Source organism: Zootermopsis nevadensis, unplaced genomic scaffold (genome assembly GCF_977971745.1).
Source record: "Zootermopsis nevadensis isolate Lab colony 2312 unplaced genomic scaffold, Znev_1.0 Znev_ptg000021l, whole genome shotgun sequence".
NCBI lineage: Eukaryota > Metazoa > Arthropoda > Insecta > Blattodea > Termopsidae > Zootermopsis > Zootermopsis nevadensis.
The window spans coordinates 4,679,466-4,823,644 of NW_028259153.1; the positions used below are offsets into that span (position 1 = coordinate 4,679,466).

General features: G+C 38.3%; 1 protein-coding gene across 1 annotated transcript; it reads left to right on the plus strand.

Moving 5' to 3' along the window:
• Positions 1-391: 391 nt before the first annotated feature.
• LOC110836095 (SRY-box transcription factor sox21b) lies at positions 392-103,733 on the plus strand. Its single transcript, XM_087352412.1, has 5 exons — positions 392-753; positions 22,258-22,541; positions 38,701-38,895; positions 83,025-83,176; positions 97,019-103,733. The coding sequence occupies exons 1-5, from the start codon at positions 749-751 to the stop codon at positions 97,691-97,693; spliced, it is 1,311 nt and encodes a 436-aa protein (XP_087208538.1). The 5' UTR covers positions 392-748; the 3' UTR covers positions 97,694-103,733.
• The last annotated feature ends 40,446 nt before the right edge of the window (positions 103,734-144,179 follow it).

The following is a 144,179-nucleotide window of genomic DNA, read 5'->3' on the forward strand; positions in this document are numbered from 1 at the left end:
GGCTGTTGGAACAAACGTCCGTCTTTTGTTACGTTTTTTTACTCCGTCATTGTGGTAAAAAGAAAAACACCTCCCATGTTCTGTTGCAAAGTAGCACCAACCTCTTCACCTGTCTCATCCACTGCAGTGATGCCACCTAAAGGTTTATCATTCCTATTGCCTTAAAATAACTCTTTGCCTTTCTTTGTAAGAATTTGAGGGAAGAGACTTAAACACTAACCAATCAGAGCTGTGTTTGTGTTCAGATAGACAGCTAGGTAATGGATTTTGACCACGCCCACCTTGTGTATGATTGGCTGTTTCAAATGATGATGTCAGTTGGAGTGGGGCGAGCGGTTTTACTGTGGAGTGGGGATAAAGATGTTGGAAGGGAGGTTTTGGGGCTCTATGAAAGAGGAATGCATGTACAGGAGATCTGTAGGGAAAGCCAAGGGGGATTTAGCACTTTCCAGTGCTTACCGGACTCGATAAGTCAGTACACGACTGATACTGACACGGGGGGGTTACTTTATTGTTAACAAAACAAAATAGAAACGAGAAACAAATGAGCGTCGATTAGTGATAAGTGCGGTGTAATTGTTTATATTCATTGTTTTTGTTCCTGGTTACTTTTTCGTGTGGTTTTGTGTGTGTGTGCGCGAGTTATATTGGTTTTTTTTTTCGCTGTTTTTGACTGTTTTGTGAAGTGGATATCACGTACCGGTTCACCACGGAGTTGGACCTGCACCAGAGGGCTACCGGTCACCTCATGAGGTACGCTACACTATTTACGTAACAAGTGTTAAAAATCTTTCTTTATTACAAAATATTTTTAACTCTCCATAGGCCTGAGACCAGTCTGTCTTATTTTCGTAATATTTTCTGCATTTGGTAAAGCTTCCTGTATGGGATCTACTCCCCAGACAAAATACAGAAAAGATGAGATAAATCCGTGCCTTGTGTAGGATTCGAAGCCACGATCCTGATGTTTGCATTATCACTCCGATCGGCTGATTACTAAAAAAACGAGACAGTCTGAAATTCGTCCCTGGACCTTTATAAATGAATTCTAACTTTTTAAACCACTCAATTTTACATTCACATCACAGCACGTTACTCGCATCCATTTTACAGATTAAATTTGGTTCTTAGAATAAACAACAAAAAATATCCCTAAGATCATTAAAGTATTTTGTAAGAGAGTAAAATTTTATGGATATGAAATAGCCTATTATTTACGTAAGTTTGTTTTTTTAAAGTCTAATAGCTAATATAACTATTTGTATTCGAATGAAACTATCACGTATCAGTACTATGTTTATTTATAGAATGATTAGTGTGTCGATATAGGGGAGATTTCATCTGTGGGGGTAAAGACGGCTTGAGCGAGCGGCTTAACTTGTCATATCACTCAACTCCCAGGTATAAATTATCTCTGTCCTTATGGACACAATTTTACCATTTCCGTCAAAAGTTTAAAATAAATTAGAATCTAGTTTTATTTTATTATAGTAGGCGTACACAGGTAAATGTAGGCTAACACAACGGTCATTAATCGTTTAGTTTGTAATAATCTGCACGAACCATCTGAACACTGAATTTGCAGAGAAAATTGCACAGTATTCGTTATAATGGCACTTTAATAATTTTGTATTAAATTCCGATGGGCGTAACCTCGACACTACGCCCTTCCCGCTACCCGCACTTGTAGATATTGTTACAAAGGTCCAGCTAAGAACCGAAAGTCTTAGGTGCTCACCTGTCTACCTAAAAAACAAATGAAGTTTTATAATCAGATATACCGCGCTAATCGACTGGCCTGAAAGATTATTTCTCAGTGCCAAAGTAGGATCTAGAGTCTATCTGCCTTCCGGCAAGAAAATCTTCAGCTACCTCCTAGAAGCCCCTTATTTAGCAGCAATTCAGACTGCCAAGAATCAAAATCAACCCAAACGTAGTACAGGCTATTACAACCTAAATTTAAATTTGACTGTAATTAAACGAGTTTCAGTCATCTAACACTTTAACCATCAATTAACGGGGTAAAGTAGCCGGAACTGGCCTTGTAATCCTGGGGTCTCGGGTTCGATTCCCGTCGGTGCCCGAATTTATAACTTGTGTTGGGCAAGGCCGTGGTCTAGGCAACACGGAGTTTTCCTCCGGGGGCTTCCCCGGTTTCTCCGTGGCATCCCAACAATTACTCCATTCACACACAGAAGAAGGCAATGGCAAACCACTTCTGGATCATCTGCCAAGAACGTATATGAACAGGTCCCAGTCCGAGAAAAGGATGGAAGGATCCTGTTCATATGGACCTGTCCTCAGACAGAACACTAAATAAATAAAATAATAAATATAAATTCAGCTGTGTTTCAGAAATATTTAGTGCTATAAGCCTGTATCGAGCCACTGCGACATCGGTGCATGTTTTTGAGATTAAAAAGAATCATCGATCGGTCTTCTGGTTTATCACGCTTTATGGTCTAGGTGGTTGCCTACATTTCCGACATTATCGCATCCATCTTAACGGTCCAGAGTACAAAAATTGCCTTTCTGATGTTTCAAGTTTTTACAGCGATAAAGACTTTGATTATGGTCTAGGCTCGTAATATTAATAACGTTTCATACGAAACTGCTGCCTCCATATTCAGGGCAGATAATCATTCTGTTATATAAACATCATTAAACCAACTGCTTTCAAACTGTTTTCCTCTACCAAAACTGGAAACTACGGTTTATAACGCCAATATGTTACTATTATTATTAATTTATATTATTATTATGCATTATTGGTGTTTAATTTATCATGTACATTGGAACAGATGCCTTCATAATCCTATAAACACACAGGCATATTATATTACTTAGGAAAACCTATATTTTGATAAAAATTTCTTATTCAATTTTCAACCCCGGGTTTAGAACTTGGTATGAGGAATTAAAAGAGGGACACTTTCTACATCTGCTATGCGGCGTATAACTACGCCATTGTTACGTTGATCCTTTGTTTAAAAATGTAGGTTCGACACTGAGAATAATTTAGTCATTTAATATTTTTGGAAGTATATAACTAATCTCCCGAGACTCCATGGCTCCCAGTCATTCTGAAATAATCGATTCCTACTAGTTTTAAGTACTTGCATTAATTTTTTATTTACGTTTCACAGCCTTCTAATAATTACATCGAAGCGAGATCACTCTTCTCACAGCCCACTGAACGTACCTTCCTGTATCGACGGCAGAGTTATGTTTCACATTAAAAAGGACTTGCATTCTAACTTCATAAGGAAAGTCGTAAAGGAGAGATGAATTTAGAGACTCATTATTTACATACAATATATTTATTCATGTGAGCAATTTATTAGTTTAATTTAGGTCTGTTAACAGTTTTATGCAAGGATATAAACGCTAATAGGGATTAGAAGTCTATTGACATTGTACTACGGCTCCAAAAGGAAAGAGCTGCTTTAGTCCCGGGTTAAAATCCTGACTCGGAGATCGGTTATCCTAACTAAGCCCCTGCGTGATTTTCCTAAGTCCCTCCTAGTAGATTTCAGGACATTGCGTTGAATTACGTCACTACCACTTCCTTCCATATCCTTTCCAATTCAGTTTTGAGAGAAAAACAGAGTGAGAAGGGGGCTTATTAAAGCCAGCAGAATACAGAGAAGTTTATACTATTGTATTCTTCTTCAAATTATGGCATTTTGCCCATCAGTTTGAACAGATCAGGGGAATGATGTGAGCGAGACGTGTAGCAAGGACGAGATGCGATATACGTACCGGTACGAGATTTTAGTCAAATAATCTGAAGGAGAAATTACGTCATTTAGGAAACAGAGGAGTAGATGGGAGAACAATGTTGAAATTTTTATAAGACTGAACTGAACCAAGGTGGTCCTTGATAGATTCCTGTCACGTGTTTTTACAAACACGGTACTAAATTTTCAGCAGGCATTTTCTTAACTAGCTGAAGATATCAGATTCTGAGAAAGACTTTTTCATGTAGTTAATTAAATGTCATTTACTCACACCATTACGACTGAACAATACTTTGATATTAATAATTAACATTTGTCAGTATTAGAATAAAATTAGTACAGCTGCTTAGCCCTGTGTGTGACTAACTTGTTGAAGTGAATGACAGGATAATTTTATTATTTAACTACTTTCTTTATTATAATGGCAATAAGTTGTGTATGGGCTTACCATCAGAGCCACCTCAAGTCAATATACGTCCAGAGATGACGATTAAATTTTCCCCCTCCCCAAGTCCTCTTTCAAAAATACCTCAACTTTCCCGAATTTTCGTCAAATTTTATAACCTGAAATTATCAGATGCCGGGACGGAAATCGTCATCAGGGATTAAAAAAGCAACAAGAAAAGTCACGACTTTACCAGGTCCCAGCGAAATTAAAATTATATAAATTTTAAATAAATACTAATTAATAATTAAGAATCTAATTTTACACTACCTGTGATTGTATAGCCCTTGGCTCTCACCCATATGGCAGATTACTCGGTAAAATATAGGCATTTACTAGGATTCCTTGGCCGAGTTATCAGCGCGTCGCGAGGCCTCTACCTTTCTCTACAGGACAGCAGACGAACATCCATGCCTTGATCGGGATTCTACTCCGCGGTCCCAGTGTCCAAACAAACAAGACCCACGCCTCAGACAGCGCACGGCCAACACGAACCTAATTTTAATGTATCAAATTAAAATATGTAAAATCTCCCGCACGCCCTGACATCGTAGAGCGATTCTCGCTTGCCTTTTCTCGGGCTACGTTCAAGGCTCAACTCCGGCAGCGTATGAAGTTACTATTTCTCTGTTCGGCTGACTCTCAGTTCTCTTTAGGTCTATATCTTCTTAGCAATTACTTGACGGTACTTATATGATACTTAGCTTGTACGATACGATGATGTCATTAGTAGATTTTAAAACATCACAGCTAATTCATTGCCTACAACTAAGTACAAGATAAACGAATTATATATTCGGAGGAGAACAGTACACGATGTCTGGGTTTCTATTTGTAGTTATGGCTGATATACTAACAAAAGAAACTACAAGGAAGTTCATTAACACCCATGTGTTCTTAAATTATTAATTTTAGTGCTGAAAGCAAACAACTGATAAATCTTTCGCCACGTATAAATTAAGGCTTTGAAGAAATTTAGAATTAAGAGAGGTTTGTAGCTAGTTCAACATTTCATCAACGCGTCTATCCTACTCTAATAAGACGTAAACTTCCGAAATTTGTAGACATGTTTCAAATACGTGCAGATATTAACACGTAACCGGCAATCACTTTATATAGCTGAAGATACCACATCGTAAATATGTCATGTTGAAGAAGACTTCTTGGGAACTTAAAATATCATAAAAATGCAACAATCACAATTTTTCTTATTAATTTAATAATCCAAAGTCGAATAATCCCTCAGTGACTATAACTGTCCTGACGTATCAGAATCATTTTGAACAAAATACTTCCACGACTATTACGAAACACAGAGATACTGTGTTCACAGGACCCTTTCCTGAGCCACATAAATCCAATCCGCATCCTCACGTCGCACCACTTAAATATCAATTTTAATATTGTCCTCCTTCTACGCCTAGATCTATCAAGAAGTTTATTTCCTTTACATCTTTAGACTAAATTGTCATCCTCCTATGCAAATCTGATGTCTCCTATGCGTGCTACATGTTTTTTCCAATTTCACATCCCTTGATTTTAATATCTTAATAGTCCTATATGATGAAAAAATATACGTTAAGAAGCTTATCATTATGCAAATATAGCCAGATTTTTATCATTTCTTCTCTCGTTAGTGAAAATATTTTTCTCAGCACCGGATTCACACTTTCCGTTAGGGTGTGAGATCAATGTTACACCGGAAATAGATTGGTTTAGCTATCAAGCTGACGTCACATTATTCTGTTTAGTCAGGATACCGCCTTTCGCCTTATGAAGCCTTTAGGCCTGTTAGAGGCGAATTTGACGTGTTTTAATTAAACGTTTATATTCATAGAACATTCAAAGACAATTCTGAATTAGTCCTAAACTTATTTCTAGCATCCTGTCTGTATTTTATACGGTGAATATTACTTGAACTTAAGAATTACTTAATACGTCTGTTGATGGATGGTTTATATTTTAAATCATCCAGATAACCTCGCGGTTTACATTATTAATAATCCATTGTGTAAATATCTAGATATTACTAAACTCCATGTTGCTTTGAAATCTAAATTTCGTCACAAAAGCCGACCACTGAGCGAATTCAATCCAATTCACATCCCACAAATATAACCGTAAGACCACGTTTATTTATTTTATTTTTCTTAGTTTTTCTATTTACATTTTTTTAAAATTGTGCGTACATTTCTCGTCTCTTCGTACACATTCGTACATTCCCAAATTCCATTTTCTCTGAATTAACTACTGACGTAGGGTACAGATGGGTGGCAAAGTAAGACAGAAGGGTATATTTTAGGAACGGAAAAAACTAGCTGGAAAAATGGATAACAAGTGATAAAATTTATTTTCATTAACTGCTTAATATTATGTAAGACTTGAGGTTTTCACAGCGGTGAGTATGAAGATTTCTGTCTTCTGGGTTGTTGCACTGTATAGTCTGGTCGATGTTAACCGACGTTTCAGAGGTCATATTGCCTCCGTCATCAGGGCGATGAGTATGAAGATTTCTGTCTTCTGGGTTGTTGTGCTGTGTAGTCTGGTAGAAGTTAACCAACGTTTCAGAGGTCATACTGCCTGCGTCATCAGAGTATGAAGATTTCTGTCTTCTGAGTTGTTGCGCTGTGTAGTCTGGTCGATGTTTACCAATGTTTCAGAGGTCATACTGCCTCCGTCATCAGAGTATGAAGATTTCTGTCTTCTGGGTTTTTGCGCTGTGTAGTCTGGTCGATGTTAACCAACGTTTCAGAGGTCATACTGCCTCCGTCATCAGGGCGATGAAGATTTCTGTCTTCTGGGTTGTTACGCTGTGTAGTCTGGTCGATGTTAACCAACGTTTCAGAGGTCATACTGCCTCCGTCATCAGGGCGATGAAGATTTCTGTCTTCTGGGTTGTTACGCTGTGTAGTCTGGTCGATGTTTACCAATGTTTCAGAGGTCATACTGCCTCCGTCATCAGAGTATGAAGATTTCTGTCTTCTGGGTTTTTGCGCTGTGTAGTCTGGTCGATGTTAACCAACGTTTCAGAGGTCATACTGCCTGCGTCATCAGAGTATGAAGATTTCTGTCTTCTGAGTTGTTGCGCTGTGTAGTCTGGTCGATGTTAACCAACGTTTCAGAGGTCATACTGCCTCCGTCATCAGGGCGATGAAGATTTCTGTCTTCTGGGTTGTTACGCTGTGTAGTCTGGTCGATGTTAACCAACGTTTCAGAGGTCATACTGCCTCCATCATCAGGGCGATGAATGAGTATGAAGATTTCTGTCTTCTGGGTTGTTGCGCTGTGTAGTCTGGTCGATGTTAACCAACGTTTCAGAGATCATACTGCCTCCGTCATCAGGGCGATAAAGATTTCCGTCTTCTGGGTTGTTGCGCTGTGTAGTCTGGTCGATGTTAACCAACGTTTCAGAGGTCATACTGCCTCCATCATCAGGGCGATGAATGAATATGAAGATTTCTGTCTTCTGGGTTGTTGCGCTGTGTGGTCTGGTCGAGTTAACCAACGTTTGAGAGGTCATACTGCCTCCGTCATCAGGGCGATGAATGAGTGTGAAGATTTCTGTCTTCTGGGTTGTTGCGCTGTGTTGTCTGGTAGAAGTTAACCAACGTTTGAGAGGTCATACTGCCTCCGTAGCTACCACTGGGAATTAAAAATGGTTTTTAATATAGTAAATTTTTAAGGAAACAAATATAACCAGACAATTAGTGTTATGACTACAATACCTGACGCTGATAATTAGCCATATCCAATTATTCCCATTTGTTTTCATTACAAAGTTTGAGGTATATTTCTCTCTTTAATCAGCGTATTCATTATGAAGCTTCTAATAGTGAAATAGATTATAATATTATATAGGCCTGTAACCTGTGAACATGAAAGACCGTGGCCACTTTAGTAACAATGCTCAACGCTATTTACGTCACCAAAAGACAAATACTTTTAAAGAATTATAAATAACCACAATGACTTCTACTGTTCTGCAGTTCGAATGAGCAATTCTCAACTGAACACGACACATTACGGTAGCTACTAGCACCGATTATATATGAAATTAATATTATATTTAAATATCAAATAATATTAAAACCTGTAATCCCTTTCTGGAATTAATTTAATAAAGAAATCAAATATGTTCAATAAGATAAAGTCAAACCTCAGTCTGTACACCGCCAAACTTACATTACGCTCTTAAAGGCTTGGGAACAGAATTTTCCCTGATAAGGCGCTACTCCCTCTGGCCGCCATCCGCAAATATCCGCGACAAAACAGATTTACCGTTAAGTATTATAATAAAGTTCGACATAAAACCACGAATTTTGTTTCCCGATAAATCACTGAAATATTCAGATGCAGAAATTTCATCACTAGTATTTCTGTGTTAACAAAAGAACACCCACCTTTAAGAAATAACCTATAGCGACTTGGTGAGGGAGTTGGGGTGTTATTTGGGGTCAACAGTGTAAATGGGGACATTACAAATAATAGGCAACACTTCGTACACAAGCCGCTATATTAAATGAACGTGTTATTGGGAATGGAAAATTTACGAAGAATGACCTGAATAGAGTAACAGTTGAATTCAGATAATTCTGTTAGAACATTTACAGACTCACTCAATTTTTGACAAACGCAATGCAGTGCTCCTCAAATTGTGTCGCCACAAGATTTCAGGTATGCATCGAATTTGATAAAACACTGTATTTTTGAACGCGTTAGTTATAAAAAGTCAATAACTTATTCGTAGCACACAAACACATACTGCTTTAACATCGATAGTTTTATTCTATGTTCTTTTACAGCAAGGTTTTATAAGTGAATGCATGTAAGACTTGAGGTTCTCACAGCGGTGAGTATGAAGATTTCCGTCTTCTGGGTTGTTGCGCTGTGTAGTCTGGTCGATGTTAACCAACGTTTCAGAGGTCATACTGCCTCCGTCATCAGGGCGATGAGTATGAAGATTTCCGTCTTCTGGGTTGTTGCGCTGTGTAGTCTGGTCGATGTTAACCAACGTTTCAGAGGTCATACTGCCTCCGTCATCAGGGCGATGTACGTTGGTTAACATCGACCAGACTACACAGCGCAACAACCCAGAAGACGGAAATCTTCAAGTGAATGCATTTTTGTGGCCATGTATCGCACCCACTTTTCGTGAGGCGACATTTTGTGGTGGAAATAATTTACTGAACACTGTTCTAATGAACTGTCTCGTAATAAAAGTGTTTTAAGCTCATTTTTATTTTGGTTATTTCGACTTCAGTCTAAATACAGTCGCCAGTCTTACAGACTAAGTACAGGAGCGCATAATCAAAATCAGTTCAATTTTTTCAGCATGGAGAAAGGCTAATATTAAGGGTTGGTTTGGAAGAAGGAATAAAAAGAAAATTTGCCAACTGACGTTCTCATTTATGAGATATACTTGTGCAACAGTCGTCGCGGTATCCGAGAGACGATAATACAAAGAAATGGGAAAATGTAACACGTGAACGTCTAAAGTAATTGAAGGGTTTAAAACCTAAAGACATTTTTGAAGTGTCAGTTACTTGGATAGGGCAAATTAATGCAAGAACAGTAACAGCAATCGATAAAGTTATTAAGTAACCGGCGAATGTTAACAGATGAGTAAGGTAAATTCTATACACAAAATTAGAAGGAATATTGCTTTAAAAATAAGAATACATCACAGATGAATACTGAAAGATGGTACTATTATACAATATTTGTTAATATCAGATTTATACTCTACAATTTTATCATTTATTTTGCTATTAATTTCGACTGTACATTATTTTTACACGCTGTTTAATATATTAATAAGCCACCACATGATGTAAATATCAAAATCTGTTGTTGACCAAAACTGGTTTTGAAAATTCTCTGTTGCCCATCGTGGGTGTGATACAAACATCCCTGCGAATTACTGTAACAAACTACTTCGAAAATATTTCCGTTTCGATCTGATTGCTTCCAGATGGTCGGATCGTAGGTAGCATGGACAATAGGACATTTATTGATCTGAATAATGGTAATAATAATATTGGTGTTCGCACTAGCCCATCAGGAATATGAAACAATATAGAAACCCATAGGTTCCTACAATTATTATTAAGTTACTCCACAGAAGAGTCGTACTTTTTATTAGGTGTTCTGAATTCATAACAGCCCGACTCTTGTCTTTTTTCTGAGTCATGTGAAGTCAGCATACACCCTCATAGGCTTATAATAATTTTTTAAAACCATTTTTAATATTGTCTTAACTTCTACGCCTAGATATCCCTACTGGTCTCTTCGTTTCAAATTTTTCTCACTAAAATTCTGTATACATTTCTTATATTTTTCAAGCAACTGATGGGAAAATAAACTTTCGTGACCTTTTTCATTTACCGGCAAACATTCTTCGCTTTTAATTTTTTAAAATCATATGAGTACTTAAGAAATGTTGGTCTTTAGGGTAATATAATATTTACGCAGTTTTTAATGTGGGGCCTTTCATCTTGGCATTTTTGTAGAGTAACTAAGTAAAACCACAGAGGACCTTCCGTTATGAAGATAGAGTGACTATTGGCTGAAACTCGAGGCGAGACCTCCAGAATGCTTCGGTTGTGACATATTCGTTTGTCAGTATTTTTCGTGCTATCAATGTGTCAAATGAAGGAAAGTAAATTATGAGCCTACGTGTCTGTTATTTTCGTGGTCGTCATAGACGGTGTGTCTGGAAGCTAGCAGCTGCATTATTTTAACACAATACTTCACATGCCGATATTACGTAACGCTATTCGTAAAGTTCACATAAACCGTATTCCGTATTATCAGTTAAACTTGTGTACCGCGATTATGAAAACTGTAGGCACATATCCATCGAAAGAAAATTATTTTCAGATCAACTAGAGAGGACGAGAGTTAAGTAAAATCATTTGACGATGATGGGACAAGATATTTAGGAGAACTGAAGTCAAAGCAGACTACAATTTCTTCAACACGTAATGCTATACACTGGCCCACTTACATGTAGAGAATTCTTCTGACTTCATGATTTAACGGACTGTTTATATTTTAATCCATTTTCATGAAACACTTAAAGGCAGCATATCCGTTCAGACTTCACGTATTTTAATAGCCTCTTTAAGAGTAATCGTTAATTTTATCATTACTTTGAGTAGTCTACTTGACTTGAATTCTGTCAACATAGAAAATCCATTATTCTCTCTAGTGTTCAGTTGTCAGTATATATATAAAATATTTTGCATATTTTATATCTTTTAATGTATAGCCTAATTAACAAGAAAGTAGGCCAACGTATTATGTCATTTAAACGAAACCAAAACCAATCACTTACTGCCCTACAAAAATTAAATCAGAAGGAGATTCGCCCACAGAATCTCACAACGCCCAGCCTGTGACTCTCGAATCAAGGTAACGCTAATTGCTAGGCCATTGCTCACTCCAGTTGCGCAGAAACTGTGTCATTTTCATGAGCATACGTGTGATCATTCTCGAACATTTCTTCGCATTAAAATTGTACGTCAAACATTTAGCATTTCGTATCCTGTCAAAGAAGTACGGAACGACAGTAAACATCTGATATTATGGCCGCTTACATTTCAAGCATGAGCCGGGATAGCTCAGTCAGTTTAGTGACTAGCTACGGGCTGGACGACCGGGGTTCGATCCCCGACGGGGGCAGAGGATTTTTCCTCTAGCCTCTGCGTCCAGACCGGCTCTAGGGCCCACCCAGCCTCCTCTACAATGGGAACCGGAGTCCTTTCCCGGGGGTAAAGCCGGCCGGGGCGTGATGCTGACCACTCACCCCCATCTAGTGCCGAGGTCAAGGAAGAGAGGAGCTATACCTCCTCTCCCCCCAAACGCCTACATGGCGTATAGTGGGACAAACTTTACTTTACTTACATTTCAAGCAGTGCATTAGCTGCAAGAATTCAATATTGCCCTCGGTTTCGTCTTTTTGAGTGACGGTGTTCATGTGCGATAGTTATGGTTATAATTCTGTTTTTCTTTCATATTTTCACTCCTTTTCTCCTTTTCTCCTTTTTCCTTTCTAATTTCCCTTTCCTACATATAAGTCCTTTAGAAGTAGCACATCTAAAAATAGAACATTCTGCCATCTAGCGTCACTACTGAGAACTTGGCCGTCATGCTTAACAAACACACAAACGCTTAAACAGTAGCCTACAAAAGTTTTAAAAGTGTAGAAATTATATAGATTTTAAGGTCAATCTCATAAATTTTATCTCGCTACTTATTATACTATAGATTCATCTTAGCCATTTTTGTACTCGTTTCACTTGACATAGGGGCAAGACGGGGCAGCTAACGTGTTGAAGATTATAATTCCTGTATTTGTTTTAAATTTATGAACTGAAACAAATAACTTCCTTAAAAACTTATTTCTCTCGAGTACCCAAGAAATTTCGTGCCTTGTATGAAATCCAGAGGTTAAATACTGAATTTTCTCAATATTTGGAGGTTTAAATGTATTTTTCATCAAACCTCTAATTTGTATATTTTAATTCATCAAATAAACTCTCGTGTGCAATGTGTGTCATCACATAAAGTCCTGAATATTTTTCATCACTCAAGGAAAAAACTTTTATTAAAAATACAATTTAAGGGGCAATTATTCAATGTAAGGACATTGATAGAGATTAATATGCAACCCTCATTACAGCACTAGGCCTATTTGTGAGCTTTGGTCACGTCAATATAAGAAGAGAAATGAACTGGTTTAGTATATATTTGTTAGAAAGGACAGTTTTACAGCAGATAATAAAAATGTCCACCACCACCTCAAAGACGAGTATCCAGCCTTTGTAATGTTTTCATGCGTTTTAACGAAGTGTTTTTGGGGTCAATGTTGGCAGCAGTCTCTTGAAGATTGTTTTTCAATTTATCAATTCTTGAACAAACTCTTTCTTTGAGAAATCTCTACAGAACAATTGCCTGTGAATACCACATGTTTGCACCTGTACGGATTTTGAGCAGCTCGTATGAGTACCGGCCTAGCGATCAGGGTGACCTTGACGGTAATTTCACGGAGAAAGTTAGGAGAATCTATTGTTCGGGGGTGGAGTTGTTTCTGTTTTCATGTTTGTATCGTAGTACGTGATTATTTTTAGGTTCAGTTTGAAATGAGGCATTTTCTAATGTAGATCTTTGCAAAAATTAAATATTAGTTCATAATTTTATTAGATTTTTTCCATAACATGTTAGATGACTGTAAATTAATGGCCACGATATGAACTAAATAGCAACAATAACTAATTTTAATTTAACAAAAAACAAAAGAGAATGGTAAATGTAATTCCTCAGGTAGTAGCGTGGGCCATTGCGACCAACTCGTCTAAATCTTGAATAAGGCTGCAATGTTGAAAAATATGCAAGGAAAAAGTAATCAATATCCATAGGCTTTACAGTAATGTATATGAAAGTGCCCAGTGTTCAGATCGATGTTAACAGAACTACGTTTTAATGTCTGAAGACAGTTTTCAATTCTGGGCATCAATGTTATCGATTTGAACGTCGGCTTTCCGTTAAAAGTCGAGCTGATTTGTTTAGTTTAAATAAAGCGTAGGCAATACGCTTACAGTTAAAAAAATAACAACCTTTTTATTTTTTACTTAGCCACTCAGAATTGTCTCGATTGAATATGATTTAAGGTGAAATCGGGCATAACTAAATTTGAAATCCGTGTTTCGTTGTTGTGTACTGTGAGCTGCTGAACACGTCGCCAAAAACAAAATACAAGCAGATAAATGTATGATTCTTCGGGCATCAGCCTTCAACATTTTAACGCACAATTAAAATTTTATGTGCTACTGGATTTAACATTCGCATTGTCCATTTCGACTATTAACTGAATTTTTAAGTATTATTATTTAGGTGAAATTTGTGCTTATGTTGTATTTTAAAGGAATTCTAGGCGTGTTTTAAATTTTAAAGTATAGCTTCTCGAAGGCAATCTGCCGGGTGAGGAGGCTTGCGTGCTCAAATGACCCTTAGGGCTATGTCGGCCGGAGCTTTGGCTCATGGTAGGGTTACCCAAGCCGGACAGGTCTAAGGAGATGCGCTAGACTAAGAGTGATACTCTGGTCCTCCAGGTTGGGGGTTGGGCGTAGGGCTAACAACCTTTCACCTTTAAAAAAAAGATGTGTTACGAAAAAATCAACCAAGCCTCGGATCAGGACGGACTCTTTGGCACGACCACGGCAATTGAAAAAGGACATGAGATTTGGTACCTGGAACATTAGGAGCCTCTATAGGGCTGGGGCACTGAAATCAGTGTGTAGGGAATTAGAGAATTATAAGTTAGACTTGGTGGCAGTGCAGGAAGTGCGTTGGGAGGGGGAGGGCACGATCCCAGTGGACAATTTTACATTTTTCTATGGAAAGGGGAGTGACAATCATCAGTTAGGGACGGGATTTTTTGTTCATAGCAGAATTAGGGCAGCAGCTAAGAGAGTAGAATTTGTTAGTGACAGGTTGTCTTACGTAATTTTGGAAGGACGTTGGTGCGACATCATTGTCCTTAACGTTCATGCCCCAACTGAGGGCAAAAGCGATGATATCAAGGATAGCTTTTATGAAGAATTGAAATCAGTATTTGATACATTTGGCAAGTATCACATGAAAATTCTTCTAGGAGATTTCAATGCAAAAATTGGGAGGGAGAATATCTTCAAACCCACAAGAGGCAGCGAGAGTATCCATGCACTTAGTAATGATAATGGCGTCAGAGCAGTGACCTTCGCTACGTCAAAAGATTTAATTGTAAAAAGTACAAAATTTCCATACCGTGATGTTCATAAATATACTTGGACTTCCCCAGATGGCAGAACACACAATCAAATAGATCATGTTTTAGTAGATAATAGAAGGCAGACAAATTTAATTGAAGTGAGGTCTTTCAGAGGAGCAGATTGTGACACTGATCATTATCTGGTGGTAGCAAAAGTGAGGGAGCGGCTTTCAGTAAGTAGACGAGCTAAACAAAATTTTGACACAGAAAGATTTGATTTGAAAAAAATAAGTGAGGGAGAGGCGAAGGAACAATGTCAAGTTGAAATTTCGAATAGGTTTCAAATTTTAGAGACAAATGAAGATAATGAAAGTGTGGACATCAACAGGGATTGGGAAAATGTCACAAACTGCATCAAAATTTAAGCAAAAGAGAAACTAGGATACTACAGGAGAAAGCAAAATAAACCGTGGTTTGATGAAGAATGTTCAAAATTAATAGATCGAAGGAAGCAAACAAAATTTCAATGGTTGCAGAACCCAAACAAAACAAATGCGGATAATCTATGTAACGTGAGACGTGAGGCTAGTAGAACCTTTAGGACTAAGAAAAGGGAATACCTGAAGGGCAAAATTGCTGAACTTGAGACAAATAATAAGGAAAAAAAAACATCAGAGACCTGTACAGAGGCATTAATAATTTTAAGAAAGGATATCAACCTCAGACCAATTTGGTAAAGGATGATAGTGGCAATTTGCTTGCAGATCCAATAAAAATTGTGAATAGGTGGAAAAATTTCTTTAGCGAGCTCTTAAATGTTCATGATACTGGTGATATTAGACAGATTAAGATACATACAGCTGAACTGTTGGTGCCAGAACCTAGCTTAGATGAAGTTGAACTAGCCATTGGGAAGTTGAAAAGTTATAAATCTCCAGGTGTATTTTAGATTCCAGCCGAATTAATTAAAACAGGTGGCAAAGGGTTGCATATGAGGAACCATAAGCTTGTAGTCTGGTCGATGTTAACATCGACCAGACTACACAGCGCAATAACCCAGAAGACAGAAATCTTCATATTCACCGCTGTGAGAACCTCAAGTCTTACAACCATAAGCTTATTCAGTTAATTTGGGGTAAGGAAGAGATGCCACAAGAATGGAAGGAACCCATAATTATTCCTATTCATAAGAAGGGGGACAAGACTGAGTGTGGTAATTACTGAGGAATTTCTCTGCTATCAACCTCGTTCAAAATTCTATCAAACATTCTTTTGGCAAGATTAGCTCCATATGCGAATGAAATTATTGGGGATCATCAGTATGGTTTCAGAAGAAACAGATCAATATTTGATCATATCAGAGGCTAGTTGCCTACTAGCCTCTGATATGATCAAATGGGGCTAGAAGTAAATTCAGAAAAAACTAAGTACATGTTGGTATCTCGTCATCAGAAGACAGGCGGGCAAAATTATCTTAGGGTGGCTAATAAGTTCTTTGAGAGGGTTACAAAGTTCAAATATCTGGGAACAACAATAACAAATGAAAATGACACTCATGAGGAAGTTGGGAGGAGACAAAATTCTGGAAATGCTTGCGACTTCTCAGTTCAAAATATTTTGTCTTCCTGTCTGATTTCTAAGAATCTGAAAATTAAAGTATACAAAACAATAATCTTGCCTGTTGTTTTGTATGGGTGTGAAACATGGTCTCTCACTCAGAGGGAGGAACACAGATTGCAGGTGTTTGAGAATCGGGTGTTGAGGAGGATATTTGGGCCTAAGAGGGAAGACGATGGGGCGTGGAGAAAACTGCACAATGACGAACTTAAAAATCTGTACTCCTCCCCCAATATTATCAGGGTGATTAAGTCGAGAAGAATGAGATGGGCTGGGCATGTAGCGCGCATGGATGGGACAAGAGGTGTGCACCGGGTATTGGTCGGGAAGCCTGAGGGGAAGAGACCTCTGGGGAGACCTAGACGTAGATGGGAGGATAATGTCAGGCGGGATCTATGGGAGATAGGAGTTGAAGGAGACTGGATTTTGTTGGCCCAGGACAGGGTCCGGTGGAGGGCTTTTGTTAGTTCGGTGATGAACATTCGGGTTCGGTAAGCCATCTAGTTAGTTAGTTAGAATTCAGATTATTTTGTAAAGAATGCTAGCGAAATTATTAGGGGGAGATCGAGATGTGGGGAATAGGGTGCAATATTCGAACAGCGATTAGTGTTTTTGGGAACTAAGGTGCCTGTTATTAACTTCTGGAACTACAGACTATAAGATACAGTAATATAATTGAAGAAAATATCCCTTCTAGAGAGATAGCATTAAGGTGCAGAATTTGCATTACTTTTTGGCAGTGCCTGAGAGCCGAAGTACTCGCGAACAAATCTTAAACATCTTTCAATTAATAAAACTGACTGAACACACGTTAAGGGTTGTACTATGAAAATACACACAAATAATATCATTAATTCGAATACTGCATCTAAAACTGTAAAATCACCACTTAAAACGAATCTGAAGAGCTCTTAAACATGAATTACTGAGTAAGAACATAGAATTCTCATCTAAATCAAAATCCACTTTGCGTTACGATACGCAAAATATTTGCACAGTACAAGGTTTGCCGGGTGATGGGTGATATATTACGTCTCGCTTAAAATGGACCCATGTGTAACAATTATGAATTATTAGCGTGTATTTTATCTGAAGCAGAATCCTACAGACCAAAATACAGTCTCACTAGTGCAGAGTAACTGATAGTGAGGGGAGGGCACACAGTCATACGGGGACATTGCCACTTTAGACTAACCATGAGATGATATTCTGGAATTTGTACCTGTTCCATCATATTAAAGATGATCTGATACAATGGAAATCTGCTATTTAAACTTACGCACTACTACTCATAGTGAACCATTACAGGCTATAACAGAACCCTATGGAATTCGTAATGTTTACTCCTACGTTGGTAGTGTATTTTAAACATTAACTACATGGAACAGGTACTTATTGAGAAGCTAATAGTCTCTAAAGACGTACCTTATGTTCTGTTCTTTACCCGTTCACAAGAGCCCGCTCTGATCCCCGGGAAAGATAAAATCATTCTTCACTCTAGCATCGGATTTATGTAGGATCAACCTGAATATTGAGTCTTCTCACCCAACTCAGTTCAGTCAATTTTATTCAGTTTTTTTAATATGTATATTTCACAAGATATTGCAATTTTATATGTAGAATAAAAAGTTTTGATGTTTCCTTATTTATCTCTCATGTTAGTATCTAGAGGGATGGGCCTAAAATGTATTTAGGACCTTCAGCAATGTGAATCCTTAAAGCAAATTAAAGTGAATGAAACTTACACGCGGTGACACTCTAATGACACGGCAATCTAAACACTCAGAGCTATTCGTAAGCGTGGAAGAAATCGAAATCCTTAAGTAAAGAGCAGCTTGGAATAAATTAGCTAGACTAAATATGCCTGTAACATACGTTTTGTAAAATTTAGTTTAATAAAATTTTAAAAATTAAGTTTAGTCAAAAACTGTCGAAGTATTCAAAATATGTAGACGTGAATACTCAAATGTGACCCTCAAAATCAATTAGAGTCAATGGAAATTACACACGTTAATATTCATATGACAGACATGTTGTAAGTTATGGCAAGAATCAGAAATATTACATCGAACAGCTGAGAAAATTCTCATAAGCTCTTTTAAGTCAAATCAGTCCTGGGGGGGGGGGGGTGGAAACTAAAAAACCCCTTTACTACAGGTGAAGTGGATCACCTTTGTCAAAATTTACTGATATACGTTCATGTTTTTGTTTTAGGGGTCGATCAGATATGCGAAACTATTTCGCGATTTAGAATTTGTTTTTCTAAAAGCATCTAAAGAATTTTTTTAGTATCTGGGTACGTTCAAACGTTTAAGAGCCTATGTGACAGCCCTAAAATTATATAGACTAAAAATAGAAGTCATATAAATGGAGTTCCTATCTTCCACATTGTCAAAAATTTGTCAGAGAAACATAAAATACTAATACGATCTCAATCTGTTGATGTCGACAACGGAAAAACTAACACGGCATTTGCTAGAACACACGGAAAAGACAGGACATGCACACCTAAAAGTAAGAACCCATTTGTGTGGTCAGGCGTACATGGAAGGGTAATATTAATAATGGATTTTAAGAGAACTAGATTTTAAGTTTGTGGATTGAATACATCTGGCTCAGGCTGTTATGAACTTTTGGGTTCTTGCCGTATGGTTGATATTCTGTAACGTGGCTTTTAACAGCCGAACTGCAGACCTTATGGAACAGAGTTGCTCTCCATTATCGCCTTTCGTGCTTTATGCTAACTATTATAGTTTGTCTGTAGCCGATTGTATTTCATGCGATGGCAGGTAGCAGCTGCAGCCAGAACACTTCCGCGAATCGTTAAGATGTGAAGGATTGTTTAGGGGCCAGAGGGCTTCATAGCCGGGTATTGCTTGCTTATGTAATAAAGGGATGATGTGGGAGTGAAGGATGGACTCACCCCTCCACGTGGCTCCCCAGCAGACGATGGGACCCGCCAGACATCCTTCATCACACAATGCGCAGTCCACTGAACCCCCCTCACCGCAAGTCAAGGTCACACTTGAGTACATCCCCTCATCAGTTCAACTGACCCCAAATTTATCTAGTCGCTCAACCCTCTCATTCTCAAGCTCTAGAGGGAGAATATGGCCTAAAGGATTTTCCAGGAACTTCCGTCTCCTGGCTACGATCCTAAAAGCGTTTACACACGCGGCTATGAAGTTGGACTGTCATCCCAGGGAAAGGACATAGGTCCAGAGCGCAGGTGTTTAAAACGAAGTGCATTTTGGAATGTTTCAATGTAACGGCTGGGAGATGAGGGTGGAGACACGTAAACAACGAGGAGCTGCATACATTTTACGCTTCAACAAATATGATTGTTAGGATGGCCAAATCAGATGATGAGATGGTTACCCATAAGGGAGATGAGAAATGCATAAAGAATTTTATACAGAAAATCCGAACGAAAGAAATCCCTTTGGAGAATTAGTTGTTCCTGGTTCTTAACTAAGCACCATAATATGCAGACGTATGGGGGAAATTGAGGTATGGTTCCAATAATTTTTAATCTCAGCACTAGAAGGAGGGGATTGCTACCTTCACGCCACGGCCGCTTTATCCCTGAACAAGGAAATCCATTGCTGACTGGGTAGGAGGTAGCGTGGACCGCAGAGTCGATCTGGACGTTCTGGTGAATAGAAAAGTCATGTCCTGCCGGGAATCGAACACGGTACTCCATCCCGTAGCCTAGTCACTGCACAGACGTAGGTATCCTGAAAAATAGACTTGGATGAAAGGATAATATATAACAGATCTTAAATTTAAGGGTGTGGACTGGATTAAAGTTGATCAGGTTAGAGTCCAAACACGTTAATGAACCTCGGGTTCCATAAAAGACGGACAATTTCTTGACTAGTTGAGCGACCATCGCCTTGCCAACAGGAATTTAGTTACACGAAGCTTGGATGTCTCGAGGTCTGATTAATAATGATGAAAGTATGGACAAAGCTTTTAATGTAAGCCTACGGTAACAGTAGGAGAACTTACGACAACCGCTGTCATGTGAAAGTGCGCATCACTGGACACTGTGTTATGCCCAGTGGACTGTCACGTTCTTATTGACAGTCTGTTAGGTTTGGTTCTGCCATTTTATTCGCGGGTGACTGATGTTTTATTACTCAATATCTGATTAATCATATGGTTGACCACGATAGCATGAATGTGTAATTGCACAATTTAATTATCTCGTGTGGTCATTTTCACTAGCATAGATTTTCACAACATTTTAATTGTCAAACGTGAATTTAAAGTAGCTACCATGCTCACTCCTCTACTAAAATTCAAACAGCATCTCTTGTTACGATAAGCAATAATTGTTCCTGTCCCCATGTTACGCGGGCAAAGGGTAGTAGAGACATGCTTGTAGCTCTACGAATTCAATTCTTCGACCGTAGCTGAAGAGGAGTGGTCAGCTTTACACTTCAGCCACGTTTACTCATTATACGGGGGGGGGGGGGGGGGCTAGGTGAGCCCCAGAGTCTGTCTAGACGTAGTGGCGAAGAACAGAATTGCTTGCGTAAATTAGGAACTTGCAACTTTACTGACTGAGCTAGATGGGGTCTTAAATGTTTCTTCATGCCTAGATACAGTGCTTAATCAGTGATTGTCCTCAAGCTAACAGGTAAAATAGTCTGTATGCTGCCCTGTTATGATGCTAAATTCTACAAAAAAGTTATTTTATAAAATGTACACTCTTTGTAAACTCTGCACAAAAATAAAATTTATTTATGGTTCTAAGATTCATTGATAGCAGTTTTAATATATACTTTACTGTATTTTATTTGGAATTCATCTATTGTTTGTATGTTTAATTTGGAAATTAAAATCATTGACAATGTTCTCTGCTATTAAAAGTCTTTAAATTGTGTTATATTTTATCAAGATCTGAAATTTACACTGTCGACGTGATTGTAGTGAATGTCATAAAGTTTGCGTGGTTTTTCAGCGTATCGTTCAAATACCGTATCACTTTTATTAAAATAGGAGCTTTAGTTCAATATATAGGTGCTAGATCGTGGCCTATTTCCACACAGTTATAGAAACGAAGATAAGAAACTAATTCCTCATCAGCCTAGACCTATCGAATGTTCGCAAGAAATTAGATCTTGTCTAAATGTCTTTAGTATAATGTTATTACGTTTCATGTTTTAAACTTTATTTATCGTGTTTTTTAAAGTGTATTAACTGTTGTCATTAAAAAAATCACCACGTTTCAAAAGATTAATCTTTATTTGTCTTCGGGTAAAAAAAGAGAGTTTATATAATTTTATACACCTGAAGATGGTTCTTTTAGAACTGAAACATGTCGTGTAAAAAAAGTGATGTTCTAATGTAAATCGAATATTTCGATAGAGAACATAATTTTAAATATTTAAATGTTAATTTTAGTAATATTTTAATATTTAATAGGAATTTTATTGTGATTTGACTGACAAGATTTAAACAAATATTAAACAAATTAAACAAAGGAGAATAGGTATTTTGTTGGATACTCTAGACCGAATTGTGGAACTCAGATCGGGAAAAGGTTAGACTGTCGAATCAAACAGAATATGTCTCCCCGAACGTCTTTGCTTGAAGACGAAGTAAGTTCTATCCTTTGAAATGTATTGACAGTAAGACCTTTCGTAAGACAGTACGGTATGAAGTGTAGCCATATGACGTGCTGTTTCTGTACCCAGGGCGGCCGGGGCCATGTGTGAAGGCGGTTTCGGCCACGGTGGCGACGGACTGAGTCGGATGGCGTCGCTAGGTGTCGGGGGTGGTCCTGTCCCCGTATCGTCTGCCGCCGCCATGGCCGCCGCAGGGCTCGGAGGCGGTGCTCTACCTCCCGGTGCCAAGAAGATGCAAGAAGACCACATCAAGAGGCCGATGAACGCCTTTATGGTCTGGTCCAGGCTACAACGAAGGAAAATAGCTCAAGAGAACCCAAAGATGCACAATTCTGAGATCTCGAAGAGGTTAGGTGAGTCGCTAACTCAGTTGTAATGGTCTTTGTTTCTAACTTAACGTATGCAGTGGCGGTTCATTTGCAACTGTACAGATTGGCATAAGTGTTCGTAACGGTTTCTTTTGGATTGAGGAAGATGTTAGAATAATGCGTCTCGTGATTTGCATAGGTCATTAATGTATCAATGTTTACTTCGTTATATATGCCAGGCTGATCGAAAATATTCTGTTCGAAAAAAACTGATAACCAATTAATACAAATCTAAACTTTTGACGGAATTTAAAATTAAAGAATTCCTGATAGACGTATTCAATATTTTGAATTATTTTTTTTTTTACAAATGAATCTGTGAAACTCCAGTTCTAAATTCTGTTTCAAATCTGTCTTTAGCATGTTGAGAGCACCAGAGTTTTAAAATCAATTATAATTAATATTGCTTTATCATTGAAAACTTCTCAATCAATGTGAATAATTTGTAGATATTGGCATTTCTATTTTTAACTACAAAATTGTCTAACGTCTACAATCCACTATAGCTTTACCTAACTTACACTTGTTCTACACTGCTAACAGAATAATAAAAAAAACATTGAATATTTATATTAATATTATTAGGTATTTATTCATATAGACATAAACGATAGTGAAAGTTTCAGAGAGTACAGAAAATTATAAAATAAGAAATTGATATAGTGAGTAAAGAAGTCCCACTACACGCCATGTAGGCGCTTGGGGGGAGTGGAGGTATAGCTCCTACTAATTTTTGACCTCGGCACTAGATGGTGGTGAGTGGTCAGCATCACGCCCCGGCCGGCTTTACCCCCAGGTACCCACTGAATAGGAGACTGGGTAGGCCCCAGGTCCTGTCTGGACGCAGAGGCTAGAGGAAAATCCTCTGCACCGTCGGGGATCGAACCCCGGTCGTCCAGCCCGTAGCTAATAACTATACTGACTGATCTATCCCGACTTATGAAAAGTTTATAGAGAATGATTAATATAAACATAAATTATACATAGCGTGTACAGATACGTAAAATGTTATCATAATGCTATTAGGTGGTTATAATATCTTTAACGATAGGCCTAATTCTGTTAGTTGGGATTTGTAACATATTTATAAACACTGAATTAAAAAAATGTACAATATAACAGACAGCTATGTCAGGTACAACGGAAATTGGTGCAGTTATTATTACTGTATTTTTAATGATGATATCAGCCACTTCGTCCTCTGTCTGATATGGGTCCTATGTAGCCTATATGACCTCCCCTGACAGCACCACAAAGGACAGGTTTGATTCAAGAAGGAGCTATTGCACAAGAGTGATGGGGGAGACCTCTAGTAAAGTACAGGGCGGGGCTCGAAGATGAGCCGGTTTTCCGCCGACAAGAGATGTGAAATTCGTCATAACTTCGTGCCCCACCCTGTACTAGTTAATTAACCATCAAGAATGACGTGAAATCTAAAGTAATAAACACACGCAGTCATCCCATAAGTCTCAAATCCTTTTAAACAAATAGTCACCAACCAGTACTTACTTTTATACGGACAGATCCATGAATGAAAATTGTAGCAGGGCGGAAACAAGAAATTAATACAAAATTTTAATCCAAAAAATTCAGAGGAAAGAGATAATTTGGGATACATGGCCGTGCAATGAGGACGATATAGAAATTGGGCTTGAAGGTGGGAAATAAATTGAACGCCTCAAGAACAAACAAAAACTTTATTTATCGCCAGCCACATTTTGATGAGGGCAATTAGAAGGATATTTCAATTCGAAACTAACTCCATACGACTAAAACATAATTATGTGCGTTCACAAACAATCTTCTTAATCCTGTCTCATCGGAAAGTTTCAAGACTGGGCGTATAAAAACCCGTACACTTATCTCAGGTATTAAATTCATCCATCACCCTCGAAGTAGTTCCCCTGGGAGTGAACACAACGATCCCAGCGCCGCTGCCAAGCCTGGAAGCATCCCTGGAAATCTTTCTTTGTCAGCCTGTCAAGCACCATCTGCGATTCTGCCTGAATCTCTTCTATCGTCTCAAATCTCCTTCCCTTCAGCTGAATTTTCATCTTTGGGAAGAGGAAGAAGTCACACGGAGCTTAGAAAGGAAGTTGGAGTCGGTTCTTGCAAGATCTTTGAGCTCCTGACAAACGAGAAGTCGATTCTGCTTCTGGTCCTCAGACAGGATGCGTCGCATGTGGAGTTCTTCCTTTAGAATCAGCTGACAGGTCCCATAGCCTATCCCAACAATGTCGCACAAGTCGTTGATGGTACGACGTCGGTCTTCGTGAATGGCCTGCCGAATCTTCGTAACATTTTCGGGCGTTGTGCTCGAAGATGGTCGTCCAGAACGCTCGTCATCATCGACAGAGGTTCTGCCATTTTTGAAACGTGAATGCCACACAAAAGTTTGTGCACGACCCATTGCGGACTCCCCAAATGCTTGCTTTAGCATTTCATAGGTTTCCGTAGCCGTTTTGGCGAGTCTTTGGCAAGAGATTCAGGCAGAATCGCAGATGGTGCTTGACAGGCTGACAAAGAAAGATTTCCAGGGATGCTTCCAGGCTTGGCAGCGGCGCTGGGATCGTTGTGTTCACTCCCAGGGGAACTACTTCGAGGGTGATGGATGAATTTAATACCTGAGATAAGTGTACGGGTTTTTATACGCGCAGTCTTGAAACTTTCTGATCGCACCTCGTAAGTAACATCATTGATTAAACTCCCTGTCCCCCAGCTGTTTAAGAAAAACACTTCAGGGACACTTACGTGCTGGAGAGCATTCAGTTGGCGATCCTTTCATTAGTGTCTTTCGAGCAGAAAACAGTGGCTAAATCTCAACTGCAGTTTGACTCGAAACCTACGATACAAGTTTTAATTTCCATCGAAAAAATTCTGTGCGTCTGGGAGCCTCAGAAATCAGTGGGTCCTGAAGCACGTAGTTTACAGACACAGATTCTGAAATTATATAATTACGTACGCATAAAGAGTGAGTGCAGTGGAAGATTATATCAACTATGATCGACTTCAATCAGGATTATGGTTCAGTTAGGAGGAAAGTATCACTCAACATTCTTATTGAAATTGATATAAAAATTAAACTAGTTATTGTACTTGAAAAGCGTTCAAGTTAGTGCATAGAGGTAAACATCTGTCTCATGCATTTTCTGTTTCAAAGAGTCTGAAACAAGAAGGAGCTTTTCAACTTTGCTCTAAAATAAGTCACGAGGAACAAAGGTATATTTGAACTGAATGGGACACACCAGCTTCTGGTCTATGCTACTGACGCTAGTGTATTTGGTAAAAACCTAAATATCAAGAGAAATTAATAAGATTTAGTAGCTGATAATGAGTTTTTATTGATTCTAAACTATATAACATTCATTCGTATAAACAAAACTTTTTACACATTGAAAAACACGTTTCGAGCTCACAATTTTTTTTTTCAAAGTGTGAACAGTTTTGTTTGTATGCATGATTTTATATAATATAGATAAATATTCAAACACTGCATGGTATTCAAGGTTTTAAGTTTTTATAGAACTAAACACAAAGAAAAATGAGTACACGTTGATGTCTCGTCATCAGACTAGAGGACAAAATAATTATATAAACGTATCTATTATATCGTTTGAAAATGTTGCAGAGTTTAGACAATCGGGAAGACGGGATCTTACAGATGATTAAATTCGGAAAATGGTTGCTAAAATGCAGTTCAGAATATTTTTTTTTTAAAAATTTAGTCTGCTTTAAAAAATTTAAAGATTAAAAAACACAGTACTTTATTTTCATGTGTTGTTTGAATGGAAACAAAACTTTATCTCTGACGTTAAATGTAGAACACAAATTGTGGATGTTCGATAAAATGGTGCTCAGAAGAATTTGGAGCTAAGAGGGATTAAGTGTTAAAAGAACTGTAATTGGGTGCTTTATAATTTGAGTAATTATATATGGTGGTGATTAGAAATAAGAACAACATTATTTTGGAATACTTGAAGGGAAGACAAAGAAAACCCATCGTGAGTAGAAAGATAATATTAAAATGGATATTAGAAGTATATAAATTGGGAGGGTGCTGACTGGATAGGTATCGGTGGTGGGTTCTTGTGAACACGGCAATGTTTCTTCGGGTTGTATAAAAGGAGGGGCGATTTCTTGACGATCTGAGACTACTGTCAGCTTCTCAAGGAGGACTCCGCTCCATGAAGTTAGTTTCGGCCCCACGTGGGTCACTTGTCACGACGGTGCGGCGCGTTCTCGGATTGTGGATGAAGATGAAGGCTTTCAGACATAGGGGTAGCTGTCGTGGACAGCCTGCAAGGGATCGTCGGTCCTCCAGGTTGGCTTTTGGGTGGGGACTAACAACTCCACACCACACAAACTATATTCCGAACTGTAATTTTACGTTTTACTTTGTGTTTGTACAAAAATTGGTCTACTCATTTATGTGAAATGATGAATAGATAGAGCCACGGTGGTCTAGCGGTTAGAACGCTGGCCTTGTAATCCTGGGGTCTCGGGTTCGATTCCCGGCGGTGCCCGAATTTATAACTTGTGTTGGGTAAGGCCGTGGTCTAGGCAACACAGAGTTTTCCTCCGGGGGCTTCCCCGGTTTCTCCGTGGCATCCCAACAATTACTCCATTCACACACAGAAGAAGGCAATGGCAAACCACTTCTGGATCATCTGCCAAGAACGTATATGAACAGGTCCCAGTCCGAGAAAAGGATGGAAGGACCTGTCGTCAGACAGAACACTAAATAATAATAAGATGAGGTGGTCTAGCGGTTAGAACGCTGGCCTTGTAATCCTGGGGTCTCGGGTTCGATTCCCGGCGGTGCCCGAATTTATAACTTGTGTTGGGCAAGGCCGTGGTCTAGGCAACACGGAGTTTTCCTCCGGGGGCTTCCCCGGTTTCTCCGTGGCATCCCAACGTTTACTCCATTCACACACAGAAGAAGGCAATGGCAAACCACTTCTGGATCATCTGCCAAGAACGTATATGAACAGGTCCCAGTCCGAGAAAAGGATGGAAGGATCCTGTTCATATGGACCTGTCGTCAGACAGAACACTAATAATAATAATAATAATAATAATGAATAGATCTTCATGAAGCCTAGCATTTAATTTTATGTAACTGAAATATTTTCCTCTATTCCACTATTCGACAATGGAGGAAAAATTTTACTAGTCAAATAGTAACTTTAAAATTATTTTGTCACAAGCGGACGAATTTAGAGCAGTGTTTTATTTTGATGATGGGTGCTGACGGAGTTGTAGTTAAAGGCTGTTGTGACGCGATGGCTATTTTTATGCGAAAATGTGTGTAGGAAGGACAGTGAGGTGTTGATATATTTGCTAAATTGAAATAAACATTTGTCTTTCATATAAGTGTGTGTCTACATTCAATTGGAGACGACAAACTATTACATGCTACATACATTTCTTTCTTACCAACAGTTGGCTTTCCCTTTTGACTTTTTTTTTTATAATTTTAATCAGTCTCTGATTAGTTTTATGCATTTCTTCTTACAGTTCTTTTCATAAATAATAAAACTATTTGCCCTAACACTGCAAAATATATTAATATTTTCTGAATATTAATTAACCGATGCTGTTTCAATTACAAACGGAGTTAGTCAGCCATAAATTTAGATAAAAGTTCATTATTTTCGGTAAATTTTGAGGATGTTGGGGGGAGACGTTTCAATGTAATATTTCAGTATTCACTTACGAGTGGGGAGAACCAGGTAAGCCAGTGTCAGACTTAAATTAAAATCCATTTAATCTAGTCGCATGGCATGTGAATGACAATTATCCAAAATTCTTGCTTTATTTTCAATTTCCTCGACCTAGGTTGATAGACCTAACCCGATCGACAATTTAATTTTGAAACAATTGTCTGGGAATCATTAAATGTTATCTCGCACTCTTATTAATAGCATAGATTAATTAACTTTTGATAACGCTGTTAATCTTGACTCATTCAAGTAATAAAATTTTCATTTTGAAATATAGTTCTCAGGTCGTAAATATGTTTCATATTTATGTACAGTTAAATGAGTGTAATGTTAAACGAACGACGAGGCACGCAGAGAAAAGAATTTCGATAAATGTAACACAGTGTCATATTTTTGGCACCAAAACAAATTCTGAGGTTCAGTCGCTAAGTATTGGAATGGAAAACGTTATAAAGTATGAAAGAAGAATCATACATTTTCCAACTCATACAAACTATAACATGTATAAGATGTTTTCTAAGAAAAGAGGGAAATACAAGGGAGAATGCCTATTACATTATAATGAAGTCATCCATATATAGGCTAATGGCTCCTTACTCCGCCAAGCTTCTTTATTATGAATACATACACAAGTTCCATTATACCAGCATCATATATATCCTACTGCACATTTGAATTCTAAGAAGACAGGGGAACGGATGAAGAAGATTTTCACGGAAAATGGAACCGAGCTATACTGTTAACAAAGCCTTCTTTCTTATAGCTGGTTGCTGAGCAACGAGAAGATGAACAAATGGCAGAATAAAACCAATCACAATTCCACCCTTCTCACCGTCTCGTACCTTCCTCTGAAACGTAGTTGTCTCTTTCTCGAGAAATGTTAATACAGCAGAGAAAGCAACGAATGGAAAATGTAGGAGACGTCTCGCGGGGGTTGGGGGATGGAGATATTTTGTATTGATGCCAGTCACTCCTCTCTTGTCTTGCAACATTAACACAATAAGAGAACTGAGATCTGTTTTCTACGATTAGACAATGAAAATCAAAAGCAACACGATTTCAATTTGATGCAAACGGGGGAAGGAGGAAAAGACAAGAAGAGGAGATACATATAATGCGACAAGCCTTGCCTGTACCGTCTGCTCAACACTGCAGATCCCTGTGAGAGTTAAAAGGAACAATTGCATGTTCTTGTCACCCGCTCCAAAGGCGTCTTGAAGGAGAAGCAACCATAGCGCTACTGTGTGGAACACTATAGGCATTCAAGCAGGCGGAGAGAATTCACCATGGTTCCCATTGTCGCAATTCGAAGAGGCTCTCTATGCCTTCACGTTACTACAAATCCCACCCCCACCCCCCCACCCCCCAACCCTTGTCTAACATGTCTATACGTCTATCTATATCTTTTCTCTGTCATAGAATGGAATGGAAACTTGTGTTTTCACCACCTACCGCTTCCAACAATGGCGCTGGTAGGAACCTTCCTTCGTAATTAATTCTTATCGTGCTTCAGCAGTCGAGAACAAAACCACGCAAAGTAACACATGTGTAAGAACGAGTCTACTACGTAAGCTACACTGCGCTGCATTACAGGCATCATTTAGACCGGGGAAGATTCTTCTCGCGAGCGAGGGATTTGGATGTACCCGTAAAGGCACTCAGAAGATTAATATTACAACTTATTGTCATTTTTGGGCTGTGTTTTCATTTTAAGACTTCTTTTATGTCTTAATATCTCTAACTACACCGTACTAAAAGAGATGGATTTTCACGAAATGTGGCATGGGACAGCTAATCTTTAATTCAATCACAAATTTAAGCTTTGATGGTCAGTTTGTCTATTAGTAATCCCGTAATCCCTAAACTGTAAAGGCTTGTAGGATATCTCAGCCTATTAACTTGTCTTCCAAAACGTTATAATTGTGGATAAAACACGTTGTGTAAATTTGCTGATATTTCTGTAACAGATAGATAGGGTACGTTGGAGCCTGTACCATATTCGATTCGTGGTAGGGCACAAATCTTCTCCGCCACAGCTTATAGACTAGTCTAGGGGCCCAGCCGGTCTCCCCCCCCCCCCCAATAATCAGGCTAATCGGGAACCTTAACCCAGCTGGAGAATAGGCACGAGGCTCTAATGTGACACCTAACCTCCTTCTGGTGCCGACGTGGTACCTCCACTCCCCTAAGTCCTCCAGACTTGGCGTTTGATTAAGCACAGATGCAAATTTTTCATTCATACTGTAGTCTGATAAAAGTGAACGACTTTTATATCGATATAGTGAAGAATCAGCGATAAAGTCTCACCCCACATTTATGGCTAAAGATATGATAGTGTGCTGCTTGGAAAAGGCTATGGCACGCCTCGTGGGACAGTGGTACAGTAGTGGTGAAATGATGATTAACAGGACAGGACTAAAGACAATTCTGTTCTAGTATCACTTCGTCGAATTTCGCTTGAAGTCTCCCAGGTTTGGAGCCAGCCAGCGTCTAGCATAGGATGTCAGTGCCGGATATTACAATTTAGAGTCGAAATATTTGGTTAATTATCCTATCCACTTAGCACGTAATATAAAGACAAAAATTACATTCGTTGTGTTAGCCTACGTACTGGGTAATTCCTCTTTCAAGCCCCCGACGTGCTCACGCCTGATGTCTCTTCATTTCCTCACCAAAGAATCAGTCAATGTAGTTATTTTATGGTCAGAAAACTAGCCTTGTAATCCTGTGGTCCGGGGTTCAATTCCCGGTGGTGCTCAGATTTATAACTTGTGTTGGGCAAGGCAGTGGTCTAGGCATCACGGAGTTTTCCTCCGGGGGCTTCCCCGGTTTCTCCGTGGCATCCCAACAATTACTTCATTCACACACAGAAGAAGGCAATGGCAAACCACTTCTGGATCATCTGCCAAGAACGTATATGAACAGGTCCCAGTCCGAGAAAAGGATGGAAGGATCCTGTTCATATGGACCTGTCCTCAGACAGGACACTAATAATAAATAATAATAATAACACTTAGAAGGTAAATCCCAGTGTTAAGGCTTTTGTGAACATCGCGACGAACCATAAGAAGACATTTCTTAAACAGCTGAGCGACTACAATCTTCAGACAAAAGACATATTGAAACTACATTATTTTCTGTGTGCATAAAGCGGCTGGAGCTAGACCTCTAATCGTCATACAAACCTGCATGGCGGGTTGCTTAGATACAAGCTCAACTTTACTTCAACAACATCTGAACGTCGAAGTTGAGATGTCGGTGCCCTGCACATAATTCGGAAGGCCTCTGGGTCTGTCCTCGGCCCGGGAACCGGCTATCCTAACTGAAGTTTCTCCTCAGTCTCTCAGCCAGTGCAATAGGAGTGAATTAAAACATGCCGCCATCACTTAATTCTTTATCACTTCCAACTCGTCATTCAAAACCGCCCCGCAGAAGTGGCTATGAAATGAAAGAAGCAGTTAAATGACCTGAGCCAGGAAACAAGAAATTTGTTTGTCGTGGAGAAATGAGATTTTTAATTATCTTTAACCGTCTGAAGAATGAGACTTATCTGTGTAATAGGCCATTTAAAAATTAAGCTTCTACGCGAAAGAAAACACAGTTCATCTCCATTACAAAGAATTATAAAGGTTAATTGATGAATGTTTTAAGGAAAAAATTCCTGTTCTGAGACCCAAACGAAGTCTAAAAGCTAAATACACTCTGAGAGCACTGTTCAGTATTAGTGATTTTTTAAATTAGGTGGTACATATAGTTACCACAGAAATTTAAGTAATTAATGAAGTTATATATTGTTCACACATGAATAAGATGTTACTGACTTACTTTCTTTTTTAGAATAATGTAAACTGTAAGAATTGGCAATCAATCAATCTGTAAGATTTTGAGGTTTTGCACAAATTGAATTAAAAGCATACATAAAGAGAAAATGTGCTGCTTAGTGAGGCGAGAGGAAGAGGAAGAAGAAGAAGAAGGAAAATAAAAATATTACACATTCAGAAACTTCATAATTTATACATTCACCAAATATTGTTAATGCAGTCAAATTATTAATAATGATATGAGTTGGAATGTAAAACGTATGGGAGAGATAAGAAATATACACAACTTTTTAGTAGGGAAATCAAAATGGAAGAAACTTGAAAAAAATAACAAAGGAAAGATATTATTAAAATGGATTTTAAATATGGTGTGAGTTTATGGATTGAATTGAAGTGATTCAGGACGGAGTACAACAGTGAAATTTTTCGAACGTAAGAACGAATTTCGGTTTTTATAATTATGTAATTAGACTGTTCGCGAGAAAGACGAGGACAAACATCCAGAATTCAAGAAATTAGCACATGAAATTTTTTCGAAGTTTTTTTGTGAGGAAATTATGCTTGTGGTGCGTTTTAAACAAGAGAAGAATAAAATGAAGAAGGAAGAGACAAATTAGAATAATTTGAACATTCAGAGCTAAAAGTGCTTTAATTTAAATGTTTATAGTCAACCTAATTTGTGCAGAAATTCATCCCTTCAGTAATGATGGAGAAGGAGTAAACTAATTAATGTCTTATAATTGATTCTAATTGGAACTAATAATGGAATTTCAATCTTAAATTTACTAAATTCTTCCATATACAATTCTTTCGGAAAATTAAACAAAGACAATGATAACTAATTGTGACCAATAATTCAGTTGAAAAATAAAAGATCCTCCGTCTTAACTTGAATTAGACAGTGTTCATGCTCTTGTGTAAATTAATTTTATTTTTTTGGTTAAAAGGCGTAACCAGTGCTTTCCTGTTCCACAGAATTGTACACAATGCTCAAAAAATAACATTTAAGTAATCTCCGCCAATTCAAGATTATTTTGAAGATTTCTGTCTTCTGGGTTATTGCGCTGTGTACACTACACAGCGCAATAACCCAGAAGACAGAAATCTTCATATTCACCGCTGTGAGAACCTCAAGTCTTACAAGATTATTTTGTCAAATTTTTGCCTTTGACGGCAGTTATCACTAAACATCGCTACTGAATGGTCAACTACTACATCGTATTTGGAAGGTCTAGGTTCTGATTTCTGATCTGTAGACTCTATGTCATTTTAAGTTATAGGGGTTTCGTGATCTTCCTCAATTCCTCCAGCGCATTCATTATCGATTCCTTCCACACCACCTTCAAATGATCATTTACTGTTATGGATCGTTTCGATGACATATGACAAATGGAACTACATAAACACTTTCGGCGAAATAAAAATATTCCTGAGCTTAAAGCATAACATTTTGGAGGCCCACAGAGAATGGAATTAAAGTTCCATACATTAATCTTGATATCGAAAGTAGAAGTCAGATGTTAGCAATCTTGATTCGTGTTCAGATAGAACGAGAAGTTAAGCCAACAATACTTCTTTATGTGTCATTTCTAATATATTATTTATTAAAAGTATCATTGTAAGACTTGAGGTTCTCACAGCGGTGAGTATGAAGATATCCGTCTTCTGGGTTGTTGCGCTGTGTAGTCTGGTAGATGGTTATCAACGTTTCAGAGGTCATACTGCCTCCGTCATCAGAGTATGAAGATTTCTGTCTTCTGGGTTGTTGTGCTGTGTAGTCTGGTAGATGGTTATCAACGTTTCAGAGGTCATACTGCCTCCGTCATCAGAGTATGAAGATTTCTGTCTTCTGGGTTGTTGCGCTGTGTAGTCTGGTCGATGTTAACTAACGTTTCAGAGGTCATACTGCCTCCGTCATCAGCCCTGATGACGGAGGCAGTATGACCTCTGAAACGTTGGTAAACATCGACCAGACTACACAGCGCAACAACCCAGAAGACGGATATCTTCAAAAGTATCATTATTTATACAGGCGTATTCTGACTTAACAGAGTCGTTAAATAGACAATCGATCAAATGAGAAAGACTATTTTGGGATGTGCCTTGTAGTCTGGCAGAAATGTATCGTCAGAGTTGTTTACTGCCTCCATCATCAGGGTGACTAATCGCACCTCTGATATATCGGTAAACAAACCAGACCACACGGAAAAACATTCCATTCTCATACTCGCTGCAATGAAAACGCGAAATCTCACCAATGATAATTAGTTAATCAAATAATTCAGATCTGTGTTAATGGAAGAGAGTGATCACCTTCACGCCACGGCCGATTTACCCACAACGAAAACCCGTGCGCACTCTGTAATGGACGCCCGTTCATCCAGCCCCTGTTCAGTCACTCACAGGTTGTAGGCTGCAACTGTGAATGGGTAAAGAAATGTTTAAAGACTGATCACGGACCAAGGCCGGGTCTTAACCACAGGCTGGCAACAGTTGATATCTGCAAAAACCAGCAGCTTACCGGAATTATTTACATTTGTTTTCATGTCAAGGATGAGCCGGGATAGCTCAGTCAGTATAGTGACTAGCTACGGGCTGGACGACCGGGGTTCGATCCCCGACGGGGGCAGAGGATTTTTCCTCTAGCCTCTGCGTCCAGACCGGCTCTGGGGCCCACCCAGCCTCCTCTACAACGGGTACCGGGGTCCTTTCCCGGGGGTAAAGCCGGCCGGGGCGTGATGCTGACCACTCACCCCCATCTAGTGCCGAGGTCAAGGAAGACAGGAGCTATACCTCCTCTCACCCCAAACGCCTACATGGCGTATAGTGGGACAAACTTTACTTTACTTTCATGCCAAGGCTTAACTCGTGCCATGCGATTATTTTTACAAGAATAAAATTAAAAAAAATCAAGTCACGTGTGAATAATACGAATATTAAAATAGACAACTAATGAAGCACAACTCAGAAGCATAGATTATGAGAAAGGAAGATGAGAGGAGAATAAAACCAGGTGAAATGATGAAGCGAGGATAGGAGGAAGGATGCGGTCCGTAGCCACAGCCAAGGACAGCAACAGCGGTCATTGCAGTGTGAACCTCGAGGGAGGAGGTTCTGGATGACTAATTCATTCGCTAATTTTTGCAGATTTTCTCGATTTCGATACGATTTTCATACAGAGCTGCTGCAGGCTAAATTTTAATTTTTCATTAGCATTATTTTCGTCTCACATATTTATCGTAGCAGTATTGAAAAACCTGTCTGTAGCTGAAGTTTTGAGGGCGGACACGAGGTATTATCAGCTGTATACCATTCCAAAATTTTCTTTTTTACTTATAAGAAGAGTAAGGCCTTTGTCCTATCGTTTTAAGAGTGACGGTCGATCGCAGAGGTAATAGAGATAACGCAGTTATGCCGTCATTTGTTTCAACGGGGAGAGACGTCGAACGCAAAACAGTTACTGTTTATGGACGTAATGGTATTCGTCCTCATTTCTAGGGCGATCAGACATGCCAAATGCACACAGACTAAAGACAAAATGTGCTTCTTGGACCCAAGAAGATTTAGAAACCGCTGGTGAGGTTTTCCTAGAGAGAAGAATCTTACTACAAGCAGCTCGCTGGTAACACTCATAAGGGCTCAATTTTTTTTACAAGTTACTTGTCATTTTCAAACTTTTCTGAACTTATTGTCTACAGAAATGTTATTAATTCTGCGATAAATAATATATTAAAATTGTGAAACCTGTAATGGACCTTGTTCTTTTATTTCTTGTAAGCCATCTCTGACCGCCACGGTGGTCTAACGGTTAGAACGCTGACCTTGAAATCCTGGGGTCTCGGGTTCGATTCCCGGCGGTGCCCGAATTTATAACTTGTGTTGGGCAAGGCCGTGGTCTAGGCAACACGGAGATTTCCTCCGGGGGCTTCCCCGGTTTCTCCGTGGCATCCCAACAATTACTCCATTCACACACAGAAGAAGGCAATGGCAAACTACTTCTGGATCATCTGCCAAGAACGTATATGAACAGGTCCCAGTCCGAGAAAAGGATGGAAGGATCCTGTTCATATGGACCTGTCGTCAGACAGAATACTAAATAAATAAATAAATAAATAAAAAGCCATCTCTATTGCGTCTTTTTACCTTGAAGGAGGGATGGCAGAAATGCTGAAAATCGTATCTGATACCATTTTAAAATTATTTATATTTTCCCTCATACAACCGATAACTCTAGAATATTTTATCAGTGATACCGTGATTTCTGGCCCATTCCAAAATTTAGGACTTGTTTGTTTGTACGTCTGTTTTGTACTCGCTTAACCTCATATATTTAGTTCAGGATAAACTACAACTAGATACAGCACTGAAATGGTATTAGAGTCGAATTTTTTCAGAATAGGCATTGAATTACCGACCAGAATGTCTAGGTATCGATACACGAAGGAAAAGATGGGTTGAAATGTTGGACAAGTTGGTGGAACTAACCTTCGTAGGCAGAAGGTGATTTCCCTGACTCGGAATATACAATGCGTACCTAAGAACTGTGTTTATTTTTTCTTTTTGTCTTTCGCAGACTGAAATTAAGCCTGTTTCGAATTAAAAGCCATCTTTTAAATTGTCTACTTAAATTACTCCATGCTTTTTATTTCTGATGAGCTACAAGTTTTACGTGAAATATTTTTGTCGGTCGTGAATATCTTGGTTGCAATACTGTGTGGTATTGTAGGTGGTTATCGACGTTTCGGACAAGCGTACTGCCTCCTTATTCCTCCCTAGGAAGTGTGCGTATTGACATGATTTTAAAATGTCAACGTTGCCTCTTCATGTTTTGATTTTGTACTTATCATTTGAAATAGGCTTCTTGCTTAAAGTCCGTGCGGTTCATTGCTTATTAACATTTAGTTTTATAAGAAATATCATATCCCACGCAAATAAATTAAAAAATCTCACAGTATGAATTGTACAGGTCATCTAGCTTAGTAAGGATAAGAGAAATCTAGGAGGTTCCGATGGGCTAGATATGTAGCACACATTGGGAAGGCAAGGTGCATACAGAATTTTGGTAGGAGACCATTGGACAGACCAAGGATATGGGAGGTTAACATCGAGATGGATCTTAAGGAGGTGGGCTGTGAGAATGGTGAATGAAAAGAGTTGGCTTAGGACCGTGTCCATTGGCGGGCTTTGGTGTTGCCGGTGTTGGACCTGTAGGATCTGCTACTAGGGAGTTAGTCTGTTTGTAGATTTAAAAAAAGTTGGCTGTTGATTGAATATTTTTATTTTAAAATCTATGTTTTTTTCTTTATATGTTCCCATTCGTAATTAAATTCTATTTTCACTCTCATTGAAGTTCATAATCTGTAATGAGATTTCATAACTATGTCATATTTTGTAATTGTGATAGACAACGTGATCACAATATCTTTCTCAGTAAATCTTAGAAATTACTTCAAGAGTAAGGTATAACGGAAAAAATAATCTCCTGAAACAAAAACAAAACAAAACTGTTTTGTTCTATATGGATTATTGACTCACAGGAGCGGAGCGTTTATTTTCGAAGTATTAACACGGCTAGCACTTTGACAAATGAAAAGTCTTCTGTCTTAGTTTTGTCCACACACTAGAACACAGCAGAACCCATAAGATGAATAAGTCGGTGGGCATCTCCAGCTATCCAGACTTTCGCCTAATTCTCAACTAGATGGCTATAAACGCCTGACAAGGAAAATTCATCACACGTACATAAAAAGAGGCAATTATTTTCAAATGAGTTATTACCAAAATTCGTAAATCAGTAAAGTGAAAAACTTTGCATTCCTGTTTCTTTAGTGTGTTTGTGAGATGAGAGAAAAACAACAGAAAATACTAAAACAAAGTACAACTGAAAATGTTACAATCTAATAGCTATTAAGTAAGAAGAAAACGTAGAAAATTAAGCAACACAGACCATCTTTTTGTATTGCTGTAAAATAATTTAAGATAGGCTAAATGTATCGTGGATGAGAGAACGAAGAAAAGAGAACGAAACTAATACAGAATTCTTGAGAATAAATTTGCTGAAAAACGGCCACTTTAAACTCCGAAACGGATGCAAGAAGACGTCATTAAAATTCATATGAAGAAACGGTTACACTTCGCGCCTGTTTCTTATACATGGAGCAACACCGAAAACTATGCGTTAACAATTGTCTTCCAACGCCATTTTATTTTTCTATTAATTATTATTATATTTATTTAGTGTTCTGTCTGACGACAGGTCCATATGAACAGGATCCTTCCATCCTTTTCTCGGACTGGGACCTGTTCATATACGTTCTTGGCAGATAATCCAGAAGTGGTTTCCATTGCCTTCTTCTGTGTGTGAATGGAGTAATTGTTGGGATGCCACGGAGAAACCGGGGAGGCAGGCCTAAATGCATTATAGAATGTGAAGACAGGACACATGTAGGCATAGACAGTATTTTTGAAAAAGATATTGCATACATCTTAAACCTGTCCCTTCGTGAATCATTACATCGAATTGATAATGACAGGGTTTGGCTGCTCAATGTGTAATGTTCACACTTGAAGGTGAAGTTATCGTTATATGTTTTTACTCAGGTGCAGAATGGAAGCTTCTAACGGAAGACGAGAAGCGGCCGTTCATTGACGAGGCGAAGAGACTTCGCGCGATGCACATGAAGGAGCATCCGGATTACAAATACCGTCCAAGGAGGAAACCGAAGACACTGCGAAAGGAGGGATACCCGTACTCCATACCTTATCCTTCTGTGCCGATGGACGCACTACGGGCGGGTGAGTAGAGCAACTGCACCTCCAGAACTATGATGCATGATTTTCGGGTTTTCTAAACATGATAATTCCCTTTTCTGCTCTGAAGATGAAGACAGCTTATTCTTTAGTGTTGTTCTTAACCATATACACGTCTAGGCAGTGTCAAAACATAATGTCACAATACGAAATCTTTCCACCGTGGAAACCTCAGATCTCTGCCTAAATTACTGACAAAGAATTCAAGTAGGTTTTGGTTTTACGTTATACCCAAATTTATTTCTGAAATCAATATATTTAAACCTTCAGTAATATTGTTCCCTTAAAAACTTGCACAAGATAAGAATGAGTTAACATTGTTTTTTGTAGTTGTTACAAACCTAAGTTTATTCTTAACTTGTCGTCAATTGTCGTATTCCTGAGATTTCAGAACTGCTGTGGGTGTAGAAAGTATCTCACTTGTTTTTATTTTTTGTGCAAAGCATATATTTAAATTTAATACTAAGCTGAAATCAACTTTACGGAAAGAATTTGGCAACAAAGAAGTATTAATGTAAATGGTTACGGCCTTTGGATATAAGATTGTTAATTTTATAAAACTTCGTGCATTTCGAAGGATCCTACCATTCTTCATCTTCACAAAAAAATTCCCTTGAGACATGGCAAGATTTATATAATAGAATAAAATTCATAAACCAAAAAACTACATTAATCAACGACACTGAATCTGACTTAAGTTATTTCAAATATTGGTCACAATAAGAAATGTCATTTAAAGTAACTCAAGAGAAAATTCTAAGTTCTACTGACATATAATTAATAAAATTCGGACTAATTATACCCTTCTTCATTTCTAAAATAATAAACACCGACTATCAATTGCCTAAAATGTATGACTGTTTTAAAATTTTTCTATATAATTGTTAATGAAAAGTTCGACTTCTTTGTTTGTACACTTCCAAGAAAACATACGTTATCCATTATTTATACCAAAACCAATCTAGGATCCTCGTATATAAATGCCAATTTAATGGTGTTTATATGCGTTTACAGGGGACCTACTTACATGGGCGGGTTCCTTAAAATTACGTAACACGTGTGGCTCGGCTAGAAATTAATAATGTTGTTCTCCTGTATCGATATATTTTGAGCGATATTTTTGAGTATAAACTATTTCAGATTTATATTCTAAGGTGGACTAGTGTGTATTAGTTCTTAATAATTGTGATAGTGTCACATCTAAAAATTAGAAAGTTTGGTTAAATTTTCGCTTCATGTTTTAAGAAATTCATATAGGAGATGCGATGAAGAGGGATTCAGAGGCACGTCGAGGTGAGAAGAGCTGCAGACAGGGGGAAGGGGGGCGAATAGGATGAGGGATTAAGGCATGAAAGAAATAATTTTCCGTTGCCTTTCAACTGGCTTTTTACACCAGTTCCTATTCATAATTTCTGAGAATTGGTATTTGAGATATGATCCAATTGACAATGTCAAGAAAACAGTCTTTTCAAAGCAAAATACGAAAAATATTGATAAATGAGACGTCTGGAATTCAGAATTGAATCAGATCATAAACTGGATGAAGGATCCTGCAATTTGGAGGCATTTACCAGTCTCTAGAAACCTATATATATATATTATGTATGATATTATATAGACTTACTGTATAATTTTATGAATGAATTTTAACACCTTTAAGTATGTTTTTTAAAATAAGTTTTAGAGGAAGTAGTGTTCTGTGGGGCCCCCTTTAATTTCTAAAACAGAATGCAGTGATAATTTTCGTTATTCTAAAAGATTTCTTTTCTTTATCATCTAGATAAACCATTCGCGAAGGGTAGGCCCACGTCAACGCTGTGATATTTGGGTAGCAATTTGCCAGATATTTTAGAGACGAGATAAGTTGACTGCGTCCATATTGTACTATAGCAGTTCTGTAAGATTCAAGAACAATGTTTTAAGTTACATTCTTTATACATTCACGAAATATTTATAGTGAATCTAATTTTCTAACTTATTAAACTAGCGTAGTCTAGCCTTAAAATGAAAATTTTAATCAAGCATAATGAGATGGATGAGGCATGTATTGAGAATTTAGAAGATAAGAAATGCATACAAAATTTTGGTTGGGAGGCCCTAAGAGAAGATACCATTCTGAAGACCTAGGTAGAGATAGGAGGATATTACAACGGAGGTTAGGGAGGAAAAGTACAGGGGAGTGTGGATTCGACTCATCTGTCTCCGAATAGGGGCCGGTAGCAAGCATTGTGATGATCTTTGGGTTCCATAAAGCAGGATAATTTATTAACCAACTAAGCGAGTACAGGCTTCTCAAATAAGTCTATTTACTCTAAGTAATTAATTTGTATCTTATATGCGTCATGTTTGTGTTTGATTAAATATATTTATTTTGTACAGTCTATACACAAACGTTTGATGTTTATTGGTGTTGTAAAAATTATATAATATTAAAACATTTTATTATATTAGCGCTCTTAATCGTAAATACGATTTTACATTATATTTTTTAGCGCTTTTATTAAAACGACATGTTTCGACGGGTAATACCGTCGTCTTCAGGTTTTTATCAATTTAAAATATTTTAAAAACTATTAGATATTTGATGCAATATATTATAATGATCCGTAGTTCTGTTTGTAGCTTTCCATTTTCATGGTGTTGTTTATTGTAGTCAGACGTTATATTTATCTGTGGAATTAATGTTTAATTATTTTCTTGGAATGAGTATGAATTTACATAGGAAATAAATAAATAATCGTATAAATATCTATTAAAAATATCTATTAAGAGCGCTAATATAATATTTTACATAATAAAATGTTTTAATATTATATAATTTTTACAACACCAATAAACATCAAACGTTTGTGTGTAGACTGTACAAAATAAATATATCTAAGTAATTAGTCATATATAGAAATGAAATTACTTTTATACTGAATTTATAGAAATCTAAGGTCTAAGACACAACTTCCTTCAGACGTTTATTCGCATTTTTTCCTGGTTATGACCTCGAGGCGTCGGTGTAAAAATAACAATTCATAATTAGAAACAATACGTACATCATGTTGTTAACAGCTGTGTTACAGGTCTCAATAAATAACATTAATATTACGTTACGTAACGCCGTCAAATGGCAGACTGACATTTAAGTGGTATTGCGAAATATCTGACTCCCACACATTTATGTAATTAATTTTCCTTTGATCCTAGCACAACAACGTCTTTACTGACTGTTTATCTCGAGGGCTAGGAGAAATCAGAGTGTACTCTACGTTGGTAACACCAGGAAAGTACAGAATAATGCATTACACCATTTACGACGCTGTATCGATATGTAAGCTTACCTACGTAAGATCTAGTGAAAGGTGGTTATAGATCGATAGTAGGTTATCGAAAAAATGTAGAAACTTCAGCTGTTGTGTACCGTCCAATGATTGCATTCTGAGAAATGTATAAACGTGGGAAGAAGCGATCGTGGCCTATTAAAGCATATAGTTCAAGATATTATGCCATTTATATTATTACCATTATATTTATTATATTTACGAGGCGCGTCCTCAAAGTAAGTTTCCCTGGGGCCGTTTACAGAAACAAAACACAATTTCATGGAAATATTTATTGCAACAGATACAGCAAGTGTCCAGCTATTTTTCTACATATTCGCCACCGGAATTGGGACATTTGTCATACCGTGGGACCAACTTTTGAATACCTGTGTCGTAGAAGTCTGCCGCCTGGGATTGGAACCACTGTGTGACAACCATCTCCGCCTCTCTGTCATTCTCAAAACGCTGACGCTGACCGGACAGGAATTTCTTGAGGTGTAGGAAAAGATGGAAATCACTGGGAGCGAGGTCCGGGCTGTAGGGTGAATGATTAAACACCTCACAGCTGAACTCCTGCAGGAGACTTGCTGTCCGTCGAGCCGTGTGCGGCCTAGCGTTATCACTGACCGCACTTCACAGTCGGCGGGAGCTGGAATAAGAACCTCCATCTTCAACAGCTGCAACGATGCTACTGTGAGAACGCGGGAAGTACCGTTAGTGCATGCGCCATGCTACGTCATTGCTCTATCACGTACGCACAGTCGCTTCGCTCAATATAAGGTTTGCTAGCTGTGGGACGAGTGGGAAACTTACTTTGAGGACGCGCCTCGTATTATAAGTATTTGCTTAATGTATTATACTAAGTATTGTATATATTTACTGAAAATATTATAACTATGATATTGTTCTTATCAAACAGATCTTCTCATGCCCGAAAATTAGCGAAGTTTTTTTAACTTTCTCTAACCTCAGATTCTTTCCGTTTATTATCTTTATTAAGGACCTTACTGTTAAAATTAATTATTCCAAATTTCCCTTATTTATTATTAGCTGGTAATCTGAAAGTTTATCGAGACATAAAGTCCATTAAAGACTGTAAATCTGCAGGCTATTACTGATTTGGTACGACAGTGATGAAATTTAACATTCAGGATAATATTATTATATATTTTATGCGTAAGCGAGTATCCATTTTAACTGCTATGATAGCGATGTTTTAATTCTGTGGTCTGACTATGTAAGAGATCATGATATTATGTAAGACAGGAAATTATATTTTCTTTATCATGTTCATTGTGTATAGTCTCGGTCAGAATAGGAAGAACTTATCCGTTTAATTTATCTTCTTTAGACAGTTTAACTGTTCATGTTTTGCTTTAATTAGTTCAAAGCCAGAGCATATCTATCGCATGGATTAAATGGAATATTCTTAAACGACCGACTACTATAATATATATAATATGCAAAGAAAACTTACTAGTTTAATGTTTTACGTAATTATAATTTAATACTGAGGCATTCAAACCTCAACCTCTTATTCCAGACGACCACATTTGGATGCTTTATTTCTTATTTATGTTTTCAAGGACAAAATCAATTGCCATACCATTATGAACGCTACATGACAAATAATGGAATTTTACCTTCAGTGTGAGCAGTGCAAAGTCCTTCATCTGGGCACGTCATTGCTGCAAATGACACGCAGATATCTGGACGTTTATGATATAAACAGTGCCACCTTTGAGGATGCTTCCTCGATACGAGGAAGTGGTTAGTTTGATTATACGTATCTATGTTTTTTTTATTTATTTTTGCGTAATGTATATTTATATTTATTAGTGTTTACCTGTCATAAGGTCTTTGCTATTAGCAAACACTAACTAACTAACTAGATGGCTTACGGAACCCGAAGGTTCATCACCGAATTAACCAAAGCCCTCCACCGGACCCTGTCCTGGGCCAACAAAATCCAGTCTCCTTCAACTCCTGTCTCCCATAGATCCCGCCTGACATCCTCACATCTACGTCTAGGTCTCCCCAGCGGTCTCTTCCCCTCAGGCTTCCCAACCAGTACCCGGTGCACACCTCTTGTCCCATCCATGCGCGCTACGTGCCCCGCCTATCTCAAATGAACTTAATTATTATCTTAGTAATATATTGTAGAAAAGTTACTATTTCAAGATTGTATTCCGATACACTTTGGAGTGACTGAAGAAAATCACTAACGTTTCAATGAAATTCCAGGTTTTCGTAGCAGTGAGTGTAAAGACAAATGTCGTCTGGAATGTTGTACCGTGCAGTTTGGTAGAAAGTTACCGAATTTTCAGAGATAGTTGCTGCCTCCATCACCAGGGCGATTATGGAAACAGAAATCACCTCTGAAACGTCGGTAAACTTTCCGCCGGACTAAACATTAGCAAATTGAAAACAGAGCAGGAATATATATATATATATATATATATATATATATATATATATATAGATCCAGATCAGTATCTAAGACCACGTTTATAAAACATTGGAAATAATTCGGATGAATGTTTATGGTAAGGCCTATATTCAGGCCTAAGAAATATAAGACTACATATGGAATTTAAAAATAACTTAAGAACATTTTTGTGTTGTAACCTCGCCTAGACTACACTATTACAAACATGAGGTTGAGTTAGGCAGTGTGTGTAGAAAGCATGGAGAGACAAAACATTGTTAGACCTATATTTAAGTCGAAAAGAAAAAAATGGACTCTGAAAAGTTCCTGAAAATGTAATATTGACACGAATTATAGTAAATAGACTTTGAGATTGTGACTGAACTGCTTTTTGCCAATCTTCAGTTATTTATGAAATTTTTATTTTGTATATAATTTTTAGTATTATAACATGATTTATTGAATTTTATCTAGGAATTATGATAGGTCTTGCAGTTCTATAACTGGAGAAAATTTCTTGGACAGTTCAGTGACTGTAAACGTCCTTACAAAGATTTTTAATTTTTTTATATCGACGAATTTTTCAAATTTTAAATTAATATTAAAGTATTTCGTAATCACTTAGTTTAGCAAATTGCAATTTAAAAGTGCATATATTGCTACAGACATCAACTCCATTTCATACTTTAAGGAATCGTGTTCATTACTGTTACCGGGCAGCTGTTGTATCTTACGTGAGGAGTTTTGTGTGTGTGTATACAAGCTCTTATAACATTTCGGTAAAGTTCTGTTCAATGAATGACGTGCAGATTTGTGCATTCTGTGATTTTGCTTACCTTATATTTTTAAATGAGGAACTAAACCAACACAGACTATCAATTATGAATACCAGACATTCTAATCGTGCACATATAAGTAAATGTTATATCTGATTCAGTGCTAAAAATCATAGTTTGAACAAGAATAGAGATATTCAGATTTCAAGACGTCTCTGCACGTGCTTATACCTTGATAATATTTTGTAAATTATCTGTTAATATTCTCAACATATACACACAGTGGTCACACATTAATCGTATAACGTTTTACTGAGTGTTTGGACTCAATAGTTCGTACATATTCTGGAAGCCCAGGACTCTAATCTTCTATCGGAGGTGAATTATCATCATTACTTCTAGACAGATGCTGTATTGTTATCTTAAAACAGGCCAAAATCGCTTTCCTTTACAGTTATCCACCTATTCAACACTATTTCCTATCCTATCGAGCTAAAAATTCTCAAGGCTCGTAAGATAGAAAACAGAAATGAAGTCATACATCACACCAGTCCCTGAAGATTATGGCAGAAACATGGGAAATTCATTTAACAAGCATGAATTCGACAAAATGTTAATCTTTGAAAGTCGGTGTCCAGGGGTCAGCATTCCCGCCGTGCATTCGGTTGGTCTTTGCTTCAAATTTCAGTCCATCTACGCAAATTCTGGGACAATACCATGAATTAGATCACAACCACATTCTTCCACAATGGTTCCAGCTCATTAATCACATCATTCGACGATAATCTCAGCTAATAACAGTATCGTTAAAAATAAGAATGTGAGTATTTTGAAGAAATTAATTGATCTGCAATTAAATATTGGATTATTGTTGAAAATTTATGAAATTTTATGATTCTTCAAAGGGGTATCAGTAGAAAAATCTAGGTAGAAGAATAATGTTAAATGATGCCTTAAATAAATGTGATGTGAGGGCGTTGGCTAGATGCAATTGGATCATAACATGGTCCTCTGAAGGATTCCTGTGAACAGGTAATGTAAGTTCCTAGGTATTATATAATGGGGGGGGGGGAGTTTCTTGATCAACTGAAGATTATCAGTTTTTAAGAACTATGTACGAGGCCCGTCCCAAAAGTAAGTTTCCCTGGGGCAGTTTATAGAAACAAAACACAATTTCATGGAAATATTTATTGCAACAGATACAGCAAGTGCCCAGCTATTTTTCAACATATTCGCCACCGGAATTGAGACATTGGTCATACCGTGGGACCAACTTTTAATACCTGTGTCGTAGAAGTCTGCCGCCTGGGATTGGAACCACTGTGTGACAACCATCTCCGCCTCTCTGTCATTCTCAAAACGCTGACGCTGACCGGACAGGAATTTCTTGAGGTGTAGAAAAAGATGGCAATCACTGGGAGCGAGGTCCGGGCTGTAGGGTGAATGATTAAACACCTCCCAGCTGAACTCCTGCAGGAGACTTGCTGTCCGTCGAGCCGTGTGCGGCCTAGCGTTATCACTGACCGCACTTCACAGTCGGCGGGAGCTGGAATAAGAACCTCCATCTTCAACAGCTGCAACGATGCTACTGTGAGAACTCGGGAAGTACCGTTAGTGCATGCGCCATGCTACGTCATTGCTCTATCACGTACGCACAGTCGCTTCGCGCAATATAAGGTTTGCTAGCTGTGGGACGAGTGGGAAACTTACTTTTGGGACGCGCCTCGTATAATGGTTGGTTCATTACACTGCAACTGTCTTGGACGTTGCGCAGTGCCTAGGCTATGCCCGTCGTTAAGTGAGCTGATTCAGGTGAATGGGTGTCACTACAAAGACTCTCCTTAGATCCTAATATCCGATAGCAGCGGCACGGTTGGGCTAGAACCGGAAACTCCAGAATTCTAATCATGTCTTGTAAGAACCCCCGCGATCCGATGATTAAGCTCACCGTATTAGTATTCAAAGGATTCCTGCTTCTGGGTTTTGCGCCATGCAGCATTTTAGTTGTGTAACAACGTTTCGAAGAAATTTAGTACCTACATCTTCAGGGCTGAAATCCTACAATACCGATTTCGATCTCGAACGTTGCTACCAATATAACAAATAAAAATACAAACGTATCAATAGTTTTAACCAATCACTTGAAGAGAGAATTAAGACCAACTGCTGAAATATTAAATGCACCTCAGATAATGGACGGTGTTCAGTAACAAACTACGTGTTGTAGATTAGATCCGAAACTAATACAAATGTATCTTGACATATTAAAGCTAAGAAATTAGTATGTAACTTTGAAACTTGAGCAGTTAGTCATCCGTGTTTCTATGCAAGTGTCCCTCACTGACACTGTTGCGGCAGAATACTTTTTAAAACTTGAAGTTAAATATCGTTAAATAATACCTTAGAATTCAGTCCGTACCGCAAAGAAAACACAAAACTATGTCATTACATAAACTGATTAATGTTGTTTAATGAAATAATCTCTGTTTACAGTGAAAATCATACGAAACCCATTATACTGACTGTTGAAGCAAGTTGGACATACAGATACCACCTGGGTTTAAAGGGTTAATATAAAGACCGCCACTGGGTGATTCCGAGACAGTTTCATCTACATCTCATCCTCACAACTCTTCTGATCTCCTCTTTAATGACGTATTTGCTTATAATTCTTACCAAGTAATGTAGCTAAAGAGGTCACGAATGTGATTTGCAATCAGAAGTCGGTGTCCTGTCTGAAATATTTAGCATATGACTGTCTTCTGGGGCGTTGCATCTTATATAATTATAACAAGGACGTAAGATAATCAAAACTAAACAAGATTACAGTTTATGGCGGGCCAAAGGTTACGAATTTTTAAATGAAATCTAAACGTTATACTCTTAAGATGTTTAAGAAGCTCACTTAAGCACATTTTTAAACAGTTAGCAAGCCTTCACGAAATTCAAACCAGCTTTTGCTGTATTTTAACATTTTTAAAAGACCAACTTCATTTGATTCATATGTCTCAAGTAAGATGTAAACAAATTAAAAAATGTGTATGTAGCTTAACAGGTGCGAAACATTCACTAGATTTTGATCCTTGGCTTTTGTGTTTGACCGGCGAATTCCTCACTCACTTACCTCGGCTTTCAGAAATGCACGCAGGTCTTAATATAAAGCACCCGTTATTGTTGCCCGATTTTGACCAAGACTGAAATGTCTCGACAGATTTTTAGCAAGGTCCCGAATACAAAATTTCATTTAATTCCGTTCAGCCGTTCTAGGCTTGTTTCTGACATACAGACAGATCAAAACAGAATTTCACAAAAGTCGCTGGATGCAGTTAGGCCTGTACCTCTTGAAGGAGTCACCGCTACTCACAAGATCAGAAATCATGACCGCTTAACACCAACCGCAGTTTCTGGGTGAGGGCTAACTTAGGGAGATACTCACTTAGACTCTTGACTACCCCAACGGTAGATTTAAATCTCATATTTCTGATACACCGCCACGGTGGTCTAGCGGTTAAAGCGCTGGCCTTGTAATCCTGGGGTCTCGGGTTCGATTCCCGGCGGTGCCCGAATTTATAACTTGTGTTGGGCAAGGCCGTGGTCTAGGCAACACGGAGTTTCCCTCCGGGGGCTTCCCCGGTTTCTCCGTGGCATCCCAACGATTACTCCATTCACACACAGAAGAAGGCAATGGCAAACCACTCCTGGATCATCTGCCAAGAACGTATATGAACAGGTCCCAGTCCGAGAAAAGGATGGAAGGATCCTGTTCATATGGACCTGTCGTCAGACAGAACACTAAATAAATAAATAGTCTAGCGGTTAGAACGCTGGCCTTGTTATCCTGGGGTCTCGGGTTCGATTACCGGCGGTGCCCGAATTTATAACTTGTGTTGGGCAAGGCCGTGGTCTAGGCAACACGGAGTTTTCCTCCGGGGGCTTCCCCGGTTTCTCCGTGGCATCCCAACAATTACTCCATTCACACACAGAAGAAGGCAATGGCAAACCACTTCTGGATCATCTGCCAAGAACGTATATGAACAGGTCCCAGTACGAGAAAAGGATGGAAGGATCCTGTTCATATGGACCTGTCGTCAGACAGAACACTAAATAATAATATTTCTGATACATGTGTCGCGACTTGAAAAGGCTGAGACCCTTCGGCTTGTGGCATCAAAATGACGGCGAATCTGTATCTGCAACGCTCTTCCACATGTGTATTCTAATTCGTTTTGACTCTGAGTAAATTGTTAACGGTAATTTTTTTGTATTTATATGATTCGCCACTAACCAGAATTCGTATTCTTAATTTCATACTATTAAAATATCAAACATGGCGACGTTGCAAACTTCTCAGCTGAAAACAATAAAACACTTTCAAATCTTAGAATTACCTTAATTTTCTTTCGATAAAATCTCAATGTACCTAAGTTTTATGAAGGTGTCCCCCACGCCCCTTCGGTTTGTTGAAGTCATAATAAAAAACGTGTTTTTTTTAATGAACTTTCACCGACTTCTTGTAACTTACAGGAGGCAGTTCTGTCACTTCGTGTTATGAAGTACGTAACTAGATGGCTCCAGGCAACGACAGGTTACACAGCTGGCTTACGCCCACGATACTAAACATGCGATTAGGCAGTGTAGGATGGCTGTCCGTGTCGGTGGATGCTGTGAGGAACAGTCAAGACACAACTTCTCTAACACCTGCGAGTATATCGGGTTCATCTCGGTCCATGGGGGGAGGGGTCTTGATAAGGGGTGCTGGGAAGAGATATTCTAGTAGTAAACGACTTTGACTCGTGATACGTTCGTAACTTCTTTTTATATATGTTATCTCCCTGTGACTGTGTTTCTGTGTGTGTGTGTGTGTCGGCATTCCCGACACGTGTTTGGAATTCCTTGGCCCATGGTTCAGCAGTTCCTATTTATAATGCAGAATTCTATACTGCGTAAATGAAGGCGTGAAGAATTAATATTAGGTAAGACTTGAGGTTATCACAGCGATGAGTAAGAAGATTTCTGTCTTCTGGGTTGTTGCGCTGTGTAGTCTGGTCGATGTTAACCAACGTTTCAGAGGTCATACTGCCTCCGTCATCAGAGTATGAAGATTTCCGTCTTCTGGGTTGTTGCGCTGTGTAGTCTGGTCGATGTTAACCAACGTTTCAGAGGTCATACTGCCTCCGTCATCAGAGTATGAAGATTTCTGTCTTCTGGGTTGTTGCGCTGTGTAGTCTGGTCGATGTTAACCAACGTTTCAGAGGTCATACTGCCTCCATTATCAGAGTATGAAGATTTCTGTCTTCTGGGTTGTTGCGCTGTGTAGTCTGGTCGATGTTAACCAACGTTTCAGAGGTCATACTGCCTCCGTCATCAGAGTATGAAGATTTCCGTCTTCTGGGTTGTTGCGCTGTGTAGTCTGGTCGATGTTAACCAACGTTTCAGAGGTCATACTGCCTCCGTCATCAGAGTATGAAGATTTCTGTCTTCTGGGTTGTTGCGCTGTGTAGTCTGGTCGATGTTAACCAACGTTTCAGAGGTCATACTGCCTCCGTCATCAGAGTATGAAGATTTCTGTCTTCTGGGTTGTTGCGCTGTGTAGTCTGGTGGATGTTAACCAACGTTTCAGAGGGCATACTGCCTCCATCATCAGGGCGATGAGTATGAATATTTCCGTCTTCTGGGTTGTTCCGCTGTGTAGTCTGGTCGATGTTAACCAACGTTTCAGAGGTCATACTGCCTCCATTATCAGAGTATGAAGATTTCTGTCTTCTGGGTTGTTGCGCTGTGTAGTCTGGTCGATGTTTACCAACGTTTCAGAGGTCATACTGCCTCCATCATCAGAGTATGAAGATTTCCGTCTTCTGGGTTGTTGCGCTGTGTAGTCTGGTCGATGTTTACCAACGTTTCAGAGGTCATACTGCCTCCGTCATCAGAGTATGAAGATATCCGTCTTCTGGGTTGTTGCGCTGTGTAGTCTGGTCGATGTTAACCAACGTTTCAGAGGTCATACAACCTCCGTCATCAGCCCTGATGACGGAGGCAGTATGACCTCTGAAACCTTGGTTAACATCGACCAGACTACACAGCGCAACAACCCAGAAGACGGAAATCTTCAATTAATATTAGCTTTCTTTCATAAGAAAACAAGGATTTTTAGTTCGAAACTTGATAACTGCTGAAGTTATGGAATTACCGTGTTCGTTAGAGAAAATTGTGAAAAATACCTGTAAGGTACCATAACATTTACAAAATGTTAAAAATTTATCTCTGAGGTGAAATTCTAAACGTGTGTGTGAACCATAGATGAAGTTGGCTGGTTGATCGCCAAGCAATGTCACACACTGAGGAGTCAATCATTTTTAATCGTCATATTTTCCTGGTGACCAAATAACGACTTTTCGTCAAGAAACTCAATTGAAGTTCACACGGCGGCTAATATGAAAATGGTCGTCTTATGGGATATTGCGCCGTGTAGTCTGGTAGATATTTACCGACGTCTCTGTTGTTTGCCATTACTGAGTTACATTTCAGGTTGTTTGAACAGGGGGTAGACCTTTGGAAAGAATATTAGCACAATTTTTCCTGAGATAACGACAATATTCTGCCTTATGTAGCAATCAGAGGATTCTTAGCCACGTTTAAGAGAATACTGGATTCCCACCTAACGTATTTGTACACAGCGAAGTTTTATATTCTGATAACCATAATAACTCCAAAATAAAAATATTTCAAAGTGTTGATGATATTCGGAAAGATAATTTAAAATAAGATGCTTCAGCAATGAGTAGAATCAATATGTACAATGATAGACAAAGAGTTACATTAAACACCACAAATAATTATTTTATTTTGGGCCCGGAAAAATCAGTACAGCCAAAGAGTGGCCCAGACAGAAATCCGACTATTTTCGCCTTTGTTTGGGAGCGATTCCTTACCCTAAAATAGCAACCTTCGATACCTGGCTACGTAAGAGAGAAGCCATTGGGTACATCGCAGTTCGAACCAGAACTGTAGAAGCGTCAATCAATATGGACCTCGACGTTTAAATAAAAGGTTCTGAGAAATCTGCTAAGAACACATCTCAAAGATGCCAACTAATCGAATTCCTCGGAAGTTTTTCGATTACTATCCAAGAGGAATAAGAGACGGGTATCGACCATAGACTAGATGGAGCGACCAATTCTACTAATCCTGGGACTGGAATGGGCCAAAAGGCCCAACCCTTTTAAATAATTTAAATAATTTAAAAGTAAAAGCGACCTCTGTGTTTATATTAGGTATCGCCTAACGATAACTAATGAGGAGAGTGCATTCTCAGTCATTACATTAGATTGAGAGGAGAAGTCAGCTTCACGTTTCGGCGGCTTTACTCCAAACACAAATATACTTGATATTATGGTGTTGATGCAAATAGAGCAGGATAACTCGATGCTGTAAAGTGTATTTTAGTTCATTTTTAATGAAATCACCGCAAACGTTAGCAGAAATTTAATGAACGCATCGCGATATTCTTCAGTAGAATTTCTGAGGTGACGTTTTGTATGTTCTAAACAGAGACGTGAGGGACTGGGGCCTGAGCGGGCCGCATTCCGTAGAGAGACTGAGGGGGAGGCCACAGGGGGTCTGCCCTGTACATGGGCCCCCCTGTGACGTCCAGGTGAGGCCCCCACGCTGTGGGTGGCACCGAAATGTTCCAACAAAACGCGCAACGGCGAGAAATTGCACCCCAAACGATATGACAGAGGCGCCCCTTTGATCGCAAGGCACAATGACAGTCATCCTTCATGTGCAACTGTCCGCTGAAGACTCGAGCAGGTGGCGGGAACCAGCCAATTAAAGACATTTTCTGTTTGTTTGCGAACATAACCTCAAAGACTCTCATCTTGTTCATGTCACTGTCACTAAAGCGGAGATTATAAAGATGGCGTCCTTCTATAGTGTAGCACCGTGTAGTCTGTTAGAAGTTCAAAAACGCCGGTAAACTTCTAACAGAATTCAACCATTTTTACATTACTATTATCCAATTTGCACCTCCAGATTATTCAAAATTTCATATCCTACTTAAAAGGAGGAATTACCTTGTCGCACTGTCTTATTCACCTTTACCTACCCCTGACAGGGGCACAAGATTTTCTTATAGCCTCCGTTTCGCTGCCCACCCAGCCTCCTATCCAATGGGTACTGGGATCCTTTTCCGCGGTGGTAAAACTCAGTCAGAGCGTGATGCTGATCACTTACCCCCATCTAGTGCCAAGGTTCAGAATGAGTAGGAGCTATACGTTCTCTCCTCCCCCAAGCGCCTACATGGCGCTTAACGGGTCGTCTTTGTTGTTTCTTTAACATTTTATAACAGTGATACTTTTTGTATTACGTATTAATAAAATTCAGTGTAAATTTATCTGAACACCGTCTTCTTCCTCACTACATTGACTTCTGTCATTGCAACTATTATCATCATACGAGGTGCGATCGGAAAGTTTCCAGACTGCGCGTATAAAAACCCGTACACTTATCTCAGGTATTAAATTCATCCATCACCCTCGAAGTAGTACCCCTGAGAGTGAACACAACGATTCCAGCGCCGCTGCCAAGCCTGGAAGCATCCCTGGAAATCTTTCTTTGTCAGCCTGTCAAGCACCATCTGCGATTCTGCCTGAATCTCTTCTATCGTCTCAAATCTCCTTCCCTTTAGCTGAATTTTCATCTTTGGGAAGAGGAAGAAGTCACACGGAGCTAAGGAGGGTGCGGGATGACGGCCATGGTGTTTGAGGCCAAAAACTGCCGAACTTTGAGGGCGGTGTGCGCTGGCGCGTTGTCATGATGCGTCGCATGTGGAGTTCTTCCTTTAGAATCAGCTGACAGGTCCCATAGCCTATCCCAACAATGTCGCACAAGTCGTTGATGGTACGACGTCGATCTTCGTAAATGGCCTGCCGAATCTTCGTAACATTTTCGGGCATTGTGCTCGAAGATGGTCGTCCAGAACGCTCGTCATCATCGATAGAGGTTCGGCCATTTTTAAAACGTGAATTCCACACAAAAGTTTGTGCACGACCCATTGCAGACTCCCCAAATGCTTGCTTTAGCATTTCATAGGTTTCCGTAGCCGTTTTGGCGAGTCTTTGGCAAGAGATTCAGGCAGAATCGCAGATGGTGCTTGACAGGCTGACAAAGAAAGATTTCCAGGGATGCTTCCAGGCTTGGCAGCGGCGCTGGGATCGTTGTGTTCACTCCCAGGGGAACTACTTCGAAGGTGATGGATGAATTTAATACCTGAGATAAGTGTACGGGTTTTTATACGCGCAGTCTGGAAACCTTCCGATCGCACCTCGTATACTATTTAGCAGTTTACAAAAACTGAGCGAATTTTTAAATATGTCAGTAATTTTCGTTCTAAGGATTGAAATAATACAAACGAGAATTCTCAGTCCCTGTAAATATGTTCAAAGTATTGTGACCACTACATTAACTCGACGTTACATAGACTGAGCTATTGGCAAGGCGTCGTTGAATAACCCATAAATAAATAAACTACGTTAACACATTGTGAAATGGGGTTACACAATGCCGCCTTCATTTTATGAAACGCTCCATACCGCATTGCTAACCAGCTACACGCTGGTCCACTTTTCAGCTTGTTGCCTCGAGGTTGGTTGATCTGTTCATCACGATGAAACACGAATAGCAGGCTGGCACTTGCTTCGGGATAGTTGCCTGCTTTTCGTTCTGTCGAGTTGACATTTAAAATGCAAATTAGATGGCCATGTATGGATGAGACTATATTTCTTTACTCTAGCACATAGCTTCGAGAACAAACATATTTGGGGCTGGCATAAATTTCTAACCTTACATTTGTCTCAAAAGCCGTACACACAGCACAGAAGCTTTTGAAGTGAGGTCCCGTTTAATCTTCAGTTCTATATTTTACTTCTTATGACTGTTCATCTCTGTTCATCAGTATACTTACCCGTCTACCTAACAAATCCACAAACTATTCATCCATCAATCAATTAATCAATCTATTAACTACCTGACTACCAACTTTTATAATTACCTCTATGAGTCATATTTCGTGGTTTACATAGGCGCAAATATCTTGAGTCACTGTTGCTCCTCAAAAAATAATAAACAGAGAGGTAACACCCACTAACCTTCCTCCTTTCTCTCTGACTGCCCGCGATATCTATACACGAAATAATTACCCTTATCAGTTACCAGTCCATTACCAAACTGATTAGCTTTGTATTCTAAATATATTGTTTACCTGAAATAGACCGCCACTGTGGTCTAGCTGTTAGAACGCTGGCCTTGCAATCCTGGGGTCTCGGGTTCGATTCCCGGCGGTGCCCGAATTTATAACTTGTGCCGTGGTCTAGGCAACACGGAGTTTTCCTCCGGGGGCTTCCCCGGTTTCTCCGTGGCATCCCAACAATTACTCCATTCACACACAGAAGAAGGCAATGGCAAACCACTTCTGGATCATCTGCCAAGAACGTATATGAACAGGTCCCAGTCCGAGAAAAGGATGGAAGGATCCTGTTCATATGGACCTGTCGTCAGACAGAACACTAAATAAATATATAAATACCTGAAATAGGCCGTTCTTCACATTTGTTCTTAAAATAAACTGTACTGTAACAATTAAAATTTTTACACCAAAGGATAAGCTATCACACATTTCTATTAAATGTCCACTTCATGGTTGTGATTATGTGTAATGTAACCGTTCCAGGGCTTTCAGCTAGAATCCCGGAAGGTAAACATAGAGCACAGTTGTCTTGAAACCTGCAGTACACTAAGCGAGTTTTTCTGTGACATTCAATAAATGCAAAAACTAATATCAAATTCGATAGAGTCAGGTTTTGAGCCTGCAAGTACTGGAACGAAACGCTCGACCTTAATACTGACAGCCATTACGTAAGTGGAAAAAGGCAAAGTTGAAGTTGGTTGCGTATCAGTCGCAAAATTACGCCCTTTAAGCCACGAAAGGACTTCATCCCAACCCTTTCTTTGCGGATATAAACAAAATTAAATCTCCAGAATAAGGGTCTAAACCCCACTATCCCACTACCCTGCACGTTCTGAACTGCCATCATTGTCTGGTCTCTGCTGTTCGGATTTGCTGTGACCTTGAAACATGAAAACTTCGTGTTGGCTGCTGGGATCAAATCTGTCCCATGGACTGAAGCGACGGACTCTTAGATTTGGGGTAGACGTGATTGGTAGAAACAGTATAAAGTTTACCACCACATATTTAAGAGATTTATAAAGAAGTTTGGTTTAGGGAAATCCAGTTAAGACAAAGAATAGAATCTTTCTTGAAAAGTTGATATTCGGTCAGATTATAAAAGAAATTCATGTAAAACCTTAAGTTACGTGTTCACGACAGCCCCCACCGGACCCTTTCTTGAACCAGTTAAACTTCACACTTTTATCTTAAAGAACCATTTTAATACTATATTTAACTTTAAGCCTAGGTCACCCAGGTCCCTTAAATAGGGTAAGGTTGCTCAAGTCGTACCCCTTAAGGAAAAAAACCGTATAAAACTTAGGATTTATCAAATAAATATAAATTAAATGTGTTATTCAAAACTTGTGTTAATATTGTTGTTATTTATTATAACGAAATTAGAAAATCTATATGCTTTCACGTAAAATAAAGTAAATCTTTAAAAACATACATCGGTACGACTAAAGTAACCGGTTTCCTAAGTCGTACCACCTATAGCCTAAGTCGTACCTAAGAATTCAATTAAGCAACAATAATAATTAAAACGTATTTTTTATTAATCTGTTTACATGACACATAGGTATTCAGTTAGTACAAACATCACATACAAATTTTTTTGTTTTTTTGTCAACTCCAGCGCATACATCGTGCACCCATGATTTGGATTTCAAGCATTGAATCATGTTTTCCTCCCGATCTTCCCCACAAATAAAACATAACCAATCGCTTTTCTTCTTTTTAATTTTTAATGCCAATTCCTTTTTATTAATTACTGCGTTTCTTTTATTTGCCGCATTTTTTATGTTTTCTTTATTCTGCGTTGACGTTATTTCGACTGACGAGGTACAGCATTCACGGAACTCTTTGCTTTGGTTTATTATTGGAATAGGAGCTAAAATATTTGATTGCAGTTTTATTTGGTTTATAGGCGCGTCCGTTTCTTCCTCATGGATTTCTTTACTTTCTTGTGTAACCACTGCAGAAAGCTCTTCTTACCAGTACGACTTAGGAATCTCATATGGGTACGACTTAAGACACGGCACAAGTTAAATTTAACAGTAAACATAACCTAACATTGAATACAATTAATAAGATTTCGTTTCGACCAAACGATTATGTAAATTCTACTGAATTTATATTTAATAAGGAACATAATTTTATCAATAATTTACTTGCAAGATTAACTACCAAACATATGCAGAAAATTATAAGAAAATTGAAATAAACTTACTTGATGACAGGATTTATAACGAGACTGGTTTATGGCAGATAATAATACGTAAAGCAACTTGGTTGACTCAGATGTATATTTGGTTGCCGTTGTATGTGCTGTTGTCGTCGTAGTTCGTTCAAAATTCAAGTGGTACGACTTAAGCACTGGTACGACTTGAGCAACCTTACCCTACAAGGTTTCACTACTCAAACTTTGTATATATTTCTGAATTCCCTGAGTGTTGGTGTTATTCTCCTTGATTTGATTGCCCTGTTAATAAAGATCCCGATTTGAGAAGATCTTCATTTTCCATTCTCTTGTTACTTTCTTCTCCTCAGTTCCAAATAAATTTTGATTTGAAACACCGTTGATCTATATTCTTTACATAAGAAAAATACCAAGTTTTGATCCAAATAAAATGGTAAAATTATCTTTGTGTAGTTTTGTGTATTTTATTGTTAGGTTCTTAAAATATAAATTGAAATATATATTATTCTGAAGGGAATGATAAATTTTTAAAATTTATTTAAGAACCGGTAACGATCCGCTGTCCAGTGTCTGTGAAATGTAGCGTTGTCTGTCATTGCATGCGAACACCTCGATATGAGTTGCATCACAGAGCGTGCAGAAAATGTCGAGGCAACAGAGTACCTGTATACACAGATCTGCACTTTGCGTGGTCAGGACCTGTAAATTAACCAGCGTACAATAATATATGTCGGTTTGTATGTGGTGGCCGAGGGGGTGGTTTGTATTCGGTTGACAGCTCCAGGGTGACGGGGCTTAACGTTAACGAACTTTGATGCATGAGAAACGCTCATCAGCACGAAGTTAAGATTTAAAACACTGCGTAATTAAGATTGCCACTGTCTTGCTAACACTTTCAAAGAGATAACGGGAATAAGACACGGGACTTCCAGAGTTTTAATCTCCGTTTAGTGATGCGTTCAGCATGCAAACTCTTTTATGTCAGGCCAATTTGTATGCTATGTCCATCTAATCGGCGTGCTTTTAAAGTAGACCTATATTTCTTCTCTAAACGTTAAGAAGTTTTTTAACTCTCATAGTGCAGAGATTAATGAAATAGCTTGCTGCTCAAAGGGTCCCAGATTCGATCCCATTATCGGTACTAAAGAAATTAAATGAACGTGTGACGGGAAATATCGAAATTATAAAATGTTGTATATTTCAAATGTACCTCGAGCAATGACAAGTGTCAAACATAATATTCACTTCTCAGCGTTGATTCTGTTACATTCAGTTTACTAAGTTAAGAGTTAATTTTAATATTATCCTTCCACTTCTCTTTTATTTTCCAAATGGATATTTATAAAGAAGTTTTCCCATAAAACTCTGGACGCAGTCCTACATTTACCACCTTACCAACACACCCAACCGATGGCAGAAACGTGTTTCTCTATTCTAACAACATTTCATGACATTGCAAGTCACAGATTTCATCATTCTATACTTTCTTAAATCATTCATTTTAATCATCCTAGTACCAGATATGTTCACAAGAGCTTTATTTTCAACCACGTGTCATTTGTATTCTCCCCCAAAATCAAGAGCACGTTGACACCCGTTCAAAGGCTTGGCAAAATTATAATATGTACAGAGCGTTCTCCTTCCACAATGAAACTTAATTGTTATTTGAAACAGGTGACTCTCGTGGATCGTCGCGTATGTCTAAAATGCGTGAAACGAAAGATATAACACGCCCGAGAACTATCTGAGCGATGCACCATGAGCGAACTTCATTTGTTTTTCCCGGTGTCAAAATGGCGGGGCGAGCGAGTGAAACTGCGCGCGCACATCAGTGAGGCCGTTCTGTAGCGTCTACTGTAGCCGCGGACAGGACAGTGTTGCCCCTCATTATAAAACGGGATATGCATAAAGACAGGTAGCGAAATCGAGAAACGCAATAATCACCTATATTTAAATTGTTCAAATTATTTGTGTGTCAGATTTTTTTTTGTAATGTTAATAAACGTCGCCATAGACTGATTTACTAACAAGTGTAAGTCGCTATAGTAAATCAATAGTTTAAACGAAAAATAACTTTTGAAGCATCAGTGTGGAGAAAAGAATTATTTTCATAGTTGTAACCATAAACGAACTCGCTACGTGGGGCGTAGTCGAGTCGTTAGCAGTATTCCTGCTTTTCATTCGGCAGTTCCTGGGTTCAGATCTCGGCTAGAGACCAGCTGTCCCGACTGAAGTACTGATCGAGTTCCTCCGTTATTATATTATTATTATTATTTATTGTTCTGTCTAAGGACAGGTCCATATGAACAGGATCCTTCCATCCTTTTCTCGGACTGGGACCTGTTCATATACGTTCTTGGCAGATGATCCAGAAGTGGTTTGCCATTGCCTTCTTCTGTGTGTGAATGGAGTAATTGTTGGGATGCCACGGAGAAACCGGGGAAGCCCCCGGAGGAAAACTCCGTGTTGCCTAGACCACGGCCTTGCCCAACACAAGTTATAAATTCGGGCACCGCCGGGAATCGAACCCGAGACCCCCAGGATTACAAGGCCAGCGTTCTAACCGCTAGACCACCTCATCTTATTATTATTTAGTGTTCTGTCTGACGACAGGTCCATATGAACAGGATCCTTCCATCCTTTTCTCGGACTGGGGCCTGTTCATATACATTCTTAGCAGATGATCCAGAAGTGGTTTGCCATTGCCTTCTTCTGTGTGTGAATGGAGTAATTGTTGGGATGCCACGGAGAAACCGGGGAAGCCCCTGGAGGAAAACTCCGTGTTGCCTAGACCACTCCGTACCTTTACGCAAATGTGGGAACAATACCTCTCACAACGCCACGACCACTTCCTTCTTAATCCTTTGTTTGTAAGCTGATCATCCCATTTTTTCATGCATAGTCTGAGCTACTGACGACATTATTAAATAATAAATAAATAAAATTCATGAAGCAGATTTGTCTTTGAGAAGCTAATAGTTGCTCAGGTGATTAAGAACTCATGGCCTGTTATGTAAACGTGAATGCAAATTCAGTTTTTACAGGCGCCCCAATTATTTCCCACAAGCAGTGAGAGTATTTAGTAGCAGCAGAGTAGATTTAGCCGTTTGATGCAAATCAAAACAAGGACGTAAGACTCTGGATAACAGAGTTTTGCTCAGACCAGTAGACGATCAATGACGGATTGGCTTACCTGGAGTTGTACCACATCTCAGTCTCTGTTAATGTGTGCAAGTACTGTTATCAGAGTTCCTGTCATGATAAGGAACACGTTTCTTGACTTCCGGCTTTATGATAGTTGTCAATAACAACAATGTTAGTACCATGACAACCGGTCAACTGAAGACGTCAGTACCATTGTGAGAAACCTTTAGAGAATCATTATCTATTCTTAACCATTTTCCTTATCTTGTTGTTGATAGACTAAGCATGACACCAGCACAGAACAGCCGACACTCAAAGGGAGGCCTGTAGTGAGAGCAGAAGATTGTTGGAACTGCGTGAGGATCGCGACCAATGGCGGGACCTTGTCGCCCTGTCGGTTCCGGTCGCACAGTGTTTGTTAATTATCCGCATATATAGGCTCTGTAGCTATCAACAGTTGTTTCGCTTAGAAAATACTTTTGTACTTTGGTGCTGATGAACTTAAATATTTGGTGAACGGAAGAGGTCACTCGCTCTCGAGATATCATTGACCTTGGAAACTTAATATTTGCCAGACCGGCGTACATTTTGACATTGTCATTTGGTTCGGTTTATTTTATACCAGTTCAACTTCAAGACTCGTGCAAGGAGTCAGGAGACTTTACATTACAATTCCTTGTACATTATAATTGGCTTCGTATCGTCCTCTATACGTTACGTGAATCTTTCCTGTAAGTGCCTTTTTGCTCCAGTCACGTGTAGGATTTGAGGTTCTCACGGCTGTGAGTCTGAAGATGGCAGTTTTCTGGGCTGTAGCGCCGTTTAATCTGGTAGAAGTTTACAGACGTTTCAAAGGTAATTACCTCTATCATAAGGGTGATGAAGGAGGCAGCAAGGACCTCTGGAATATTGTAAATTTAGCTATATTGACGTCCATAATGTTGTGTACTATGCGCAAAGAAACCTACTAATTCACTGCAATCACAGTCCTCGTTTCTATTAATTTCCATCGCCTTCATAAATAATTAAATTTGTATTTCGATTTACAACAGAAAATACGATTTCTGGACTTTACCGAATCCACTTACAAGTCCCTGATTTTTTGTTGTGTTTATCTATTTAAATAAAAAAATACATTTCTTTACAAAAAATTAATTTTCGAAATTCAAGGGATATGTTTAATTTTGAAATTTAACACAAAATTTAAGAGTTCGTGGGGCTACAAATCTATTCACCCATATATTTTCAACTTTAATTAAACACATTACAGACGTTAAAATTCATAGACGCGCAATGCATTTCACTTCATTTTATTCAAGTAAACGTACATATTATGAGAGACATAAATTGTTAAATCCTTTTTAGGGGATTTAAAAACTGAAGTCAAGTTTCTTCGAAAGAGAGCCTGTCAGGATTATTAATAGTTTATTGTTCTGTAGTTTTAGTGTATGTAAAATTTATAAAACCTCCATCGTCAAAATTCAAGGTGACTAATCTTATTTAATCTTAAAAGTTTTACATCTATAAAGACTATTCAGAAATATGTAATTTGAGAATAAAATATCACAGAATTAATAATTTTGGAAGCAATCTTACATTCAAAAACTTATTTAATATCAAGAGTACTATTTTATATATGAGCCGGGATAGCTCATTCAGGATAGTGACTAGGTACGGGCTGGACGGCCGGGGTTCGATCCCCGACGGGGGCAGAGGATTTTTCCTCTAGCCTCTGCGTCCAGACCGGCTCTGTTGCCCACCCAGCCTCCTGGGTCCTTTCCCGGGGGTAAAGCCGGCCGGGGCGTGACGCTGACCACTCAACCCCATCTAGTGCCGAGGTCAAGGAAGAGAGGAGCTATACCTCCACTCACCCCAAACGCCTACATGGGACAAACTTTACTTTACTATTTTATATATTTTGTACACATCAATGTGCAATAGTAGATAGGTATTCTTCAAGAAAAATTTAAGTATCGAAGCATATTCAGCTTACAGAAATACCAGTACTTCATACTAGACTATATTTGGTCGTCTTTAACGAGTTTATTTTTATTTGTTTGGTAGAGGCTTCCCGCCACAGAACTTTCGGTTGGAACAGGTGGTCGTCATAAAAGGTGTTTTTAAATGACGATACTCGTTAAACGTACATGTATTCGAAAAGTTTTAAAAGATGTTCTCGTAGGCCCAGCAGGGGTACGATAAATTGTGATCTTCTAAACACAAGCACTTGTATGACTGTATGTTGGCAACCATTCATTTGCAGGTAAGAGATACGACCTGGCATAGTTTATATGAAACTTGTACAGATACACGTGACAAGGAAAAAGAATGTAATAAAAAAGAGGGCAAAGTTCTGAAGTGGCTTAGTCTCGTGACAGGATAATTGCTCCTGGCGTTTTTACGACGAAAACAAGAATTAGAGTGATCAAGTTTTCGGTTATTTGCATACGAACACATTTAAGATAAAACAATTAACTAAAGTCTATAACGGTGAAAAATTCATGATAACACAAGTCATTCTAACCAAATATAAATTGAATATTCATCTTTAAAGCAAATGCTTGCGAAGACGAAAAATTAACGTGGCCATAAAATTATGTTTCAAATTACTTCTTTAATATTGTGCAGATCATATACAATGTATGGACGAGATAAGCAATGCATGACAAATTCTATACAGGAAAGGCGAAGATAACGCAGGTTTAGATTCAAATACATTATTAATAATGAGTCTTTAAATAAACAGAGAATGATCTTATGAGTTAGATTTAAGTAACTCAGGATAAGGCCCAGTATCCAGATACTGTGAATGAATTTCGTGCCCTATAAAAGCCAAAGTTTTGAAAAGCCGAGAAAATATCGATTTTTAATTTGAGACACAGATTATAGCGATTGTTTAATTTTAAGCTCTCACGGTGACTGAGAGCAATCAAATTTTCTCACACGATCAGTCGTGTACGTATGGAATTAAAATTCGACGTTTCGGTGAACATGTGTGCCTCCATCATCCAAACTGTTCCCCCAAAATTTCATAGTTGTAGGTAATCATGTTTGTATTTTAACTTCTTATAATGTTTCTAATCGATAATTCCAATGGCAAAATTCTGAGGTGAAAAGACAAAGCGTTATATAATGGTGTTAGATTTCTTGACTAGGTGAGAGACTATTAGTTTCTCAAGAAGGACTATGCTTCATGGATTTAGTTTGTTACTTCAGAATATTAAATTGAATTATAATGTACTTTCTAGAAACAGCAATATTAATTTCTTCAGACCATTTCTGTAAGTAATAAGTATTTCAGAGGCAGTAGTCGCTATAGCATTCAAGCAACCTCAATGACATTAAATTGAAGGATTATGGAACTACATACACAATAAATAAATGTATGAGAAAGAGGAAAATACATACATGTGTTTAAGTTTAATTTGTTTTAAACGTACATATAAAACACAACGAGAAATATAGCAAATTATTAAAACATTTTAAATAAATTAGAGACGTGCAGAATTGATTTTAATAACGTATTCGCATGATGGTCCATAAAAGCAATGAAGATATTGAAGGCGAACCGAGAAATGCCTATAACAAATGAAAACCGAATTTCGAAGCCGCTTTAGCGATGTTAATAAAAGGACAGAAGATGGTAGGAATGCCCTCGAGAAGGTACATTTTAATGTAAGACTTGAGGTTCTCACAGCAGTGAGTATGAAGATTTCCGTCTTCTGGGTTGTTGCGCTGTGTAGTCTGGTCGATGTTAACCATCGCCCTGATGACGGAGGCAGTATGACCTCTGAAACGTTGGTTAACATCGACCAGACTACACAGCGCAACAACCCAGAAGACAGAAATCTTCATACTCTGATGACGGAGGCAGTATGACCTCTGAAATGTCGGTAAACATCGACCAGACTACACAGCGCAAGAACCCAGAAGACAGAAATCTTCATACTCTGATGACGGAGGCAGTATGACCTCTGAAACGTTGGTAAACATCGACCAGACTACACAGCGCAACAACCCAGAAGACAGAAATCTTCATACTCTGATGACGGAGGCAGTATGACCTCTGAAACGTTGGTTAACATCGACCAGACTACACAGCGCAACAACCCAGAAAACGGAAATCTTCATACTCTGATGACGGAGGCAGTATGACCTCTGAAACGTTGGTTAACATCGACCAGACTACACAGCGCAACAACCCAGAAAACGGAAATCTTCATACTCTGATGACGGAGGCAGTATGACCTCTGAAACGTTGGTTAACATCGACCAGACTACACAGCGCAACAACCCAGAAGATAGAAATCTTCATACTCACCGCTGTGGAAAATCGCCCTGATGACGGAGGCAGTATGACCTCTGAAACGTTGGTTAACATCGACCAGACTACACAGCGCAACAACCCAGAAAACGGAAATCTTTATACTCTGATGACGGAGGCAGTATGACCTCTTTAACGTTGGTTAAGATCGACCAGACTACACAGCGCAACAACCCAGAAAACGGAAATCTTTATACTCTGATGACGGAGGCAGTATGACCTCTTTAACGTTGGTTAAGATCGACCAGACTACACAGCGCAACAACCCAGAAGACGGAAATCTTCGAACATTTTAATCTTTGTTACGGGGGAAAAACAAGGGCTTAATCCCCGATGAAATTGATGAAAATTAAGTAATGTATGCTAGTTTTTGTAAGAGCGGGTAGGTAAAAGCAGCCCAAATTTAGTTGAAAAATTATTAAAATAGAAGTATAGATACCGGTAACATGACTTTGGCAATAACTATCATTTAAAACGCAAACCTCCGAGAACAGAACAAGAAAGAAAGCGTAATAAATAATTTCAAGTGAAGGCCTCAGAGAAATTATTTAAATGCAATGGACACCCCTACTGTTAAATCGGATTTCCCGAGGGAGTCGGGTAGTTTCATGCTGTCAGGTTGTTATTGTGGGCTATTAATAGCCACGGCGATTTGTCACTTGTCCTCTTTGTTCAGCCCGTGTGATGTGTGAATATATAACAACATTACCTACCAACTAGCTTATCGGACCGAAAGAAAAATGAACGAACATTAAAATCGACGTGCAAATACAGATATTTATTATGATGTCAAGGGGGCAGGAGTATGTTCAGACTCGAAAGACAGGTTCACAGTATAATGCGATGTAACGTAACCTGTATGCATGTTACAAGTTGGCTTTGTTACGTGATCTGTAACTGTGAACAACTTTGTATCAGCTTCAAACGGTCACTTGTTCTATAATATTTAATTATGTAGAATATACAAACGTTTCTTTACTTACCGATATGAAGACACAACAAATTTGATTTTATTTAGTGGCGGTTAGTAAAAAGTAGGACTCCAGCCGATAAAGTCCCTCCTAGTTCAGATTTGTACAGTGCATTAAATTTTTATAAATAGAAGGGAACACTCGGAAGATGGGGAATAATATTAAAAATGATTTTTAGGTAAATTTGTTTTATTTGTAGTGTTCTGTCTGACGACAGGTCCATATGAACAGGATCCATCCATCCTTTTCTCGGACTGGGACCTGTTCATATACGTTCTTGGCAGATGATCCAGAAGTGGTTTGCCATTGCCTTCTTCTGTGTGTGAATGGAGTAATTGTTGGGATGCCACGGAGAAACCGGGGAAGCCCCCGGAGGAAAACTCCGTGTTGCCTAGACCACGGCCTTGCCCAACACAGGTTATAAATTCGGGCACCGCCGGGAATCGAACCCGAGACCCCAGGATTACAAGGCCAGCGTTCTAACCGCTAGACTATTTTATTATTTAGTGTTCTGTCTGACGACAGGTCCATATGAACAGGATCCTTCCATCCTTTTCTCGGACTGGGACCTGTTCATATACGTTCTTGGCAGATGATCCAGGAGTGTTTTGCCATTGCCTTCTTCTGTGTGTGAATGGAGTAATTGTTGGGATGCCACGGAGGAAAACTCCGTGTTGCCTAGACCACGGCCTTGCCCAACACAAGTTATAAATTCGGGCACAGCCGGGAATCGAACCCGAGACCCCAGGATTACAACGCCAGCGTTCTAACCGCTAGACCACCGTGGCACGGATTTTAGGTAATTGGGTGCGAGAATGTGGACTACATTCATTTGACTTATTACAGGGTCGAGTGATAGGTTCTTGTTATGACGATAATAAACCCTAGATTTTTTTTAAAAAATAGGTAATTTTACAATCAGATGAGCGAGTATTAGCTTCAAACTAAGAACTGTGCTTCACGAAATTGGCTTCCAAGAATAATGAGTATGTATACTTAAAAACATACAGTAAGTTGCGTTATGAACCAACATTTACATGAGAAACAGTTATAAATAGCGTACGGAATGTCGTTGAGTGACAAGAGCCTAAAGAACCCGCGTACTAATGAGTAATGACACGTCAGGATTCATTTCCCATGATGGACTACACGTATGATGATTCATGATTTCGTCGTCATGAAGAGCCCACATGGCCGATAACATACAGAGATGTATGAAGCTGATAAATCACCGTGAACCAATCATGACACCACTTCCAAAAAAAGAAACTTCTGGCATATAAGAGTACAAAGGTTATCAGTGGGTGGCCAACGATCTGATACCGGCTTCCGAGAAAAGTACACCATGAACAGGCTATGTGACTCACGGAGACGAAATGTGTTGTGGTCTTTGGTTATTGCATACAGTGATGATTTTTACATTGTGATTTGAATATTAATCCTTCAAATGTAATTCCTGCATTGACCGAATCACTGAAGTATAAATTACGTTTATTAACCAGCGGCATCGAACAGAGTCTTTCTTGAGACGCCATTATTCGTTCTAGCCATTCTTATATTTGGTTATGAAATTCTCAGGCTTTTATGGAAACAGATATTTTACTGATGTATGGTTCCTACCTTGAGCCATATGAATCCATTTCATACAATCATATATTTCTTTAATGCCATGTATTATCAACTCTATTTAGTATATGTGAACTCGGCTTAGTCTCTTTGTTCCAGAGAGAGAAACAAAGAAGAATTATGTACTGTAGCTATCCGTTTTGTGTACGTGTTTGTTCTTTATTTCTGTAGGCTCTTCAGTTGGGGCCAATTTCAGCAGTTACGGCCAAATTTCCTGCTGCTGGAGGCTTAAATCAAACATATATCGATAAAGATTTTTTTTTTAGATAGCCAAATAAGATTCTGAAATACAAATCTCGACAAGTTAATAATCGCTCAAATTCCACACTCTTTATTTTATTTTATTTGTAGTTTACAGGATAATTGTTGAGTAATGAATTAGAAAGGTCGTAACGGGAAGAGATCGTGGCCTACTTTTAGGTACTAACCCGGTATTTTCTTCGATAAGCTGAAGAAAATCACGAAAAATCTCAGTCAGGCTAGCCGATCTTTGGGTCTCCAAATGAAATTTGAAACCCAAAAATGCGTTACCGTGGTCACAAGACCCCGCCACTGAAATCTCTCTTGAGGCAGATAAATCCATTCCACATACCAGTTTTAAATTCGTTAACAAATTTACGTTTGCCAGATCATTCGGAAAAACTTTGAGTTAAATTTTTTTTGGTGTTTTTATGTAGGAAGTAATTTAAAAAATGCAACCAACGTAATTTATAATGTAAAGCAGAAAGCTCCAGCCATATTTGAATGGGAACAAAAATTATGTTTCAATTCGAAACAGAAAACTTATTTTTTTATATAACAACATCTGTCCGTGTTTAAACACACTACGTTTTTACAATGAAAATATCAGGTAAACATTTTCCAGTGTTTTTAACTCCATATCAAACTTAAGGAAATCTAAAGCGTTAAATATTAACCGAAGTCTTAAGGAAATCTAAAGCGTTAAATATTAACCGAAGTCCCCCCCCCCCCCCCAAATGTTTACGTTCAAGTTCTCGCTGGCATACTATTGCTGATCCCTGATACAGAGTAATTTTAAATGTGAAAGATGGTTTTAAAACACCAGTTCCTTTGGCCTATTGAAATATAACTTCAGCAATAGACATAAACGTCTAATACTAACTTAATTAATATTGTGTTTTATTAGCCAGTATTTGGTAACATTTATGTTTCTTGAAGAAGTTTTCCATGGCATAAACAAAAAACTTTAGTGCCGCATAGAGGCATTTACAAAGTAGAAAACGTGAACCTCGTTGATTACGAGAGAGACGTCCTACAGCGAGACCTTACGCTCGAGACCATGATGCCTCTAACAACTTGCTGACGTTAAGTTTGACGACAAATCGCTTTTCATTAAATACGCAGTCACCAGTCATTTGTTATACAACTGTTCTTACATCTGTCGTATATGTTTCTTTGTTTCAAGTGATAGGTTATTAAGCTACTGAATATAAACTGTTAGATATCAATTTGATCTAGTCTTCACAGAACAATTTACAATAAATAACTTTCCCTTAGATACGTTATTTCACGTCATAAATTCCTATTATGACATTGTGGCTAAATTTTACCGTTAACAGGCATCACTCCCTGCCCTTGTTTGATGACAGAATTCACACGCCTCTAACCTATTACATTACTTAACTGTAATTATATCAATAGCATTCTTATGTCGTGCTGTATATTCTTGCAAGTGTCCACTTCGGTGACGCGATTTACAATTTCCACGAATAAAATCCCGTAATAATTAAATAGCTGAAAGTTTCAGTTCTCTGTATCGTTGATCTGATGAACTGTTAGGTTTGTTGAAAGGCAGTGAAGATATTGCTGGTAAGACGTACAATCGGAAGAACTTAGTAGGCTACGGAAGATTTCTGATAATACTCGGATCTTCAACTGGCTCACCAGTTCCCTACCCTAAGTCCTTTGTACTTTTATGGTATCATATAAATCTAATAAAAATATATAAATGTACATTATTCATATAAATACCTGGAGATAAACTAAAGAAGTCCGCGGATCATTACCAAGACATAACAATCACCTGCAAAATTATGTAGGGAACTATATACGAGGTGCGATCGGAAAGTTTCCAGACTGCGCGTATAAAAACCCGTACACTTATCTCAGGTATTAAATTCATCCATCACCCTCGAAGTAGTTCCCCTGGGAGTGAACACAACGATCCCAGCGCCGCTGCCAAGCCTGGAAGAATCCCTGGAAATCTTTCTTTGTCAGCCTGTCAAGCACCATCTGCGATTCTGCCTGAATCTCTTGCCAAAGACTCGCCAAAACGGCTACGGAAACCTATGAAATGCTAAAGCAAGCATTTGGGGAGTCCGCAATGGGTCGTGCACAAACTTTTGTGGGGCATTCACGTTTTAAAAATGGTGCAGTCCTGAAACTTTCCGATCGCACCTCGTATGTACAAGATTGGCAATGTTAAGTAACTTATGTCATAAATACACGTAGACATATTTGAAGTGACTTTAGCTATATAATCGACCACTAAACCCGCCTCTGTTGTGTGGGGTATGAAAGAGAGAGTCCAGAATTCAGTTTCATCTTTGTCGAGACTGGCGTCTCAGTCTCACCTGCCGACCTCACCATTAGGCGCTTCCTCCCTGATTTTCCTTTCATACACAACACAAAATCATCTGCCTTCTCCATAAAATATGTAGCAGGACCGTACAATTGCACATACGAATAGTAGCCCTAATTCAGCACGGTATCTATCTATCAACTATCTGTGAAATATTTAACGAAGTAATTTGTGGCGAAACCAATAAAATGACTAATTAATATGCGCCTTTTAGTATAGCTCAGTTTGTGTATCACAAAGTGAGTCACGTAAGACAAGCCTACGTGCACTTTCTTCGTCGTCCCGCATTTCTCACTCCCCTCCTTTCGTCCTTGAACTATTTTCTTCATTCCACCCTTCTTTATTTATTTCAATTCCGTTACTTTAAGCTTTTCTGGAAAACTAATACTTCTATTAGACTTAACGTTTGTAAATGATGAAAATGTTCATCCCAGACACCGAGGTGATTACAATTAGCAGAATACGTACACAATTGAAATAATAACTACTTAGTAACGCTAGACATAAAATGTCACGTGTGACGAACAATGCTAATTCAGAAGCCACAGAATGGATTTATATAGCAGTCCTGCCTCCATCATACGTGGTTCCCTTGGTGCAGAAACCGTCAACTAATTCTTGTAAGATTTGAGGTTTCACAGCGGTGAGTATGAAGATTTCTGTCTTCTGGGTTGTTGCGCTGTGTTGTCTGCGATCGCCCTGATGATAGAGGTAGTATGACCTCTGAAACGTTGGTAAACATCTACCAGACTACACAGCGCAACAACCCAGCAGACAGAAATCTTCATACTCTGATGACGGACGCAGTATGACCTCTGAAACGTTGGTAAACATCTACCAGACTACACAGCGCAACAACCCAGAAGACAGAAATCTTCATACTCTGATGACGGAGGCAGTATGACCTCTGAAACGTTGGTAAACATCTACCAGACTACACAGCGCAACAACCCAGAAGACAGAAATCTTCATACTCTGATGACGGAGGCAGTATGACCTCTGAAACGTTGGTAAACATCTACCAGACTACACAGCGCAACAACCCAGCAGACAGAAATCTTCATACTCTGATGACGGAGGCAGTATGACCTCTGAAACGTTGGTAAACATCGACCAGACTACACAGCGCAACAACCCAGCAGACAGAAATCTTCATACTCTGATGACGGAGGCAGTATGACCTCTGAAACGTTGGTAAACATCTACCAGACTACACAGCGCAACAACCCAGCAGACAGAAATTTTCATACTCTGATGACGGAGGCAGTATAACCTCTGAAACGTTGGTAAACATCTACCAGACTACACAGCGCAACAACCCAGCAGACAGAAATCTTCATACTCTGATGACGGAGGCAGTATGACCTCTGAAACGTTGGTAAACATCTACCAGACTACACAGCGCAACAACCCAGCAGACAGAAATCTTCATACTCTGATGACGGAGGCAGTATGACCTCTGAAACGTTGGTAAACATCTACCAGACTACACAGCGCAACAACCCAGCAGACAGAAATCTTCATACTCTGATGACGGAGGCAGTATGACCTCTGAAACGTTGGTAAACATCTACCAGACTACACAGCGCAACAACCCAGCAGACAGAAATCTTCATACTCTGATGACGGAGGCAGTATGACCTCTGAAACGTTGGTAAACATCTACCAGACTACACAGCGCAACAACCCAGCAGACAGAAATCTTCATAATCTGATGACGGAGGCAGTATGACCTCTGAAACATTGGTTAACATCTACCAGACTACACAGCGCAACAACCCAGAAGACAGAAATCTTCATACTCATCGCCCTGATGACGGAGGCAGTATGACCCCCTGAAACGTTGGTAAACATCTACCAGACTACACAGCACAACATCCCAGAAGACAGAAATCTTCATACTCATCGCCCTGATGACGGAGGCAGTATGACATCTGAAACGTTGGTAAACATCAACCAGACTACACAGCGCAACAACCCAGAAGACAGAAATCTTCATACTCATCGCCCTGATGACGGAGGCAGTATGACCCCTGAAACGTTGGTAAACATCTACCAGACTACACAGCGCAACAACCCAGCAGACAGAAATCTTCATACTCTGATGACGGAGGCAGTATGACCTCTGAAACATTGGTTAACATCTACCAGACTACACAGCGCAACAACCCAGAAGACAGAAATCTTCATACTCATCGCCCTGATGACGGAGGCAGTATGACCCCCTGAAACGTTGGTAAACATCTACCAGACTACACAGCACAACATCCCAGAAGACAGAAATCTTCATACTCATCGCCCTGATGACGGAGGCAGTATGACCTCTGAAACGTTGGTAAACATCGACCAGACTACACAGCGCAACAACCCAGAAGACAGAAATCTTCATACTCATCGCCCTGATGACGGAGGCAGTATGACCCCTGAAACGTTGTTAAACATCTACCAGACTACACAGCGCAACAACCCAGCAGACAGAAATCTTCATACTCTGATGACGGAGGCAGTATGACCTCTGAAACATTGGTTAACATCTACCAGACTACACAGCGCAACAACCCAGAAGACAGAAATCTTCATACTCATCGCCCTGATGACGGAGGCAGTATGACCCCCTGAAACGTTGGTAAACATCTACCAGACTACACAGCACAACATCCCAGAAGACAGAAATCTTCATACTCATCGCCCTGATGACGGAGGCATTATGACCTCTGAAACGTTGGTAAACATCGACCAGACTACACAGCGCAACAACCCAGAAGACAGAAATCTTCATACTCATCGCCCTGATGACGGAGGCAGTATGACCTCTGAAACGTTGGTAAACATCGACCAGACTACACAGCGCAACAACCCAGAAGACAGAAATCTTCATACTCATCGCCCTGATGACGGAGGCAGTATGACCCCTGAAACGTTGGTAAACATCTACCAGACTACACAGCGCAACAACCCAGCAGACATAAATCTTCATACTCATCGCCCTGATGATGGAGGCAGTATGACCCCTGAAACGTTGTTCAACATCGACCAGACTACACGGCGCAACAACCCAGAAGGACAGAAATCTTCATACTCTGATGACGGAGGCAGTATGACCTCTGAAACGTTGGTTAACATCGACCAGACTACAAGGCGCAACAACCCAGAAGACAGAAATCTTCATACTCTGATGACGGAGGCAGTATGACCTCTGAAACGTTGGTTAACATCGACCAGACTACACAGCGCAACTACCCAGAAGACAGAAATCTTCATACTCTGATGACGGAGGCAGTATGAACTCTGAAACGTTGGTTAACATCGACCAGACTACACAGCGCAACAACCCAGAAGGCAGAAATCTTCATACTCATCGCCTGATGATGGAGGCAGTATGACCTCTGAAACGTTGGTTAACATCGACCAGACTACACAGCGCAACAACCCAGAAGACAGAAATCTTCATACTCTGATGACGGAGGCAGTATGAACTCTGAAACGTTGGTAAACATCGACCAGACTACACAGCGCAACAACCCAGAAGGACAGAAATCTTCATACTCTGATGACGGAGGCAGTATGACCTCTGAAACTTTGGTTAACATCGACCAGACTACACAGCGCAACAACCCAGAAGACAGAAATCTTCATACTCTGATGACGGAGGCAGTATGACCTCTGAAACGTTGGTTAACATCGACCAGACTACACAGCGCAACAACCCAGAAGACAGAAATCTTCATACTCTGATGACGGAGGCAGTATGAACTCTGAAACGTTGGTTAACATCGACCAGACTACACAGCGCAACAACCCAGAAGGCAGAAATCTTCATACTCATCGCCTGATGATGGAGGCAGTATGACCTCTGAAACGTTGGTTAACATCGACCAGACTACACAGCGCAACAACCCAGAAGACAGAAATCTTCATACTCTGATGACGGAGGCAGTATGAACTCTGAAACGTTGGTAAACATCGACCAGACTACACAGCGCAACAACCCAGAAGACAGAAATCTTCATACTCTGATGACGGAGGCAGTATGACCTCTGAAACGTTGGTAAACATCGACCAGACTACACAGAGCAACAACCCAGAAGACAGAAATCTTCATACTCTGATGACGGAGGCAGTATGACCTCTGAAACGTTGGTTAACATCGACCAGACTACACAGCGCAACTACCCAGAAGACAGAAATCTTCATACTCTGATGACGGAGGCAGTATGAACTCTGAAACGTTGGTTAACATCGGCCAGACTACACAGCGCAACAACCCAGAAGGCAGAAATCTTCATACTCATCGCCTGATGATGGAGGCAGTATGACCTCTGAAACGTTGGTTAACATCGACCAGACTACACAGCGCAACAACCCAGAAGACAGAAATCTTCATACTCTGATGACGGAGGCAGTATGAACTCTGAAACGTTGGTAAACATCGACCAGACTACACAGCGCAACAACCCAGAAGGACAGAAATCTTCATACTCTGATGACGGAGGCAGTATGACCTCTGAAACTTTGGTTAACATCGACCAGACTACACAGCGCAACAACCCAGAAGACAGAAATCTTCATACTCTGATGACGGAGGCAGTATGACCTCTGAAACGTTGGTTAACATCGACCAGACTACACAGCGCAACAACCCAGAAGGCAGAAATCTTCATACTCATCGCCTGATGATGGAGGCAGTATGACCTCTGAAATGTTGGTTAACATCGACCAGACTACACAGCGCAACAACCCAGAAGACAGAAATCTTCATACTCTGATGACGGAGGCAGTATGAACTCTGAAACGTTGGTAAACATCGACCAGACTACACAGCGCAACAACCCAGAAGACAGAAATCTTCATACTCTGATGACGGAGGCAGTATGACCTCTGAAACGTTGGTAAACATCGACCAGACTACACAGAGCAACAACCCAGAAGACAGAAATCTTCATACTCTGATGACGGAGGCAGTATGACCTCTGAAACGTTGGTTAACATCGACCAGACTACACAGCGCAACAACCCAGAAGACAGAAATCTTCATACTCTGATGACGGAGGCAGTATGACCTCTGAAACGTTAGTAAACATCTACCAGACTACACAGCGCAACAACCCAGAAGACAGAAATCTTCATACTCTGATGACGGAGGCAGTATGACCTCCGAAACGTTGGTAAACATCAACCAGACTACACAGCGAAACAACCCAGAAGACAGAAATCTTCATACTCTGATGATGGAGGCAGTATGACCTCCGAAACGTTGGTTAACATCGACCAGACTACACAGCGCAACAACCCAGAAGACAGAAATCTTCATACTCTGATGATGGAGGCAGTATGACCTCCGAAACGTTGGTAAACATCAACCAGACTACACAGCGAAACAACCCAGAAGACAGAAATCTTCATACTCTGATGATGGAGGCAGTATGACCTCCGAAACGTTGGTTAACAACGACCAGACTACACAGCGCAACAACCCAGAAGACAGAAATCTTCATACTCTGATGATGGAGGCAGTATGACCTCCGAAACGTTGGTTAACATCGACCAGACTACACAGCGCAACAACCCAGAAGACAGAAATCTTCATACTCTGATGATGGAGGCAGTATGACCTCCGAAACGTTGGTAAACATCAACCAGACTACACAGCGCAACAACCCAGAAGACAGAAATCTTCATACTCTGATGACGGAGGCAGTATGACCTCTGAAACGTTGGTTAACATCAACCAGACTACACAGCGCAACAACCCAGAAGACGGGAATCTTCAATTAATTCTTGGTTATACGAATTAAGAACTGTGGTTACACAAAGCCAAACACTTTTATTCCTAAACCGGGCACATAAGGAATATTACAGAAAATCTAAATCTGGTTAGCACTTACGAGTGATTGCTCTACTCTATTTAGCTCAGTATCTGAACAAACTAAGGAAATTTATAACATGTCAAAACAGTCAAAATAGATTCAGGCTTTAGTGCCGTTGTTTATAACACGGTCGCTTCACCTGGGCTACATTCTCGACATGGAATGCGAGATTATTTCCATTATCATTTAAATTCTTTAAACCTGGCAATAGGCCACACACGTGTGATATGCGATTCGCCGGCCATTCGACTGGAGGACTTAGGACGTAGCTATCTTACCTGTATCAGGCAACAACTTCTCACAATTACTGCCTTACAGAAACTAGGGTGGAATATTCATCTTACAAAGATCTTCTTTTTCTTAAAGTGCTTATCCGTTCCGGATGTTGGTGACCAGCATAGCACTTTGAGCTTTACAAGCTGTTACTTGAAACAGCCCTCTCCAGTGGACATCGAGTACCGAGGTTGTAGGATCTCAAGCCAAGATCAGCGGTTTGTTGGATTCACATAGTATAAATTGCAAAACACATAATCACATTCCTCGTAGAGAAATACAGCCTATAAACCGGAAATAATCTTCTGTTGAATTCTAAATCTTAAAGTAATTGGTTATATAGAATTTTCATAATCCTTTTCAACGGTCCGGCCCACAAACATAGCGCGTGTTTGGTTTTCCCATGAGGAGATGACGTGTAGATATGGAGGACAGTTACATGCAGTATACTGAATAATTAATCGTGGACAGCCGACATTGGGTTGTTCTCCAGCCGTGCTAAGAACTCATTACCGTAAATATCTAGGGCATTGGACTTGTCCGGATTACTTGAAACGGCTAGCTGAGCGGTATTAGAATCTGAAGAAGGATCCTCTTAGGCTGGTGTAGTTTAAATACGCAACGTCATGGTATGTAAAATGAATAACTTTTAAACATTTCTGAGAAGAAGTTTATTTTATAACTCCCAGAAGATTAGGCCCTAGACCTCAACCTGTAAATAATTAATTTAATTAATCATGTAATATTAAGTGTTGGGCGGACAATACATGTAGTAAAAGTTCCTTGCAAGTTTGGTTTTGTGGAGCTGAAGTAAGTAGCACTTTAATAAATCTGCGTTATATGAGACAGTTATGATATTCAGATGTCACTTACTTTTATGTAAAGAAAATTATTTTTAATAACACTCATTGTATGTCTAGTTGTCCTTCAGTGTAAATTTTACCTACGGAAGTAAGTTATTAATCATTCTCGGACACTTTTGTCACTTTGAAATTTTATGTACAAGTAATTATCCTTCTTCTTGCAGTCATGAAGCAGGAAATCATTATCACAGACTGAGTTTGCCACGCTGAGATACAGCCGGCCTCCTGCCGTGTTATTCATATTACAATGTGCGTATGTTTTATAAAGACAAACCGTATTACAAAACATAACAGAAATATACATATAAGTTACGTGACATTCAAAAAACGCTTGTCTGGTAGCTGTCTTTCCGTTCTTTAAATTGTTATTCTGCCAACACCATTTGCATTATCTTTGTTTCCATCTTGCGGCTGCTGATTGCTTAGTTCTTAACTGCTCGAAGACTGTCATTTGTTTTAAAGATATTATTGCGAATATATTTATTTTTCTATTGTTCCATTTACGAGCGTTCTGGAACTTTAATTACTGGATTCTTCGTGGAATGTTACGCCTATAGGCACATAATAATAATAATAATAATAATAATAATAATAATAATAATAATAATAATAATAATAATCCGTGGCGTAACAGCTCCAGAGAGCCAAAGCCGACTAGCTGACTGCTGGCCTCACGTTCACATGCCTAAGCAGAGGTGAACGATCATCCAACCAGATATAGGGCGACGTGTGGTCAGAACGACGAACCCGCAGCCATTGCTTGGTGAAAATTACTTCATAACATTCATTTGTATTGCTTGCATGAAACGTTATAATCTTCAATTATCTGAAAATAACACAAAATTAATTTAATAAGAATTTCTATGACTTATTTAATATCAAATAGCAATTCAAATTTTATTGTTTTGAGGTTATGAAAGCAGAATTATTTATTTTCAGAAGATTGATAATACTAGTAATATATATTTAGAATTTTCTCCATCAGAGAAAGCAAATTATTACAATTATCATCTGACTGTGAGAAAATCTTGAAATGCATCTTAAATTAATATGACGGGGTGATGTGGGCTGGATTAACATGTTTCGGGATAGGGGCCGGAGACAGGTTCTTGTGGTCGTAATAATTAAACTTTGTTTACATTAAGGAAGAGAATTTTCTTAGCTGAATGGCTTCCAGCTTCTCAAAATGGAATCCTGTCCATGGGACTGATTTGCGAGAAATTGGGATCTGATTTGTAAGTAGGTTGATAAGGGGTTTATGCAACAAGGAAATCCAGTTTTTGTTAAGTTGCTGATGGTACAATGGGCTGCGCGTTTGGATAGAGTAGGGAGAAGATAAGATGCATCGAGAATTTTAGTGAGGAAGCCTGTTTGAAAACGCCGGCTTGGAAGACCGGAAAGTAGATGGAAGGATAACATCAAAATGAAACATGAAAGTGTGGAAATTGCATGGCGCTTAATTTAAATTTTATATATTTATTTTTCACAGTCTATACACAAACTTATTTAAAATAATGTTGTTAAAATATTATAACATTTACAGTATAAAGTATATTATGTTATATTTATGGCGCTCCTTTATCGTAGTACGACATTACATTATTTCGGCGCTTTTATTTTTGAACGACATGTTTCGATGTTTTATGACATCATCTTCAGGTTTATCAATTTATATTATTTTAAAAATTATTATACATTTTGATGCATTGCATTTATTGATCTTTTAGTATGTTTGTAGACTTTTCTGTCTTCATAATGATCTGGTGTCTGTATTTAGATGTTCATTATCTGTGGAATTAATTTCCAAGTGTTTATTATGCAATTTTTTTGTATGGAATTGACATAGGAAATAAATAAATATTAATATGATTGTGAAAAATAAATATATGTATTTGATTCAACACAAACATGACGCACTTAAGATACAAATTTAAATTTTATTTATCCCACGCTGTAAAGACTGATTACATCATGCAGTGCGAATGAACTTGCATGTAGTATAGCAGTGTTGCACTCTAGCTGCAAGTACACATTCTACTTACGTGTCATCAGAAGACATTGAAACAATATTCGCGTAAATCACACGAGTGTGTATTTATAATCCAACAGAGCTGTTTGCGATATAGTACGAAACGACTTTACACAAATTACCGGATTATCACATCAGAATATTAATTTATTTATGAAAGAAAATGTCATAAAAAGTCCCGGACAGCTCATTTTTTCTATTCCAGCTCAGAACAACGCATCTTAACATTTATACTGAATGTGAAATAAAGAAACTCCTCTCTACAATAAAAATATTCCAATGGCAGCTTTATTTGCGACACCTCATAACTCACGTGTTTCTCTGTGTGTGCTAAACATCAGGGGCCCAAGCCATCAACTTCTTGTATACATTCACCTGGTGTTGGAATGGCATGCGAGAAATGAAAAGCATTGTGGGAGGGTTTGACTACAAGTATTTGGTGAGGGGGGGGGGGGGGTTTACAGACGAAGCATAAGGGGGAGGGGCACATGGCGACGCCGATACATTATGTTTATTGCATCTGTGTTGTATAACGTTGTATCATATCAAACGTCTGCTATCTAAACCGTACAATGACATGTATACACACAACTTTCCTTTATACCTTTCAAGACATTTATATATGTTGAATTATTTTCATCTTATTGATGCTTAAATTTTTATTTTTATTTTGTTTTTTCTTACATATCTTCACATAAAGCATTTCCGAATGACTTATGTAAGAAAACCGACTATAATAAATAAAGCAGTAAGTGGGGTTAAGTATGAATTGTAAGAAAGTAGAGAGCAGATAAAGGCGAATCAACTTTTCGAAAGAAAAATGAAGAGAGAATCAAAAGCTGCTATTGATTTGTACAAAAATTTATCCTGCATTATGGCGAACCAAGTTTCATTCTTACGGAATATATTATAGTAGCAAAATTCAATTTTATCTCATTTATATGGATTCGCCTCCCTTCCCTTACCGCGCAGAACATAAACCACTTTAGAAGCCGGTCATATGGTTCAAAGATACAATAAAAAAGTTACTTTCAATGCATTATTTAGTAGTCCATTTTGGTATAGGCGTAAAACATAAATTTTATAGCTGCTTTGTACGATTTAAAATGATAGCCAGAACATTGCGAAGCGGTCGATAATCTTCAGAAAGCTTTTCAAATCGGACAGCATTGGAACATTAAGTGACAAACAATATACAGTGGGTCTGTCACTTTTATTCACATCTAGATATTGATTGATAGGACAAATGGAATTCAGAAGTATGAAAAGATATCGAAAGTGATAATTTATTCATAGTTACTTCTTCCCTGCTCTGGTAAACAATTTTATCTACACATTCTATTTAAAGGTGGCAGAAGGATTATAAAGAAAGTTTGATCACGCAATGATTATTGTGTTAAATAATATGAATGATATTTTCGTACGAATAGGACTCCTTATTTGCTTCAAAGCTTTGTTATAAAATAATTCGTATTTTGAGTCGATTATGTAGAATAAATGTGAAAGGAGTGTACAAATTTTGGGGATGAGATTTACATAGTAAAACAATACATAGAGTTTATGTAAAATGGGCCAGCTAAAGATTTTTAATTGAGTTACACAGCCCGTCAAAACACCTTGAATAGTGACCCTTCCTTTTTTGGATCATTGTCGTTTAGAGACGAGAAGAGTTTTACTGGAGACGACCTAACACTCACCGGTGGGCAGAGGAAAGTTTTAAGCACACAGCACGAGTTGGTGATTATTTAGTAGTCCTACATTTGTCAAGGGGCTTTCAGGTAATAAACACCGAGATTTCTAGCAGAATGAGTTGGCTATCTACTATATAATGTACCACTGGCAATCAGAGAACGCATGTCGTTGGTCCGTAGTGGTGCGTCACCACATATTTTAGCGCTCTCGCGTGAGGTGACCTGAGCAACATCGTACCAAAGGTCGAGAAGGACCCACTGCTTGGATCTCACGCTCATCAGATTTTAATCCTGTGGATTTCTCCATACCAAATTCTTAGAAGCCCCTGTCTATTTACGTCCTGTTAAAGGTTTACAAATTCTTCAGCAGTGCACTGTAATCAGTCGTCACACCCCGAGTTCTTCGAAAGTCTTCAACGACCGCAGTATGGCCAGACAGGTAAATTAGAAATAAATTGTCACATATCTCAATTCAGTGATTCATTAAATACACTCAGATCTGTGGTGAGTGTTATCAGCAGATGATACAGTAATATTAACCCAATGTATCCTCGAATTGGCATGTGTGACTTATTTCTCGTCGATGCACTTCGCAATTTGTTCCTCTCTTCATCAGCTTATTTAAGTGACTTCCTCGCAGAAAGAACTTTGTAGTGGTATGACGTCAGACAACCATCCCATCAACTTAACAGTTTATTCCGAAAGAATTCTCTAAAAACAGACGAAAGATCAGTTCTTGTCTGTGACGGTGCACCGACACAATTTCACTCCAGACTCCGTGAGCATACGCAGACACGTCGAGCCACTTTTACAAAGCAGTTCACATCCCAACGACCAATTTATACAAGATCATTTTAACACCATCTTTCTTTTACTTTTTTAAAGCGATCCTTTTAAAGAAGATTCACTAAATCTCGTATTTCTGTGTTCTTTCGTTGTCCAAACGCATTTCACGAAGGCCCCTCCATCACGTTTACGTGAAGCTATGATGCTCAATGTTTGTAATTGTTTTAGAGATATTTTAAATCATCGTGTAGCTGGTCTTAAAACCGAGGAGCTTGATTGTTTATTTTCTTAGTTTTACTAACAGAACCGTTCCTACGGTGGTCGTCCTGTACCAGGCACGTTTTATCATCCTCCTACCTTTAATGACAATAAAATCGGATAAGATCTTCCCTGAATTTAAATTTCCGAGACAGCTAATAATGAATAAAAATTTTCTTGGATATTATCCATCGTCTAGTAAATATAAAACGTAAATATAAATCTCCGGAGATAGGGATTAGCTCTATCTAGTGGGCCCAACTGTGTAGGAACCTCAAGACGGAGATAGAGTCCCATCTCCGAAACGTCGTTTTACGTTCTATATTTACTAGACGATGGATAATATCCAAGAAAATTTTTATTCAATTGACTCTTCACCATCGTCAAGAAGTTTTAGATTTGATATACCTAATAATGAATTTAAATCTCTAATGGTTCATCCATCTGTGTTTCTGTCATCGTTCATTATTAACAGATGTCTGAATTATCCAAGGCTTCAAAAATGTAGAAAGCTATTGGCTGGCCATCTATAATATTGGAATGACAACAGACTGAACAACTTGTTCAAGATGGAGACCACTGGCGAGTTATTGTAAACACGATAATAAACCTTCAGGTTCCATAAAATCGAGAACTTCCTTGACCATCTGGGCTACTATCAGTTTTTAAACAATAACTGCTGGGTGATTCAGTACTTGGTGCTGTAAATAAAAGCGAACTGGTTTGGTGCTGTGTTCCAGGTATGGCGGCGAGTCAGATGGGCCAGGTGGGTAGTTACTACAACCCTGCTGCGGCAGCTTACGGCACTCTCAGTGCCGCTAGTATGGCGGCAGCTGCGGCTGCTGCAGCGGCCCAACAGTCGGCCATGTCGGGGCTCTCCGCACCAGCGCAGGTAAGGCACTTCGACCAGACGCACTGCCCCATTTCAGCTGCCCGCCCTTCCACATACTTCCGCGTCGCAGACATCGACTTTTCCTCTGAGCTTTGTCGACTGAAATGTATTAGTACATATCCTTCCAGTCACGTGGACAAATTACGAAATTTACATTTTATAATGTTTACCCAACCTTTAATACTGCCGAAAATCTTTCTCAGCACTCAGCCAAATGAATTCAGCCCACAACTTCTGACCCAATTTCTAAAAGATCTACTTCAATATTTTCCTCCCACAGTGTCTTCCAAATTTTCTATTCCATGCCTGCTACATGTCCGGTCCATCTCATTCTCCTTGGGTTTATTACCCTAATAATCCTTACTATATTAGAGCCCACATTCTTCTCAACACCTCCAACGCAGACTTTTTCGTTGAAGCGAGAGATTAAGTTTATGCCCACAAAATAAATTAAAATTAGACATTTCACTTAATAGATTCAGTTGTTAGTTAAATAATGCAGTGATATATCTTGCCATGGGCCAATCACTCGTCCAAGGAGTCCTACCAAATGTCTATAGATCAGAGCCTTCGAAAAATTGAGACCCGCAGATGCTCAGGGGTCTTATAAAATAACAAAAAGTAGAGATATAGTTGATTTATTATAAGCATAATTATAAGTATCTTTCAATATTTTCATGACGTTGAAGTGTGTATCTTGTGGGTTAGAAAATCACATTTTGCAGACTTTCTGGGGGAATAAGTCCCACTTGTTCGCTACGATTTCCAAACCCATAAAGACTGCTAATTACAAATTAACCTGTAACATTTGCTTGAAATAGTATTGTGAAACAGCAAATAATTTTAATTATCAACTCCCTTCCCACTGAGAGAAGATAATGTTCTAAATAATGTAGAATACCTGTCGGAATTCTAACGCTTATAAGTGATTGGTTGCGCTGTTCAGTCGATTTCTTTTCGTGTCCGAATTCTCTGAAGAAAGGAATGTGAGTGTAATAAAATGCTTCCTTTAACACCTGTGAATTCATCGCAACGGATCATGGACACACACAAGTTAAAAGAATTTGCGGAGGAGACGTCAGACAGGAGCTGAGATAAAGGTGAAATTGTCCTTCTCCTTAATTAAACGCCACACCATAAAAATGTCTGTCTGATTACTTAAACACCATACTATGAAGAAATTTGAGTCTATCTGCTTAAGCACCACGCCATTGAAGACGTATGCAACTCCAGGAACTTTAAAGAGTAATCGGCGTCCCTCGGACACGAGGCTCGACGTGCCCGAGAGCCGATCTGGATGCGATGATGATAAAAAAATCACATTCTTTTGTTCCACCCTGTAACCGAGGTTTTATACTGGGATACCTCGCTTGTGCTTTGTGATCCTCAAAATGTCCTCCCTACAAGGAAGGTTATTTAGAGCAGTGGTTTCCAACCTGGGGTACGCGTACCCCCGGGTTTACGCGAAGACATCTTAGGGGGTACGTGAATTTTTAAAAAACATATATATATTATTTTATGATGAACACTGAATAATCAGTAATGTAATTTATTTAATTTATTTTAAATGTAGATTATATACTATGTATAACTTGAATTAGACACCAATAACTTTGGGGGTACAAAGTTGAAGAGAAATTATATCTGGGGGTACACGAACAAAAAATGTTGAATACCACTGTTTTAGAGCAGTGGTAATTAACCTGGGGTACGCGTACCCCCGGGGGCACGCGAAGACATCTTAGGGGGTACGTGAAATGTAAAAGAAATATTATTTTATGATAAACACTGAATAATCAATAATGTAATTTATTTAATTTATTTTAGATGTAGATTATATACTATGTATAACTTGAATTATACACCAACAACTTTGGGGGGTACAAAGTTGGAAGAGAAATTATATCTGGGGGTACGCGAACACAAAAAGGTTGAATACCACTGATTTAGAGGTTATATTTGCTTTTTAGGACACATTCTTAGTTCGAAATTTACGTGACCTTTTTAAAGCTCGACCAGAATAAATTGTGTACCTTCATTTAATTATTCCTGCAAGTTTTCAATTATTGTGAGAAAACTTATTACATGATATCTACAATAGAATTTGACGATCAAATTTGATTATCAGACACATGTTTCTTCAGAGTTGTCAATAGCACAAAACTTATATTACTCTCGTCTCTTCAAATGTATAAGCTGCAGTGTTTGAAACGCACTGCAGTATTAGATCTACATGATCACACAAAACGAGTTTAAATTAGGTTTTTGCTTAGTAACTTCAGCCTTTAGATATGTAGGCCTGGTGTTACGAACGTAATTTCGGATAAATTAGATTTTGAGGTCAACTTATCCACACATGTTGTCACCACAGAAAGGAGAGTGTCTTGTCATGAACACGCTTATTTCTTACATTTTGAACACACCATTCTGCACCAAAAATGACAATGGTGTCTGTAATAAGAGAGACTGTGTCACGCTGACGAAGGAAACTGTTAGTATTTGGAACAGGGTTTTCAGGAGAAAAATGTTATAACGACTAGGTAAACTGCATAATTTATATCTTCGTAAGCAAGACATTCAGAGACAATGAATGTAATCTTGTTTTCATACTTTTGCATATTTCCGAAATACCGATGATAAAATCTCTGGACAGTATACAGTAATTATGAGAAACAAAACTCAATGAGTGGGCGTATTTTCTGCATAAAACTACCTGAATGTATGTGTTAATGTGGTTCCTTATAAGTTTCTTTCTTGAATTATAACCTACTTTAGATCGTAAAGAGGAGAAGTGTTTGTAACACCCACATCCCGAATTTTCCAGACGAAATATGCAGACAATGTATTTAGCATTCTTTTACATGTCAAAGAGTGGTGGAATGTTAATATATTTTTTAAAGTTTTACAATTATATTAGTGTTCCCTAGGTGGATTATTTGTTTTTATTTATATTTCTTCATTTTTTGCTCTGTGTTAATATTGTTTCTATTTTGGGTTTGCCTGTACTTGGCAGTTACATTTAATACTGTACATGTATAAGTTTAGTTAATCTGTTTGTGTACTATTATTCATTATTATTTCATTATTATTGTATGTATTATCAGTGTTTGCCTGTTATTGGCTTCTTGCTGTTGGCAAACACGTAAATAAATTAATTGAATTAAATTATCCCGGTTAATACTTTCAAAAATGAAAAATATTAAGTTTTACTTTCGGAGTTCAATAATACTCCATAAACTGGACACATAGTCCTAAGTTAACGTGACTTCGATATTCGCGCAGGCGAATTTAGAAAAGACATGATACAGTGTAAATTTGGGGGCCCCATGATCCTCCAACACGTTAGCCAAATCTCGACTACTAACACGTTACTTGCTTGAGTATTGGCGTTTGATTTAGTGCGCTGCATTTTTGAAATTGTTTTTATAGTGGTAATAGTTTTACGCGTGTTCCGTGTTGCAATTTGTGTTTGAGCACAGTGGAAGATGACTTCTGAATGTGTTGTAGAGGTCTTATTAAAACAGCGATATTCTTGTAGTGATTTTGCTTGTATGGAGAAAATAATTAAAACAGTGTTGCAAAAATGGTAGGAACTCAAATAGTTAGTTACACAATTTTTCTGATTCTTAGTACAAAACTGAATTTCTAGTTTTGGAAAACCGTCCGAACTTCTGTGTCTCCGTGATGGATATTTTTATTGAAAACATCGTCACATGAAAGTGAAGTACTAGGTATTATTTTGAACGGACCATTTTTCTTAGATAATATTTCTTCCTATTATGGTTTCATTTAATTTCAACCTCAAATTTGATCAGGTTTCTTACACGATAAATATACTCCACTGCCAAAATTTCACTGCATCCCTGTTTCGGGAATTTTTAAAAGTAATTCTCCGCCATTAATGCAAAAACTGATATATATATATATTAATTTGTTCAGGTATGTAAGCTGTATATAAGATGTTATAGTAATCAAACTGTAATCTAAATACAGAATTTGAACGGCCGACATGTAATATAATAATGGTTTTAACGGAATAAAATATTTTTTTAAAATTGTTTACCACACAAATTATTCGGTCTCTGCACATTATAACGCTAATCATCAAGGCAAAAGTACAGTAGTCTGAAGATATGGTATCTATACAAAATTTCATAATAATCCGTCGAGTGTTTCAAGATGTATTAGATGGGGAGACACACTATGAACTTTTCACCGAATGCCACCGGTTGGGGGGCGGGGGGGGCACACCCTCCTGGCCTCGTATTTGGGAGACCCGGAGTCCGGCTATCCCGACTGAGTTTTCATACTTTTCCTCAGTTCCTCTAGACCAGTGCTTCCCAAACCTTGGTAAATTACCCAAAAAGGTCTAAAAGTGGTTTTTCTTTGGGTAACGACACACACGTTAAAATTTACCGTAAACTTGTAGTAGAAGCACTCTGAAGAAAGCGATCAGTCACTGTGCACCGAAACTCTAAAACAGTCTAACAACTATTTAATAAACTAGTGAGTCTAGTTGTCTAGTCTAAACTTTAGGTGCAGTGTGTTGCTAACTATGGCGATGTTATAAATCGTACCGTACACATTTGGAAAAGGTAATCTTCATTAGCCGGCCGCAGTGGCCACGCGGTCTGAGGCATGGACCTCGTGCGCCTGGCCGCTGAGTCCACTCAAAGCATGGATGTTTGTCCGCGTCTTTCTATGTTTGTATAGGTACAGGCCTTGCGTCGGGCTGATCATTCATCCAAGGAGTCCTACCATTGTCCAAATAGATCAAAAAATGAATAAAATAAAGAACCCCGGCACCTACGAATAAAATAGGATGAGAAAGAGAATCTTCATTATAAGTTGGTATAGTTGCGTCATATTGTGAAGATATATATTTAATTAATTATTCTTGTCCGTCTATTCACAATTTAAAATTAAGATAATTAAAATACGATAATACTTCCAGACACATCGGAACTCATCTACACCTCTCATCTTTGGCCGATGTAAGAACATCAACAAAAACATTCACCAACAAAAAAGTTTATTTAAACACGACGCACATATGTAAAACAACTTCAAATATATAAAAATGTAATCTGGAAGTGAACATCACTATTAACTGATAAACAACTATAAAAAAGTTGCATATAAGAAATTACGATTAAGTTTTAAGTTTATATAATTTTAATTTTTATACACCTGAAGATGGTTAATTTAAGAACCGAAACATGTCGTAAGAAAAAGATGTTCTAACTGTAAATCGAATGTTTCGATAAGGAACATCACATGATATTTTAATTATCTTAATTTTAAATTTTAAATTGTGAATAGACGGACAAGAATAATTAATTAAATTCATTATATTATTTTTAACTTATTTAAAATAATATAATGAATATCCAAAACCTAATTTTTACTTGTTATATATGTTTTCTGTGCAGTTAGTGTTTTACCTTCATTGGGTAAAAAGGACTTTCTAATAAGCGGTTTTGGTTAATGAAGGAGAAAGTTTGGGAAGCAGTCCTCTGGACATTTGGCAGGATAGTAGATTAAATTAGACCACGTTCGTTCTACATGCTTTCCAACTTATTATTCGTTAATCAATCTTGTTTTCGACTCTGGTCAATCTGTTACCGACAACGTCATTATACAAACCTTCACATTAAAACATAATGAGATTATAACTTTTTATAGAAAAGAAAGAAATCTGAAATAACGCAATAATTGCATATTGCAAACTTGTTACTTGAAATTTGGTATGATGATCTGGAAATTTTTTATGCATAAAATATTTGCCGGGAGAGTACTTAAAATTCAGTCAAACTGAATGAAAATACTTCAGAAAAACAAATAATTCTGCCTTTCTTGAGCACAGATTTATCGATCAAATAGTTTTCGTGGTACCTTCTCAAAATACTGAATGTCTACGACAGCTCAATACCGCACACTGACTCTTGGAGACACAATCCGTTCAGTTATTGGTAACAGCAGATTTACTCCGTAATAAGCGAAGTTAACGTTAGAATATCAGAAAGCTAGCAACACCAACCAATTAGCCACATGGAGACAACTGTAAACAAGTTTCAGGAGACAATTTCAACTGAAGTGTTCAGTGAAACAGCTTTGAAGTTGTTTGTATTCAATAGAGCTACGCCACTTCAGGGTAACTAAAATATTTACAAACACTCAAACTTACGAAGACTCCCACCGTCAATAATTGGCCAAGTTGATTATTACATGTAACATTTCACTTCTCAAAATGTCACATAGTCACAAAACATATAGAACCACTGTCGGAAACTTTGAGCTTAAATATTGAATTGATTCGACCCCCAACGTCTTGTTAGAATATATATCGTGTGTTTATTCTTCAGACAGTAGGTGTAAAGTTGGTAGTAGTGGTTTTAGCTTTTCATATGAGAACTTGGGTGTGTTACCCTTACGAGCCAAAGAGAACTTGTTTCCAATGTTTGTTCAGCTAGGAAGCACAAAAGGCTTGTGGCATGTAAATACTCCTTACCCAGCCGATTTGACTTAATCGTTACTCTCCACTTGCTCGCTCTTAACCGCGTCCTTTGATAGCTTAGAAGTTTTGTTATTTAAAGGCTTTGACATGTTTGGACGAGACAGGGTAAATATTCGGACTAGTGATGGCTTCTCGAACATCTTGAGGTATCGGAAGGTTATACAAATTTGATGGTTACAACGCTTGTTCTACGCTCGCAAATATATTAAACTTCAATTTCAGCGGGTTACTTGGTGAACTGAACATCTGGACTAGAAATAAACTAACTTAAAGTAATATAATCATCCAGAATCTTACATAAGAATGTTCAGTGAGCATGAACTACACAGTTTGGCTGCAAGGATTATTCGTAAATACGTAGAAAAGTAGAGAATTTCAGATCAGATATTTGTAAAAGACAATTACAAAGTAAAATATATTTACGAACTTAAAAAACATATTAATTCAGGGAATGCTTCACTCTACTCGAGTCAAAATATTTTATATTAAATTCTCCTTTTTGAGAACTTAAGCATTAAAGTAATTTAATGATGCAATTTAATCAATTGTTTTACATGACAGTAAATTTTATCCTCATACTCTAAGGGAGAATTACACATTGAGTGAACATTTGGACCTAAAATACAGGGAGCAACAGATGGTTTGAGAAAATTAAAATAGGGTTTTAAAAATTTTACGTGTCGTCGGACATTAAATTAATCCAATCAAGGAGCACAGTTGACTTATTTATAGTTTATTTGTCGCCGAGAAAGACAGGACATGCAGCATGCATGAGGAGATAACAGATGCTTGCAAAAATTTTGTTGGAATAATTGAAGAGAAAAATTTACTTGAGAGACATGTTTAGATGAAACGATAATTCTAAAATGTATATTGAAGAAATTGTGTGTAAGGTTGTGGACGTGAGTTCATCTGGCTAAGGATTTAGGTCCAGTGGTGACTTGTGCAGAAAATAATTATTCTCTGTTTTCCATAAAATACGATCAATTTCTTTAAATCTAAGCGTTTATTAACTTACAAAATAATACTCTACGACGTCGAAATAGTTATTCTTACTCAACCGATTATAGAACACAGGCTTACTTTATCACCTGTAAAAAGTAAAGTTTGTCCCACTATACGCCATGTAGGCGCTTGGGGGGAGTGGAGGTATAGCTCCTCTCTTCCTTGACCTCGGCACTAGATGGGGGTGAGTGGTCAGCATCACGCCCCGGCCGGCTTTACCCCCGGGAAAGGACCCCGGTACCCATTGTAGAGGAGGCTGGGTGGGCCCCAGAGCCGGTCTTGACGCAGAGGCTAGAGGAAAAATCCTCTGCCCCCGTCGGGGATCGAACCCCGGTCGTCCAGCCCGTAGCTAGTCACTATACTGACTGAGCTATCCCGGCTCATACTTTATCACCTGTATTCTGCTAAATAAGGTAGGATTCGCAGTAGCTTCAAATATTCAGTGTTCCATCCCGGGCAACAAATTCCTTAGCTTTCATTCGCATCATTTCCACGAGAACAAGCCACTTGTTGTAGAGTATTTCCTGAAAGTCAGAAAACTGCGGGGGGTGGGGGGTTGAAATGGATTCATCCTTTGTAATCTACCAGAGACATGAGAGAAATGTACTAAATACGGATAATGGTAATTTAATTCAACGTTATGAAATCTGCAAGACTTTAACTAAAGCTTCGTAAAAATATTCTAAGCAATAACAAAAGTAATAGCATTCCACTTCATTAACGCCTGTCTAGACTGTCGTTATTGAGCGTCCATGGACAACTTCCCCTTAAATGTTTCCATGTCGATTTTTTTATTTTCATGTTAATTAACCATTTTTATTTCTGAAAATCCGCAAATAATCTACCTTTTTTTTCCTTCAAAACGTTACGACAGAGATTATATTCAACTGTCTGCACGGAGCAGATTCCTTATTAAGAAGCTAATAGTAACTCAGATAGTAAATATATTCCCAAACTTTTATGGAAACGTAGGCATAAATTTAACGGGTTTCTTTAAAGAATCTTCGCAAACTCATTCCCTGCAGAATTGCAGTTAATTGATGTCATAATTGGCATTTATATATTTAGGCAAAAAAAAACATCTCTTACTACCACCTTAACAAAATTGCGTACCAATTGGATTCTCGGCGGGACAGGAATTTTATCTTCTCCACAAGACCAGCCCAGCCTTCTAACTCATTGGTACAGTGGTTCTTCTTTGGAGTGAAGGAAGCCGAGGCGTGAAGCTAACAACAAAGCTCCATTTATTGCTAACATTAAGAATACGTGCAGTTATATCTCCGCTACTACATATCGTACGTTTGCATAGCGTGGTACTTATTTAATCACAAGAGAAAAATTTAACTTTTCCGTCTTACCGACTGAAACAGTCCAGGATTAAAAGAAATGCACAGTTAGTTAATGAATTTCTTTGACTGACCAACGCTAATTGTCTTTCTGTTTACTTTCAAATCACCATAAGCAGTATAAATTAAGAATTTCATCAGTAATTTAATTGAATAAATATTTTCTTGGATATTATCCATCGTCTAGTAAATATAAAACGTAAAACGACCGGAGATAGGGATTAGCTCTATCTGGTGGGCCCAACTGAGTAGGAACCTGAAGACGGAGATTGATCCGCATCTCCGAAACGTCGTTTTACGTTTTATATTTACTAGACGATGGATAATATCCAAGAAAATTTTTATTCAATTGACTCTTCACCATCGTCAAGAAGTTTTAGTAATTTAATTATTTTAAAAACTACGGAGATTATAAAATCTTCGGAATTATTGTTTATTTTGACAATATGTTATTGACGCACAAACATGGAATCTTGACCACTAACTATCTGATTCCACAAAGCAGAGTCTTCCTTCAAAGAACATTATTAGCTCAGCTGGTTAAAAAAATTCCCGTAGTTTATAGAACCTAAGCTTCATTCCCGTGTTCACGAGGCCCCGACACTAGACCTGCTGGATGAATGCAGACCACATATTAGCTCCCCACCTAACTTAATACATGCTAAGTCCTTCTTGATTTGATAACCCTAGAAATATATGGTGAAGAATACAAATTATGAAGGTCTTCTTTGTAGCATTTTTTCTGATTACTTTTCTCATCACGAACCTGTTCTCAGACACAATATGTGTTGGTTTCTTAGGGCACTCACATGAATACAGGCAGGTGACGGGAAAATAAAAGAGTGATCTCTGCGCACTCCCACCTAGCAATTTTTTAGTGGAAATTTTAACGTTCTTTTTGTTAAGAATCCGTGCAAACTAGCCTTTGGTTACGAAATTAATTAATTCGTAAGAGGATAGGAATTTTGTATATTCAGGTAAAAGTGCCAACTCCTATCACCGTCTCGACGGCAAGTATTTCGGTTACGATCTTCAGGGTGAACGTCTTTGAGCGGATTCTGAAGCTTTTATGTGGATCATTTAGTGGGCGGTAACTGGGAATTCAAATCGTGATTCGATGGCCAGCAAAGGACGATGCTGTTCAGTAGTTGAGGAACAACACGATTCAGGAAAATTGGCGAAGAAAACGAATATGTTATAGCGACCACATACGAGGTGCGATCGGAAGGTTTCCAGACTGCGCGTATAAAAACCCGTACACTTATCTCAGGTATTAAATTCATCCATCACCCTCGAAGTAGTTCCCCTGGGAGTGAACACACCGATCCCAGCGCCGCTGCCAAGCCTGGAAGCATCCCTGGAAATCTTTCTTTGTCAGCCTGTCAAGCACCATCTGTGATTCTGCCTGAATCTCTTCTATCGTCTCAAATCTCCTTCCCTTTAGCTGAATTTTCATCTTTGGGAAGAGGAAGAAGTCACACGGAGCTTAGAAAGGAAGTTGGGGTCGGTTCTTGTAAGATCTTTAAGCTCCTGCAAACGAGAAGTCGATTCTGCTTCTGGTCCTCAGATAGGAGCCTTAGCACAAACTTGGCTGCGATGCGTCGCATGTGGAGTTCTTCCTTTAGAATCAGCTGACAGGTCCCATAGCCTATCCCAACAATGTCGCACTAGTCGTTGATGATACGACGTCGATCTTCGTGAATGGCCTGCCGAATCTTCGTAACATTTTCGGGCTTTGTGCTCGAAGATGGTCGTCCAGAACGCTCGTCATCATCGACAGAGGTTCGGCCATTTTTAAAACGTGAATGCCACACAAAAGTTTGTGCACGACCCATTGCGGACTCACCAAATGCTTGCTTTATCATTTCATAGGTTTCCGTAGCCGTTTTGGCGAGTCTTTGGCAAAATTTGATGCACACGCCATTCCGAAATCGCAGGAGGGTTGGTGTAATGCACTACCAAAACGCCCGTAACTAAGAAACAAATGCTAATTCGATGATGCCGGCTGGCACACTGATTCACTATGAATGTAGGTCGCACCCCCTAGCGGCAGAAGCTCGTACTACATCCGGTTCGCCCTCTGTTGACACAGTCTTTAAACTTTCCGATCGCACCTCGTATTTAAGGAAAGAGGTGATAGAACAGTATCGTTCAGTTTACTCGAGGTTAGGAAAGGAAGTGAGGAAAAATGGGTTAAGAAACAATTAAAAGACAGTAACAAACGGAAGGAGACGGCTGTTCAGGACGAATTAAGTTGAAGGTAGAAGAATCGATAATGAGATAAATATTTTTTCGAGCTCCTAAGTAGGAAAGGTGGTATGGAAATGTGTTTGAAGGTGTGCCATTCTGTTAAATGGTTCAAACTTCAACATTTCTCGCTGCTTATTCTCGAAAATCGAAGTTATAATCTACGAATTGACGGAAATTCAAATCTTTTTGCATCTCTGATACTAGCATAAGGTATTTAGGCCTAAAATTACATACGACAAATATTTGTGAGCCCAGCAAAACTCTATCTGTTGACCATCTACACAGTAATCATTTGCACTGATTAATGACCTAATTACTTTATCCAAATATAGATAAACATTGTCTCCCTTGAGCGATCGTTCTCAACAAGGAAAATGATCTAGCTTGGTTATCTGTTTTTTTGTATTTCTTTAACGATGTACATTTATATAAGTGTTCCCTAGGTGGATTATTTGTTTTTATTTATATTTCTTCATTTTTTGCTCTGTGTTAATATTGTTTCTATTTTGGGTTTGCCTGTACTTGGCAGTTACATTTAATACTGTACATGTATAAGTTTAGTTAATCCGTTTGTTTACTATTATCAATTATTATTTCACTATTATTGTATATATTATCAGTGTTTGCCTGTTATTGGCTTCTTGCTGTTGGAAAACACGTACATAAATTAATTGAATTGAATTAATTGAATTGAATTGAATTACCATCACGAAGATTGTAGAAAAGGAAGTTTGTGTAGTGGAATGGAAGGCATTTTAAGTTCTGTTATAAGCTTCACAGTCACAACAGTTCTTGCAGTGGGGAACTCTCTCATCCGAGGATATCCTACCGATTATAAAAAAGAATTATTATTTAAGATTAATTATTTGTTGCAGGGACCAAGTGAGTAAATGAGTTAATCCTGTAATGTACCGTTAAAACATCTGAAGTGAAGTCGCGATATATGTGTTAATTCAGTACCAGATTAGTAAGAATGTGAAGTCGTGTTATTAGAATTTCTAATGCAAACACAATATAATTATTCCCTGAGTAAAAAGTTTAAACAACTATCAAAAATATTGATATTCCTTCCAAATACTTTATAATTTCTATCATATTTTATTGTAATTTAAGATAAAACCTAATTAAGAGTTGAATTCGACATTACAAAATGTTTGTAATTTGTACAGGCCACCCCAAACTAAAGAAATTAGGGCCGAGTAATACAAATGTGTTATCATGCAGGTGGAAAGTTTACTGTTGAGTTTTAGTGTGTTTTATTGTAGGAAATTTAAGAAATATTGTTTTCGTTTAAGTGAAACAATACGTTTCGTTCATTTTCAGCGTATCCTATGTATATATTTTGGAGGGGGGATGATATCGTAGGCGTTCCTGTCTGAAGGGTGATCGAACATAAGGATAACATCAGTTCCAAAAAATCTCGGAAAGAGAGTTGACGTGCTTTCGATGTGGCAAGAAATCTATTTAGCTATTGAGACAGGTGGTCAGATGCGGGCTATTTTTTTATTCCATGAACCCGCGCAAGATCGAGGGACCTACACCGCGATGCACAAATATTAACAAAAGAATTATTCCGGGGAACGTACTTATTTGTCTTATGTGTCTTTTTGAATCGAAAGATGGGATAATTGATTAGCGACAAGTCAGAAAACACGTAGTGGGGAAGATTTCGTTCATCACTTTAATTTGTGCAGTAATCTGGCTGCCTGGGAAGGTGATGAAACTAAGTGCGCTATACGAGGTGCGATCGGAAAGTTTCAAGACTGCGCCTATAAAAACCCGTACACTTATCTCAGGTATTACATTCATCCATCACCCTCGAAGTAGTTCCCCTGGGAGTGAACACAACGATCCCAGCGCCGCTGCCAAGCCTGGAAGCATCCCTGGAAATCTTTCTTTGTCAGCCTGTCAAGCACCATCTGCGATTCTGCCCGAATCTCTTCTATCGTCTCAAATCTCCTTCCCTTTAGCTGAATTTTCATCTTTGGGAAGAGGAAGAAGTCACACGGAGCTTAGAAAGGAAGTTGGGGTCGGTTCTTGCCAGATCTTTGAGCTCCTGACAAACGAGAAGTCGATTCTGCTTCTGGTTCTCAGACAGGAGCCTTGGCACAAACTTGGCTGCGATGCGTCGCATGTGGCGTCTTCATAGTTACGCCATCGTGACACTGACTCTGCCAGTGTTTGGTTCCAACAAAATGGAGGTACAGAGCATTTTGCTCGGCAGTCCATAAACATTTTAAGGACTCTGTTTGAACATGGAAGAATTTCCCACTATGACCACTTTTCATGGCCAGTCCGTTTGCCCTATCTAACGGATTGTGATTTCATTGTATGGGACAACTTAAAACACAACGTGTTTGGAACACGACCAGCAGACTTCCAAAATCTCAAACAGAGATTGTATGAAGAAATAATATTACCGGCCATGTTACTGCGCGTAATGGAAACGTTTATGAATCGGATGTGTTTGTGCATCAGTCTTGATGGACGACATTTGACGGGTGTTACTCTTAAGAAGTAACTTTGTTATGATGTTCCTCAGTAATGGCAGATACTTGTCTTTCGGTTCGTTACTTTGAATAAATATTGTATCTTTATAAATGATTAACGAACTCTGCCCCATTCTGAATATGGAAGGAGATGGTTTATTACACCCCAAAATCAATATTCTAGGGTCTGTTGTTTCGCGAATGCAATGCACTTTAGGTAGTTGTCATGTTGCAGGTGGTGAGTTCCATGGACGCAATGAAGTACTCTATGGAAGCCGACAAGTATCGCTCCGCGTACAGCATGCCGCCCTCCACCCTCGCAATGTCCATGTACTCCGCTGACCCCAAATACATGGACTCCTCCGCTAAGAGCTACATGGAGCGCGGGTACCTGGACCCAACTTCAGCCCTCACCAAGGCTTACTTCGAATCCTCTAAAATGTACATGGAATCCGGGGCAGCGGCGGCTGCAGCTGCTGCTAGCAGGGGCACTTACGACCCACCTGACGGGTCCCAACGAGGTAGCACAGCAAGTGGCTACCCGTCGCTTGACATAAGCAAGATGTACGCCGACGCAGCTCCACCGCCATCAAGGACCCCGACAGACTCTCCCGACGTCACCATCAAGAGCAATAACGCCGGTAACACTGGTGGAGTCTCGTCGAACGAACGACAAGACATTGGGGCTTCTTCGTCAGCGTCCTCAACATCCACTTCTTCAGCAGCAGCATCCCCTGGTGGCCTGCCCAGCTATTACCCAGGCACTGGACCTGTGGTACATCAGCAGGGGCCCCCGATGCCGGGGCTCATCCCCATGGCTCAGATGTCTCAGTACGCGAGTGGTCATTATCACCAGACGGCAGCACCAAGTGGCAGTGAGTTCAGGCGACCACTGACGGTTATCTTCTGACCTGACAGGGCGTAGCCCTTAGGCTGGCCTCGACAGCACCCGAGTCCTCCTCCCGCTCCACAGCAGCATCCGTTGCCACATTCCATATTGGACCTTCTGGGGCTGTACTGATCATTGTATAGTATGATTCAAATGCGGTTTTTCCACTGGCGATCTCCCTGCTGTTTAACGGTCGACTTAATTTCGTACGATAAAACTCGGCGCACAACCTAGATTATCGAACTTCATTCAATATAACCCACATTGCTCATAAGACTATTATTTCCTAAATTAATGACGGTCTTGTAATAAATCTGTTTAATGGAAGACTTGAGGTTCTCACAGCGGTGATTATGAAGATTTCTGTCTTCTGGGTTGTTGCGCTGTGTAGTCTGGTCGATGTTAACCAACGTTTCAGAGGTCATACTGCCTCCGTCATCAGGGCGATTCATCGCCCTGATGACGGAGGCAGTATGACCTCTGAAACGTTGGTTAACATCTACCAGACTACACAGCGCAACAACCCAGAAGACAGAAATCTTCATACTCTGATGACGGAGGCAGTATGACCTCTGAAACGTTGGTTAACATCGACCAGACTACACAGCGCAACAACCCAGAAGACAGAAATCTTCATACTCATCGCCCTGATGACGGAGGCAGTATGACCTCTGAAACGTTGGTTAACATCGACCAGACTACACAGCGCAATAACCCAGAAGACAGAAATCTTTAAATCTGTTTAAATTATAACGATGATTTTACTCAAATGCCACGAAATTACTGTATTTATACGTCCAAATTTACGACAGCCTTTTCATGGGACTCAAACTGAGTTTGCGCATAACGAGTTTCTGTTAGCGTCTCTACTAGAAGAGTTATTTGTTTATGTGCGTGAGTGAAAGGAACAGCGACGTAACCCGAACGGATCCGAAAGTAGTAACTACTTGTCGAATGATTTCTTTTGAACAGTGTCTGCGCAAAAGATGCTTTGCTAGCTTACCTAGTAAAATGCATCCACCATTAAAACTATCGAATACTGCACTTCGAAGTTTTCAGGTGCAATATTTTTGTGAGGCTTTCGAAGCACGCTTAAAATTCCGCGGAGAGGATTGTCTTGAAGTCGTATTTTCTTCACAGTAAGACCAACGCATATTATTTTATTTATTACCGAAGCTGTAATTTATGGATAATTAAAGTAGAATATTAACCTAGTACGATTCAACAATTTATATTAATTTATCCAAAAATCTGGAATGTGAACAATTGCTATTTTAGATGGGTCTTCATTACGTGTTACTTATTTATCTGAAGAATGCAGTTTGTTGAAGTAGGGGGCTTCTTCAGTGGAATTAATGCATTTGACCGATTAATTGTAATATTTAATGAAAGGAAAAGCGGTGCATAGATAAGAAGAAACTTTGTACCCCGTGATTTAGTTTCTATGCATATTGTGTGTGAAAGTGGCTGGATGCAGATTAATTATATGCATAGAATTTTATATATATATATATAAAACTGTGATGGATATGCTAGAACTTCTTGTAAACATATTGAAAGGTAAGATTGTTTATAAAACTTATCGGTAGGAAATTTTATTAATGGTGTAAAGATTTTATAGTATGATACATTTTAAAAAAAAAATCAGGAAAATATGGAAATGCTATTGGTCTGTGTGTGTGTGTGTATATTTGTGTGTATGTGGGCACGTGTGTGTATGAATTCTCGCCATTTTGTAGGAACTTCATATGTTTTTTAAATGCATTTGGTTTTGTTTTCATTCCTTTTGAAAGTTGTAGGGTGTTTACAGCTTTGTTTCCTGTTCCATTGCAAATGTGCCATATTTCCAAGGAATTGTACATTTAAGAGGTGGAATTCATTTCACTCTGCTAACTGAATGTAGTAGACCACTGAATAACATTACGTAAAAATTCAATTAAAATAAAAAACTTAACTCTATTGGCATGATATTTAGACTTGACATAACATATATTTACAAAGGAAATAATTACTTTCTGACAACAGAAAACATAAGTGGGTGTCACTTAAAAGCAGGCACCCCGAATTAAAATTATGTCTTAAAACCTAATTCTTATTTCGAGTTAATGGTGTTTCATCTTTGACGTCACATTCATTAACACACCCAAGCCAAATACATGTTTTATTAAAATGTATTTAAATTACATGCAAATAAGTACAAAACCATAAGAAATAATCACAGGAATTAATTCACATAAATCTGTTTCATATCTGATTCTACATTAAATTAAACTTGAGTCTCAAATCGAATTTCAACTAAAATGAGATAATGCAATGGCCACTATTTAAAAAAGTTACTTTCCTCACTGAACTGATTAACCACTTTCCTATTTATTAAAAAACAAAATATTAAGTCAGTCCTTTGCTTTAAAATGCTAATTCAACAGGTACAGGAGTCGATTACAGAATCAGCAAAGGTCACGTGTGTGACATAAAGATTTTGAACATGGAATAGGTGAGTAAAAAATTTCTGAGTGGCTTCTTAGCTTTAAAGAAAATGAAATCACAAAATATGACTTGCCAGTTAAAAAAATACTCGAATCAACACATCAAATTTATATAGGTCAAAATTTTGTTACCCATGTTTACATCAAAAACTATATACAAGTAGATCATTGAATATATCTGCCGGGTCTGAATTGTTTTATGCATTCGTTTTTCGACATTATGAAATTATATAAAATAACTTCGAATAAAGGCAATACATTTGTTTTAAAATTCAAATATTTTTACTCTCTTTGATCAAGTTATGATTTTGCTTCTGAGAATCCACTGTCCTGTCTTTCGAAGAAAATAACGACAAATACTTCCTCTGTATCTGAAAGTATTTTCTTACATATTTATAATCATATACCACACAGATAATGTAAGAGATTTCAACTTTAATTTATCAATTTTTTTGTTTAAATGCACCATTCATTTTGATTATGCAACGTTTGAAACAGCATAGTGTCCAGAACTGACAGCATATAAGCCATAGAATAAGTATAATGTATTAAATTAAATTGTACAGATCATACGCAAAAAGGTTTATAATTTCATTGTAACGTTGATAATGAGCCGAAATGCAGATCTTCCCACCTGAAGTACTAAAATGGCATATGAAGAATAAAAATCAAATACATGCTGCAAATTACAAGTTTTTGTTTGCGGTTACAGCGGAAAGAAGATTTTGTACAGAGTTTGAAAGGGTATCGTCAATAGTAATGTCGATTCACGAGTGGTATAAATTATATGATCAAACTGGTCGCAGCTTTCGTCAACAGTCTAAGCAATTCAGTCATGCATATAGCCCAACAAGTAAACATGTCACACACAACGGAGCACAAAATTTCGTAGACATTTTTCAAAATTTTAAGTTATAAATACCAGCTGTTTGCAACATAAAACCGCTCAACATATACAAGTCCGTCACGTATTTTGCTCGAATTTTATTACAACATTTTAAATTGACAAAATTCTACTACAAAAATTGTCTTAATTGATAAAGTCACATTTAATTATTTTTTTTTTGGGAAATGTTGACATAACTTTAGAATATGGGGAGGACAAACCACATGACATTTTTAAATATCTGAGAGATAGTATAAAGTTATGATATCTGCTCACATTCCGCTTTGAAAACGTGTTATATCCGAGTCACAAAGAACTGAGAATATAATATACTCGTACGCATTTATAATTTTTATTTCTATGCTGTGTAGCTCATGAGCAATGCTGCGGTAAAATTATAAATATTTCATCTGTACGCTCTGTTTAATTACTTTACTTTCGTAACAAAAACTTCAAGTACTGTCTAACAGATATAACGTAGGGCTACTTTGAGTTATATAATGTTATAATTTTCTGGTAAAATTTTAATATGAACATAAACATTACGTAATGTAATGAATTTGTTTGTAAAGATAACTAAAAGTTATAATAGTTGTTCTGTTTATAAAATGTCATTGAATGAAGTTGATCTCCAGTCTTGTTATATGCCATATAAACTTTATATTTTTAAAATATGCCATTTACCTATATACGTGATCTTGTTTGCAAAATTGCATTTATGATGCAGTACTGTGTTTCACTTGTATATTGCACACTACGAAACTGTGACATAGAAGATAAAAAAATGTTATTTTGCGTTTTCAAACATTCGCTGCATGAAACAACAGTTTATTATGCAAAAATTCATAATTATTTTAGTCTTGTATTGTAATAGATTCAGTTAAAAATATTAAATTTATTTTGCTGAATGGTTTGTATTGCTACAGACGCATTTAAAAGAGAAATATTAAAGCTTTAAGTAATTTAAAGATATGCTGACAATAATTTAAACATTGTATTACCAAATTAAGTAAAGTAATTTTCTTTAATTTGTATTCTGTTGGAGAAAATATACAAAAATTAAACGAAACAGGAATATAATCGCAAACCACATACGCTCTGTATTTTGTTTTATTTCTCTGAATACATTGGTACGGTCTAAATTTCCTATTTTTTTTAACAATATAGCAATGATATTAAACATAAATTCGTAAAGTATAAATTATATACATTAAAACTGATTGTAGCATAACATCTAAATGACGGTCACGTAAGAGAAATGAATGATGAAATAAAAAGTAGGATAAAGTTGAAAATTTACGTAAATAGGCTTTAAGTTTGAAAGACAGACACCTTAAATATGCTGTGTAATATGCATTCAACATGACAAAAATATTTTAAAAAGTCATAACCATACGAGTATCCTTCACTGGTATTCCCCAACCCAAGGGGGTAATGATGGTTATTATTTTGGTTTCATGATGTCACTGAAGAAATTTTTTTAATATAATAAGTTGCTTACAATATCTGAACACATCTAAACCGTCTTGAAGGACAAATTTTAAATTCAAGTTTACTCACTTTACGTATTTGAATAAAACATATTACATCACGTAAGTTATAATAAGCCAGAATACTTCAAAGACTTCAACTTAGTCAACTTGATAACATGACCAAACAAACTGCAGCTAAAAGTTGACACAAGAATTATCCTTGCTCTGTAAATATTTGAGGAGAGTCAAAACTGAATTACGTATTATGTCAATCTTTTACAATATTATCCAATAGTTAATCTTACAATGAGATATGCGTTACATACTGCATTTATTCTTTACAATTTCTTCAGTGTGACCGAAATAATTGTTGTGTTTTACGAAAATTTTATTACGTCAGTTTCCCAAAACACAAATCTACTGCACATAAATATCCGTTCTTGTCAAATGAATGGCATCTTACAGAATATTCTGTTAAAATATGTGATAACAATATTGAAACAGTTTTTTTTGTAATATAGTAATAAAAGTAATTATTTCACATTTTCCAATAAGTTAACTTAACACTAATAAACAATGTAAAATATGTACATTTCTCAACCACTATTCTCAAAACAAATTTTTGAGTAGCAAGAACATCGCTAACATTTATACAAACGACGCACAAGTGGAAAGTTAAGACATAAACTTCTGTTAAGACTGTATTGTGCCACATCTAAAAACACTTCACAGATACACCACAATTCGAAACAAAGTGAGAAAAAGCATGTTTAAGCAACTTACTGAAGATCTTGTCCTACATTTAAAAAAAAAAAATCCTTAGATGATTACGTTATGACGTACTGTGTATGTCAGTGTTGTGTGATGTACAGTATTATTATCTAGGGAGGGGTTTTTACGTAAGATATAATAATGAAGCTGTACTTAGTATATGCGTGGTATTACTGTGAGCTTGTTACAGATGTAATATTACCTTCATTTCATATCTCAGTTTCCTAAATGTTCCTAATGTTTATTTACTACAATCCTGTTGTTGTCCATTAGTGCATTAATGTACCTAATTGTAATTATCATGTGTAAAATGTAGTTGTAATAGAAATTGAAAAGTAAGCGAGAAAAGAAATAGTTGAATATTATTAAAACCTTATTGTGTTGTGCAATTAAGTAATCGTAATGTAAAATTGTACTAAACCACATATAAAAGTCTATTAACATAACATGTTTTACTTATTTCATAGCATCAAACCTTAAAAAAAGTTGCTCCTGTAAACAAAAACCGAGCAAATTGTTTAACTTTGATGCCATATCGAGTGAGAGATAAGATTCAAGGTTAGGCCGCTTTAAAATCGGTCAAAGAGCTCTAGGCTCCATTTGGATGGGAGGTTGGGTAGACCCTAGAACTGACCTAGATTTCGTGGCGAAAAAAATATTGCGCTGAATTCAAAACCTGTCCGCGTAACCCTTTATTACCTGTGCGAAGGATGAAAATCAGACTAGCTGTACAGAGTATTTCCATGTTACAAATTGTGTTAGATATCAGTCGTTCTCAAGCGAAAATATCGATCTCTCGCAAGACCGCCTGGTTCGTCCCGAATGAAGAACTCGGTAGACGTCATGTAAGATATTACATGCATTTTTATTGACAGATAAACTAAATATAGTAATAATAACAATAAGTTTTTAAAGCATAATTTTAATTTACATTCTACCTACAGAATGTACTTACGTATTATGTATAAACAGTTAATATTTCCCTAAACTCGCTTTGCACTAGTGTCGTGTTTCCTTTGTAGTAGAAAATACATTTTAAAATATTCTTTACACAAGCCTTGTGCTTCAGTGGATTGAAGTAAGAAATCAGTCTTGATGAATGATGTTAGACAACTCAGGAATTTTGGGGCACCCCTGGATTTTAACAACACGAGAACCACTGGAGGATTGTTCGGTAGTGCCAGATGACAAGTTATGATCAGGTTTAAGCTTTTTGGGTTATGAAATACATAACTGCGTTGTGAAATTGTAAGTACTCATGACGGCGAGCATAAAAATGACAGCCATCTAGGTAGTTTAATAGCAGATGAGACCCAATGCTCCAAAGGCTGTCATCTAGATAACTGCGTGTTAGGTGCCCTATTTCTAAGGAGTCCAGTTAAGATTCCAAACACAACGAATACACAATTCTGTAACTGGTTGGCTGGTGTTCAGTTAACAGGGGCAGGAATCCTTCCCTCCAGAAGTAGTCCAGAATTCACCTAACCTGCTGTCCAAAGGATATTCAAAAGATCTCCTCAAATTAGTGCCTAGACTAAGGTTGCGCGGAACTTGTATCTCAGTTCGTCAACATTGTAAACATTCGCGGGGGGGAGTTTCAATGTCGACCCGGAGACTGCCAAAATTGTAGGGCGTTTTTCTTACTTTCTTACTCCGTCTATAAAGTTCTAAACATTACCCTAAAATAGATAACGTACTTTTCTTTCCACATGATTTCCAGTTCGAGTTTTACAGTCGTTCTACCATTAGGCACTACGTGACTTATGGAGTTGAGGAGTATTTATTAAAAAGACCCATAACCAAATATGTAAACTATCAAAGAGATTAAATTTTGCTAAGAAAGTTTATTAAAGTTCTCTGTTATCAATTTCATGAATGCTTTTTAGGAAAAAAGTTTAATATATAACCTACTCAGTCACCTCCAGTACTTGTCAGGATTGGCTCAAATATTTACGAACTTACAATTAATTTATGGGGTCGCAGGGACCGTGGGTTCGAATCCCACACAAGCCATGGATGTTTTTCTGTGTTGTGCTGTCCTGTGTACAGGTAGAGGCCTTGCGACTGGCCGATTCCTCACCCAAGGATTCCTACCAAAATGTCTATAGATCAAGCTAACTGAAAAGTTGGGGACCCGTAAAGGGTACCAGAAACATGTTATTAAACCGGAAAAAGAAGACAATTAATTTATTCGGTAACATACAAAAACAACATCGAAAAAGAGAATAATAGTAAGTAGTAGTTAATAATTTGCAAATGATTTGGAAGGAAGGTGTTATCCGGTCGTAAGTCACAATTTGAAAGTCAGTGCTTTCAGACGAAATGCTATGCAATGCACTTATAATAATAATACTAATAAGCATCACAAAAAACAAATTCTCTTGAGACATATTAATGCGTTTGAAACGTACAAATGATAATATATTTTCAAAATTGTGTTGTTGAAATGTCACCCATAATTTGCGGTCCACAGTTTAATCCTTTTTTAAAAAAAAATTAGCATCTGACAGCAGTTGCGTGGCAAATAACAGTTATAAAGCTATGGAACACATGCGGTTACACACATACACAAGAGACAGGGTCATCTCGTTCTTAATTCATATTTGGTTCATTTCACTTGGGGAAAATAAACAGACAATGTCATTTGGCGTCTTCCTACATAGGTCAGAGAATATTGACACACTTCACAATATGGCGATTTTAAAATTATTAATATAGTTCAGCTGTCAGGAATTCATGTAGCGACTTCCAAACCACTTTTTTTGTCCATTTATAGGTTACTGGTAAATATGTAATGTGAATACCATCTGATGTAAAGTACGTATCTCTGTTTAAAGAGGAAAATTTTATTAAAAATCATTACAATGAGCGTACTTAAATTTAACTGTTATATTGTGTTGTATTAAAGGTAAGAACCGCGTTTCTATTATTTACGTTAATTGTCGTCCTTTAAAATGTTGTTATTCTGTTATATAATATGATTTATTCCTTACAAGTTTCTGCCTGCTAACGCGCTGACAGATTTAACAAATGTAGCTAGACCGATCGACGTCATGAACTGACATACCAACCTCGTGGTTTTCAGGTTCCTATAATCAGAGATGCCAACATGCCGATAAAGAGAAGTACTGCACTTTAAAGTAATATCCTGCGATAAAGCTTAGAAATATGCATGATTCTGTCAAAGTACATTTATGTTTACTGATAAATAATAAATTTAGAGTAGCCCAAAATTTACGTTTCTTTAAGAACCATGTTTAATGTTACCATTATATCTGAATTTTATGGTGGACGTCAAATACGAGGTGCGATCGGAAAGTTTCAAGACTGCGCCTATAAAAACCCGTACACTTATCTCAGGTATTAAATTCATCCATCACCCTCGAAGTAGTTCCCCTGGGAGTGAACACAACGATCAAAGCGCCGCTGCCAAGCCTGGAAGCATCCCTGGAAATCTTTCTTTGTCAGCCTGTCAAGCACCATCTGCGATTCTGCCTGAATCTCTTCTATCGTCTCAAATCTCCTTCCCTTTAGCTGAATTTTCATCTTTGGGAAAAGGAAGAAGTCACACGGAGCTTAGAAAGGATGTTGGGATCGGTTCTTGCAAGATCTTTGAGCTCCTGACAAACGAGAAGTCGATTCTGCTTCTGGTCCTCAGACAGGATGCGTCGCATGTGGAGTTCTTCCTTTAGAATCAGCTGACAGGTCCCATAGCCTATCCCAACAATGTCGCACAAGTCGTTGATGGTACGACGTCGATCTTCGTGAATGGCCTGCCGAATCTTCATAACATTTTCGGGCGTTGTGCTCGAAGATGGTCGTCCAGAACGCTCGTCATCATCGACAGAGGTTCGGCCATTTTTAAAACGTGAATGCCACACAAAAGTTTGTGCACGACCCATTGCGGACTCCCCAAATGCTTGCTTTAGCATTTCATAGGTTTCCGTAGCCGTTTTGGCGAGTCTTTGGCAAAATTTGATTTGTTCATGAAAATCCGCCATTCCGAATTCGCAGGAGGGTCGGTGTAATGCACTACCAAAACGCCCGTAACTAAGAAACAAATGATAATTCGATGATGCCGGCTGGCACGCTGATTCACTATGAATGTATGCCGCACCCCCTAAAGGCAGAAGCTCGTACTACATCCGGTTCGCCCTCTGTTGACACAGTCTTGAAACTTTCCGATCGCACCTCGTATGTTCCCTAGCCGAAATTTTGTATATGAATTCCTTGCCTATCCAAACTCTTTCGCCGGGGATACAACAGTCGGACAAAAAGGCTGAGAGAATTTACCTCGATCTAGTCCGGTTCTAGTCAGATATTTCCATTAAATTGTGCGTAAGATCAGAAAAAACTTTACCATTTAAGCCGAATTCCGAAATGACTAGTAACTCTGGCTGCCATAAGCTGTCTTTTCCCCTACCTATATCATAACTGTAATGAGCATTAGACAAAATATAATTTCAAATTATAATTTTTTTTTGTATCGTTTTTGAAATGGAGTTTATGAAAAACACTCTAACTTTGAATCAAGAGATCCATTTTTCTCTTTCAAACATCTGCCACGCAGTCTGCATTGGTGGAACGTTACTCGAAATCCATGGTCTCATGAAGCACTTTTGTGTAACCGCGTGAAATGAATAGTCATTGGGTTGTAATAACGGACTGGAGATGATGGCGCTGTGGTCTACAGCTATTCACTACATCTACTCGATCACAAGAGTGTTTCGGTGTGATCAGTGTGCGACAGAATGTCCAGTCGCCGAATGGCTTTCACTTACAAAAGGAAAATACAATTGATGGGGGTTCGCAGAAGAGTGAAGGGGGGGGGGGGGGGGGGGGGGAGAATGAATTGTGACAATAAAAAAAAAGCGCTCTCATGTGTCAATCACTTGGTGAGAAGCATTTTTGTGTAACAAAGAACTCCAGTGTCCAATCAGCCGTTTGGTGCCCTGTGAAAAAATAAAAAAAATAATAAAAATTAAACTTAACGTAACATAAACTCCCTTCCAAAAGTGTTACTACACCAGATTTAGCAACGTAACGCGGAGTCCGCTATGGATACTTTCAGATGTGAGGAAAGAACCCATTTCTATGGAAGCGTACGTCATGCAAACAGCGATCGAGATTGGGAGACCCTTCAATACTTAGCTATAAACAGTTAAATAATATTAAAAGCTTTTAAAGGATTATGATACGAGGGTGTGGGTTGGATTCATCTGGCTCAGAAAAAAAACACTCGTAAGAATATTTTAATATTTTCCGTCAAATCACAATTTTAATAAGATAATAAAATATTTAAAATATCATTTCACGTTCCGCATCGAATGATCGATTTACAAATTGGATCATTCGATCATTCGATGCGGAACGTGAAATGATATTTTAAATATTTTATATTTTATTATCTTATTAAAATTGTGATTTGACGGAAAATATTAAAATATTAACCTAATTCACAATATGACGCAAATATACTACCTTATGAACTCGTAAGAATGGTAATTAACCTCCGGCTTTTATAGAAGAGAATAAATTTTTAATACCTCAGTGACTATCAGCTTCTGAACAAGGACTCTACTCCCTACAATTAATTAAAGAGTCCATATTATTAAGTCTATAAAACGTGAGATTTCTATCATTTCCCTGAGGGTGGAGGCAGTAGGAACATTTGAAACATCGGTCAATTTCTATAAGACTACAAGGCGCAACATTACAGACGACAGAGATTTTTGGGTATATATAAAACAATCAAATTAACCAAATCGAAATATGATTCGTCTCAAGATTTATTTTCGAGTTTGTCTATCGTCTCAGCTCTTTTAACCATTGAGCTTATAAAACAAGATCTGTTCCCTCATCTAATGACATGGAAATATCGAAAATATTGCTCTGTTGGGCTCCGTACACAGACAGTCTCAGTCCCACGCAAAACACATTTCATATTACAGCTATAAGATTAATCTAAAAGTGCATCTGAAATTAATGTTGTGATAATTATGATTAGCTCATGATTAATTTTACTGGCAAGATATTGTTAATTCAGCGAATGTACTTTCGTGTTATGTAATGCCACGGGTTAATTATGCCATTTACTCGAAAAATAGTTTCTATGATCAATATAAAGGACTTGCTTGATCGATTAATTAAAAATATAAATATCTGATATTGTGCGGTATAAGAATTTCATAAAATCAGGTTACTCTGTATATTCGCCTAGTTACAGTCTTTTGTTACTGTAAAGTTTCCTGAGAGAAGACGCTTGTTTGAATGGAACAGTGGTTACTGTAAACGTGTTCATTTGTGACATTATCCAGAATATGCCAGCTTTCCCCTTTCTAATTCGCCGTTAATAATGTCTCTGAAGTAAATCATTATCTTCTTAAGTAACGGAACATGAATATAGTTTTGAGTGTTAAAGAATGATTAGCGTTACTGTTTTTAAGTGACCGAATCCATGTTATATTTTGATGCTTTCCGTAAGGTGATAATTGTTTGTTGGATAGGGATTTATTTGTAAACTATGCTTCCTTAAAAATGTATTGCATTTAGTGAATTTTATTTACAGCAGAAATTTAAAGGTTTTGTTTTCGTTATAATGTGAAAGTCACAAGTTTCTTAAGTGTGCTTATGTAACCCAAAAAAGTGAGCAAGAGGATTTATGATGCATTGGTAAAATCATCTACTGATGGCAATAAATCAACGCGGGAAAGCCACAGAAGAACATAGCAAATTGAAAATTGTATTTAAAGTGTTGTATAAAGAATCATTTCTCAAATTAACATTTCAGTGGCATTTAAAAGGTAAAGTGCAAATAGACCTGAATAGTTTAAAGGCACTTAATAGTAGAGAATTGGGTCCAGATCCGAGAGATGAGTTGATAGAACATAATTTATATTTAGAAAAATGTTTAACGGCCCGTAATATGAGGTTTCTTGCATTTTAAATAGCTGAGGCAAGTTTCAAATTTTAAACATTCTGTAAAATTACTGAACATACCTGAGATATCGGTCCATATTACGCATTAAAATAGGTTTATAAAATTATAATTATGCTTCGGTGGGGAAAAATAGTATCTAGTGGTAAGATTTCGGAATATTTCCCCTAAGCACACATCATATAACAAGACTTTCATTATTCGCTTACAAAGTTTACGTACCTTAGAATTGATTCAAATGACTAAAGTTTCGGTCCAATTACGGGCTCCTGCATAGATGTTAATGAACCTTGTGCGCGTGATATATTGAAAGCTGAGCAACTATTAGCTTCTCAATAAGAAGTCTGTTCCATATAATTTGTTATTCGAGATTTGAATTTTTCACGGCAGTCAGAATGATGATTTTGTTATACTGAATTTCAAAGAAAAGCACTATCTCTGAAGATGCAGATACTTTTTAGTCACAGAATCAAACCCATTTAGATGAAAGTTGTTTAGAGAGTATGAAAATCACTGTTTTCTGGGTTGTTGCGCCGTGTACTGTGGGTAATGATGCCCTGATGATGGAGGCAGCAAGTACCTGTGAAACGTAGGTAAACTTGTATCAGACTTATCGGGCTCTACAACCAAGAAGACTAATTCAGAAAACCCAAGAAAATATTTTGCGTATCCTGTGACGTTTTTGAACAGAGTACAATTACAGGCTGCCCGGAAAGCTTAGAAGAACGTCATTCAGCTCAATCACCGAAAGTAAACCATTATCGAAATAAATTCTGATGTTGAACAGGGTTCTCAGCTTCTGATAATTACACCAAAATGGAGCTGTCATATGGGAACATGGTTAACGCTTGATAAAAATTATCTTAAAAAGTACTTGTAATACTAACAAAATATTTGATATTAATATGAAAGACGGAGGGAATAAGGGGGAATTTTTAGGTTCGACATTACCGTAAAAAGTGGCTGGAGCTCACAGTATGATTCAGTTTCGACAGTTTTAAAAACTCGTTCTGTATTTATAGTACTTAATTTGTTAGTTATTTGTTGATATATAGCCTACTTGTATGGCTACATGAAGAATGCGGGAAAGTTATTTCACAAAAAATCCGAACACTGGAATCTGTATAATAATGTAATACGTCACTGACTTACGTGTTGTTACTTCATATCTTATAAAATGATTATTCAACCTATGTCCACCTACTGTTAAATGAGTAATTTGTTGTAAATTGTAAATTGGTGAGGATATAGAAGGAAGAGGTCAATACCAACTTTAATATGTTATCAAAATATTTCCTTATACGAGGTGCGATCGGAAAGTTTCAAGACTGTGTCAACAGAGGGCGAACCGGATGTAGTACGAGCTTCTGCCGCTAGGGGGTGCGGCCTACATTCATAGTGAATCAGTGTGCCAGCCGGCATCATCGAATTAGCATTTGTTTCTTAGTTACGGGCGTTTTGGCAGTGCATTACACCGACCCTCCTGCGATTTCGGAATGGCGGATTTTCATGAACAAATCAAATTTTGCTAAAGACTCGCCAAAACGGCTACGGAAACCTATGAAATGCTAAAGCAAGCATTTGGGGAGTCCGCAATGGATCGTGCACAAACTTTTGTGTGGCATTCACGTTTTAAAAATGGCCGAACCTCTGTCGATGATGACGAGCGTTCTGGACGACCATCTTCGAGCACAACGCCCGAAAATGTTAGGAAGATTCGTTAGGCCATTCACGAAGATCGACGTCGTACCATCAACGACTTGTGCGACATTGTTGGGATAGGCTATGGGACCTGTCAGCTGATTCTAAAGGAAGAACTCCACATGCGACGCATCATGACAACGCGCCAGCGCACACCGCCCTCAAAGTTCGGCAGTTTTTGGCCTCAAACACCATGGCCGTCATCCCGCACCCTCCTTATTCGCCGGATTTAGCTCCGTGTGACTTCTTCCTCTTTCCAAAGATGAAAATTCAGCTAAAGGGAAGGGGATTTGAGACGATAGAAGAGATTCAGGCAGAATCGCAGATGGTGCTTGACAAGCTGACAAAGAAAGATTTCCAGGAATGCTTCCAGGCTTGGCAGCGGCGGTGGGATCGTTATGTTCACTCCCAGGGGAACTACTTCGAGGGTGATGGATGAATTTAATACCTGAGATAAGTGTACGGGTTTTTATAGGCGCAGTCTTGAAACTTTCCGATCGCATCTCGTATTGCCCTTTTGGTAATTTGAAGAAAAAAACTATATCAACTGCAAAAGCTATTGCTTTAAATGACATGGTTAACGATCGCGAAAGGTTAACAGACATTAAGTATCTCAAATGCAATCCGACATTAGCGTATATAATCTGAGGAAATCCACGAAAAGTAAAGAGTTAGAACCAAACCGAATACAAGTTTAGAACGTTTACGGTACACAAACATGTTGCATCAGTATATCGGGTGTTGCTAAGAGATTCGGTCAGAATAGACTAGGCTCCAAGCTGATCTCTTGAATACGAAACAATGGCGTAACTGCCAGGCTGCAGACTACCTGAATACGCGCGCGTCTCATTTATCTATCACTATTCGTGACAGATTGTTCGTAAAGGGAGACCACTCATCAGTGTATGACCCGTTATCATCACCTCAAGTACGAGTTTATGTTGTCAAGCAAGTAACAATTTCAAGCGACAAACGAGTTGTTCAGTAATTAGCCGCTCTTCACAGAACTCATCACAACGCCCATCAGACCTCCTTCTTGTTCTTCACAATCGAAGGGTCACTTCATATCTTCCGCTACTCATTGTACTTAATTGAATCTTTGGGGAGATCCTTGTCTTCACGCAAACCCAAAGTCGAGGCGTGCGTCTGGGAGTTATGGCAGGTTGTGTTTTATTTAATCTGAAGCCTGCGACTGGTAATAACATCACGGAACACAGAACGTTTACGTCGTCTTTGAACCTTTCCTGATATCTTAACCCCGATTTCAACCAACGTCGTTACTACGAGGCTCGTCCACAAAGTAAGTTTCCCTGGGGTCGTTTACAGAAACAAAACACAATTTCATGGAAATATTTATTGCAAGTGTCCAGCTATTTTTCGACATATTCGCCACCGGAATTGAGACATTTGTCATACCGTGGGACCAACTTTTGAATACCTGTGTCGTAGAAGTCTGCCGCCTGGGATTGGAACCACTGTGTGACAACCATCTCCGCCTCTCTGTCATTCTCAAAACGCTGACGCTGACCGGACAGGAATTTCTTGAGGTGTAGGAAAAGATGGAAATCACTGGGAGCGAGGTCCGGGCTGTAGGGTGAATGAATAAACACCTCCCAGCTGAACTCCTGCAGGAGACTTGCTGTCCGTCGAGGCGTGTGCGGCCTAGCGTTATCACTGACCGCACTTCACAGTCGGCGGGAGCTGGAATAAGAACCTCCATCTTCAACAGCTACAACGATGCTACTGTGAGAACGCGGGAAGTGCCGTTAGTACATGCGCCATTCTACGTCATTGCTCTATCACGTACGCACAGTCGCTTCGCGCAATATAAGGTTTGCTAGCTGTGGGACGAGTGGGAAACTTACTTTGTGGACGCGCCTCGTAGAAACGAAGAATATCAAACTACCTTTACTCCGAGACTGACCAAATTCTGAACCACATATAAAACACTTGACTTAGGACCAAAGGTCAGGGTTATCGTACACCTCATAGGGCGACGATAGGGAGTGTTGTTTTGAACTGATATTGCCGGAACGAGATGTCACAAAACAGTAAACACCATTACTGTTGTTATTTGTATTGAAATTATTGTGAAATCGTTGTCAGCAACCCTTTAAAGCCCACTGTTAAATACATGTCCAAACTGATACGACAGTAGATAAGTCTGGATTTGTTATTTATGTTTCGTATGATTCTCAGTGTAAACAGCTATTATTTCATTAGGCAGCGTTAACCAGTTGATCTTTGTAATGGTGAAGTGTTGTGTTTACTTCGCGGTACGGACTGAATTATTATATATTATTCAGTCGAGCATTAGATATAAAGGGTTAACCAGTTGATCTTTGTAATGGTGAAGTGTTGTGTTTTCTTCGCGGTACGGACTGAATTATTATATATTATTCAGTCGAGCATTAGATATAAAGGATTAACCAGTTGATCTTTGTAATGGTGAAGTGTTGTGTTTTCTTCGCGGTACGGACTGAATTCTTTAATATTATTTAGACGAGCTTAGGCTTCAAGGGTTAACCAGTTGATCTTTGTAATGGTGAAGTGTTGTGTTTTCTTCGCGGTACGGACTGAATTATTATATATTATTCAGTCGAGCATTAGATATAAAGGGTTAATATTATTATTGCTAATGATTTTATTGTTTTGTTGATACTGGGATAACAGAATTTCGTGATAAAGATTTGGAATTATGACACATAAGCAGAAGACACGACTCAAAAGAAAATGTAGAGAAAAGAGAACAGAAAAATAATTTAAGATCAAGTTAACAGAGTGTTTTAGGGTTTTATCTGTGTTGTTCAGCCTCGACACTGCCACAGTCTGGACAGTAACAGAGGTGAAATGCTATTTTATTCAAGAAGCCCCATAATACGTCTTCAAATAAGAAACCACGACTGAATGTACAGCGTGTGTGCTATTGTGTTAGCCCCTGAATTTTGCCAGTGTTCACTCTTAATTGGATTTCCTCGAAACGTCAGCCAAGTGTTAAATTGGCGCCCATTGAGAGGATAGAAGAATACGCGGGGAAGATGTTGAGAGTGGAGACACACAAAACTTCCGCGTGTGTTAACAGACAATTACTAAACGGAGAGCGCATAATTCTTTTCATCTTGTCTTCTCTCCTTCACGTTTATACCGGAAAAAAAATCAGACAGAAGCACGTGGTCTGATTTCAACTCTCTAAAAATTTTAGTTAACATTGTAACATTTTATTACAAATTCTTTAGTTCATTTAATGACACTTTTTCAACTGAACAGGTTATATTTCATCGTATGGTGGGATTAGTGAGAATTAAAATTTTAAGGAATGTAAGAGGAAGTTGCCTTGGTTTGTTTTATGGTACTAACCGAAATTTCGACTTTAAGCCTATGAATGACCATGAAAACCATCCGGTTGATTGGACGCCATCCGGAGACGAGAATTAATTTCAGAATTTAAAGAACGCGAAGCAGGCGACGCTCGGACGCTGAGGTGTTGCATTCAACAAGATAGCAAGACTGAAGTACGTTACGTCATATGTCAACACAGTTCAGTACGTGTGACAATTTATCTTACTTTCTACTTGATTTCTATAGTGTTTAAATCAATGGAAGTGTAACGGAATAAATGGGAAAAAATTCTTTCGAACGTTCGAATTCTGACATAGGCGAATTACTTCAAATGCGAGGGCATATGTATTAGAGACGTCCATCTCGCGGATTGTGGAAAATATAATTGAGACTAACAAATGAGAACCATGTACACAAAGAGATAATCGATATGCGAGTTTAGCCAAAAAAACTGGCAATCACAATCATATAGCTGGTGTTCTATTAATTTGTTTCGTGTGGAAAAATCCCGTTATAGTTAAACGGCGAATAACTTATTTCATATTTGTATTCCTTACCCTATTTCTTCGCCCCCATAATCTCCTTCTTACATTTATCCCTTTTAGAAGCACTTCTAAAAGCTACCTAGTTGTAACAGCACGTGTTAAATATAATATTTTGTGTCTTACCGTCATTACTGAAAACTTGATCAGTCATGGATGACACAAATACGTAATCAAAAACAGTATCCTGTGATGTATGCAGGACAACTAAGGATCTGTAAGATAAATAACAAAAAATTATTATCCTATACAGAAACTGTAATATTGTTTTATAGGGCAAAATCGTAAAAATAACAATTTAAATCGTGGCGTTCTGTTTGCATGTTATAAGACTAAGTATAAAAGTTAGGAAGTGTATGCAGAGCGTACCGATTACAGCGTGTTCGCTCTGATACCTATATCTATCTAATGAAAGTTATCTTATGATCAAAATCACTTCGACGGTTCAATTACAACATGACAGGGTAAGAAAGTATCTATTGATTAACTGCCTCGAAAACAGAAATATCTAGGAAAATGAAACTTTTTGGACGTTAAATATATGTTTTATTTTTCTCTGAAAACTTTGTTTGAAATACGAGGTGCGATTGGAAAGTTTCAAGACTGCGCGTATAAAAACCCGTACACTTATCTCAGGTATTAAATTCATCCATCACCCTCGAAGTAGTTCCCCTGGGAGTGAACACAACGATCCCAGCGCCGCTGCCAAGCCTGGAAGCATCCCTGGAAATCTTTCTTTGTCAGTCTGTCAAGCACCATCTGCGATTCTGCCTGAATCTCTTCCATCGTCTCAAATCTCCTTCCCTTTAGCTGAATTTTCATCTTTGGGAAGAGGAAGAAGTCACACGGAGCTTAGAAAGGATGTTGGGATCGGTTCTTGCAAGATCTTTGAGCTCCTGACAAACGAGAAGTCGATTCTGCTTCTGGTCCTCAGACAGGATGCGTCGCATATGGAGTTCTTCCTTTAGAATCAGCTGACAGGTCCCATAGCCTATCCCAACAATGTCGCACAAGTCGTTGATGGTACGACGTCGATCTTCGTGAATGGCCTGCCGAATCTTCGTAACATTTTCGGGCGTTGTGCTCGAAGATGGTCGTCCAGAACGCTCGTCATCATCGACAGAGGTTCGGCCATTTTTAAAACGTGAATGCCACACAAAAGTTTGTGCACGACCCATTGCGGACTCCCCAAATGCTTGCTTTAGCATTTCATAGGTTTCCGTAGCCGTTTTGGCGAGTCTTTGGCAAAATTTGATTTGTTCATGAAAATTCGCCATTCCGAAATCGCAGGAGGGTCGGTGTAATGCACTACCAAAACGCCCGTAACTAAGAAACAAATGCTAATTCGATGATGCCGGCTGGCACACCGATTCACTATGAATGTAGGCCGCACCCCCTAGCGGCAGAAGCTCGTACTACATCCGGTTCGCCCTCTATTGACACAGTCTTGAAACTTTCCGATCGCACCTCGTATTTTTGGAATGTGTCGAAAAACTTTAGCAAAAACTCTCCAGGATCTGCTTCACAAAAAATTTCTTCTGTAAGTCGTCGCAAACCTAACGAAACAACAAAATTTGTATGTTGGAATGTTTAGTTTTTATTATCTGATCCAGTTCCATAATTGTTTGTGTTCCTGAAACTTCTTCTCATTCATAGGTAAACGACTTGTGAAAGAACGTGAAAATTGTCGAAACTGCTCGAAGTCAATAAAAGTGCATAAAGAGATGGAGGATCATTTAAGGTAGGCAGCCTTACAAAATTAAATAAGATTGTTCGTGTGTTCTAATATCTTAACTATCGAAGAGCTGTGCGTGTAGTGCAAGAACGCTAATGCGTTCGCCAAAATTTAACCTTTGACCTACGTAAATTAAACAAGTGACGTAAAAATTTGCTTGCGGTTTAGCAGGATGATGTCATAACGGGGATTCCCCCACGAGACACACGGCTGCCTGGGATTCCCCTAGCTATGGTATCCCCACGCTAGATTTCTCCGCCCAGATACCTCCATGCACGGAAAGGCATGTTGGTATTAATATAAAGTGTTCGTTTTTGTTTACCGATTTTAATTAAAATTAAAATTTATAGATAAATTTTAGTAAAATTCACCATTGACAAGTTTCATTAAAATGTATTCATTATTCTTCTTGCTGTTATGTACAGATAGACAAACAAGCATGGCGAAGCTGATTTTTGGGTTAGAAACCTGTTGAAATATATAATTCAGGTTTTAAGAAGGTATCTTAAAATGCGTAACGGTAAACGTGACTGAATCTAAATTAAATAAAACATTAAAAATCACGGTCTTACTATACAACTCTGAGCCATGTGGGTTACAAAGCATTTCGCTTGCACAAAAACTCTGAGAATCGCTCCCCTTCACGTATGTTTAATTCACCTGTTCTTTAATTCAGTCTGACGTCCAATATGAAGAATGCGTTTTCATTTATTTAAATTTCACGTACAGAAAGGCTCCAGAAATCGCATTCAGTGTTTGCATGTTCAGCCTTTATTTTTAAATGCTTACCTACACAGAATTAACCGCTCAATTAATGTGAACTGAAAAAAACTTCACATCAACCTTACACGGTCTCTGTCTTTTGAATAGTTTGTGTTTTTGAAAGGAACTCGATAAATAGATGCCATTATTCATATAAATATCGGAAAAGATCGAAAAATAAATTGAACATGCGTTATACGTGACTGGAGCGCGTACTAAACTTCTACTGCTGATATGAAATAATAGCGTGGAGAGATCATACAAGCACTGAATTCTTTAATTTAATTTTTGTAAAGGAACTACATACATTCGTATGGTACATATGGGCCTACAAATTCATTTGTATAGGCTTTTGTATGCTTTTTTATTTTATTCTTAGTTTTTTACTCTTTTAATAGCTCAGATTAAGTTATAGTATGATCAATAAATAATGAATTGTAAAATATGTGAAATAAAGCGGTTTTAGAATCTGAAAAATTCCAGGAAATTCTCATCCAAAGACAGGCCCAAATTTCAAGCCGGGACCTCCAGTCGACCGCAAAATTCTATTCTATGAGTCTTATAAGAATCAAATTAACGTCATGTTTGAATAACATTTGAATACGATAGCGTTTGTTGAAACTCCAAGTTCTTGCATCAGCTTCACAGTTTATGATTCTAAATTTGCAACACGAAAATGAACAATATTAATTGGGCGCCTTTCCAATACGATACAGAGCATTCTTACGTTCAAGGTTGATAAGATGACTTCCAAATACGCTTGGTAGTTACAAAAACTTAAGTAATCGTGGACAACCGACAAGTGGTGACCCTCCAGGTACTGGACTGAGTATTGGGAGGCGCTGACAACACCTGACACAAAGAAGCAAGCATATTATGAAATATTATAGAGGTCATTTATTCGGGCGATCAGATCAAGGAGAATGATTGGTAAGCATGTAGAACGTGTGGTGCAGATATACAAAATTATAAATGGAAAGTCCATTAGAGTATTTGAAGGATTTGAGCAGCTCTGAATAGGTTCCATCAACGGAGCCTTCTAAACACAATAATGAACCTATGGGTTCTTTTAAAATCAGAGAATTTCCTAATCGGCTAAATGAATATTAGTTTCTCAAGCAAAAAGAATCGCCAGGTCTTGAGTGTGCATATGAGTCAGTATAAGTGTGAAATGCGTTTACGAGGTGCGATCGGAAAGTTTCAAGACTGTGTCAATAGAGGGCGAACCGGATGTAGTACGAGCTTCTGCCGCTAGGTGGTGCGGCCTACATTCATAGTGAATCAGTGTGCCAGCCGGCATCATCGAATTAGCATTTGTTTCTTAGTTAGGGCGTTTTGATAGTGCATTACACCGACCCTCCTGCGATTTCGCAATGGCGTGTGCATCAAATTTTGCCAAAGACTCGCCAAAACGGCTACGGAAACCTATGAAATGCTAAAGCAAGCATTTGGGGAGTCCGCAATGGGTCGTGCACAAACTTTTGTGTGGCATTCACGTTTTAAAAATGGCCGAACCTCTGTCGATGATGACGAGCGTTCTGGACGACCATCTTCGAGCACAACGCCCGAAAATGTTACGAAGATTCGGCAGGCCATTCACGAAGATCGACGTCGTACCATCAACGACTTGTGCGACATTGTTGGGATAGGCTATGGGACCTGTCAGCTGATTCTAAAGGAAGAACTCCACATGCGACGCATCCTGTCTGAGGACCAGAAGCAGAATCGACTTCTCGTTTATCAGGAGCTCAAAGATCTTGCAAGAACCGACCCTAACTTCCTTTCTAAGCTCCGTGTGACTTCTTCCTCTTCCCAAAGATGAAAATTCAGCTAAAGGGAAGGAGATTTGAGACGATAGAAGAGATTCAGGCAGAATCGCAGATGGTGCTTGACAGGCTGACAAAGAAAGATTTCCAGGGATGCTTCCAGGCTTAACAGCGGCGCTGGGATCGTTGTGTTCACTCCCAGGGGAACTACTTCGAGGGTGATGGATGAATTTAATACCTGAGATAAGTGTACGGGTTTTTATAGGCGCAGTCTTGAAACTTTCCGATCGCACCTCGTACATGATATTTGCTACAAAGTCGGATAGAAAACATTTATTCGGTTCTGTTCGCGATTTAACACCCATAATCGTAAAATTATTGTTCCTGTAGGTGTGTAGGGAGGTTGTACATGAAACATCTCGTCTTCTTAACCTTGGTATATACTAAATTAAGGTCAGTAATCAGCTTACGGCTCCGTTCACTTTATTCTCGAGGAAATAGTACCAGAAATCCTTTATGTAGAAGACTGGGTAGACACCAGAGTTAGTCGGCTTGGTGAAGGCAAAGGTTCTTAACCCTGTCGAGAATCGAACCCAGTTTCAAGTTATTCCGGCTCAACTCTCTCATATTTATATACATATATATTTGTTTTTATTAATCGTTTTCAATTCAATGGTTCGGTGTAGCTGAAATGAATTCTTCAGTCGGAGAAATACTATCTTCGCTTTCTAAAATAATGCCTTTATCAGTGAGTAGTAGCCAGCGTCTGTCGCCCACTTGACTACTGCCTAAAAATGGTATTCTGTTCACTTCCATTAAAATGATAAAAGAAAATAGAGTCCAAGTTTGAAATATTTCATTACGTATTGTTAGAATCAGAAAGAAATTCAATGCATTGTTATAATCAACATTGGAGGTCTAACAATGAGTTAGATAGATAATTCTTCTTTTTAAATCAAAAAGAAGGAAAGAAAAGAAGATAAAAGGGAATTGTATAGAGATGAAAAAAGTTGTTCGTGGTTTGATGTTGGCATCACTGTCTGTCCGCCTTTTAGGGAGACAAAAGACTACTGTACAGTTCTCGAACGTCTTACAATAATTATCTGTGAGTTGAAAGAACAACAGTGAAAGGGTTGGGAGAGAACCAGCTTCAATAACACAACAGAACGTAACACAAGAAATGCAGTGGCTGCTCACTAGTGAGCTAAGACTGGTTCACAAGTTTACTTAACGTAAGGTAACAATATTACTTTTTATCTTCTGTATTGAAACTGAAATTACAGCGAATTACAACGTGGCATCTTCACGTTTATAATACAGTACGTATAAATATAAATTTACGTGTGAGCTAGTTCATATAATTTAACCTATATCCGAAAGAATAAAAATAATGATTTAAAACATTTACCCAATTATTTCAGAAGAGACTGTTCTACATTCAGTAAATTTTCTTAGAAAACGTTGATTAATGTTTCTTTTCTTTTGGTGAAGGTGAATGTATGTCTCCGTTACTTATTGGAATATTATTCTACGAGAACTAAGTATTGTCGATTAAACAGTCAAACATTCACCTGTGATATTGCTGATTCAGGTTTCTAAAATGTAAATTCCCAGTTACAATCTAATTGGGCAACCATTGTCCTGGCGTCTAAGCACTGCTATTTTAATAACGATTTGTGTTTAACAAAACAATATAATTTTATGTGAAATAAACTTTATATCACCATGACTTGCCGGTAACATTAACATTTGACATCTATGGCTTCTAAACACATAATTATAAAAGTTAATGCCAAAAATCAAGGTCACATAAATATTGAATTGATAACACTTATATAAAATGCTTAATCTCATTCCTTGACGCCTAAAGAACACTTTCACGTATTTATCTTTTATCATGTGTTTACGAAAGTTACTTGAAAGCGTAACTTAAATAATGAGCATCCGAAAGACCTCTTTTAACCCCTTAAATCCCGATGGAAATTATATGCCCCGCCTGCTTCAAGAATCACAAAATTTTTCATTCTGTATTTATGGATTTCGTATGTTTATCACTGTAACCAGAGATTATTTACTTAAACAGCATTGGAAAGTTGATATCTGTAATGATAAAATGTGGTAGTTTCTTTGAGACATGGACTGAATTCTTAAATATTATTTTAACAAGCTCGGCTTCAAATAGTTAAATGAGGTAAATTTTACTGCTTGTCACTTACAAAGTTTACGACCAAATGCTACAACCATAGAAAACCAGCAACGTTCATACGATAGGGCGACTGCTGAGATCGGAAATTACCTTTCTGCATATCAAACATAATAGTAATATTTATTTATAGATAGAGATTTTTAATTTTAATTATACATGGGAATACGTGAATGGGACGGATTATCGACACGAGTGTAGAAAATATGTTTATTATTTCCAAGGAGCAGGGACAATCGCTGATGGAAGATGAATATCGATCTTCGTGTATAATTAGATTTCAGATTGTATTTTAGCTTACATTATACTTTAAAACATTGAAAATTTATTATGGAAGTTACAATACACGTTAAAACCTAGTATTCAATTTGTATCTTATATGCGTCATGTTTGTGTTTGATTAAATATATTTATTTTGTACAGTCTATACACAAACGTTTGAAGTTTATTGGTGTTGTAAAAATTATATAATATTAATAAAATATAATGTAAAATCGTATTTACGATTAAGAACGCTAATATAATATTTTACACAATAAAATGTTTTAATATTATATAATCTTTACAACACCAATAAACTTCAAACGTTTGTGTATAGACTGTACAAAATAAATACGTTAAAACCTGTTCATTACAGTACGTGACGTTAATTATTTGATGAACCTTTCTTAAAGAATAGTTCGGTTAGTATAGACACTCTTATAAGGAACAACACAACAATGCTTTAGAAGCGAGGGAGAGAATTGAGTCAGGGAGCTGCACAAACGAGATAACACGACCTCACTTCATCTCTCCCCATACGAATGACAAGATTTCGTGTTTGCCAAGCTCAGCTCTGGTCGTATTACGAAGGTTACACTTTACACTTCTATTTTTGTAAATTTCCTTCCACGTTACTGCCATATGAAGATAATTTTTACTACACAAACAACTCACGGAAGCTCGTTATTTTTATTACAATTTTACACTAAAAATTTCACAATTATATATATAAAACAAAGGGGGAAGGTTCTAGACTTCAAATAAATACTTTGTCTTTAGCAGTTCATATTCTACTATCCGTACTGCATAAATTAGTATTTATATGTATGCCTATACATACTATAATATGTGATTATGTGTGGTGTAATAAATATAAAATAATTTATGTATTCAAATAATCGAAATTAATTTAAATTGGATACGTTTTATGAACAAGAAAACGAAATTTCTGAAGGCAGTTTTAGAAGTAATCCTAAGCGTGTGATTTCGTTTTGTATGGGTGCGAAACATGGTCTCTCACTCAGAGGGAGGAACACAGATTGCAGGTGTTTGAGAACAGGGTGTTGAAGAGGATATTTGGGCCTAGGAGAGAAGACGATGGGGTATGGAGAAAACTGCATAATGATGAGCTTAAAAATCTGTACTCCTCCCCCAGTATTGTCAGGGTGATTAAGTCGAGAAGAATGAGATGGGCTGGGCATGTAGCGCGCATGGATGGGACAAGAGGTGTGCACCGGGTACTGGTTGGGAAACCTGAAGGGAAGAGACCGCTGGGGAGACCTAGACGTAGATGGGAGGATAATCTCAGGCGGGATCTATGGGAGATAGGAGTTGAAGGAAACTGGATTTTGTTGGCCCAGGACAGGGTCCGGTGGAGGGCTTTTGTTAGTTCGGTGATGAACCTTCGGGTTCCGTAAGCCATCTGGTTGGTTGGGTCCACTATTTGGGAAGCCTGAGGGGAAGAGACCCCTGGGAAGACCTAGACGTAGATGGGAGGATAATCTCAGGCGGGATCTATGGGAGATAGGAGTTGAAGGAGACTGAATTTTGTTGGCCCAGGACAGGGTCCGGTGGAGGGCTTTGGTTAATTCGGTGATGAACCTTCGGATTCGGTAAGCCATCTAGTTGGTTAGTAAGTATTTTATCTCATGTTAATCCTATCAACAGTTATTCTTTAATATTTCTTGCTGTAAATTATATAAACATCTTTATTTGCGACCTTTAAAATTGCTATTACTTTTATTTCCGTCCCATACCTAGCAGTCTAATACATCTAAATCCAACGATTTCAGGGTAATTTGTAACATAGCACCCATGATTTTGTCGTAATTACATTTTTATTCTTTATGTTTTAAGATAAATTGGATTATATGACTGAAAGAAATCTGTGCAAATATTGTGTTCGTAATTTAATTGTTATTTTTTGATATTTCCGCCAAAATTGTACAATTTTAACGAAAATGTGTACAAGTGTCATTGGAAGTATTGAAGTATAGTCAGATCTCAATTATTTAATTTATGAAATCTGATGTGGTCTATACGTGGGGTTACATAGATCGCAAATGTCAAAAGATTGCTACTGATGTTGGAGAAGAAAGGAAAATATTAAGGGGCATTTCAGTTATGGTTTATGTTTGCTAAGTACATTTCTTTTTCATTAAAAGCTTTAGCTCCAGCCGACACATGAAAAGCTCTGAAACACTGCACGTTGAGTCTCATTTCTAAAGCCACCCATAAACAAGTCACCGAATTGTTCTGCGTTCTGACGTGCCCATATAAGCTCGCTAGAATTTTCTCCGATGACGATGCATTATAGTAGGGTATATTATTATCTTGTTTAAATTGGTGGTTAAAATAAAATTTGTTTGGTATCGTCATATAATGCAGTAAGATGAGCGTGCTTTTACAGAATGAAAAAAAAGTAACTAGTGATGAATTTTTTAAAAATAAATATTCTCTTTTTTTAAGAGTTGTAAGCATTTTCTAAAAGGCCAAACAGCGGTAGCATCTTTAAAATCACATCTCTCTTGTAACTTAGGTTATATTTGATATTAATTCCGTTGACTTGCATTATTCGGCCATTGTGTTTCTTTGGAACAGTAGTGGTAAAAAGTTACTATCTCCCCTTATGTAATTCTTATTAGCAGCTCCGTGTATAGAAATTAAGGAGTTCAATTAATTTATAAATAAGTGCACTGGATTTATCACTACCTACACAGACTAATTTGGCGGGTTCTTTTTAACATGGTAATGAACTTTCGGGTTCCCTACATGGCGGAGTTCTTGACCAGCTAAGCAACTATTAGCTTCTCTACAAGGATCTTGTTACATTGAGTTAGTTCTAATTAATTAAAGAATCTATTCTTGAATGAAAATACTGGTATTATCTAACATATAACAAAATAAAATTAATTTAAAGCACTACGTTTGAATTGTGTGATGGTTCAATTAAATATATAATAAATAAAGTAATTCTTACAGTAAGATAATAATTGGATGGAAAATTTCATTTAATTTTGTGGTAAATAGGTATATTTGACTAACACGAAAAGCGATGTTTCATTTTTCCGATTGTGCATTAGCAGTAAACCTACTGTTAAACAAAATGAATCAAACGTTAATCTGAGCCTTCATAAGCTCAATTCGGCAAACATGTCACAAAGTACACCTGGTGTTCGGTAAAAGTGACTGAAATCAGCACAAATTTCTTTTGGCATAAGCCCATCTTACCAAGGGGTCACAGTGGCCTCGCGGTCTAAGGCGCGGGCCTTGTGTCGCTTGGTCACTGGGACCGTGGGTTCGAATCCCATTCAACCCATGGATGTTAGTCCGCGTTTCTCTGTGTTGTGCTGTCCTGTGTAAAGGTAGAGGCCTTGCGACGGGCCGATCCCTCATCCAAGGAGTCCTCAGGCACGTGAAGAACGGGTCGTTCCCAGAATCCCTTCCTAGCAAACACACAGAAAAGGTAATGATCATTATCAATACATATGTAACGTCAATAATAAATTTATGTATATCCTAAATTATTTTCGTCCTCTCTCCCTGTGTATTACTATATTTAATGCATAAAGCGATCTGTATCGTCGCTACAGAGCTATGATTTAATATAAGTACGGGGATAAACCAAAACGAATTCGAAAATAGTTCACTCTCACCACGATTGAGCCCACTACCGAATTCCCAAGCAAAAACAAATATGAATTGTCTTGTGCTTCTAGCATCGTCAATATAGGAGAACGTTAAACATATTCTGCAAAGAAACGTAAGTTACTGTAATTAGATTTCGTGGACCAAAGTATTCAGATTTGTGGAAATTCGTGAAAGATTGCTAGCACAGTATGCAGACAGTACCCTGCCTGCCTGACATTCAAAAGTGTCTATTAACTAAGAATGTCAACACCAAAGACTGGGCAAATCCAAGCTCTGATTATCGACAACAAAGGCGTGACTGTCGATGATGTGACAAACTAATCACGATTTCTCTTATAAAATTATCCACGATAGACTTGTGTTCAATAACATTTGTTCAACGCGAGTTCTGAAACATCTCACGGAACAGTACAATCGTAACCTTTTGGGCATTTGTAACAAGTTCTTGAGTCCGTATCACGTGTTTGGCGACGTCTCTATTCCTAGCATTGTCACTGGAGACGAGGTGTGAATCCACCACCGTAAGAGCATGGAATGTAAACCCCCGACGTTCCATGTCAAAGAGATGTTGAAATATCAGCCAAAAACAGGAAACGTGATGATCACACTTTTCTGAGGCCTTAAAAATATTTTTTTGGCATTATCAGGGACGGTATATGATGATAAATAAATCACGTTAGCATCATATGCGGCCGTGCCTTAGGTTACACGGTTAGTTATGGCGTTCTCACCACGGAGGACTTAGTTCATGCCCAGGACAGTCCATGTGGGGTTTTCGATAATCAAAGACGCAGTCGAAAGGATGTTTCGTCGAGTTCTTACCCTCGAAGTAGTTCCCCTGGAAGAGAACACAACGATCCCAGCGCCGCTGCCAAGCCTGGAAGCATCCCTGGAAATCTTTCTTTGTCAGCCTGTCAAGAACTATCTGCGATTCTGCCTGAATCTCTTCTATCGTCTCAAATCTCCTTCCCTTTAGCTGAATTTTCATCTTTGGGAAGAGGAAGAAGTCACACGGAGCTACATCCGGCGATCCGGCAAGATCTTTGAGCTCCTGACAAACGAGAAGTCGATTCTGCTTCTGGTCCTCAGACAGGAGCCTTGGCACAAACTTGGCTGCGATGCGTCGCATGTGGAGTTCTTCCTTTAGAATCAGCTGACAGGTCCCATAGCCTTTCCCAACAATGTCGCACAAGTCGTTGATGGTACGACGTCGATCTTCGTGAATGGCCTGCCGAATCTTCGTAACATTTTCGGGCGTTGTGCTCGAAGATGGTCGTCCAGAACGCACGTCATCATCGACAGAGGTTCGGCCATTTTTAAAACGTGAATGCCACACAAAAGTTTGTGCACGACCCATTGCGGACTCCCCAAATGCTTGCTTTAGCATTTCATAGGTTTCCGTAGCCGTTTTGGCGAGTCTTTGGCAAAATTTGATGCACACGCCATTCCGAAATCGCAGGAGGGTCGGTGTAATGCACTACCAAAACGCCCGTAACTAAGAAACAAATGCTAATTCGATGATGCCGGCTGGCACACTGATTCAATATGAATGTAGGCCGCACCCCCTAAAGGCAGAAGCTCGTACTACATCCGGTTCGCCCTCTATTGACACAGTCTAGAAACTTTCCGATCGCACCTCGTATATTCCCATCACTGCTACACATTCACAAACAGCCCAGTTCCATGGGACATAGTCTTACCCCAATGTAACAATAACAATATTAAAGCCAGAAATTCCGATTAAATGCCGAGGAAATCTTTCACAAGGAGTTGTGTTGTTTCACGATAGTGCCCGTCTCCATACTGTTCAAACACTTCATCAGATATGCTTTAAGGTCGTCCTGAACATCCACCATGTAACTGTGGCGTTGCCCCGTATGGTTACTTTTTTGTAAGCATCAAACATGCTCGAGGCCGCCGTTCCGCCAGCGACCATGAGGATCTCCACAGGCTTACGTGGCTTGTCGAGCGGCAAAAGAGTTACTTTTTTAATGTATAAGTCATCTTCTGCATTGAAAAGCAGGAAACTGTTTTAAAAATTGTGCACTTGTAAGTCTGCATTGATTTGTTAATTTTATAATTACAATGGATATCGCAGGATTTGATGTTTTCACGGCGGTGAGTCTGAAGATTGCTATCTTCTGGGTTTTTGTGCCGTGTAGTTTGGTAAAAGTTTACCAACGTTTCAGAGGCGATGGTGAAGGCAGCAAGGACCTCTGCAACGTTAGTTAACTACCAGACTACACGGCACATAGCAATCTGCACAATGAATACCCTTAGATTTACCTATGTACGTCTGTGTTTTAAGGTCTATGCGTGCATTGTTTATTTAACGACGCTGTCAGTAGACTTACATATGAAGAAATCTATTTTGTATTTACAAGCGTTGTTACAATCCGGAGCGACGGCAATAAATAATATCACAGTCTTTTCTTCCTAGTACCTGAATTTAAAATTCCTAATTAAAAATAATTTATTGTTTTTTTCTCACAGTTCACTAATCTTTATGATGATTTTTCTACGTATGTAACATTCATAGATCCAAGAATAAATATCTCATAATTATTTTATTATATTTATTAATTATATTTATTATATATTAATTATATTAATTTCATTTCAGCAGTGTTCGTTTTAAAAAAATCCCTGTTGAAGAATGGATAGGTTATTCAGTATCAAGCAATACAGACGCTTAACAATAAAATTTTGCTTAAAAGTAACCCAAGGTACTGTCGATCGTGTGGCAGCCAATATAAGCCAGTCGGTAGGTGGGAATGAAACATGAGGTTACAAGCGGAACGAATCGTTCTGGCAAGAAACAGGTGTAGCGTGAAAATGTGGCGGCAAAATAAATTGTATCAGCCGCCTTATAATGTGTAATTTCCACCCCACATAGACACTTCTCCGCCCCCTTCCATTACACTTCACAATGAGCGACTACAGTAACTCATTCGTCACAGACAAAACACTCAAAACACGAAATAATTCGATTTAACAGACAGAAAAGTATGGGATAATGAAACTTGCCCATGAGTAAATATAGTTGCTGTAGTTCATCATACATATATACAGTAAAATCATCAGTATTATAGCCCTGCGTACAGTTTAATGTATTTGTGACGTTAAACTGGATATTTTCGTCTTCTGGGTTGTTGCGCTGTGTAGTCTGGTCGATGTTAACCAACGTTTCGGAGGTCATACTGCCTCCGTCATCAGGGCGAACGGCGATCGCCCTGATGACGGAGGCAGTATGACCTCTGAAACGTTGGTTAATATCGACCAGACTACACAACGCAACAACCCAGAAGACGAAAATCTTCATACTCTGATGACGGAGGCAGTATGACCTCTGAAACATTGGTTAACATCGACCAGACTACACAACGCAACAACCCAGAAGACAGAAATTTTCATACTCTGATGACGGAGGCAGTATGACCTCTGAAACGTTGGTAAACATCGACCAGACTACACAGCGCAACAACCCAGAAGACAGAAATCTTCGTACTCTGATGACGGAGGCAGTATGACCTCTGAAACGTTGGTTAACATCTACCAGACTACACAGCGCAACAACCCAGAAGACAGAAATCTTCATACTCTGATGACGGAGGCAGTATTACCTCTGAAACGTTGGTTAACATCGACCAGACTACACAGCGCAACAACCCAGAAGACAGAAATCTTCATACTCTGATGACGGAGGCAGTATGACCTCTGAAACTTTGGTTAACATCGACCAGACTACACAACGCAACAACCCAGAAGACGAAAATCTTCATACTCTGATGACGGAGGCAGTATGACCTCTGAAACTTTGGTTAACATCGACCAGACTACACAGCGCAACAACCCAGAAGACAGAAATCTTCATACTCTGATGATGGAGCCAGTATGACCTCTGAAACTTTGGTTAACATCGACCAGACTACACAGCGCAACAACCCAGAAGACAGAAATCTTCATACTCTGATGACGGAGGCAGTATGACCTCTGAAACTTTGGTTAACATCGACCAGACTACACAACGCAACAACCCAAGCATTCTCTGAATTTAATTTGCTTTTCTGACTTGTTAGTGTCGTCCCAAGTTACTCGAATTTTGTCACATTTTTGAAAGATCCATCGGCTATCCTCATATTCTGGTTCCGTTCTGAATTATGATGTTGAAACATGATCATACACTTATTTCTATACCAACATTCCTACTAGCTCTTAAGAGTGTTCCTGTTTTAGCTTTTGTAGTATTAATATTATCGACCAACAGATTAAAATCATCAGCATAGACCAAAAGCTGAGGTGTCCCATTCGGTTCCGAACCGCCCTGATTTTCACAAACATTCCTGATGGCGTATTCTAAGGCAAAATTAGTGACTGAGCATCTCTCTGTTTCAAGTCATTCTGAAGAGCTACTGTTTCGGACATATGTTCACCTATACAAATTTTGTATAGGTTTCGCTCGTACACATATTAATTAGCCTGACTAACGTCTTAAGTACACCAAATTTAAACTAAATATTGTAAATAATATAAATAAGACACTGAAATAAATAAGTTATGTAGGGGGGTAATATTTATTTTTAATATTATGCAGCAGTGTCTTTAATCAAGATTAAATTGTATTATAGTAAAATAGATTTCAGAATGTGTAAATTAGATTCATTTGGTTCAGGGTTTTTGAGCGCTGTGATAAACTTTACGATTCCATAAAAGACGAGAAATTTCTTGACTGTCTGTGCATACTATCAGCTTCTCAAGAAGAACTTTGCATCATGGAATTAGTATATATTTTTAACTGATTTGTAAAATATTATCTAGTCCTGACAGAAGAACATTCGTTGTTTTGAGGTTCTCACAGCAGTGGAATTGTAGTTGTCTACGTTGTAGCGTCGTGTAATATTAGGCTATAAAAATACACGGTGTCACAACCCACAAATTTCAAGCACCAACAAACACACAACTAAACAGAATTAAAAATAAGATATTGTAGGTACGTCATATTGTGATTTATTTAAATAGTATTAAAAATATTAAAATTGGCCTCAATCACAATATAAGATAATTAAAAGATTAAAATATCGGTAACCAGCCATGATCCGATACAGTATACCTCCAATCTCTCCTAATACTGCTGCGATATTACTTCTCGGTCCAATATACACAACATTGGCATCACTACGACATACAATTATATTAGTGACATGTGACACAACAACGGATGAAGATACAATATGAAGGACGAGAAAATGATAAGAAAAATTAACACTAAAAATCATTAAAAATCAGTAAGTCAGTTAAAAATTTATAACACAACACCTGATGACGGCTCTATGATAGCCGAAACATGTCGTAAATGTTCCATATGTAAATCGAGTACTCGATACGGAACGAAAAATGATATTTTAATCTTTTAATTATCTTATATTGTGATTGACGGCCAATTTTAATATTTTTTTAATACTAATTAGAATTAAAAATAATAACTGAATAGTAAACATATTACATAAAGGAACTGAGAGTCGGGACAGAACTTTAAAATAAAGTTAAATATCTTACAGCCTCATCTTTATCTTCAAAATTCTCTAGCGGTCATGATCATAACTTCATCACCATCATCAAGCCGAACATTCAACACTTCAGATATCAATAACTGGCATAGGACATCGAATAAACCAAAAGGAAGAAGATATATTTTTTCATGAAATATGACAAGGTAAAAATTTTAACAAAAGTTATGAAAATTTCAAAATTTTGGTTACACTCGATCTACAATAGTAGGCACTTAAAATGAATGCCTACTCTACATATGTTCTGCTTGTGATAAGTGACTGAAGAGGGAATCCCCAACAACACTAGGTTATATTGGTTACTTTGGAAACCATTGCCATCTGAGAAATCCACTCGCAGTGAATCCCCAGCCATGTGGGTAAATTCCCAGCCATCCGGCCAAACACCTGAGCCAATTCTCTATCAGAGTGACGGCAGAAACCCTACCCACACAAAGGCCACTGATCCCAGGTAAACATGACGTCACGGGCACCACTCACAAAGATCGAATTCTGCTGAAGACACCAGAATTTTGACGATATCGTCGTTTTCTTCCTCAGTCCCTCCTCCAAATAGTGTCCGTTGGTAGGGAGAGATAACCTGATTTAACAAAACTACCTCCATAAGCAAAGTAAAGCTGTCCCGCTATACTCCATGCAGGCACTTGGGGGTAGAGGAGTTCCTATTCTTAACCTCGACACCAGATTTGGATGAATGGTCAGTGTCACGTCCTGGCCGCATTTTACCCCACGGGAAAGGAAGCCGGTACCCATTGGACAGAGGCTGGGTGGGCTCCAGACCTCGTCTGGATGCAGAGGCCAGAGGAAAAATCCTCTGTCCCTATCGGGGAGCCACCTCCATACAAACTGCTCTATTCCTCAAGGCTTGACCTGTCATTAGACACTTTACGAGGGAAAAAGGATGAAGTTAAATTGTGCATATGTTCAATTGAGCATCGCACCCTGAAGCAGTAGGGGAGAGTGGAGATGTAGCTGCCCTCCCCCCGTATTATTAACCTCAGTATAAGGCAGAGATTAGTGGTAAGATCACGAACCGGCTGGTGCACAGTGCCCACTGAAGGGGCAATTGTTTGCCCCAGATCTCACCTGGACTTGAGGGCGGATAGAAAATCTCTGCTCCTGCCAGGAATCGATTCCCAGTCGTCTAGCCCACAGCCTAGTCACTATATTGACGAGCTATCGTGACTCTACAGACACGACAAGGCCAAGACGTAAAGCGGAGTGGATTAATTAATCTCTTTTGTAGGAAATAGACGTAAAAATGTGATGAGACTTCTTTGAAAACGAAACCCAACAGACAAGGCGTCTAGTAACCACAAAACCAGGCGTCGGGAAATTAGACAACCTCCCTCTACTGCCTCGTCTCTTTATACCCCCCCCCCCCGCCCCGGCCGTCCTACCCTTTCAGACGCCCTGCGTCCCGTTCAGTACTGGCCGCCATAATAAATTATCCTTTTTGTGTCGACCGTTGTTCCAACATAGAAACCTTACTGCCTATTATGAAGTTTGTTTTGAATTTATGGGGCCAAAGGGGGCGACAAAAGCTGGCCCGGTAGGGCTCTGAAAGAGCTAAATATAAGAGGGGGGAGGGGCCCATTCGGGGCGGGAGGGGGTAACGGACATCTAGCTTGATATTCCTGTTGTACAGTTAAAACATGAAAATGTGATGGTGGTTGTTAAAGAGAGGGTTGTTAGATGGGGGGTGGGGGTGGGGGTGGGGGGGGGGGTGGGAGATTTAGCATTATTCGCCATTATTGCCGATTCAGGGACTATTCACACATCTCTCTTTGTTCCCCTTTGTAATAAGGGACAAAGCAGGGAAAAGTTTTGTATGGACCATGAATAGGGAATTGACAAACGGTGAATTCAGAAGAAGCAACATCATTTTGAAGAGGATATTATTCCTATACACACACACACACACACGTTTGCTGGACACGTTCGTGAATAAAGAGAGAGGGTGGGACGTGAATGATAGTAAACACGCTACGGATTCAAGGCATTCTCTTTTCACGACAATAAGAACCACCAATTTGGATTACAAAAAGACCGATAATAATGACGGTAGAAAAGAAATAATGGCTTAGGGTAAGAATTACCACCAAGCAAAATGCTAGTTGGAGGAGGATTACGAGTGTCACAATTGTTCAGTAGGTCGCAATCACGCAAACACCATGCAATTAACGATGGACATGACACTAATGATGGCGCGAGGCGCACTGACAGTCAGTGGGGCTCATGATTCAATAAATCAGGCCGTGAGTAGACGAGCGTTTCTCTAGTATGGAGCGCGTACTTTGTAATGACATTTGAGGGCGATACCCAGTAAAATGTAGTTTATATACTTCTTACCAGAAAATAGAAAAACAGAAATACTGATAAAGAAAGGATGAAAGGGACGAAGGATTATTTATTTATTTATTTAGTGTTCTGTCTGACGACAGGTCCATATGAACAGGATCCTTCCATCCTTTTCTCGGACTGGGACCTGTTCATATACGTTCTTGGCAGATGATCCAGAAGTGGTTTGCCATTGCCTTCTTCTGTGTGTGAATGGAGTAATTGTTGGAATGCCACGGAGAAACCGGGGAAGCCCCCGGAGGAAAACTCCGTGTTGCCTAGACCACGGCCTTGCCCAACACAAGTTATAAATTCGGGCACCGCCGGGAATCGAACCCGAGACCCCAGGATTACAAAGCCAGCGTTCTAACCGCTAGACCACCGTGGCTATACGAAGGATTAAAGAAATAATAAAGAAAATAATAAGTAAATAAAGACAAACAAAGAAATTTGTTAACTAACAATTCCATTGGAACAAGTTCCTCATTGATTAATCGTGACGTATTTAAGAAATTTTATTATTTAAATTTTAGGCACATTTGTTCTGTGTCGGGGCAAAGTAAAAATTCAGGCCAACATCACGTACCCCAGGTCCAAAATCGCTTATCCATATTCAAATATTCTTCCCAGAAGCTATTTGAATTACTTTGTATCTCTTCAAGAAATAATTATGATTGAAAGTGCACAGAAACTTTCGAAAAGACAGTTTCACCTTTCTGCAGATGACATTTTGAATAGTTTTAAAAAATGCAAACTGTTAAGATGATGACTGTAACGCTGCATGGATTTCAGTACCAAATGGACACATGAACATAGAAGGCAAGCAGTTAGATTATCTGTACGAATTCAAAGGCATAACAATGCCTTATTATTAAACAATGAAACAGTTGGCACAAAAGAAGTGTTCTAACAAAGCCTCCTGGAATTTATACAGACAAAAAAACACAGAAGAAGCTGGTTCTACTGTGACAACGAACTTAAGACTTGCCGTGTAACACTTCATCCATATTGGAACCATGCTGGGTTCAGGTAAATGTTGTCCTACACTGCCTAATCAGACCGTCAGAAAAACAGTTTTGTAATGATTTGCATTCAATTACATTTGTTTAATTTTGAGGAGAATTGATAATTACAGGACGATTGTGATGTTTCTGACACCTAATGAGTTCTCACAGCCGCCTTGATGTGGTGTCAGGAAATAGGACGAGAAGATTGCCAGTGATTGAGTTCTTACTCAGTTTCACTAGAGTTAATCTATTAATATTATATTTAATACAATCAGGGATTAGATAGACACATTTTCGGACTCTGAAAATGAAAGAATGTTAAGAAAATATTTGAGTTACTAGACTTCATTTTAAAATAAAATTAAAATAATTCTTTCTGTAATTCGACAAAGAGAATGACTATAATAAATCAAAACTATATTTACATATATTTTTATGATATATTGAACGACAGTGTCAGTAGGTCAAACCAAGCCTGTGATAGGTTGATTAACGATTAATAAATAACAAAAAGTCATGGAAGGAATTAGCCGCTTGTAGCCTGATGTAAAGTTCTGCGACTTGAGAAGATGAGAAGAATCAGGTAATGCTTCAGTAGATGTTAGGTTAGGTTTTCGTGAACCGGGACCTTTAGAAAATGAAGCAGGAGTGTTACCATATGGCTCTGACGTTCGTTGTATCCACAGATAAATTATGATCAGATTAATTTCGAGGAATGTTTGCTTCAAGTTTGTACAAAATTATACTTCTTTCCGTTCCATGTCTAAAACCATAAAGTTAATAATATACAACATTTTAATTTTACCTGTTGTTTTATAAGGATTCGAAATTTTTATCTTAAACCGAGGATAATATGTAGATTAAAGAGCATGTTTAAGCTGATGAGAATATTTGAGCCTAAGAAAGAGAACGTAAGGGGGCTGTGAACAAAAACTGAATGACGAGAAGCTTCATAATTTGTACTTTGAACAAACAGCACGAAATCATATAAAGTTCAAAAGTACAGGAAGAAATATAGAGCTATATTATACAGTAGCTTAGACAGTGTTAATGAGATTTTTTTTTAATTTTAATAAGTTTAGGGTATGGTTCTGTAACTGGTGGATTAGGGCCAAATACAGCAACGTATGATGTGGATTAAAAGAGTATAAATATAATTTTTGGTTTTAAGTAAATTGAGCTAAAATTTAAGACCTGTTCTTTGTTATTTTACATATGTCATTGGTTTCTAAATTCATTTATTGCGGATAAAAGTCTCTGCTGATATACACCCAACAGCTGAGACGTACTGAACAGTCGTAAGATCAAGCAAATCCACATCCACAATAGAAATTAGTGGGATTAATAACTTTTCGTTTGTTGTTATCGTAGCATGTAAAACATAACGACAAATGTCTAAACAGAAGTTAAAGACCTTAATGGAATCTATATTTTTTATTAAGATAACTTTCTCACTGAAATAGGTTTCTGATAAATTTAGATTTTACCTTCACGTAAGTCACGTCTCATTGCAGCGTAAATATTTGTTAAACACGCAGTATTATTTCTCCTTTAAATACATTAATTGGTGGATGAAGAGACGAACGGATAAGGTCTTATCATACGTTCACATTGTACATTTCATTCCTCCAAGGCCTTCACTAAGGATAGGTCTCCCAAAGCAGATGTTAACATAAGAATGATCATTTTAAGTGTATTTTTTATTAGCAATGAGATATTACTCCAAAATCCAGTGTTATTGCTACACCAAATTGCCAAGATGCCAAGTTTTAAAAGATCCCTTAACCACTTTAGCCTAGTGGTAGTTAAATACTACATCTTCTTAAAAAAAAAACTTTTCATTTTGTATTTATGTGTTTCGTACGATTCTTACAGAAACAGGGATCATTGCTTTAAACAGCATCAATACGTTAATAGTGAAATATGTTTTCTTTGCGGTAGGAGCTCTTTATAAACTGGGCTACCGGGGATTGTGTCCCAGCAGGGGCAGACCAACTCTCTCTGAGTTCCCTCATCATCATGTTCTATTTATCCCAAGATAGAGCCATCGAAACTGTACATTTAACCACTCACCTTCATCCGATGTAAAGAATAGGTAGATAATTAATTCCACACACTCTGTACTCCATCATGGAGATTTTTTTAGTTACAGGAGAACAAATTTGTCAGATCTGCTTGGTATGAAAATCTACGTATTGATTAGGCAGTTTGGTTGGTGAGCGACTGTGAGATTTTTGCGAAATGAGAAGCGGCTGCGTCATTGCAGGACTCCACACGATGTGCGGTCGGAAGAGACGTGTTAGAGGCGATACCGGTCTATTATTCGAGACGTTGTACGTCACAACCCACTTCCTGTCCTCTTTGACTACTGTCGCCTTTCGTTGTCACAAGTGCCTGCTTCTCGTATACTCTCTGTGAAATCTCACGTACTATCTTCATCACCAGTGCTACATTTATGTACAGTACTTAAGGTCTAAAACATAGAAAAATCCCCCAAAAATCAAAAGTGTAAGCGTAAAACTGTATTTGAATTATACCATTTTAAATCCTTAGCTGATCTTCTATTGTGTTAAAATAATTATTATATTTGTTTACAGTCAAATCACAATAAAATAGTAAGTTAAGATAATTAAAATATCATCTTATGTTCCATATCGAGCATTCGATTTACATCGGAACATTCACAACATGTTTCGGTTTAACAAAACCGTCATCAGGTGTAATTTATAAACTTTTTTTAAACTCAAATTACAATTATTTATAGTTTTTACAATTTCATAATTTTATCATCTTTCTCGTTATATTTTATGGAAGTTGTGTCTAGATGTGTTATTGATGTTTATATCAGTCATTTATGAAATAGCAATCGGTTTCGATGTGTTCAGAGGAGAGATCCAGAAGTGTTACCATCTCGGAACAAGGTTCGTTGTGAACGTTCCGATGTAAATCGAATGCTCGATATGGAACATAAGATGATATTTTAATTATCTTAACTTACTATTTTATTGTGATTTGACTGTAAACAAATATAATAATTATTTTAATTAATATCACAATATGACGCAGCTATACTATATCATTCTATTGTGCTATTGTAATACAAAATTATGAATACGCCCTTTTATATTAAAACCAAAATATGATAGTGTTAATTACTATTAGGCATACTAGTTTTTCATTTTAATTTAGTGGTCATACACAGGTTTTAATTTGATTGTTTTTATTTAAAATGTTATCCCTATTAAAATTATTTTGTTACGTGATCGTTTGACGGCTCACATACCTTATGGATTGCCGTGTATTAATCTGCCTCTAATTATTATACTTGTTTTGTAATTTATTGCATGAAATTACTAGAGCTTCGAATTCAACAACTGTTTGACTTGTGTCGTAGAAAACGCGGTAAAACTGGCAATAAAATATTCTGCGATGTCAGAAGACTGAGATGTATATGTGATGAAGAAAAACTTAAGCTTATGTGCTTATTTCTTTCAGTATTATATTTAAAAACGACTTACCACAGATGGCAGTGAGGTTTCCCTCTCAGTTATTACTCCCAGCCAAAGAATTAATTTTTCGCCTAACTTAAGTCTTTTGCATACTGAGAATGTTTAAGTGTATTTACGACAGTGGCAAAGTCCACGGCAGTAGCCGGAGATAACGTTTGAACGTACTGCAGATATTTTGATTCATCTTTCAAACTTAGTGACACAGAAATTATTTCACATTTCATGTTGTATTTTCTGATGATAAGAGGAATTATAAGACGACTCTTCGCAGAAGGGAAATTTGTTGACGTCGTAAATTATTTTTAAATCCCTTTGTGTAGGCTGACTGAACCAGACTTCAGAATTCGACGTGTCTCTTGGTCACTCGTTGTTTACGCTGAAGATGTGGAGTTCTTTTTTTTCTCTCTCGCAAAGTTGGTATCAACCTACAAATCCATACGTCACGACAACTCAGAAGTCCTACATCTGCAAGAACTTCATAATTTTCACACAAACAGCGCATCTCTCTTTCTGTTTGTGGTCTGATGACCCAGTATTCCAGTTTGACTCAAAGTGTTTATGAGTTTACACATTTTACATCGTAATTATTCGGAACAGCAAACACGTAAGTTGTGAGAACATTAAATATTGTATTTGAAATATTTAAGTTAAATTACGGATTTTGGTGTTTAAATATTACTTCTAAACGGTAAGTATTTTACACGGTCAGGATTAAAGGGAATATTCCATAAAAACGTACTGATTAGTCTGGACAATTCAACACACAAAATGACGTGGCTAATTTACGTACGTTCCTTTGCTTGATAATTAAAAAGATAAAGCCTGGATTAATAAATTAACTCCATGGATGAGATTCCTACATGAGAAGCCGACATCTGAGTAGCAGATTAAGAAAATCTCTGCACTTTATGAAACCCCTATGTTCACTACCGGGTTTACCAGAACAAGCCACTGAACCCTGTACTGAGCCAGTTTAATCCAATCCATTCCGTCACACATTTCTTTAATATCCCAAATAATATTCCGTTTGGTACGTTTTGAGATCTCACGAGTGCGAGTGTGAAGATGGCTGTCTTCTGGGTTGTAGCGCCGTGTAGTCTGGTAGAGCATTATCAACGTTTAAGAGGTTCATGCTGCCTCCATCGTCAGAGTGATGGGCGTTGGTTCATTGTCCGATGATGGAGGTAGCAACGGCCTCCGAAACGTTGCTTAAGATCTGCCAGACTACACAGTGCTACAGCCCAGAAGACTGGGTACTGGGCTACTGGGAACGACCCGTTCTTCAAGTGTCTGAGCACTGCAGGTCCCAACTTTTCGTTGGCTCGATCTATAGACATTTTGGTAGGACTCCTTGGACGAGGGATCGGCCCGTCGCAAGGCCTCTACCTGTACACAGGACAGCACAACACAACATCCATGGCTTGAGTGGGATTCGAACCCACGGTCCCTGCGACCAAGCGGCACAAAGCCCACGCCTCAGACCGCGCGGCCCCTGAGGACCGCACAACCCAGAAGACAGCCATCTTAATATTCTGTTTGTCGATGACGATTATCTGAACTGTAAACCGTCAGGATTTGTAGGTAAATACCAATTTTCGGTTGGACTGACTGCCTCCATCTTCAACCATGAATCTAATTTTAGTTTATACATTAGTTTTGGAGATAAAACATGCAGAAGGGCGGACAATGTTCCGAAATATGTGAAGATGGCTGCCTTCTGGGTTATAGCGCCGTGTAGTGTAGAAATATATCGATGTTATGATAGTGGAGAAGCACCAGGTTACACGGCACAACAACCCAGAAGACAGTCATATTTATTGTCGAATCTCACTTCAAATTATGTTTCAATTTGTATGAATTTAATACGGACGACGCCTTCACTAAAGTAGATAAATATTATGTTTACACAGTCGCAAAATTTACCGGATTCTCCGAAGCATGAAACTTGTTTCGTCATGTGATGTGTAGTTCCATAATAACGAATACACCTAACAGATTCCAACCACAAAACTATTATATTAAAAATAAAATAAGTAACATCAGTGCAGGTTGCAGGAAGGAAAAGAATAGCAGATCTCCAGGAGTTCAGTTCTTTAATAATTATTACTATGTGTAGAGAAAATGCAAGTCACGTTGCACTTTGCCTACGGTAGTAACACAGGGAGGCTGCTAAAGAAATACATCGCCAACACATTCACACAATCAGCTTTTCAATTCCAATGGAATCGGATACAATAAGAGTTCGTCTTTTGTACTGTTCCTGGTGTTGGTATGGGAGGAAACAGAATGTCATCATTCCAACCACCATCGAAGAAGCCTTGCATTGCTGGGATATACAGTCAGACAAACTTGTATTACCTCAAAACGAATATGGCTGAAAGTTTAGAAAACTGAATTCATTCATATGCGTTAAATACTGGATTAAAAACTTTTGATTTAAAATAAATTCATGTGCATGAGAGCACATCGACAACAGAATTCTGTGAAGTCATATGCAGACTCATAGGCATATTACATGTCGAAGGTTTTAATCCGAAGAGAAAAATTGGATATACAGAAAGAGAGTAGAAGGAAAGAGAAAATGTTCGGGGAGTAGTGAGATTCACTGGTGAGGTGGGAGACATGTGAAAGTTAGAAGATTCTCGGGCAATGCCTGCTTGTCTTGTTATTGATAGGATGTGTGAAGACGTTTGGGTGATAAGTATATTTTTATAATATTTTAATATTTTCCGTCAAATCACAATTTTAATAAGATAATAAAATATAAAATATTTAAAATATCATTTCACGTTCCGCATCGAATGATCGATTTATAAATTGGAACGTCTCTTACGAAATGTTTCGGTTATATTTAACCGTCCTCAGGTATAAATTACATTGGTAAATTTAAAACTCGAAATACAATCCTTTTACAATGTTATGCAGTTTATTGAAATGTTCTTATCAGATTACTCTTATATATTAGAATGAAGGTATTGTTTTTTATATGGTGTGGTTCATCTGATGTTCAATATTAGTCTGTAAAGCAATGATTTAAATAAATAAAACATTAATAAATATTTTTATAAATTTAAACCCGGAGAACTACGTGAGAAATAAATAAGGAACTTCGAACGTAGGAATCATCTCAGAATTTGCTTAAAAACAGAAAAAAATCTAGGTCGATGGTAGATTATAGGACCTTCTAGTTGCAACCTAAGCTGACTAGTAAGCAGTCCGACAAAGAAAAGAATATAGCAGCCACCTAAGTTTCTCAGACTTGATATCCAGAGGCTTTATTGATGTTTCGATTCATTAGATGCAATCATACAATATCGTAATTTGCAGGTTGTTCGTGACTCTTTTCACAATCCTCTTCACATGTCTTTTCAGTTTTCAGAAAATCATTTGGACCCTAAGATTAAACCAAAGCAGAGATAGCCTTAAGTTATACATAAGATGTGGATTCTCTGAAGTATTCTCCGATTAATGGACAGCATTCTACCCAAACGGAAATTCATTTATTTGATTGTAAACGGTATGGTTTATGTGAAAACTTCGCCGTTAAAACACATTGGTACACTAATACGACACGCGGCCCCTATGTTTATAAAACATTGGATCACACTAGCCTAACTACCTGATTTGAGGATTCTCATTGAAATTATTTTTAAAATATATTTTTCGTGTTAGTTTCCTCAGATGGATTTTCTCATGTAAAATTTGCATGTATAGTTACAATTATCAGCACCTTATTCTGAAAAACTTGGAAGCTTGTCTAAGTAATATTTAAGAATTTATTTTATACCCCAAAAGAAACTTAGCATTTCTCAGTTATAAAGATCAACTGCTTAATGCTGTTTAAGGAAATTATCGATGTTTATTCTAAGAACAATACGGAATTCACAAATGCATTCTGATGGCGAAATATAAAGTTACATTACATCAGGTGGTAAATATATAATTACAATTCGGCCTTAAAAGGTAAAGCTTATCCATTATGGATGAGGTGAGGCGGCCACCATATGTGGAGGGCGCTGTGCACGCAGCTAAAAACCGTTCACCGTAGAATAAAAACAGAATATTGTGTAATGTTTCGCAGGGTCTCCGACTTTGAGGAATTCTGTCAATAGTCCATGTTTTGCCTTCCATAGAGAATAACTACTCCCGGTTTACATATTTCTACCGTCAGGATATGGCATTTTCAGGACGGAAATTCTTCCAGAAGACTCAAATACTATAAAATAGGGGTTCTTATTAAAAACACTCAAATATTTTTGGCGATGCCAATGTTTCGGAGAAACATTGAGAGAGTATGTTTCTGTGACCCCGAGGCATCTACCTACAGACTTCATCTTCGGGGTATACTAATAATTACATTCATCCTATATGACTCCGACAATCTCGTCTATCAAACACAGGTATCTTCTTCAGATGTGTCTTAATTTGTTATTGAAGGCCATATCTGGAAACTATTAAAATGAATCTTAAAGCGTGCGGTAAAATGATGTCAGCTTTGTTATAGGACTTTGTGAACACTGTAATGATTTTCTGGGTTCAATTTAACAATCTGAGTATTTTAAAATCCTTTCAAAATGAACTCTTCTTTACGCAGTTAATATTTTTAAAAAATATTCTAAGAAGCAAGACGTGCGTCAACTATATTATTCCAATATTTTTTTGACAATACAAAAAATTAATAAGCTTAATATTTCGTTATGAAAATAATACTACGAGATAAGGCAAATCAATGTATGAGTGAGAAAATTTTTTAGACAAAAATTGTTTTTATCAATAAAACTGCCTATTACGAGCTGACTTCTGTATCTCTTTCTACTACTCCTATTTTGCGATGTGACTCAATCTGCCCTGTTTTCATTTTCGTTTGTGTTTGCGTTCATAAACAGTCAAGAAACCTTTTTTAAAAGTTGACGGATGTTTTTAAAATCAGCGGGATGATCAGCAGTTAACGTGCTAAGTACTAACGCATTTAAGGTAATATCTGATGTTAACCTGTAATGTAAAATTAAACCTGAAATAACAGTTGTCATATAATCCTTTAAGAAACACTGGACGACTGTAAATCTTACTTTCATTTGGAGTCTGTGAAGAAAATCAAGGAAGGGGCTCAGAACAAATAGGTGACTCAAGCAGATTTCGGTCCAGATGCATTACAAAGAAGCCAGTTTCCTCAGCAGCAAATAAGCGACTCAATCCCTAGACACAAACATCAACCGGAAACGGATTAAGCACAGCCGACACGCATACTGATGATGGCTGCTCTTCTTGGGAACAGACGAGATCTTGGCTGCGAGTAAAATGCCGTGTGAATGGTCCAGGGGATGTGACAGCTATGGCTCCCGCCAGGAAGTCAAGACGGCCTACCATTCGTTCCTGTTAGATCAGGCATGTGTTACCTGAATGGTCGTACCGTGTTTGTTCCTGCTATTCAAATAACTTCTGCAGATGAGTAAACAGTTATTTTATTATCTTTCAGTATGTAAGTTTTAGTTTAATCAATAATGTTTATGACAGTACATATTGAGTTGTAGAATGGCACATTAAAAACATTCTTTCAAATAACGTGGAGCTT

What these genes read in the sequence shown, in the direction of transcription:
- LOC110836095 (XM_087352412.1), top strand. An exon ending in TGAGATCTCGAAGAGGTTAG is followed by an intron (nt 22,542 to 38,700) that starts GTGAGTCGCTAA and finishes GTTTTTACTCAG; the next exon opens with GTGCAGAATGGAAGCTTCTA. An exon ending in GATGGACGCACTACGGGCGG is followed by an intron (nt 38,896 to 83,024) that starts GTGAGTAGAGCA and finishes GCTGTGTTCCAG; the next exon opens with GTATGGCGGCGAGTCAGATG.